The 144,179-nt window shown below is 38.4% G+C and overlaps 1 protein-coding gene and 2 pseudogenes across 1 annotated transcript; 2 read left to right on the top strand and 1 right to left on the bottom strand.

Moving 5' to 3' along the window:
• Positions 1–8,794: 8,794 nt before the first annotated feature.
• HFM1 (helicase for meiosis 1) lies at positions 8,795–95,317 on the bottom strand. The gene is made up of 38 exons (XM_008154712.3): positions 95,247–95,317; positions 87,851–87,963; positions 86,216–86,525; positions 83,675–83,940; positions 83,380–83,427; positions 74,046–74,116; positions 73,464–73,596; positions 72,421–72,572; positions 71,773–71,850; positions 71,395–71,553; positions 68,084–68,284; positions 67,912–68,000; positions 66,618–66,661; positions 66,410–66,511; positions 65,863–66,008; positions 64,847–64,941; positions 62,850–62,983; positions 62,027–62,074; positions 59,300–59,380; positions 54,549–54,640; positions 52,550–52,656; positions 52,407–52,454; positions 46,098–46,195; positions 45,884–46,015; positions 40,990–41,075; positions 40,422–40,505; positions 40,137–40,294; positions 38,211–38,314; positions 36,869–37,015; positions 26,744–26,824; positions 26,193–26,308; positions 22,831–22,910; positions 21,803–21,906; positions 13,007–13,117; positions 11,400–11,490; positions 9,828–9,936; positions 9,523–9,677; positions 8,795–8,874 (listed from the first exon to the last, which is right to left on the bottom strand). The coding sequence occupies exons 1-38, from the start codon at positions 95,315–95,317 to the stop codon at positions 8,805–8,807; spliced, it is 4,314 nt and encodes a 1,437-aa protein (XP_008152934.2). The 3' UTR covers positions 8,795–8,804.
• Positions 18,877–19,272, top strand: LOC103298001 (chromatin accessibility complex protein 1-like; annotated as a pseudogene).
• LOC114227465 (small nuclear ribonucleoprotein E-like) lies at positions 56,073–56,351 on the top strand (annotated as a pseudogene).
• Positions 95,318–144,179: the final 48,862 nt, after the last annotated feature.

Genomic DNA, 144,179 nt, shown 5'->3' on the forward strand with positions numbered 1-144,179 from the left:
ATTGATGTTTCTATCTCTCTTTCCCTCCCCTTTCTCTCTGAAATAAAAATATATGTAAAATTAAAAAAAAAAACAGCAATGTGGAACTTCTAGAAATAAAAGATCCTATATAATAAAAGGTTAATATGCAAATCGACTGAATGGAGGAACAACCGGTCACTATGACACACACTTACCACCAGGGGGCAGACACTCAACACAGGAGCTGTCCCCTGGTGGTCAGTGAGCTCCCACAGGGGGAGTTCTGCTTAGCCAGAAGCCCTGAGCTGGGCTCATGACTGGTGAGCGCAGCGGCGGTGAGGGGATGTCCAACTGATGGCTTAGGCCTTCACGGCAGCTCTAGGGATATCTGACTGACAGCTTAGACCTGCTCCAGACTACAAGATGGCACAGGCAGGGCTGAGGGACATCCTCTCTCCCCCTGAGTGCACGAATTTCATGCACTGGGCCTCTAGTATACACGATAAGAGAATTTACCTCATAGAGCTATCAGAAGGATTAAACTAAATATGCCATCTATAGGGCTTAGGACAAGATCCAGCACATAGTATTCACTAATGTTAGCTAATACTGGTAGCTGTTATAGTAAGACTTTTTTTGAAAAGGAGTTGTGTTTAGCATTTGAGTATCTATCTGGTCTGCTGATGAGTCACCTTTATGTTGTTCTCTTTTCATTTTGGGGTATTGTTTTATGTTTGTCCTTTTTTTAATGTGGCCTTCACTGAGTTGATATTTTGATAATCTGCAACCTGAATAATTTATACAGCTAAAATTTTAATAAACTTGAAGTGAGAAAAAATACTGAAGTAAAATTCTTTTTTGCTTTAAAACAATTTATTAAAAGTCTAAATGATAAAAGGTTTAAATTTTCAAACTGATCAATATGGAAAAAAAGAAAGAAAAGAATGACTTTATTGTTTGTGTAGTTTCTAAAGGATTAAAGCCATCTACTGTCATAAGGAAGTACTTCAGGCAAAGCTGAATGTTATTTTTTTTAGTAAAAACATTTATAGCTACAATATATAATGTGTGAGTGCTGGTTTATGCACACTTGTCTAAATACTCTGGGGTTTGGCTTTTGTTTTGTTTTATTTTGTTTTGATGAAGTATGTAGGGATTTTTAAGGCATATGTTAGTTTGGGGAATGGATTCCAAATTGAAATGTAAAAAAAAAGCAAGACAAAGATGGCTCTTTTGAATCATCTGCTTTTATTATGTTAATTAAAATAAAACTCTATAAATTGTCTAAGTGCCTCTCAAGCTACATAAAAAACAAACAAACACCCAGTTGATGCATGAGAATCATAAAGACAATTTACAGTTGGTGAAGAAAACAACCTCTACTGAAAGGCAATTAAACAAGAGCTATTTCACCACGTTACATTTAACATAGGAAATATATGTGCAGAAAATCAAGCAATCATCATTACTCTTATACTTGTCTTCCGGAATGGATTCTCTTAAAATTCTGATATTGCCTCCTTTTGTTTCCACTGTAAACAAGGCTTCTCACACTTGAATGTGCACATAATCACCTGGAATTCTGTTAAAATGTAGGTTTTGATACATAAGGTCCTGAGACCTAACCAGCTCCCATGAGTTTTCCATGTTACTGGTATTTGAATCAGACTTGATTAGCAAGAAGCCAGGAGTTGAAATGCCAAAGGGCAAGAAGTGTCAGGGTTTTCCTGTTTGTTTGTCCCACTAACTAACCAAAACCCACACTGAAATTCTTAGCTTGCTTACCTAGCTTAATTCTAACCTTAGCTTAGTTGACTCCTCTTTGCCCTGACTTCTTCTTCACTGGTGCCTTCTCCGTTCCCACAAAAGCGAAGGTTCTTACATACAGACACCAGTTATCTAGGATGCCATGGGTAAATGCTACCCATGTAACCTGTACGCCTGGGCTCCTCAAAGAGTGGTTCCCTACTGTCCCTAATAGGGGTGTATTTTTAGCAATGGGGTCATGATAAAGAGACCCTTTACCTGACACTACTATGGAGTAAATTGTGCCAAAACCTGAGTGAATAATTCAGCAGTCATTTCTATTTGGCTTTAAAATATCTTGTGATAGAATTTGCAGAGGATTTATTTTCTAATTACATTTTATTTAAGGCAATATTGAAATAGATTTGTATGCTCTGACCATAATCCAACTAAGAATGTTGGTGAGGAGGGGACGGGGATGAGGGCATCCATCTGAAAGCAGGAGGAAGTTATATGTAGGAGAGAAGTCTAGGATAAAATTTTTCCCATGGATGATACATCTGTGGAAAGTCAACAGTTCATTTGTTAAGTCCTATGAAACTTAGTGCAACTCAAACATGACAAATAAATATTGTATTATTTCATCACTAATGGCTTATTTAAAGTGCTGTTAAGGACACTTTATAAAAAATTACAAACAACTACCATTTATTGAGCATCAGCCCCTAAGAGCTTCCTATGCGGTGGCTTATTAAATTCTCACTCCATACCTGTGAGATAGATGCCATTATGCCAACATTACAGGTGAGAAAAATACAGCCTATTAAGGACCTTTAAAAACACACACACAACTTTGTTATTGGAGAGTATTACAGATGTCCTCCTTTCCCCCCGACCTTGTCCCTTTCCATCCGGTTCTCGCCCAACCCCAGGTCTTCAACATCTTATTGTCTATGTCCATAGGTAATGCATATATGTTTCTAAGTTCTTTGGTTAATCTCTTCCCAGTCCCTCTCCCCACTTCCCTCTGAGATTTTTCAGTCTGTTCCATGTTTCCATGCCACTGGTTCTATTATATTCACCAGTTTATTTTTTTTATTAGATTCCTTATCCATTTATTTTGAATTTTAGATTCAATTTACAGATATGCATTTATTGCCATTTTATTGTTCATATTTTTTTATCTTTCTTCTTCTTCTACTTTCTCTTCTTAAAAAATACCTTCAACATTTCATGTAATACTGGTTTGGTGGTGATGAACTCCTCTAGTTTTTTCTTGTCTGTGAAGCTCTTTATCTGACCTTCAATTCTAAATGATAGCTTTGCTGGGTAGAGTAATCTTGGTTGTAGGTCTTTGTTATTCATCACTTTGAATGTTTCTTGCCACTCCCTTCTGGCCTGCAGAGTTTCTGTTGAGAAATCAGCTGACAGTCATATGGGTACTCCCTTGTAGGTAACTGCTTTTCTCTTGCTGCTTTTAAGATTCTCTCTTTGTCTTTAATCTTTTGCATTTTAATTATGATGCGTCTTGTGTGGGCCTCTTTGGGTTCCTCTTGTTTGAGTCTCTGTGCTTCCTGGACTTGAAGTCTATTTTTTTCATCAGGTAGGGGAAGTTTTCTGTCATTATTTCTTCAAATAGGTTTTCAATATTTTGCTCTCTTCTCCTTCTGGCACTCCCATAATGTGAATGTTGGTATGCTTGAAGTTATCCCAGAGACTCCTTAACACTATTTTCATATTTTTGGATTCTTCTTTTTTTTTTTTTTTTTTTTGCTTTTCTGATTAGGTGTTTTTTGCTTCCTCATATTCCAAATCACTGATTTGATTCTTAGCATCCTCTACAGTTGAATCCTTTTAAATTATTCTTTATTTCAGTTAGTACATGCATAATTTCTGACTAGTCCTTTTTCATGTCTTTGATGTTCTAAGATTCTTGAAATTCTCATTAAACCTCTTGAAGCTCTCATTAAGATCCTAGAGCAGTGGTCAGCAAACTTCAGCTCACAAGCCACATGTGGCTCTTTGATCCCTTGAGTGTGGCTCTTCCACAAAATACCATGTGTGGACGCGCACATACAGTGCAATTGAAAGTTCGTGGCCCATGCACAGAAGTCAGTTTTCGGCTCTCAAAAGCAATTTCAATCATTGTACTGTTGATATTTGGCTCTGTTGACTAATGAGTTTGCCGACCACTATCCTAGAGCATCCGTATAACTGTTGTTTTGAACTCTGTATCTACTAGTTTGTTTGCTTCCATTTCATTTAGTTTTTTTTCTGGAGATTTCTTCTGTTCTTTCATTTGTGACATGTTTGTGTCTGCATTTTGCCTGTTTTCCTGTGCTTGCTGCTATGTCTCCTGGATTTGGTAGAGTGGCCTTGTGTAGTAGGTGCCCTTTAGGGCCCAATGGTTCAGCTTCCCCAGTCACCTGAGCTTGGTACTCTAGGTGTGCCCCTGTGTGGGCTGTGTGAACAGTCTTGTTGTAGTTGAGCCTTGATTGCTGTTGACATCACTGGGATGAACTGACCTCCAGGCCAATTGGCTGTGAGGACCAGCTGTGACTACAGTGGAAGAGCTGCAGTACAGGAAATACCCCTATGGAACAGGACTTACTTCAGTGGGGCTTTGGTGATTACTAAGTCTGCCTCTTGAGCGTATCACTCGTGGATGTGTAGAGCTATAATCTGGCATGGTCTGAAGCTGTCCACTGGGTACACTGCTCTGGGACATCCTGAGATGTGCAAAGTCAGCCACTGCCTGGGGCTACCTGTAAGGAGCTACAGAGCTATCTGTAGATGGCTATTACTTGTGTTAGCCTTGGAAGTGCCCAGGCAAGGCCAAGCTGTGAAGTAAGGCAGGCTGCTGCTAGTGCCAGGCCTTGGGCCTCATATTGAACGGCATGGGACATACTAAAACCAACTGCTGCTTGAGAGATTTTAGGAGAGTCTGAAGCCTAAGCCAGGACAGGCCATTCATATGGAAAAGCTGCTGCAACAGCTTGGGTGGGGCTGAAAATTGGATGGGGCGTGGTCTCAGGGAATCACCAGGGTGGGTCGAACAGTGTGAACCAGGTTGATGGAGACTCAGATATGGCGCCTGCTAGTCAGCTCTGCAATGGGGAAGGTCTCAGCACAGGAACAATGAATTCTGTGAGCATACCTATCTGGGAGAAAGCTGCCCCTGAGTTATTGCCTGGGTGCCAGACAATGCAGTTCCTCCCCAAATACCCCTGAATCCCCCCACGCCTCTGCCAAGTGTGGGAGTACAGAGGGAGCCATCTGAGTAAATCTGTGCACTGGCCCTTTAAGGAACTGCTGGGACTCCAGCAGCCTCCATGTCACTCAGCCACAATCCCCACTGGTTTTTACAGCCTGAAGTAAAAGGGGACTTCTCTTTCCAGCACTGGAACCCTGGGCTGGTGGTCTGGGACCCCTTGCTCCTCACAGGAGGGCTCTACAGCCAAGATATCCCTCCAAATTAAAACTATGCCACACATGGGTGTCAGAGCAACCTGTTCCATACCTCTACCCCTCCTACCAGTTTCAATGTATTTTCTTATTTACTTTTCTAGCTGTAGGACTTCTATTCAGCTAGATTTCAGGTGGTTCTGAATGATGGTTGTTCTGTATTTTAATTGTAATTTTGATATGGTTGTGGGAAGCAGTGAGTACTGTGTTTACCTATGCCACCATCTTGGTTTTTAAGGAAAAGCTCTCTTGTATGGTTTGTTTTATATGAATAAGTAAAGCCACTATATTTAAAACTTAACTTACAAAATAGGAAACTTTAGACTTATTATTCACCTCATCAAGAGAATACTCCTTTAAGTCATCAGTATAGGAAGCAGGGTTCTGAGTTACATATATTTAGCATACATATAACTTCCCAGATAGACATGTGCACAAAGTAAGGTATGTCTATTATAACACTGTCAATATTTCATTTATTTTGATTACTTAGGAAGTAAACCTAGTATCTTCCTAAGTGTTTCCAAAATCGGCCTGACCATAATGACCTGGAAGATTATAGAATTGCCAGTCCTCTCCACCTGAAATTTCTGAATCAGTAGCTCTGAGATGAGGTCTACGAATTTATATAGTTAATATTTTATCCATATATTTCTTATGATCAGGCAAGTTTGGGAAACATTAGTCTGCCGAGTAAAGCTCAGTTTTTTGTTTTGTTTTTTTTTCATCTTAGCATCTAAGGTCCTCCACAGTCTGGCCTTAAAGTACATTTCAAACATCTCCTACAACATTTACCTGTGTTTAAAATGACCTATTTATTCACTCTTGTCAAATAGATACTTTTCTCCCTTAGAGCTTTGCTCAAGCTGTTCCCTCTGCCTAGAAGGTCCTTCTCTCATATATTTGTCCATCAGATCTTTCTTATTCATCTTTCAAGGCTCAACTCAAATTTGAACCTCTCTATAAAGGCTTTCCTGACCACATGGTCAGGACTATGTTCTCTCTCCTATGAACTCCCACAGCTCTTCAAACCTTTATTGCAGTGATTTCCAAAATGTAATCCCTGAATCAGCAGTATCAGTATCAGTATCAGCTGGGGACTTGTTAGAAAGCCAAATTTTGGGTCCCTCTCCAGACCTACTGAATCAGAAGCTCTGGGTATAGTGCCCAGCAATCTGTTTTCAAACAAGCCCTCTACAATTCCAACGCACCCTGCAGCCTGAAAACCACTTCTCTAATCCTATATAATAAAGAGGTAATATGCAAATTAACCCTCGCGCCCTCACAAGATGGCTGCCTACGACCAGGCCTGGCAGGGGGGTTAGTGAGGGACGACCAAACAACTGAACAAGCAGGCTGCGTGGGGCGACCAGGTCGGCAGGGAGGCTAGTGATGGATGACCAAACGACTGAACAAGCAGGCTGTGTGGGGCAACCAGGTCAGCAGGGGGGTTAGTGAGGGATGACCAAGCGACTGAACAAGCAGGCTGTGTGGGGTGATCAGGCCAGCAGGGGGGCTATGGAGGGAAAACCAAATGACTGAACAGCAGGCTGCGTGGGGCGACCAGGCCAGCAGGGGGCAGTTTGGGGGCGACCAGGTCGGCAGGGGGGGGCAGTTAGGGATGACCAGGCTAGCAGAGGGGGGCAGTCGGGGGTGATTAGGCTAGCAGGGGGGGCAATGAGAGGTGACTTGGCCAGCAGGGGGGCAGTTGGGGGTGACCAGGCTGGCAGCGGGGTAGTTGGGGGGTGACCAGGCCAACGGGGGGGCAGTTGGGGGCAACCAGGCAGACTGGCAGGGGGGCAGTTGGGGGCAACTGGGGAGGCCAGCAGGGGGGCAGTTGGGGGGAAACCAGGTAGGTTGGCAGGGGGGGAAGTTGGGGGGTGACTGGGCAGGCTGGCAGGGGGGTAGATGCGGGGCAACCAGGCAGGTAGGAAGGCGAGTGGTTAGGAGCCAGTGGTCCCAGATTGCGAGAGGGATGTCCGACTGCCACAGAATCAGGCCTAAACCAGCAGTCGACTTCCCTGAGGGGTCCCTGATTGGAGAGAGTGCAGGCCGGGCTGAGGGACCCCGCCCCCATGCATGAATTTCATGCACAGGGCCTCTAGTCCTAATATATAAAAAGCCAGGGGCCATCACAACTGAAACAACTGGACAGACGACCAAACAGCAGGCTGCGTGGGGTGGCCAGGCCTGTGGCGGGGGGCAGTGAGGGGTGACCAGGCTGGCAGGCAGAGGTGGTTAGGGGTGATCAGGTCGGCAGAAGGGGCAGTTGGGGGCGACCAGGCCAGCAGGGGGGGCAGTTGGGGATGACCAGGCTGGTGGGGGGGCAGTTAGGGGCAATCAAGCAGGCAGGCAGGTGAGCAGTTAGTAGCCAGTGGTCCCGGATTGTGAGAGTGATGTCCTGGATTGGAGAGGGTGCAGGCTGGGCTGAGGGGAACCCCCCCCATGCATAAATTTCATGCACCAGGCCTCTAGTATATACACTGAGTGGCCAGATTATTATGATCTCTGAACGCATAATAATCTGGCCACTCAGTATATGCATGAATTCGTGCATGGGTGGGATCCGGCCATCCTGGCCAGGGGGAGGGAATATGGGCGGTTGTCCGGCCTGTCTGCTGGTCGAACTCCTGGTTGAGGGGACAATTTGCATATTAGCCTTTTATTATATAGGATATACAATGAATGCAGATTATTATGCGTTCAGAGATCATAATAATCTGGCCACTCAGTGTATATAAAAGCCAAGCAACTGGAACAATGGAACGACTGGAATGACTGGTTGCTATGATGTACATGGCGGCAGTCAACTGGCCCAATTGGGGCCCCGATCAGCGCCTCCCAACCTCCCTTGGCCCCTCCCCCCAGCCGGCCCCACCTCCGATTGCCCCCCCATTGGGGGCAGGGCTGGCCGGCCAACTTCCTACAGTGCCCCCGCTGCCGGCCTGGCCCCAATCGGCCCCCATCAGGTCAGGCCATCTGGACCGCACCCGTGCACGAATTCGTGCACTGGGCCTCTAGTCATTACATAAAATTGAGATATAATTCATTGGAAAATAATGTGAAATACCTTTTGTTATAGTAAAAGCCAACATAAAGTTTTATGAGTTCACTAACTGAAAAGCTAAAAGGAGACAATAATCTATGTTGACTAATGTTTCATTTATTGATTGAAGTTAAATAACAACAGGTTCAGATAGCTACTGGATTCTTTAAAATCTTTAGCAAGACAAAACAACATTGGTGAATAATTTATAAGATTCACTAACTAGTATTATTTTGCTTTAACAGAATACCTTTCTTCTTAAAAAATATAAAACTAAAATTTTAAACTGGTTCTTGTTATAATTCAAAATACCTAATTAATAACATAATTATTTCTAAGTAAAATTTAATTATCAGCTTACTGAAACAAAGCCACTGTAAAAGTACTTTTCCTAAAGTTACAATATAATAGGAAAATAAATAAGTCCAGATATTTTGTTGTGAAATTTCAACAAAACTGATCAAATACAAGAGAAATAAACCTGAACAATTATTATCTACTTTTAAAAATAAAAAAGCATGCTTTATAATTAGGTATCTCTGAAATTTGTCTTATTAATATAAAGAGCACTTTCTTGTTTTTGTTTTTAGAAAATACCATCAAATATTCCCAGAAAAGACTTCATTTCGTCAGCTTCATCATCAGGATGGTACCTACTGGGGGGAAAAAAGCAAATGTAAATGTAACTATTATTGTAACACAATTTATTTTAAAATATATAATAAATAATGTAATAAATACAAAATGGATAAACTTGAAGAATGCTGAAAGCTTAAGATGTCAAGTGAACTTCAATATGCATAACCTTGTGGGAAGTCTTGTGGTGGAAAATTAAACTTCATACACTGTCAGGTAAGTTTCTTAGATATATCTTTAAACATATTAGAAAATAATGTCATTTAATCAATACACCTAAGAATTTGACTATTCAAGAGGTGGAGGAAACTGCTACAGAGTTACTCATAAAAATGAGCAGCAGTGAGTCATTTATTAGACTTAATGTAGCTTTTTTCCCCATTGAACATTTAGAATTATGAAAGAACTGGTTGGCTAAAATGTAACTTGAACTTTTGAAATATTAGCTGATCTCATTTAGATTTCTTATTTATTTATTTTAGTGACTACAATATTATTGACTATATTCCCTATGGTGTACTTTACATCCCCATGAGGAAGTTAGCTCACCCGGGATCTAAAATTTCAATGTCTTTAAGTAAATAAAATAACCAAGGAAAAAGAATGCTGAATTTCTCTGTAAAAAATTGTTGTTGGTATTTCTTGATATGTCTTTAAAGGGCTCTTACCTGCAATCAATTTTGTTTTTACATTCACTGTTTCTAACAAAGAAATCCACTTTCTTGACAAAATTTGAAGAATTTGATCTTTTTTCAGAGTGAGGAAAACATAGCCTTTCAATCACTGGTGACAGACTTTGTTGTTTTCCTTTTTGTAAATGGACCTATATTTTGAGTTTTAAATAAAACAGCCATCATTGAAAGTTTAACTATTCAAACAGAGTTTAAAAGAAAAACAATGTAATACTTTAAAAAAATATTTGCCCCAAATAAAAATAAAATAAAATAAATAAAAGAAAAAAAATGCTTCTTACAATATTTGTATTTTCATCTTGTTGAGGAAATGTTGTCATGGAGGATGCACCAAACTTGGATGTAGCAGAATTTAATAAATAAATATCTGGCTTCTCATGTGATGAAAAACTAAAAATCAAAGTTAATTATCTATAAAATATGTCAAGTAAGATAAACCATTCTAATTTAGATGGGTGATTCTTTGGGGAATATGATTGAAGTTTACCATATTTGTCACCATAAAGATTGATGCCCTATTTCTTAGACTCATGGAGACTTGGTGTATCTCCTTTCCTTTGGACAAAACAACAACTTACATATCCCAAATTAGGTAAGAATACTATTTTAAAGAGCGACAGACATAATCACTCAACTGTTTTCTTTAAAAAATTGGGTCTCATGCTTTATTGTTTTCATCTAGCAGTCTGTAAATCTTTGCTAGATCTCCCTTTTAATCTCCTTTCCTTATTCTGGTCTCAGTGTGGACAGGCATTTCTAGTTATCTTCCTCTGTATAACTTTATACTAGAATTCACCTTTAATCTTCTGTATTAAATTCATTCATTAAAAAACACTTGTTATTTGCTTCCATATGTCAGATATTGTACAAGGATCTGAGAATAAAGTGGTAAAGAAATCCTCAGGGAGTTACAGTTTAGTAGAGGAACAGACAGACAATAAGTAAATACATATCATTCTACAAATCCCTAGAATGATTTTTTTGTGATCAAACTGTTTATCTGTGCTTAACAATCTTAGATGACACCTTATTGCCTACTATGAAGGTAAAAAACTAGAGGCCCCTAGGCTACATCCAAACTACAGACATTAGAATTATTACTTTTGGAGGAGGGTGCTAGAGATTATCACATTTTTTAAAATTAGTTGTCAAAATTACAAGTCAGGAGATGTCACATAACATTTTAGATGCCAAGCATTTTATTTTTTTAAACTAGAATATTTGACAACACTAGACACTCATTTCCTGCATAGCAACAACTCGTTGGAGCTGAGTAGTGGTTTCTCTCTTTAGATGGGACACTCCACAGTTGGCTTTGACTCACCAAGTCGTGAAGTCAGGTTGAGTCTGTAACCTACCAGATACAGTACAGGTGCCTAATATGGCATTTAAGGTTCTTCACAATCAGACCTCAGCAATCTCAGCCTTAATACTGTGGCCACACAGACCAACTTCATTGACCCTTAAGCATAGGATGCCTTTTAAAACCTTATCCCTTGCACATGCTTCTTCTACTTGCAATGCCTTATTGAACTCCTATTCAGCTTTCAAGTCTTGTGAAAAATGAAGATTCCTGGGCTCCAGTCCCAGAGACCATGATTCAGTAAGTTTAGTGTGGGGCCCAGGAGTGTGCATTTTAAACATCACCCCCTAGGTGATTCTGATGCAAGTGGTCTGACAACAGCACTTTGAAAAACTCAGCTCTAAGATTAAGAGGATTTAGTTTGGCTAATACTTTACAGCTTCTTTGACATCTTAAGACTTGATGCCCATCTCCAATTACATGTCAGGAGAATATCAAATTGTAAAATGTTGTACAAACTTGTATCCCAAACCCAAGTTCTAAAACTTGCCTGTTTGACATTTCTCTATGGAATTTGCTCTCTGACTCTTGGAGGTATAGTTCACTTTCCCTGGTAGTTGAACTCAAAGTGTTTCCAAATCCTATATAAAGAGATAACATTTTGAAATAAAATGCCAGGAAACAGCTGAATGGAGCTTTTCACAAGATCTACAAGGGCTCACTTTATGCAACAGATATAACCTGGCTAAGGAAGGAATGCATAATTCTTCTCAATAATAAAATTCCATTTGCATAGCAAAATAAGGGAACAAAGCTAAGAGAGTAAAACCACAAAATATGTAGAGTAGCTTATTAGTCACTATATTAAAAGATCTCTAAATCACTATTATTTACTTTCTAGAGTGCTAATGCACAAAATTCGTGCAAGGGGCTTGGCCCTCGCAGCCCCAGCTTCATCTGGAAGGTTGTCTGGAAGGATGTCTGGTTGTCCAGTCTAATTAGCATATTATGCTTTTATTATTATAGATTTTTAATTCATGTAAATGATCAAATTAAAGTTCATTCAATATTTTCAATGGTCTACATGTAATTAAGTTAAATAAAATGTTTCTATACACAGGGAAACATATATTGTAATTGATTTTCCCAGTGTCAAAGCTATGCCCTCATAGGATTAGGCTGCCTCGAATGATCAGTATAAATTGCTTCTTAACTTGCAGTACACAGTGACTTTTAATTTTGAGGTAGGGACCAATAGTTGTCTTGTAATATAAGAAATTGTGCCTACTGACCCCATGTTGGATATTTTTCTGGTCTATGTTGTGAAGGTGGTCAAATCCTATTCTTTTTGAAAGCAGTATTAGCTCTTTAGGTAATTCTTAGAACCCTGAAACAATATTTCAACTTCTATTTGCTCCCTTAAGAAAGCCTTTTTAAAAATAGGACTGGGGTGAATACATTAAGAGTCAACTATAATTCTGAGGGAATGATTTCCCTTATTGCAGCCATCATGGGAGAGAGCATCTCCATTTCACTGTCACGTCATACACTTACCAAGATTTTCACTTCACTGTTTTAGTGAACAGGAGTAAATCTGCCAGTAACTCAAGGAACTAAATCCCATTATTTTTGGATTGAATATGATTTAAATACAATATTCAATGCAGGAGAAACAAATCCTTTTCCTATTTATTTATACCTGATAAAGTTAATAGTTCTCCTAGAAATAAAAGTTATCTTTTATTTTCTTTGCTAGCAGATAAATACTTTTAGAAAGAAAATATTTTTGTCCCAAATATTAGCAGACCATGTGTGATCTTAGAATGGAGAGCTGGATAGTCTGTTTTATGAGAAAAAATTGAATAAGCAATCTGAATTTGAATAGGGTCTTTAACTAAATAGGGGAACAACAGAATAGAAAAAGCTCATTTGCATACTATCCTCATGGAATGACCTCGACCCCTGTCCTCAGGAGTAGGAAATGTTATCTGTGGAAGGGTCAAATTTTCAGTTCTGCTAAAAATTATAATCTTAACAAACCAAAGCTAATTAAGCAAGCAAATAAAAAAAAGACAAAAACATTAGTCCCAGAAGCTGAGCTGAAAAACATTCAAAGAATTTCTCAAGAAATTATTTCATACTAACATACAATTTTACCTGATGTTTTTGTGTTCTTATCAGCTGAAAAGCTAGTAACTTCTATGAAGTTTTCATCATCAAAATCATCCCAAACTTCATTTTCCAATTCGAAGTTCACATTCAAAACTTCTGAAAATGGAGAGTTGTTTTTAGCCACATCTATCAAATTCTGGTTTTTAGATGCAATAAGATTTCTGTTAAACAGCACTGCTTGAGGGGCTTTCTCATTTGAAGTTGTAGAATAGATCCAGCTAGAAAAATCTGCCATGTGTATGTATAAAAGAGTGGAGGTACTTTTTTTAAAAATATATATTTTATTGATTTTTTACAGAGAGGAAGGGAGAGGAATAGAGAGCTAGAAACATCGATGAGAGAGAAACATCGACCAGCTGCCTTCTGCACACCCCTCACTGGGGATGTGCCCGCAACCAATGTACATGCCCTTGACCGGAATCAAACCTGGGACCCTTCAGTCCGCAGACCGATGCTCTATCCACTGAGCCAAACCGGTTTTGGCTGGAGGTACTTTTTAAACCATATTATCTACTGATCTATCAAACATATCAAGTATGAAACAGAGGTCTTGAATAGTAGTTTTCAAAAGTATTGGGTCAAGCATTATTGAATACTGTATTTAACCAATTCTATTCACTCAATTATACACACTGATAGTTGAACTAACTTTAATTTTTAATGAACTCTTGTAGATTGAATAAATTTCCATCTTAATTCTTATATGAGAATAACCCCACTCCAAGCTAGGGTTATTATTGGAAAATGGTCTTCCTCCCTCCAGCTCTTCTCTCTACAAGTTAATTTTGAGTATTTTTATGAAATATATTTGTCCAAATTATATCCTAATTTTTCTCCTCCTAAAAAATCTTGAGTTTATATATTGTTTGAAGGCTGAGCTTAGAGCCAGACTACCTGGGTGAAAATCCCACCTTCCTCATTTACTAGTTGTATGCTCTTAGACAAGAAATTTAAACCCGCTAAGCCTAGTTTTCTCCTCTGTGGAATGGTAACAGTATCTACAAGACAAGATTGTTATGGGGACTAACCGCCTACTCTTGTGCAGTTTTCCATGCCAGTGTGTTAATAATTGTTTAATGACTGCTTCTCCAAAAAGTATGAATATACTAGTACATACATATATGTTTGTTTTATGTATTATATATACTTATTATAAGCAAAGGATATGCAGCACACAATTTGCAAATAATAAAATATACAGCATGCTTTATTATAAGTTCCACATATCTAATTGAGTCTCACTGAATGTTTTCATTGAATTTTGCCAAACTCTTACATCTGTGATTGCAACTGACAAGTGAATGTAGTTCTCACATGAATGTTGTTTGATATTTTTGTTGACGTTAACAAATAGGATAAAAGTTAAATAACAAAGACATATGTTGGGACTTTACCCATTCATCCACTGACTCAAGCAACTTCTTTGCTGAATTGGATTATATTTTCAAATGCTAGATGAATACTCCCTCAGTTTTTTTGTGCTATTCACAATGCAATGGCTACAGACATAATACAATTCTAAATTTAATTTGTACTATTAACATTTTCTTCATCACTTTCTTAAGTCTAAACAACAAACAAAACAATAAACCAAGCCTTGATTTGTAGTGTTTGCTGATTTCCATGGTATAAATACTTCCACTATGGTTGATTTTAAGATATCAACATAACATCATTGAATGCAAAGTTGAAAAAAAAGGCTAACAGCACCCTATTGTATATTATTTTCACTATATAGATACAAATATAGATGCAAAGAATCTCAAGAACACAGATAGTAAAACGTAGTGGAATAAATAGGATGTGATTAGTTTTGAGTATTTATAACCTTTGCTTTAATATTGTATTTAATTGAAAGTTTATATACAACTAAACTTTTAATAATAGTTGAAAGATTCCCAAAATTTTAATAATAATCTCTCACTAGCCAGTACAAGTTTGCTCCAATCACTAAGTTTCCTTCATTTTAAAGATTCTCTATCTTCTTCTTCACCTTTCCAAATCCTATTTTGTCCTTCAACTGCACCTACAACTACAGTTCACATTTTTCTACTTTGTCCTTAAACTTCACCTACAAATATAGTTCCCATTATTTTGCACATTGGTATACATTCACAATATAATATGTCCTAAAAATAGAAGTAGGTACTAAGTGCATAGGGAATAGAACCTAAACCTACAACGGCAGTCAGAGTAAACACCTTTCAGATAGTAACATAGTAAGAAGGTAACATTGGAATTTGAACTTGATAGAATTTTGTGACTATGGATCAGGGCAAGAAAGAAAGTCAAGATATTCCATGAAGGGAGAACATCATGTGAAAAGCATAGCAGTATGAGAGACAAGAGAATGCTTGGAGAACTGTATGTTTTCAGATTTTATGGAACACAAAGTAGAAGGAGAAGGCAGGGCCCACTGAGATTGCACAGACAGTTAAGTGTGAGATTGTGTTGAAGCTTGTTTGACATGTTAAGAAATTCACTTTATTTTTCTTATAGGCAATAAATATTAAAAATATTTTAGCAAGAGGCTTACATGATCAGGTATGCCTGTTAGATCACTTGGAATAGTTATGAATTAGAGGATGAGATTGGAAGCAAAGGAAAAAAGTTAAGAAAGCCACTGCAATAAGTGAGAAACATTGAATATTTTAGCTCGAGTATCAGCAGAAGAAACAGAGGAAAAAATAGATATAGAGATGTTTAGGTGGTAATATACATAGGACTTGGTGATTAATTACATGTGAGGTAAGATATTTAGGTTGACTCTTTTCTGTCTTTTAACAGCTTGGAAAATAAGAGAGTTCTTTCATTCAGCTAAGGAAAAATGAAAAGGAGCAGAGTGAGGTATAGAGAAAACAGAAAGAAAGAGTTCAGACGCTGACATGTTAACTTTTAGGTGGATATGTCTAGAAAGGCGATGCATAGATGGGTCAGGGGCTAGACAGAAAGATCTAGATGGGAATATAGACTTAGAAATCATCCAATTATAGTTAGTAATTGAAGACATGGACTTAGGTGACATTGCCTAAGAAAGATTTATAAAGTGAGAACAAACAAACAAACAAATAAAAAGAATCCTTTTGCAGCATCAACAGAAAGAAAAGCCCAAGCAGTTGCAGAAGTAGCAGGAGGCCCAATTTTGAGAGGTTTAACCGAAACCAAAGGAGACTTCCAAAAGGAAGGACAAGACAAAGTGTCAAATACTACAAAGCTCAAAGAAAAGGAAAGTTGAAAGGAGTTCATTGAATTCAGCATGTAGGAGGTCACTAAATGGTCTGAGAAAAAGCAGTTTCAAAGGAGTGATGGAGAACTCAAATTTTAGTGAATGAAGAGTGATAAGGAGGTAAGGAAGTGAGCACAGTGAGTATAAATTGCTCTTTCAAGAATTTTTGTTTCAATGGGAAAGAAAGAGATAGAGAGTATAAAGACTAGTGATTGTTTTTTGTTTGCCTAGCATGCTTTTCTTTCTTTTAGTAGGAGTATCTTTCTTGTCCTTTGAGGAAACTGCCTCCAACATTCCATGTGATGCTGGTGAGGATGTCATTCATTGCACCCTGGCTTCCCCAGGGCCACGGGGGTGGAACACATGACCCAGTCTCCAGGGTACAGGGAATGCTTAAAGCAGGAATGGGGAACGTCCAGCCCGAGGACCATATAAGGCCCAAGAAATGATTTGGTCTGGCCCTGCCAAGGGATTAGGGGTGAGTTAATTAAACGTTTGACCAAATATAGTAGGCTAAGTTTTAAGTTGATAATTTTGTATGGCCCGGGAATGATGTTATAAATATCCCAACGGCCCTTGGCAAAAAAAAGGTTTCCCACTCTTGGCTTAAAGAATGAACACAACACTCAAATGAGGCCAGGTGGGATGAACTCTGGTCTGCCAAAGCTAATAGGGAACACTGCATTTTTTCTACTGAAGCTGTTAAACTGGGAAAATGTGAGTTGGGGGCATATTACCATGTGCAAAATCCCATTTAAAAAATAAAGCCAATTAGTAACCAGGATATCTAAATAAATGAGTGAAAATCAGAGGCATGATGAGATCATTTGAATGCCTGGATCTAGCAAGACTAAAGCCAGATACCTGTCCGGACTTAGCTTACATGAGATAATTGGTTTCCTTTTTTTGAATAGAATTTCTAGAAGTCACTTGCAATCAAAAAGGCCATAACTAGTTGGATGGGACATGGAGCTGAAGAGGAAAGAGACTTGAGCATATTTATATACTAAAGAGAAAGAGACAATAGGGAAGAGAGCTTGTAAAAATGTGGGGAAAAGGAGAAGGATAAATGGTCTCTAAGTCCCAAGTAAGATAGGATTGGAAAGATTAAGATTGTCAGTGGAGAGATAAACCTTGAATAGAAGAAAAGATCATCCTTTTCTTTTAAGACAAATAGAAAGTTAATGATGGGTGCAGAGACAAAGAAATATAGAGTTGTGGGGTGGAAAGTTGAAAAAGTTCATATATATATTTTTTTATTTTTAAAATAAAAAAAATTTTATTTAAAAAAATATATATTTTATTGATTTTTCACAGAGAGGAAGGGAGAGGGATAGAGAGTTAGAAACATCGATGAGAGAGAAACATTGATCAGCCGCCCCCTGCACACCTCCCACTGGGGATGTGCCCACAGCCAAGGTACATGCCCTTGACCAGAATCGAACCCAGGACCCCTCAGTCTGCAGGTCAACGCTCTATCCACTGAGCCAAACCAGTTTCGGAAGAGTTCATATATTATTGGCTCAATTTTTAATTCTTCACTGATAACTAAAAGTCAATTTCAATTTATAGAAATGGCATTGGACTGGGAATCAAAAGATATGGATTCTATTTCTGGTTCTGCCATTAATTAGATGTGATTTTAGACAAGTCATTTAAACCCTCAAAGTCTTGGCTTCCTTCATGGTAAAATGAAGAATTAAAATTTTATGATTCAACACTAGAGGCCCAGTGCATGATTGAATCATGCACGTGTAGGGTCCCCTACACGCTTTTGCTTTTCGTGGTGGAGCTGGGTGCCTGTCCGCTGGTGCACCAGGCCTTTCAGAAGCCTCTGGCTCTGCGGAGGCTTCTGAAAGGCCTGGTGCCAGAGCAGACAGGCACCCAGCTCCCCCACTTTTGATGGTCCGCGGCCGCTGAGGGGGGCTACCCTGCTGTTGAGAGGCACGGATCCGCTGCCGCTGAGGGGGGCTGCCGCGGACAGCTGGCTACCCTGCCGTTGAGAGGCGCAGCTGGGTGTCCGTGGCAGGTCCCCTCAGTGGCCGCGGATCTGGCCGTTGAGAGGCACAGGGGGCGGGAGTCCCACCCCCTGCGCCTCTCAACAGCAGGGTAGCCCCCCTCAGTGGCAGCGGATCCGTGCCTCTCAATGGCCGGATAGGCCACCCCGAGTCCCGCCCCCCAGCCTCCTGCCACCCAATCGTAGGCATAGCGGAGTGATGGTAATTTACATGTTACTCTATTATTAGATAGGATGCTTTCTCATAAAATTTCTGGCATTTTTCTTTTTCCCTTTTTGAAATTGAAATACAGATAGTAAAACTTGCTTTGTTTTTCTAAAAACATTCTTAAGAGCAGTATTTGAATAGATTTATAGTATGTTTTGTCACCAAAGGCTAATGTGTGAAAAGTATAATTTACACAATTACTAGTAATAATAGTACCAAATACTATAAGAGTTTTACATACATTATCTCATTTAATGCTAAAATATAACCAGATGAGGGTATCAAGAAAAATGGGTAAGTATACTATGAAAGGTTACACAACTACTAAATGGCAGAGCTAGAATATATTATATAGATCTTTCTTTCAAAAGAGGGGGTAGTTGCTGCGGGGGAGGGGCAGATAGATGGTGGATGTGGTCATGGGCAGAGACAAGTGCCAGGAGCAGTGCCTCCTGTCGCTGCCCCTGTCCTGCATCTGGGTCATCATGAAGAGCTCGCCCTGCCCGAGGTGTCCAGAATCAACCAGGAAGCGCTCTTGCTCACGGCTAAGGCTATGGAACTCTTTGTTCAATATCTAGCCACCTATTCCTACAGACCTGGCAGTGGAAAAGAAAAGAAAGCACTTACAATGTTTTAACAAATACTGCAGAGGAATCAGAAACTTTCCAGTTTCTTGCAGACATACTACCAAAGAAGATACCAGCTAGTATATATCTAAAAATACTTAAGTAGAAGAGAGAAGAAGAGGAGAAGGAGGGGAATAACAATGATGATAAAGTGATGATGAAGCAGAATCCTAAACCCAAAATGAAAAGCTTTTCAAATCCACCTAGTGAGGAGGATCCTGGATTAGCCCAGCCTTCAGTCTCCCCACCTTTCAGAGGTTTCGAAGATACTGTGCTCCTTCCTGGGATGCAGGGCCTGATGCACCTATACCATAAATGTCCAGAAGGAAAGTTGTCAGGCCCACAATGCAGTTGGAGGGCATGAAGAGAGAGCTGTCTGTACAGCCAAAGACAATTCTGTTTAACTTTCATTTAGGGATAGAATTCGAAGAGCTTCTAAATACCAGTTATGTAAAAACAACTACATTCAGTTTTAGCTCAATGTAATTTATGTTACATTTTGCTACATTGTATGTAGTATGTTACATTTACATTTTTGTATTTCAAGAAAATTTGAATATTTGTCTAAATACAGCACTTTGAACTGTAAAGAAAGTTTTTTTTATTTAAAGTTGTATGTATTTTTGCAGTAAATGCTCTATAGATCTAAGTTTAGAACCCTCTATTATTCTAATGCCTTCCTTATTACCTGTGACACCTTAAATTATGAAATTTAAAAGTAAGTATTTCTAGCGTTTTTATTCCCAGAGAGAAATTTCAAGTCAAATCATAAATCTAAAAAGAAATATTACCTCTGAATAAGCATATTCTTCTTAAACATTTTAGAACCTTTTGTATTGAAGATATCTCATTTACTGTTTCTTTCTTTACACCCATGGTAACTTTTTACTATCCACAAGAGAAAACCATAAGCTCCATATTTTTTCACATTGGGTAAATTTCTGGCTCTTATCCTTTTAATCTTTTTTTTTTAATCGTGTCATTTACATCCAGTAAAAGCATCCTTAATGTTCAATCTCTTGGTTGTGTAAGCAAGCAGTCAGTTCTATCACCCCAAATATTCCCACATACCCTTCCCCCTATTCCCAGGCAACCACTGATGTTTTTTGTCTCTCTTGTTTTTAAAGTTTATTTTTTTAAATAAAAAAAAGGGGGGTAGCATTAAGCAACACAGTTATCATTGGAGGTTAAAGTATCATGATGAGACTTTTATATCATATATAAATTGAATTTGGAATAGTGGGTAGAAAAGAAATAAAAGTAGAAAAGCTCTGTGAAAACAACATAAAAGTAAGTACAGGGAAGGATAAACTCTGCTATGCAGTACAAGGAGTAAGTTAGAGGGCTATACGTTGAAGGGAGATAAAAATAAGAGGGTTGAAAATCTTATGCCTTCTAAGCATGTTGTAATGATGTTCAGGCTTTGAACAAGTTGGATAAATGCTCTAGGTGAGGTCAGGGGATTCTTCTTAATCTTATATTGGGCCTAATGGTTATCATAGTGTCATAAGAAGTGGTGGGCACTCCAGCCCTTGCTTACTTAAGATCTTAAATTAGGGCTAGAAGAAGCATAATGACAGCTTAAAGAAAAGTGTGGCAATAGATACCAAGTCCACACACATGAAATTATTTTCAGAAAACCCTATACTTATCATTTCTACATATAGCTACTGAAAAACAACTCTATGGCCAGGATTATTTCTCACACATTTTAACAGACTGGTTATTAAATATGACCCAGAGAAATTATGCTCTTAATGGCAGGATCCAGACTAATGATGAACCAGTCACAATATTGAAAAATGTATATGCATTATCTCATTAATTAAATGACAAACACAGATAAAAGGCAAACCTAGATTACACACCAGCTATATCCTACAAATTAGATTATATTCTTACTAGAGGCCCGGTGCACAAATTCGTGCACCTGTGGGGTCCCTTGGCCTGGCCTGCGGGGATTAGGCCGAAACTGGCTCTGTGACATCCCCCGAGGGGTCCCAGGTTGCGAGAGGGCGGTTTTCGGGTGACGCACCCCAGAATCGGGCTCCCTCCTCTCTGGTTCTGGGTGTGTCACCCAAGAACTGCAGCTGCCAAGTCACCGAAGCTTGGCAGCTCCTGTGTTGTGTGTCTTCCCCCTGGTGGCCAGTGTGTGTCATAGCTACCGGTTGGCTCTTCGCTTAGGCTTTTATATATATACATATATCACAGAAATTGTAAGAATCACAGGTTTTAGAGATATTAAAGGTCACCAATTTAATCTCTTAATTTTAAAGCCAAGGCCCAAAGAAATTAAATAATTTTTCCAAGGTCACACAGTCATTTTATAAAATTGGACTAATTTTAGAAACACAAAATTATTTTAAATAATTCCAAAGATATATAAAAGTAATAGTTCAGCATTTTAATACATTCTGTACCCAGAGACCCCTTTTTCCTCAGCTTTTCCTCATATTATCTTTAAATAAAAATAGTCAACACTATATAGGGAAGATTTTCTTTTAAACTCTAAGACAGATATAGTAAGACCATTTGAAATAACAGACCCAAAGAATTTAAAATTGGTTCAATTACCCAAGAGAAAAATGTTGTCAAATTTATAATCATAATGATTTCAGATGTTGACTTTTCAATAACATTATTTGTTAATCCAAAATAATGATAAATCATATTCTCTCTCAAGTCAATATCAATAGTAATTTACCTTTGTCTTGATAATCAGATGGTTCTTGTTGAACATTTGAATAGATTTCATGCTGATCCCTCTGCTCCAGTATAGATAATTCAGGTGTATTTAAATATTCTGACCTTTATAAAGATAAATAAAACTGTAAAAATTCTAAAGAAAATAATGAAATTAATCTGACTCTAAAAAATACTTATTCATATAAATAAATAAAAAGGGATGGTTCATTCACTCAACATTTCTATGATAAACTGTACCAGCCTGGATAGTAAAGGGTAAAAACAGGTTTTAATGGAATCAAGAGATACTTAGTCATCTTTATATGCCCCAAATATGTAGATTATCTGCTATCTATATATAGCCTTAAAAATCTGTTGCTAATGCTATTTTCTGTTAGAAAAAAAGTCTAGGATCTTTTGAAATAGTGTTGGTACCTGTTCTACATTAGTTAAGTATATTAAATATCATCCCTGCATATAAAATTCCCTTATCTGAATGGGAAATGACATATACTATTGCCATCTAGGCATCAAAACACAGGTAAAGAATGCTGACTTATTAACTAGGAATATGAGCTTCAGTTATTTCATCTATAAAATGGAATAAAAATACCTCATGTTAAGGGCAAAAGACATAAAAGTAAAATATTTTAATTATAAAGTATTTTATAAATCTGAGGTATTATTAATATACAGTGGACTACTAAATGAAAAGATTAGACTTTGTACACAAACATCAATTCTCTTTTTAAACTATACTCTTGTCTACGGTTAAATTTAGAAGGCAGAGAGAGCCTGATAGAATGACATATAGGATGGATAGTTTCCCAGGGAAGAGATTATTCAATGAATGTTAAAGTATTCTTTAACTGTAGAGTTCTAAGTAGTTTAGGGTCTGAAAGATAATGTAACTCTTATGATGTCATTACCTTATGTAACCAAATTATTACCATGATTTGAAAGTAGTAGTGACCACCCTTCTCTGGGTAAATGACTACTTGGAGGAACAGAGAGTTTATTATGAATATTTTACAAATATATTTGTACCTTGATATACTAGGAAGAGAAGCTTTTGGAGTAAAACCAAACTCCTTAAGGTCCACACTTTGAAATTTATTCATTTGCATCTATTAATGAAAAAAAAAAAAAGGTTTGGCTACCAAAGGTTTGGCTATCAATACCTTTTAACAAATGAGCCAAATAGTAAAATTCCTGCTGGATACATAAAGACCAAAAACCAATGAATTATGAAACTCAGGCTAGTTCTCAAATCATATTTCCTTCTTAGGCCCTTCTTAAATGTAGATATTCTTCAAGGTTCTTTACTAGGCATTATTCTCACTCTACAAATTCTCAAAAATTTCATCTACTCCCATAGCTTCAGTGATTATCTACATGTGAATGACTCTCAAATCAATATTTCTAGCTTAGCTCTTTCTCCTAATTTTCAAACAGTTTTGTCTGGCTGTCTGTAAAAAAACTTTAGTTAGACATATTGCAGGCCTCTAAATTCACTATTTCCCTAATTGAACTGATAGTGTCTCTACACCTCCAAGCTTGCTTTTCCTTTAGAGTTCCTACCCCAATGAGGCCCTAGATTTTTTCCCAGATGCTTGAGCCAGAAAGTTGGGCATTATCTTTACTCCATTGTCCCCCCTCATAACCATTTAAGTACCAAGCTAGTTGATTCTATCTATGGAAAATATTTTATACTTCTCTCCGTTACTACTTGCCACTACACTAGACTAGGATGTCATCTTGCTTGCATTATTGTAAAACCCACCTAATGAATCCTTATGTTCCTTTTGTATCATTCTCTAATCCATTCTCTACATTGTATACATAATAAACTTTATCAAATGCAATTCTGATCATATCACTGATTAAAGTCCTTCAGTGACTTCCCAATACTTTCAGGATAAAGTCCAAAGCCTTAAAATAGCAAACAGATGTTTATGATCTAGCTTCTACGTACTTTTCCAGCTTCATCTCTCTCCACTTCCCCCATCCTATCTAATAATAGACAAATATGCAAATTGACCATACCTCCGACACACCCTCAAGCCACGCCCACCATCCAATCAGAGCGAGTATGCAAATTAACCCAAACCAAGATGGCTACAGCCACAGAGATCAAGGTTTCCTAGGTAACAGAGGAAGCCAAGCTTTCCGCCTGCCCTGGCCAGGCCTAAGCCTCCACTCAAGCTACGAAGTTTCAATTATAGAAGGTAAACAAATGCAAACAAATGGCGGCAGAATGGAGCTTGAGAGAGCAGGCCAGGGTTGCCGCCTGGCAACAGGGGAAGCAAAGCTTTCCGCACACCCTGGCCGGGCCCACCCGCTTAAGGCTACAAAGTTTCAATTATAACCCCAACACAAATGGCTGCCGGCCTCGGAGAGAGCCCCAGGCTTGGCTCCGCTCCAGGCTACAAAGTTTCAATTGTAGAAGGAAAATAAATTCCAGATACCAGGGCCTCTGCTTGGGTTGCCAGGGGACGTGGCCGGCCTGCAAACCACCACAGGCTCCTCGCTCAGGCCGCCCCACACCCCAAGGGAACCCCTGCCTGATCTGGGACGCCCTTCAGGGCAAACCAGCTGGCCCCCACCGCTGTACCAGGCCTCTATCCTATCTAATAAAAGAGTAAGATTGATCATCACTGCAACACACAATATAGCTGCCCCCATGTGGTCAAAGATCCTGCCCCATGTGGACACAAGATGGCCACCACAAGATGGCCAGCAGGAGAGGGCAGTTGGGAGGTACCCGGCCTGCAAGGGAGGGCAGTTGGGAGGCACCCTGCCTGCAAGGGAGGGCAGTTGAGAGGGACCAAGCCTGCAAGGGAGGGCAGTTGGAGGTGATCAACCCTGCAGGAGAGGGCAGTTAGGGGTGACCAGGCCGGCAGAGGAGGGAAGTTGGGGGCAAACAGGCTGGCAGCAGAGTGGTTAGGGGGTGATCAGGCTGGCAGGCAGAAGCGGTTAGGGGCAATCAGGAAGGCAGGCAGGCAAGCAGTTGGGAGCCAGCAGTCCTGGATTGTGAGAGGGATGTCTGACTGTCCGACTATCTCCTTCACTCAACTGTAAGCTCTATGAGAACTAGGGTTAAAACTGTCTTATTCATGCCGATCCCGGGATCAGGCCTAAACGGGCAGTCGGACATCCCTCCAGGGGTCCTATATTGGAGAAGGTACAGGCTGGGCTGAGGGACAACCCCCCTCCGTGCACGAATTTCGTGCATCGGGCCTCTAGTCACTTATAATTGAAGTCCAGACATATTGTATTACTTCAATTTTCTAACTGAAGAGATCTCTATCTCTTTCTCAACTCTGAAACACTGCATATTCTCTACGTCTAGAATACTTTTTTATCCCTCTCTACCACCACCCTAGTGCCCACCTCTTCATACTTGCCTTATGCCAATACATCCTTTAGGTCTCACTCATGTTTATTAGGAATATTTTCCTGACCTATCACGTATGAAGTGAATACACTTTTTATCTAAGTGCAAGTTATCTTACACTTCTGCCACAGAATCACCTATCATACTATACTGGAAAAGCCTATTTACTTAGCTATCTCCTTCACTCAACTGTAAGCTCTATGAGAACTAGGGTTAAAACTGTCTTATTCACCACTGTATCTTAGCACCTATTATAGTGCTTGGCATATTTTTGGTGCTCAACGACTATGGAAAGGGAAAAAAAAAGAATATGAAATAAATATGAAAGAAAAGAAGGAAAAACTTGAGCAGCTAAAAAATTCTCTCAGATGGTAGTCATTTCAAACTGCATGCCTCTCCCTGTTTCCCAATATTCCTCTTGATTTAGCCTCATGATTTAGGATCTTCATTCTTATACAAGCCCTAGAAAAGAAATAGCCACTCTGCCATTTTCTTGACTTGGTTATTTTGCGGCCTGACCCATTATTTTGCCCTGGCTATGATGACTTAGGCTTAGAATAAGTCTGCTAGTGACTAGCCTATCCAGCAGTAGGAACTCCCATTTATTCATTATTTGGAAGGGAGGCTCTTGCTCAGTACTCATCTAAGTGCATGAATCAAAATCAACACAGACTTCCCAGCCCAGTACAGCATAGACCGAGCCAGGAAAGGGCAAGAGTGTCTAGTTTTAATTACTGAACCAAGCCAAGCTACAAATTCCTCCTTTCTGAAAACAAAACAAAACAAAAAACTAATGAGGGAAGAGTCTGTAAATATGTCCCAAATGTGTACTTACAGATTGATTATTAAGAACTACAATACCTTTTCCTTTAAAAACAGTGTTATGAATAATGGTCATATTCCTAGTCAAGCCCTCAAGTACAATGTGGCTACCTACTTAATTTATACTCAGTAAAGGAATATTCATATACATTTAATTACAGAACAAGGGATAAATGATATTAAAACTAACCTTAAGACGTTTAACTGGAGGAAGAGATGAAAAAGCATTTCTGTTTCTTAAATCAGATAAATATGAAGAAATTGCTGACTCTTTCATTTCTGACTTCTGTGCAACTCCAGTTTTACCTATGAAAAGAAATATATATAAGCATAACCAATGGACGCAAGACACTGGGGGAGGGAGCGGTGAGGGCATGTGCCAGGGGGTGGGGGAGGCCAGGGAAAGGTCAATGGGGAAAAAAAGGAGACATATGTACTACTTTTTGTAATACTTTAAACAATAAAATAAAATAAAAAATTAAAAATAAAGAGCATTCATACTAAAAAAAAAAGAAATTATAGATTCTTTAGATTAAACTTTAGGTATTGTTCATAGAAAGCCATATTTCTTTAAAATTTCTAATCTAATATTTACTTTTTTCATGTTGCCCACAAGAGAAAGAAAATTATTTGTTACAAAATGCATAATTTAAATATCACACATAATTAGAATGTAATTACTATTTATCAAAAACCTTTCAATTTTTAAAACCTGAAATAAACTTGTGTTATGGAACTCACAGCAGTCATGTCCACAAGTCTGTTTATTTTTACAGTGATGATTACATTCTCGGTTCCCAGGTTTTTTGCAGGTAGTCATTCCTAAATTAATATAAGATAAACAAACCCATTTTTACTACATCTATTATAATGAATTTAATATAATTAAGTTATAACCAGTCTCTCCTTTCAAACAATACAAAAAGACTATGACTTTTTACATTTCCTAAAATATTAACCCATTTAATATGTAATTTTTAAAAAGATAGTTCTGATAATAGTCCTGTCCCACTATTAGTGGCAACTCAGCTTTACACAAGCAGCACTGAGCCATCTTTAAGCTTTTGTTAATTTCCCTGAAATAAATAGAGTAAATCAGCACTTCTTGTCCTGAATGAGGTAAGAATAAGGGTGGAGTTTTGAAACTTGTGCTGCTTTGTATGTAAGCCTGAAGAACTAGGAAAGAAGCAAACCTCGTGGCCTTTTGATGCCATCACTGATAGCTGCTAGGAGATAGGACACCACACATGTTTAATAGATGTTAGAAATAAGTGCTTTAGGGGTACGAGAAATTTTATATAAATTCATAGAAAGGAGAGATTGCTTCCAACCTGATCCCCCAAACTAGAATTAATACATCTGAATATGTAATTTATTCACTTACTATATTTTAATATAGGCTTTTTCTTGATCTTAGCACTCACTAGTAACAAGGAGGGAGGGAGAAACATTTGAACTGGTCCTAAAAGGACAGAAAGGATCTGGACTTGAGAAGGGGAACAAAGCGAGATGTCCCAGGGGAAAAACATGTTATCCAAAGGCAGCAAACTACAAATGGTAGAAACAAAATCAGTTTACTTTTGCTAGAGCATAGATTTTCAGTGAACTAAAAATGTAGATAGTAAAGAGCTTTGAAACCTTTACAACCTTTCTTGACATTTTACTCTTCATTTTTAGTGTCTTTGCTCCATCAGCCTTTTTCAATGATAATACTGTGTACGTATAGTGCCCTAGAGTAAATGAATAACCTGCTCACCACCATATGAGGCAACTGGCCAGACACCTTGAGGGCTAAGCAGATCAATGTATTGGGTACCGATTAAGTAATAAAACATCCCTGGCAACTGGAAGCTAATAGCTGAACAATATTGTTCCCAACTGAACATAAACAACTTTGGAAGAATATAAACAATACTCAGATAAGGCCACACTGACTATAGAAGACAGAGATAAGACTACAGTGCCATTATTTCTAAAACTGGAGATACTAGTAAGGACCCTCAAGAACCACAAAAATAACTAAACATCCCCCTCTTCTGGTTGACACAAATGACTACTATTTCTTTAATCCTTCCATCTCCAAGATAAAAAATACCCAGATATTCAACACTCCACTTTCTGAGAGCACCCAATACAGAACTGACCCCTGCTTTCTCTAAACCCTTCTAAGAATCACCCAGCACAAGTGGAAATCCTCAAACTCCTCAACTCCCCGAGATGACTCACAGTTCTGCCACTGCTGTGCTCTTCAACACCAAATTTCCTCAAATACAGGTGTGCTTCCAGCAATCTTTGGTTCAAAGGTTTTGACATTATACTCTACAAGGAAGGCTATGGCTTGCAAAGTTTTGCCCTACTTCTTGATCTCATCTCTCACAAGGCCAATTTAAACCACAACTATATCATGGAGCTCTATCCTAATCTCCCCATCTGATTTCATTTTCCTTTGAGTACCTATGGCATTTTCTTTGTCCCTCTCTGCTTATTATATGCTGCCTTATATTTAATGTATTTACATAAAAAACACGGTGGAAAAGTATAGGTCACCCTAAACTAGAGTAAGAGAACATGAGTTCTAATATGGGCTATTATCTGTAAAAAATAGAGATTAAAAATAATACCTGTTCTGTTTACCTCACAGAGATGAAAAGATAAAATCAAATATGTGAAAGCACTTTACAAATCAAGGGATAAATACATTAGTGTATATGTTATCACTACTATTACATTAATTAAAGATTATATAGTAATTATAAAATTAAAATTGTTCTGAAGGTTCTAAAGGAGAGGGGTACAATGCTATTTGTTAACAGGGGGATCTGTCCTGGTCAGTTCCTTAAGGAAGTGACAACTGGGCTAAGGAGTAAAAGTGGGAGTTAACAAGGCAAAAGATAGGAGAAAGTGTTTCAGGCAGAGGGAATAACAGGTGCAAAAGCTCTATGACAAGGAAAGCACTGAGAAACTGAAAGAAGGTCAATGTGGCTGAGCTCAGGTAAGAGAGTGTGTGTAAGAGATGAAACTGTAGTAGAAAGGTCAACCTGTGTTTGTAGGGAAACAGCTCCACCATGGCATCCTGGCAATTGCACATAGGCCATACAGGCAAGGCTCAACTACTTACAGAACGCCCTCTGATTCTATTTGGGCCACATCAAGATAGGCAGTCTTGTGAGAAGTTAAAGGTCATTTTTCATCTGCCTCCTTAGCTTGAAGGAGGCTATCTTGCAGTTTTCATCTACCTTCTGGTTCCAGTAAGGCATAAGGACCTTTCACCTTACCCCTTTCAGGTACAGCTGCAGGCTATAAAACCACTTAGCTGCAACCTAGGGTTGACTTTAAAAACAAAGCAGCCTACCATTCTCATCACATGGCCCCTCCCAGCAAGCAGTTGATACCTTGCTGATCTTGTTTTACTGGCTAAGTAATAAACTGTCTAAATCTATTTGGGTCTCTTGTGTCCTTAAATAGCCAATTCTATGGAGGTGAGGCAAGTCTACATAGCAGCTGTCACCACAATGCTACTTAGGGACTGATTGACCACCTGACAGTATGGAACCTGTTAATGTTTTGAATCTTCTATTCTAAAAGCTATGGGGAGCCACTGAAGTGTTTTAACCAAAGAAGGGACATGATTGAATTTGTATTTTGAAAAAAAAAATCAATCTATGGAGTACAATAAGGAGAATGGATTTGAGAGATGACAGAGTGGATGCAAGAAAACTAGTTAACTTACATGTGGAATCTAAAAAACAAACAAAATTGAAACAGACTCATAGATATAGAGAAGAGGCTGATGGTTGACAGAAGGGAGGAGGGTTTGGGGCTGGGTGAAAAAGGTGAAGGAACTAAGAAGTACAAATTGGTAGTCACAAAATAGTCACAGAGATGTGAATTACAGAATAGGAAATATAGCCAATAATATTGTAATAACTATGTATATAGTCAGGTGAGTACTTGAAATATCGGAGGGACCACTCTGTAAAGTATATAATTATCTAACCACTATACTGTACATCTGAAACTAATACAGAATAATACTGAATGTAAACTGTAATTAAAAATATAATAAATACATAAGTAGTTAAGAAGTTACTGCAGTCATTTAAGCAACAACAAAAAATGAAAGTGACTCAGTCTAGGTGGTGGGAGAAATACAAAGAGAATGAACTGATTTGAGAGATATGTAGAAGGTAAAAATATATTTTATGGAGAATTAAGTGGAGTGCTTTTCTTCCTTGAGCAGCATATTGCTGTCCCTTAAGTTTTAGTGCCTTCCTTTTAGTCCAGCAATATCTACCTTAAGTTTAAGTTCATTTAATATTTCAAAGATAAAGACAAATACATGGAAACACTTCACCATTTATTCTCCCTTCATAGATACTTCCTTTCTAGAGGCCTCCACCTTCCTCCTAATGCAATCGAGGCCTGTCCTAAAGTTGTCATCCTTTAATGAAACGTCCTTTCATTAAACTCCTGGACTGACTCTACTATTCCTAGATTCTTTGACTTTTCCTTTCTTGGTTAACTGCTTTGTTTTCTTGTGCTCATCCCCAAACTGCCCGAGAAAGGATGTGTGACAGTTAAACTTTCTGAATCCTTGAATATATTAAAAAGTATCTTTATTTTTCTTTCAAACTTAATTAAAAGTTTGGCTGGGTATAGGACACAGGGTTCAAAATCATTTCCCCTTGCATTTTAAAGTCTATTGACTTCCAGCATCCAGTGTTCCTAATAAAAAGACTAACACAACTTTAATTTTTGTTCCTTGGAAGCATTTATGATCTTCTCGTTATTCATGATGTTCTGAAATGTTACAATTAAGCCTCCTTTGTGTATCTTCCTTTATTCACCCTAACTAGCACTAAGTCTTTTTGATGTACAGATTTGTTTCATTTCAAGTCTACAAATTTTTCATAAATTATGTCTTCTGATTTGTTTCTTCTCTCTTTATGGTAAACTTGTTAGTCAGCCATCAGACTCCTAGGTTGCCCCCTTTGTCTTTTATTTTTTGTCTCCTTGTCTTTTTGCTTTCATTTAGTTTGTACTGACATTTATCTTTTGGCCCTCCAGCTAGGCTATTTTTTTTTTTAATCATAGTTTTTATTTCCTTGTACTCACTCTTATTAATAGCTTTTTTCATGGCATCCTATTCTGTTTTATGATTGCAATTTAATATTTAATTTCTCTGAGGTTATTAATTAGTTTATGTTACATTTTATTACATTCCTGAAATATCCTGTTGCTCTTTCATCCAATTTCTGTTTTATTTTGGGCTTTCTTTCATATGTTCCAGATTTTCCTCAAGTGTCTCTTCATCCTTGGCTGTCTATCTATAAGGCAGTCCTATTATAGCTCCATTTTACATATGAGAAAATTAATTCATACAGAGGTTAAGTAACATATTCAGGACTATGCAGATAATAAATAGCCAATTTGAGACTCTAATTCTGGCAGTCTAATTCCAGAGCCTGATCACTCAACCACCCTGCCTTCCTAGTTATACTGCTGCCTTAGTTCTCCACAGAAAATGCATTTACTTTATTTAGGAAAAGAATCTACTGTTTTTGGGGGTGGGAAGACTAGGAGGAAATGGCTGTTTCACAATAAGGGATAGAGAATGCTTCATCCCTTAACCCAATGCATCTAATAGATGCATTTCTAAACATTACCACAAGATGGTGCACAATGACTATACACATTTGTTCCCGGTGGTGAAAACTAAGTAGGACCCGAGAGTCTAATTAGAGATTCTGGGACTCCCCAAAATTTCAAGCCAGTGTTAGCAAGTCTTGTCTGGAATTAAGACTGTCTACAAGTGTTTTTATAGAATTATAGTATATGGACATCACCTAAGTGACAAAAACTTTTTACTATATTTCTGTTAGAAATGGCACTTAGGAAATATAAGTGCTCCCCTGCTTCCACTCCACTCCCTATAGCCTGCAAATTGTCTGAATTTGTCTTAACAAATAAAAGCTTACAGAGATTGAACTCAAAAAATAAGGTTCAAAGAGATAACTGACCTAAGTTAAGCTGTACTTTCAGGTATACTGTAAAGAGATTGCAATTTCATCACTATCATAATCTGAAATTCATATTTTTATAGTTTTGTAACATATTATGTTAAATTACATATAATTAATGTATGTTTTTAAAGCCCCCAGTTCCAAGTACTTAAAGTAAAATAAATTTATTTTTTATTTTGTCATTATTTTATTTTATTATTTTTAAATAAATCTTTATTGTTCAGATTATTATAGTTGTTCCTTTTTTCCCCCCATAGCTCCCCTCCATCCCGTTCCCACCCCACCCTATGCCCTTACCCCCATCCCGCTGTCCTCATCCATAGGTGTATGATTTTTGTCCAGTCTCTTCCCGCACCCCCCCACACCCCTTGCCCCCCAAGGATTGTCAGTCCACTCCCTTTCTATGCCCCTGATTCTATTCTATTCACCAGTTTATTCTGTTCATCAGATTTTTTATTCACTTGATTTTTAGATTCACTTGTCGATAGATATGTATTAGTTGTTCATAATTTTTATCTTTACATTTTTCTTCTTCTTCTTCCTCTTCTTAAAGAATACCTTTCAGCATTTCATATAATACTGGTTTGGTGGTGATGAATTCCTTTAGCTTTTTCTTATCTGTGAAGCTCTTTATCTGACCTTCAATTCTGAATGATAGCTTTGCTGGGTAGAGTAATCTTGGTTGTAGGTTCTTGCTATTCATCACTTTGAATATTTCCTGCCACTCCCGTCTGGCCTGCATAGTTTCTGTTGAGAAATCAGCTGACAATCGTATGGGTGCTCCCTTGTAGGTAATTAACTGTTTTTCTCTTGCTGCTTTTAATATTCTCTCTTTGTCTTTTGGTCTTGGCATTGTAATTATGATGTGTCTTGGTGTGGTCCTCTTTGGATTCCTTTTGTTTGGGGTTCTCTGCACTTCCTGGACTTGTAAGTCTATTTCTTTCACCAAGTGGGGAAGTTTTCAGTCATTATTTCTTCAAATAGGTTTTCAGTATCTTGCTCTCTCCCTTCTTCTGGCACCCCCATAATTCAGATGTTGGTACGCTTGAAGTTGTCCCAGAGGCTCCTTACACTATCTTCATATTTTTGGATACTTTTTTCTTTTTGCTTTTCCAGTTGGGTGTTTTTTGCTTCTTTGTATTTCAAATCTTTTGACTTGATTCTTGCATTCCTCTACTCTGCTGTTGGATCTCTGTATATTATTCTTTATTTCAGTCAGTGTATGTTTAATTTCTAGTTGGTCCTTTTTCATATCCTTGAGGGTCTCACTAAATTTATTGGCCTTTTCTAGAAAATTCTTGAAAAACCTTGTAACTGTGGTTTTGAACTCTATATCCTCCATTTCTTTCATTTGTGACCTGTTTCTTTGTCTCCGCATTTTGGCTGCTTCCCTGTGTTGATAGAGTGGCTTTGTGTGCTAGGTGCCCTATAGGGCCCAGTGGCTCTGCCTCCCCAGTTACCTGAGGTGGACTCTCTTGGTGCACCTCTTTGTGGACTGTGTGCACAGTCTTGTTGTAGATAAGCCTTGATTGTTGTTGGTATCACTGGCAGGAATTGACCTCCAGGCTAATTGGCTGTGAGGATCAGCTTTGTCTATGATGGGAGAACTTCTGTGCTGGAGACAAGACTTGCTTCAGTGGGGCTTTGGTGCTCACTAAGTCTGGCCCTTGAGTGCGTCCCTTAAGGCTCTGAGGAGTTGTAATCTGGATGGTCCCACTCTGACCACTAGGTACACTGGCTCTTGGATCTCCAAGGAGGTGCTAATTTAGCCTCTGCCTGAGGCCACCCAGCAGGAGCTACAGAGAGATCTGCAGATTCCTCTTCTTTGTTTGGGTTTTGGAGGTGTCCAGATGAGGCCCAGCTGTGAAGCAATGCAAGCTGCTGTGGGGCCTTGGGCCTTCTTTTTGATGTTCTGGGTCTCTCTGACTCAGCTACAGTTTGTTAGGTAAGTTTAGATTTCAAAGGTCCAGGCCATTCATATGCAAAAGCCTCTGCGCACAGCGTGAGTGAGGCGGGGTCTCAGGGCGGAGCAAACAGCAATGGCTGACTGTCATCCCTGCCCTAAGAGGCCCCCAGGTCTCAGTGTCCCTCGGTAATCACTCCAAGCACCTCTGAGAGAAAGCCGCCCTTGAGTTCTGCCTGATGTCAAACAGTCCAGTTTCTCCCCGTATGAGTCTGGGTTCCCAGAGTCTCACCTGGAACTGGAGTTCAGAGCAGTCGGGAGCTTGTGTCTCCCTGAGGATTGAAAAAGACAGCCGTGTACTCAGTTGACAGCCCTCTCCGCGCCGCGCCTCAGTACCTCTGCACTTTACTTCCGCAGCTCCTGTGAGTCTCAGTGTGCTTTTCTCTTTCCTTCTAGTTGTAGAATTTCCACTCTGTCAGCCTTCCTGTGGTTCTGGATGATGTCCGTTTTGTCTTTTAGTTGTAGTTTTGAAGTCGTTGTGTGAGGCAGCAAGTTCAGGTGTTTACCTATGCTGCCATCTTGGTTTCTCCATAAAATAAATTTATTAATGTCAACTAGAAATGTATTTAAGCAAAATATTTAAAATTATTTTAACAAGGCTAATTATGGTTGCTGGAACAAGGGTCAGTTGCTTAAAAATAAATCAGAGAAAGAAATTGAAATAGTGGCACCCATGACAAACTTAGCCTCACATCCTAATTTTAAATTCAAATAATTTGGTCTGTACATAAGCTACTGGAGTTAATATTGTTAAAAGTATTACTTAGACTTTTGCCGTTTCTGATTTAAGTTAATCATAGATTTATGCACAGAGTGATTTTATTTATAAACTAGAGGCCTGGTGCACGAGATTCATGCACTGGGGGGGCGTCCCTCATCCTGGCCTGCACCCTCTCGCAGTCTGGGAGCCCTCAGGGGATGTCCGACTGCCGTGGAGGTGGGAGAGGCTTCCACCACCACAGCTGCACTCTCCAGCCGTGAGCCTGGCTTCTGGCTAAGCGGTGCTCCCCTGTGGGATTACACTGACCACCAGGGGGCAGCTCCTGTGTTGAGCGTCTGCCCCCTGGTGGTCAGTACATGTCATAGAGATTTGCATATTAGCTTTTTATTATATAGGATGAGAACATCTTTTCATTTTTTGGTCAAATATTATACTATAATTTTGTTATTTATTTATTAAGGAAAGGATTATATTGCTGAATTGAAGTTCTTGATTTTGCTCATATACACTAAAGAGTATAAAAAGAAGTAGCCCAGGCTGGTGAGCTCAGTGGTTAGAGCATCGGATCTCGGACCTAAGGGCTGTAGATTTGATTCCTCGTCAAGGGCAAGTATCTGGATTGCAGGTTCGATCCCCAGTCCTGGTTGGGCACATGCAGGAGGCAATCTATCAATGTGTCCCTCTCACATTGATGTTTCTTTCTCTACCTCTCCCCCTCCCTCCCTCCCTCCCTCATTTTCACTCTCTTTAAAAATCAATGGGAAAAATATCCGTGGATGAGGATTAACAACAACAAAAAGGGTTTAGTATTTTTTAGCCCTAGCAGAGTGCACCAACCATTTAAAAACCATGTCTTCACATGGTCTTCCCTCTGTGTGTGTTTGTATCCTAATTTCCTCTTCTTAAAGGATACCAGTCATATTGGATTAGGGCCCAACTAATTACATCATTTTAACTTACTTACTTCTTTACATCCATGTTCAAATAAAGACAAATTCTGAGGTACTGGAGATTAGGACTTCAACATACAAATTCTTGGAGGACACAATTCAGCCCATAACAACAAGATACATGTAGTGCAATTTATTCTGACACTCTATGGTTGCCTTTCCCTCTCTTGATGGTGTCTTGTTCTTAATTTTAGCATGGTCAAATTCATCAAATGTTTTTATAATTAGCACTTTTTGTGTCCTATTTAAGAAATCAACCTACTCCAAGGTCTTGAAGATCTATTTTTATTTCTAAAGGTTTTATTGTTTACCTTTCACTTTAAATCAGCTATATATTTGAAAATAATTTTTGTGTAGAGTCTGAGGTCAGGGTCAAGACACTGATTTTGTCATAAATCAGTAACTGTACATCTGTAGGTCCATTTCTGGACTCTAATATATTCCACTGATTAATGTATCTACCCTATGCCTATGTCACTTTCAATACCTACTGTTTAATAACAGGTCCTGCTATCTAGTAAATTAAATTGTGCAGTTATATTTTCTTCTTCAAGTTTATCTTGATTATTCCTATTCTTTTGAATTTTTGCATGAATTTTATAATCAGTGTGTTGTTTCAGGAAAAAAAACCTTCTGGTATTGGGATTGCATTGAATCTAAAAATTTATTTGGAGACAATTGACATCTTAATAATATTGAATCTTTTAATCCTTAAAGTGGTGGTATATCACTCAATTAATTATGTTTTCCTTAATTTTCTTATAGTAATGATTTTTAGTTTTCATGTAGTGGTCTTAAATATCTTTGCTACTATATTATTAGGTATTTGAGATTTCTGATGTAATTTTTAATGGTAGTTTTTTTATTTTTGTTTTTTTAATTATTTTTAAATTTTATTTCTCTCTCTTTTATTCAACTGGTATATAATAATGCAATTGATTTTTAAATTAAAATATAATTCATACCATAAAATCCATTCCTTTAAGTATACAATTCTATCTGTTTTAATATATTCCCAAGGTTGTGCAACTACCACCATACTTTAATTCCAAAACATTGTCATAACCACAAAAATAAATCACATGCTATTAGTAGTGGCTCCTCATTTTTTCCTATTCATGGTTCCTGTCAACCACTAATCTACACCTATATTCCTCTGCAGCTATATCTTTGCTTTAATGCAAAACAGGAATATATATAGCTACTTACCTTTATTGGGTTCTGCTACAGTAGACCTATCTGAATGTTTAGAATGGGAAATCTCTGTTACTGATTTTTTTCGTATAATTATTTGATTTCCAAGCCTCTTGGGTCCTAAGTAAAAGACTGTAAATTTTCGCTGAATATCAAGTCCAACTGGAAAAAGGAAAAAAGCATATAAGTGATTATCCTATATAATAAAAACCTAATATGCTAAGTGTCTGGTCGTCCATTCAACCAATCAAAAAGTAATATGCTAATGATATGCTAAGGCCACTCAACCACTCGCTATGATGTGCACTGACCACCAGGGGGCAGACAGTTAACCAGTTGACCAGTCGTTATGATGTGCACTGACCACCATGGGGCAGATGCTCTGACTGGTAGGTTAGCTTGCTGCTGGGGTCCGGCTGATCAGGACTGAGCGAGACAGGCTGGACAGGCTCTGGAGCCCTCCCGTGATCCCTCCCCGGATGGGTAACCTCCTGCATCCCTCCTCAGCCCTGTTCATGCACTGGTGGGGTCCCTCAACCTGGCCTGTGCCCTCTCGCAATCCGGGATCCCTCTGGGGATGTCAGAGAGCCAGTTTCGGCCCAACAGCAGAACGGCCAGTCGCTATGATGCGCACTGACCACCAGGGGGCAGATGAGCAATGCAGGAGCTGCCCCTGGTGGTGCCAGAAGCCAGGCTCATGGCTGGTGAGCACAGAACAGAGGCAGTGGCAGGAGCCTCTCTCACTTCCGCAGAAGTGCTAAGGATGTCTGACTGATGGCTTAGGCCCTCTCCCCCCTGGGAAAGCAGGCCTAAGCCATCAGTCAGACATCCCCCAAGGGCTCCTGGACTGGGAGAGGGCACAGGCCGGGCTGAGGGACCCCCCCCCACCCCGAGTGCACAAATTTAGTGCACCGGGCCTGTAGTTTAAGTAATATAAATCTATACATGAGATCACTTATTTGTTTTTATATCTCTTATACTTTTATACCTTTTGAACTAAAAGGTCTAATAAACCCAGGAATGAGAAATGCAATGAAAAAAAAGTTTAAAAATGAAAATTTATGCATGAGTATAAAAATAAAAACAATGTTCCCACAATAATTGATATTTACCTATCTTGGAAAATAAAATATGTATAAGTGAACAGATAAAAATTTAATTTTGTTATCCTAGTCCATGCTATCTTTTACATATCTAAATACATAAAATTTCCCTTTAAAATGATTCATGTTATTTAAATCAATTATTTTTATATAATATCATTGACATATATTGTTTTGTTACAGCATAAAGGCAATAATTTTTAAATGATATCATATTCTTTACATTCATGTCTTCATTCCTTCAATGAACTTACCATAGTCAGAACTAATTAGATTTATGCTAAGTTCTTCAGATTTAAGAGCTCTCTTCACATCAATCTTTTTAGTCCAATTTCCAGCTTTTAGCAAAACAGAATCCCTGAAAAAGAGTACTTTAATTAATGTATCATTTAATTAATAATCTGAACACTAAATAAAATAATATGTTAATCTTCAAGAGCCGATTGATCCTAAGATATATCCTATCTGGTAGTAAACTGAAGTCAGTATTGAAAGTTACTTTCCCCAGATTCTTGGAAGAGGAACTGGAATGTCAGTGGAACTACCATTACCATAATTTTCTTAACTATATATTGACCCACCAGCTGATTCCAAGTTGCACTGACTCACTTCAGGCCACCTGGATATATTGTTGCTATCAATAACCCATGAGCTTATCCCTTAATCACTAACACTGTAAAAATAGCTATACATAAATTACATGACTTTATGAGAACTTCAATAGTATAAGATTGATCTAAAATAGTTTGTATTTAATAATACCACAAACAAATCAACAACCAATTTTGTGACTGAACTTATTTTAGTCTCATATAATTAAGGTTGTCATTAGATTTTGTTGACAGAGAGAATAAAGATTTGTATAATGATACTAGAGGCCTGGTGCACAAAATTCGTGCACTCGGGGGGGGGGGGGTTTCCTTCAGCCCGGCCTGCGTCCTCTCACAGTCCAGGAGTCCTCGGGGGATGTCTGACTGATGGCTTAGGTGGGGAGCGGGCCTAAGCTATCAGTCGGACATCCTTAGCGCTGCCGTGGAGGTGGGAGAGGCTCCTGCCACCATTGCTGCTGTGAGCCCAGCTTCTGACTGAATGGCACTCCCCCTGTGGGAGTGCACTGACCACCAGTGGGCAGCTCCTGCATTGAGCATCTGGCCCCTGGTGGTCAGTGCGCATCATAGTGACCAGTCGTTCTGCTGTTCGGTCGATTTGCATATTAGCCTTTTATTATATAGGATAGGATATTCTCTATAAGTGTGCCATGGTTAGTTGCAGGAACATAATTATCAGTGAAAGGGATATCCTATCAGTCACTGCAGTTTCTTTAGGAACCTTGCATGGGACATTTTAGGAAGGTATTCTCTATACACTAGCAACAATCAAGAGATTCCCATTTCAGAGTCACTGCCATTCCTGAATTTACAAGTACATACAATAATATGATTAGGAGCATAGGCTCTGGAGTCAGAATGCCTGGGTTCAAATCTAGACTTTAAAGTACCTATATGTTTTTGAACAAACTGATTAAATTCTCTTGGTCTCAATTTCTTCTACAAAATGTAAATAATAGTAGAATTTGTCCCCTACAAAGATTAAACAATTAAATACCTGGAACCTACTAATTGCTCAAAAAATATTAGCTATAGATATAATTGATATCCTTAGAGTTTGTTTATGACATCTTAGAAAAAGAGCAATATTAGAAAAAAACAACTCAAATGAAAATTACAGAATGGCATGCAAAGAACTAGGTATAAGGGAAGTACCTCCTTTATATATATGATCTGGTTGGCTGGATCCTATAATGGAGCTATAGTAGTTTGTTAGATTTAAATGTTGAAATAAAAGATATATTTTGAAGTGAGTAGTAAGGTCATGAATGACTGAAGAAAAGCAACAAATAAGAAAGTTCAGCAACAGTGGACTATGGATACTCCTAAAGGTTATCTATTCACTTGTTTCCAACTTTGTTCATTATAGTACCAAATATAATAATCTAAAACAACAGGCTCAATGTTAATATCTTCTTTAAAAGACAAACAGAAAAACTACCCCATTATAGCATCAGAAAAATCTAATTTAATTAATCCTACAGTGATTGTATTGCTTTTTCTACTCAGTGGATTTTTTTCTTTTATACTATAGACTTAGAAATAAAATGAAGTAGAAATTTTTACACTTACATAATTTTGTGCTTAAAAACCAGTTGATTATCTGCATCACCTATGAGTAAGGTAACATAGTGAAAATCTGGTGCTGTTCTTTTAGTTTGTAGCTGTTCAAAGTTTCTTAATGTAATGGTCACTAATATTTCCGCCATCATGTCACTATATCTTGCAATCTTTAAAAAAGGATAGGCATAAAAAATATTAAAAATAGCCTTACTACTCATACTCAGCTCCAACTCAGCTATGAGGAGCATTATTCCTGATAAGACAATCAAAATATCTAGAAAGCAAAATATTTACCTGTTCGACTGCGAGTTCATATTTTGGAAGATACATCACTGTTTCTTTTATCTGAGTTCCAAAAGGGGGATGTCTATTTAAAATCTAAAAACATTTATATCATTATATTCTGACCACACACTAAAAATTCTTTTAGTAAAATACTTTATATAACAAATAGGTTTTTGTTGTTATTGTTGTTAATCCTCACCCGAGGATATTTTTTCCATTGATTTTGGAGACAGTGAAAGGGAAGGAGGAAGGAGACAAGGGAGAGAGAGAGAGGAAAAGAGAGAAAGAAACATCAATGTGAGAGAGATTGGAATCAAACCTGCAACCCAGCCACATTGCCCTTGACTGGGAATCAAACCCTTAACCCTTTGGTGCCCGGGCCAACACTCTAACCACTGATCACACCGGCCAGGGCTAGCCAATAGTTTGAGTAATGCTTATTACTTAAAACATTAAGTTAAAATACTTATGACTATGAGGAGAAAAATCATTTTACTAGAAATAAATATATAAAAGTTAGCTTTAGAATGTACATTAAGAATAGAGGTAATATTAGGAATAAGTGAATGTTAAATACCAGTTCAAGTTCCCTTGCATCTGTTTCTTCTATTTTTTTAAAGGAAGTCAAACCTGCATTAACCATTGCATTTGACAATGTTATACCTGTGGAAAATTAATCAAATAGCAGTTTTTAAACAATCTATTAAAAATGTATATTTAAATATTTAGCTACATTAGTAAAAAAGTTAGATTCAGACTAAAAACTGACTTATATTTTTATTGATTTCAGAGAGGAAGGGAGAGAGAGAGAATCATTGATCAGCTGCATCCTGCACACCGCCTACTGGGGATCAAGCCTGCAAGCAGGGCATGTGCCCTTGACTGGTGTCGAATTTGGGACCCTTCAGTCTGCAGGTCGATGTTCTACCAATGAGCCAAACTGGCTAGGGCTCATTTTTTAAAGTTTTAAAAAATATTTTCAGTTAAATGAGTTGGGCAGTAACATTATTCAGTTGTTTATATCTTTTTTCAAACTGAAATAAAACATGCATTTGCTTACTATACAAAAGAAAGAGGAACTCTTTGGTTCACATGATAGCTCAGCCCTTAGTTTTATCATATGTCATCCGTAAAGCAAGTACCAAGAGACACCTATTACTATATTTGTGTTTGAAAAAAGCAACATGATTCAGGAATGAGAATATTGCTTTATGAAACTATGGTATTCTGAGCATTTCTGTCTTAGAGTTCTCTCTTGTCTGTACCTAAATAAGATAATTTTACTCTTCTGCTTAAAATTTCTAATACCTTTCCATTGCATTTAGAATAAAATGGCAATTTCCTTACTATGGCCAAACTCCCTTACCTTTATGCCTTGACCACAGCCTACCTCTCCCATCTAATTTTCTACCCTTCTCCTCTTGCTGAATATTGTCCAGCCACAATATATATTTTGTTCCTTAAATATATCAAATTCACTTCCATCTTTGGACCTTTTCTTTTTCTTTATGCTTTAAGAAACTAAAATTTTAAATTATTACACTCATGAATGAATTTAATCAAGTCCCCAAATAGAAGATATTGTCAGAAGTATAAAATTTCAAAATATTACCACTCTATCTACACACATATATTATTGATGATGATATGACACTCCTATTTCCTTACTCACATCTTTATTCTTTCATGGGAATTTTTCTTATTCTTAAGACACAACTACTATTCATAATTCCTTAATGTTCATTTTCATTTTCCCTCAAAACTTCTCCTGAATTTTCATTTTTTAGTTTATAAACATTGTTGAAAATCAATGTGTATTCTTTATTTCTTTCCTGATGCTCTTATAAGAGCTTAGATTTGCTTTTTTGCTTGATTCTCTCACTTTTCTATGATTAAATGTAGAAAAATGTTAGTGTTCGACAATTTGGGAGGTACAGAATTCAACCAACACCCGGACTGACAATATTCTAAGGTCAGAAAGACTGGCTTTTTTAAGTTCAATGAAACTTTTATTAGTAACCATTTAATCTAATTTCAATTTTTTCTGTAAATTGCTATTTCCTGAATCTTATATGGAACCTCCTTCACAATTCAGAACTCTTGTCTTTGTGGGATGAGTATGGCACTTGGTTTGCCAGAACTTCTGTAGGAAGGTGACCCTTTTCATCAGGAATCTCTCCTCGAACTGGATCTTACTTTCACCAGCCAATCCCCACCTTCACCCCAGCTCCCAGAACTAGTCAGCTCTCTGCTACCAACTGATTTCAAATTTCAAGGAAATAAAAAAGTAGGAGATCTTTGTTCTAAGGAATAATAAGACAATCCCTAATGATCCCTTACATGATTTTTTCATGTCCCAAGATGCATATCCTATATAATAAAAGTGTAATATGCTAAGTGTCCGACCAATTGGTCAACTGTTCAGTCGACCGCTCGACCAGTCACTATGATGTGCACTGACCACCAGGGGGCAGACACTCTGACCAGTAGGTTAGCTTGCTGCTGGGGTCCAGCTGATCGGGACTGGGTAAGAGGGCTGGACACACCCTGGAGCCCTCCTGCAGTCCCTCCCCAACAGGCCGGCCCCCATCAGCCCTGATTGGGACTGGGCGAGATGGTCCTAATTGGCCCCAATCGCTGGCCAGGGCTAGACTGTTAGTCATGGGCTAACAACTCTCTTTTTAGAGTTCTATCTAAGAAGGAGGAGGGTCACAAAGCCAAAGGCAGCAAACTGGAAAACTCCAGAGTGCTTTAGTCATATCCCAGTCTTTGTAAAAGTTCCCCTCTAGAGTTTTTCAGTTCACACGCTGAACTAGATCCCAATAAACAGGAAATAATCAGGCATAATATTTTGTCTTCAGAATCTTCATGAAGATTAGTACTAATATCATGCTGTTATTGAAAAAAATAAAGTTGAGATATAAATAAGTGGTATAATTTTCTATAATGAATTAGGAATGGCCAAGACTGCTAGCTCTGTACCTTGTCACTGAGATCAAAACAAAATAGTCGAAAACTACAACTAAAAGACAAAACAAACATCATCCAGAACCACAGGAAAGCTAGCTGAGTGGAAATTCTACAACTAGAAGGAAAGAGGAAAGCACACGGAGAATCAGAGGAGCTACAAAAGGCTGAGGTACGGAGATACGCACGTGGGCGGCTGAGTGCCTGGCTGGCTTTCTCTAGCGGGAAGGAGACAAAAGCTCCCGACTGTGCTGAACCTCAGTTCCGACTGCACTGAACCCCAGTTCCGGGCGAGACCCTGGGGACCCAGGCTTATATGGGGGGAATCTGGACTGTCAGGGAGAAACTCAGGGGAGCCGCGAAAAGCAAAGGTCTGGAGGCGCGCGCATGAGTGTGCGAAGAGAGGACTGACTGCTGAGTGCGCTGCTGGCTTTCTCTAGCGGATGGGAAACGGAAGCTCCCCACTGCGCTGAACTCCAGTTCTGGACGAGAATCTGGGAATCCAGATTCATTGTGGGAGAAACTGGACTGTCTGGTAGTGGGTGAAACTCGAGAGCGGCTTACTCTTAGAGGTGTTTGCAGCGATTACTGAGGGACACTGAGACCCAGGGGCCTCGTATGGCAGGGCTGATGGGAGGCCAAGACTGTCTGCTCAGCTCTGAGACTCCACCCCATCCAAGCTGAGGACAGAGGCTTTTGCAATTTTGCAAGTCTTGTCTCATAAGGCTGTCTCCAGCACAAAAGTTCTCCCAGCATAGACACAGCTGATACTCACAGCCAGTTGGCCTGGAGGTCAATTCCTTCCAGTGATACCAACAACAATCAAGACTTAACTACAACAAGGCTGTACACACAGTCCACAAAGGGGTGCACCAAGAGTGTCCACCTCAGGTAACTGGGGAGGCCGAGCCACTGGGCCATATAGGACACCTAGCACACAAAGCTACCCTACCAACTCAGGGAAGCAGCGAAATGCAGAGACAAAGAAACAGATCACAAACGAAAGAAATGAAGGAAAACAAATGACTGGATATAGAGTTCAAAACCACGGTTATAAGGTTTTTCAAGAATTTCCTAGAAAAGGCTGATAAATTTAGCGAGACCCTTGAGGATATGAAAAAGGACCAACTAGAAATTAAACATACACTGACTAAAATAAAAAATATTATACAGAGACCCAACAGCAGACTAGAGGAACGCAAGAATCAAGTCTAAGATTTGAAATACAAAGAAGCAAAAAACACTCAACCGGAAAAGCAAAAAGAAAAAAGGAATCCAAAAATTTGAAGATAGTGTAAGAAGCCTTTGGGACAACTTCAAGCGTACCAACATCAGAATAATGGGTGGTGCCAGAAGAAGAGAGAGAGCAAGATACTGAAAATCTATTTAAAGAAATAATGACAGAAAACTTCCCCCACCTGGTGAAAGAAATAGACTTACAAATCCAGGAAGTGCAGAGAATCCCAAACAAAAGGAATCCAAAGAGGACCACACCAAGACACAGCATAATTACAATGCCAAGACCAAAAGACAAAGAGAGAATATTAAAAGCAGCAAGAGAAAAACAGTTAATTACCTACAAGGGAGCACCCATACAATTGTCAGCAGATTTCTCAACAGAAACTATGCAGGCCAGATGGGAGTGGCAATAAATATTCAAAGTGATGAATAGCAAGAACCTACAACCAAGATTACTCTACCCAGCAAAGCTATCATTCAGAATTGAAGGTCAGATAAAGAGCTTCACAGATAAGAAAAGGCTAAAGGAGTTCATCACCACCAAACCAGTATTATATGAAATGCTTAAAGGTATTCTTTAAGAAGAGGAAACCTCTTCTTAAAGAATACCTTTAAACTAGAAAGGAGACATTATATATTTAGAGGAACATTTAAACTTATTAGAGAACAAAACTTTATGCCATAAAACTAGCAAGAAGAAGAAAAAAAGGTAAAGATAAAAATTATGAACAACAAATACATATCTATCAACAAGTGAATCTAAGAAGAAGAAAAAGGTAAAGATAAAAATTATGAACAACAAATACCTTCTTTAAGAAGAAGAAAAAGGTAAAGATAAAAATTATGAACAACAAATACATATCTATCAACAAGTGAATCTAAAAATCAAGTGATTAAAAATCTGATGAACAGAAAAACACACACACAAAAACCCAAAAAAACAAAATAGTCATAAAAATGGAAGAGAGAGCAATTCATAGTTACCTAGTCACTAAAACAAAATTTCACTTTTGATTTGAAAACAAATTTAAAAATAAGAGCAATAGTTTTTATTGGGTTTCCTAATTAATTTAAAATGGAATCCTTTAAGCCAGAGTAAATAAAAATCAGACTTTCAAGACGAGTAAAGTATAGTACCTCATTTAGGCCTATAAACATAGTTTTCCTTTATAGGTCTATAATCATCATAGAATAATTTTCCTAACAGCAAAATACAAAATAAATAGCAAACATCGATAAACTGCCTGCCTGTATTCAGTACCTACCAATTTTTTCCAGCTGTTTGGATACATGCAGAGAATTTTCCCAAAGTTTACATCGAAAACATTTAGCTAAAATCAAACTGTTCAATAGTACGGCAAACTTCTTTTCTTGAAGAGCCACAAACTCTGACAACCCTAAAAAAAAAGTTTCCAATATTAAATTTAGTACACTAGTTAACTGAAAAAATATTGAAAATACAAGAATCCTGTAACATACATCTTGTAATTCGTGAGCCACTTCTGAAAATCTTTGAGGTATCTTGTGTCAAAGAAAAGTCTTGTATGGGAATGCATCCTAACTGAGCCTGAATAAGACTGGGGAGGAAAAAAAATCATTATTTACTTTTAAAAATTATTATCTCACAGTATTTGACATCATTGACTGAAGTATCCCTTTTTAAAATTCCTCTTTGCCTTTATTTCTGTAACACTACATGATCTATATTTTATATCATTATTGTTGCAAGTATTTTTTACTTCTTTTCCCCAATATCCAAAAATTCAGTTCTCACTTCCCTTCTCTTCTTTATTCACCTTTCTTTCAAAAATCTCTTTTCTTCTCAAGACTTTCATTATCTCTAGATTGATAAATTTCTAATGCTAATAGGGCACTGTCACTTAGGCTTTTTCTTTAACCTCAACACATCTAAACTATTTGTCATATTCTCCTTCAATACAGTTCTGTCTTTGGGTTTTATTATATGTAAGTATTATATAAAAACAATACAAACTGTATAATCAACAAATATTTATTAAATGCCTATGAATAATAAGCATAATGTTAGGTGCTGATGATTCTGTTCAACATATGAAGGTCAGTATCATATTAGTTCATTATAAATCAGCAGCTGCTTGGCTACAAAATTTGAGAGCTGTTTAGTAAAAGGGGAAAAAAGGAGCTACCATCCACTGTGCCTATATCCCAGGTTTTTTGCTACTTGTTTCTACTATTTACTTATCTAACCAGACATTGATACACAATTAACTCTATGGATATAATTAAAATTATTAGACTCTCTAGTATTACTCTCTTGGGGGGTATTTTCTAGAAAATTTGTAGTCTTAAATATTTTATTTTATTTTATTTTTTTTATTTTATAGAAAATAAGAAAAACAAAACAAATGGAGCAAATGTACAATTAAAAAGAAGGTAGAAGGAAGAAAATAAAGACAAAATCAGAAATTAGTGAAATAGAAAATAATAGAAAGCAAAAGATAAAAAAATCAATTAAAGTGAATAGAACTATTTAACATAGTCAATTGCAAACATCAACAAACTGCCTGCCTGTATTCAGAAAATAAATGGCTTAAAAAGATTACAATATAGCCCGGCTGCGGTGGCTCAGTGATTGAGCATTGACCTATGAACCAGGAGGTCACGGTCCGATTCCCGGTCAGGGCACAAGTCTGGGTTGCAGGTTCGATCCCCAGTGTGGGATGTGTAAGAGGCAGCCAATCAATGATTCTCTCTCATCATTGATGTTTCTATTTCTTTCTCCCTCTCTGTTCCTCATAAGCATACAAATGAAAATGCCTAGATATTTCAGTACTATGATGACAAATTTAAAAATAAAAAACTGTATGAAGCAGAATTAAAACACCGAGGCTAAGGATTTAAATACAAGAAGATTATAATATAGAAACCTCTTGCAAATCTGATTATGAAAAAGAGAAGGACACAAACTAGTTTTTAGAAACTAGAAAGGAGACATTATATATCTAGAGGAACATTTAAACTTATTAGAGAACAAAACTTTATGCCATAAAACTAGCAAGGTAGATGAAATGAATGATATCTCAGGAACATATAAATTAACAAAAATTGACTCAATAAAAGTTAGAAACACTGTAAAAAACAAAGAACATAAAAGAAATTTTAGAGAAACCCAACTTTCAGATCCAGTAACTGTGGTGAACTAAAAGGGGTTGCTGCTTCTCTACCCTGAACCCAAACCTGTTTTTACAAATAAGTGAGGAGGAGGTTGATGGATCCCAGAACCTAATCCAAAAAGTGTGAGAAATCCCTTCGTGGTGAAACATTGGAAACTTGACCACTAAAAACAGTAATAAGACAAGTTTTCATCTACAAGTTAAGGAAAACAGAGTAAAAAAACAAACAAACTAGAAATCAAGAAAATAAAAGTAACTATTAGAAATCACTCTTTATATAGATACAATGATTGTCTATCTAGGAACTTCCAGCAAACCAACTTAAGAACTATTAGTACTGTTGACAGTTCAGCGAGATAGCCAAATAAAACAATCAAAATTCAAAAAACAGTAGCCTTCCTATATATCATCAATGAATGATTTATAAAATGCAACGTTATATGTTATTCAATTTAAAAAAGGATGCTGGCCTGGCCAGTGTTCTCAGTGATTGAGCGTTGACCCGTGAACCAGGAGGTCATGGTTTGATTCCTGGTCAGGGCACATGCCTGGGTTGTAGGCTTAATCGCCAGTGGGGGGCATGAGGAGACGCCAATCAATGATTCTCTCTCATCATTGGTGTTTCTTTTTTTTTTAAGTCCTCACCCAAAGAGTGAGGATATTTTTTTCCATTGATTTCTAGAGAGAATGGAAGGGAGGGGGAGAGAGAGAGAAAAAAACACATCAATGTGAGAGAGACACGTTTATTGGTTGCCTCCTGAACACACCCCAACCCGGGTTAGGGATCGAACCTGCAACTTAGGCATGTGCCCTTGACCAGGAATCAAATCTGTAGGCAAATGCTCTAACCACTGAATGTGCTGGCCAGGGCTTATCACTGATGTTTCTATCCCTCTCTCCCTCTTCCTTCTTCTCTCTGAAATCAATTAAAGAATACATATTTTAAAAAAGGACTCTGTTCACACTATCAAACTACATAAAATGCCAATAAATAAACCTAACAAGAGATATAAATCCTAAATAATTAAATATAAAATACCACAGGAAGACATAAAAATCTGAATGGATAAAGAGAGACCATATACCTAAATAGAAAGATTTCAAAACTGTAAGAAGAATTCTTCCCCAAACTAATCTATAAAGCCAATTTCAACAGGACTTTTTATAAACCTTGATGAACTGACTCTAAAGTTCATAGGGATCTAGCCCTGGCAAGTGTGGCTCAGTTGGTTGGAGCATCATCCCATGCAGTGAAGGATAGTGGGTTCAATTCCCAATCAGGGCACATACCTAGGTTGCAGGTTCAATCCCCAGAAGGGGTTGGGTGCAGGAGGTAAGCAATAGATGATGTCTCTATCTCTCCTTCTCCCTTTTTTTCTCTCCAGAATCAATGAAAAACATATCCTCCAGTGAGGATTAAAATAATAATAATAAAAATAAAGTCCATAGGGATCTAAAGTTCATAATGATCATAGGGAGAAAACTACAGTAATAGACCAAAACATCTTTTACAGAACAATAAGGAAGGACTTGCCTTTCCAGATAACAAAACATGCAATAAAAGAAGGGTAAATAAAACAATGTGGTATTGTCACAGCAACAAAATAAATAGACTAACAATAAATATTTATCAAATACTCCTGACTATCTTTGGGAGACAAAATATAATTAATTCTTAACTCATACCATATATAAAAATTAACTCCAGATGCCTTATGAAAAGCCTACAAGTAAAAATAAAAATAAAATGATTTTAAAGTATTAGAATAAATGATAGGAAAAGTCCTATGATTTTAGAATGCAAGGTAGAGACTGCTTTCCTACTAACATTTATTCTCACTTTCCTTCTTACAAGCAGAATCGCAGTTTTAATCTAGGCACATACCACTAAGACATTTTCCATTCTCCTTTGCATGTAGGCATAGCCATGGAACTAGGTGCAAAAGTGAGTTTGGGACTTCCAAGAAGTCTATTGAACCAATAGAGGATACTCAAATGTAATGGCTATAGCTCTAGCAGTCTTTTTGGACAATGAAGTGACCTTGAAATAAAAGTCAGGTGTGGAATGGCTGGACAGAAGATAGGAACCCAAGTACTGATAACACCATGAAGCCACCATTTCTTCCTCAGACTCTCTACTTTGAGTTATCTATTCTGTGATAAAAAAGTAGTCTATCTTGTTTAAGCTATTGTTATTTATTTTATTGCTGTTTGATGTATTTGAAGCTATTCTAAGAAATACAAGATATAAAAGACCTTCCTAAGATGATTTTATAGCAATTTAATAACATGTATATTCCCTCCTAGTAATTATTCCCTCCTAATAGTAACATTCTCTTCTATATCCTAAACCAAGCACTTGGCATAGCATATCATTGCATTTGTGATTGCAAACTGAATAAAAATCATATTCCCTTTTGCATAAAACCAATTATGTATATTCCCTCCTAATTTTAAAATATAACTTTTTACTCATCAATTGGCAAAAGGTCAAAGATGCAAAACCAGTATTGGGAAAATGTATGAAAATAGTCACTCTTTTTACATTGTGGATGGGAACTGTCAGAAAAGCCTTTTTAAAGGCAATTGGCATTATACATTAACTCTTTTCATGTATAAACCCTTTACCCAGAAATCCTTGAAAAATATGGTATAAGTTCATTTCAGCACCAATTTACTAGCAAATATTTATAAACTATCTATTCATCAAATAAGAAGTGGTTAAAAATTATAATATATTCATACTATAGAATACATTGCTATTAAAATATATATTGCTATTATAATAAATGAAGTTGATATGTGTACATACTGATATAGAAAGAATATTTATGACATTACTAGGTCAATAATTATAGTATGAGCTTGCTTATATATAGATATTACAAATGTTTATTAGCACACTAATATGTATGAAATAAATAGAAAGGAAATAAACAGAAAAAATTTACATCATACTACTTCTGGGGAAGAGAGATAGGGGGTAGTCAAGGGCGATCTTAGTCTTCGCTTTATAAATTTTATTTTTGACTCTTTAAAAATGAATCCATGTCTTACTTTCAAAATATAGTAACAAGAAACAAATTAATAAGAAATCACTGATTTGGAAATATATACTGAGTTCACTGGAAAATGTCAGTTAAAGAAAACAGCTAGGGCTGAAAGCAAAAGACCTGGAAATTAAAGTTATGAAAAATAAAAAACAGCTTTAAAATAAAGGGCAGAAACTTGAATGATAAAAATTTTAAATTAAGATGATTAACTTCTGAAATTCAACAAAGTAACAGGGAAGAGTGGGAGACATAAAAATGGTAACTATTAGCCATCATCACCCACCAAAAGACTGTACATTCTGGATAAGAAAGGTCCTACACACATTCTCTCTCCCTGGCCAAACTCAAGTAGATGCATAAAGGTGGGAAACAATAATGGGAAACAAAATTGTTAAATGCATAAAAACAATTATAAAGTCATCAAGTTTAAGTTTTAAATCAATCAAAATAATGTTTGACCCAATTTAAGGCAAGATAAAATTAAAATTGCAAATAGGGAGTTCTCAAGAAGATACTTGTGGAAAAACACCTTGATTTGACTCAACAGTTAGCTGATGCTACAGAAAAAAAACAAAACAAGAGATCTAGGTTCTAGTTCTAGTTCAGTCCCAAGTATAGCAACATAACCTTAGGCAAGTCACAACTTCTCGAAGCATCACTTACTTCATTTGTAAAATGGGAGGATTGTTAGATAATGATCTCTAAGGAACTAGAATTTCTAGAGAAATACAGCTAAGAAGCAGAACAATAACTTCTGTTGTCCAAGCTATAGGTCAGCCTGATTAATTGTTTACAATGGGGAGAAGTTTGTTTCTGAGACATCAAGGTATTTGAGAGATAAAATTCAATGAGATATCATGAAATATCCCATAGAAGGAGTGACCTCCTCTAGCTAGGGAGGGAAAAAATTTCTTTAGCTAACTGGTTTAATTGAGTACATACAAAAATCATTTTTACCTGAAACTGTATACTTGAAATAAAAAGTTTTAACACTAAGATCTAAATATTCAGAAAACCAAGCAGTTGGCATAGCACATCATTGCATTTATGATTGTAAACTGGGTAAAAGTCACTACAATTTACAATGTAATTTGTCTACTCTTCCAATTAAACTTCTCATTATAAACTTCCCATTCTTGGCAGACTATTCATCTCATTGTCATATATGCATTTCTTTACCCATGCTTTTGCTCTCTCAGAATGCCACTGTCATTCAACAGACATTTATTACATGTGTTTTCATACTGTCCATTATTTTTATACGTATGGTTCTCATTCAAGCTAACTTAAACGCTCCTGATGATAAGCATATCTTCTTTCTATCAAATATCTTGCCTGAACAGAACACACCCTCAATAAATATTTCTTGATTAAAATTTTTCACAAATCATCTGTTTAAATTCAAGTCTGAATTTTTAGAAATTAATTTCACACCTACATTCTGACTCATTTTTATGTAAATCTGTTCTTTTTTTGTACTGAGAAAAATGTGAAATAAATTTTAAAACTATAAAAAATGTATAAATATGAATAATGAACAGGTAGTCAGTATTTTAAGACATTCAACAATGAATTATCTTTACCAATTTACTTTCATTTCTCTTGTTTTAATTTTTCCTTCCATTGGAAATCTGTAAATAAAAACACAAGGCAAAATTTTTATTTTTACTTATTTTAACAAAATAAAACTTTTAAAAATTATTTAAAATATATTTAATTTCTGTACCTGATAGTTATTCGATTTGAACATTTGTTCAAAGTATTCAAAGTTTTCTTTTCATTTATCCTTAATTGTACATCTAGAAATTCCGTGCAGCTGGCTATCATTTTGACCTATAAAATTTCAGCATTTGTCCATTTAATTATGTCCATTCTTTCCTGTCATCCACTTTCTCTATACTTATTTCTCATGTTGCCTTGGGACATCACAGTTTTATCATTTGGCATAATAGAGTTAAAAATTTGCTTTATACATTTTGCTTCTTTCAGGATTCATTCACTCATTCATTTATTAACAAAAGTTTACAAACACTTGTTATATGTCAGACATTGTGCTAGACACTGGGACTAAGACTGTAAAGATTAACAAAATAAAATTTTAAATATTCACCCAGTACCAACCACATAATAAGCCTTCAGTAAATGTTGCTCTTAATACTACTTTTATTACTACTATTATATTATTACTAGGAGCCCAGTGTGCGAATTTGCACGGCACCGCCCACCCACCTGCAGCCCTGCCTTGACACCCGAACTTCTCAATGCAGAGCTCCAGTGCACCTGGCCCAGGCCCCAAACCCTCTGGCCTTCTCTGGCCGCTTCAAGCCCCGCCCTCAGTGCCTCGAGTCACCTCAGGCTGGTCCTGCCTTTTCGGGGCGCTTCCCCGCTTCTGCCCCATCTCTGGAGCAACGTGGCACCAGAGGAGAGCGTGAAATCCTCCCATCTGCTGTGCTGTGCTCCTTCCCCTGGCAGGTGGGCTGTGGGGCACTCAGAGTGCCAGCGATGGGTGGTGGAGGACTGGTGAGGGGGGTGCTATGGGCTCTCACCCCTGCCCTCTCTGGCATGGGATGTTCCCGCCTCCTCAGGGCCGCCCTGTCTCCGGAGCAACGCCCCAGGTAATATGCCAATGACCTGGCCATTACTCATTTTGGCATAACGATCACTAGCATATTAGCTCTTTATTAGTATAGATAGATTCACCCTTCTGTAGTTTGCAAACCATTATCTCTATTGAGACTAACTTTGCAATAGAAAGAATGCTTTAGATATCATAGTTCTGCCAGATGACTTTTTAGCAAAGCACTCTCTCTGCTTTGGTTTCTTGCATCTGTAAAATGAAACTAATACCTATTCTAATTCTCTTACACATGTACTGAACTCAAAATCAGATGAAATAATGTTAACATGAAGATTTTTCTACTCTTGATTTCTTCTTAAATATAATTTTACATGTAAATAAAGCCTACTTTTCATCAATCTTTGTGCTATTTTTAGTACAATAACCCCATTAAAATAGTCAACTTATTTTAAATTAAAATAAAGGCTTAAATTTAAGAATAAATATAAATACCTTGTTTTATAGTCATGTCCCCAGTAAAGGGAGAAAGCACCAATACAGTTACCAGGTACCAACAACATGACTATGGCTCTCTTCACTGCTATAGCTGCAAAGTTGCCACCACTGTTGATATCTTAGTATAACCTGTTTTTACTCCCATTTCCCTACAATCAATTCTTTTTTTCTGGTCCATCATCAATACTATTCTATTTCTACTGTTACTGTTATTCTGTTGCAAAAGGTTTAGGGAAGAGTTGCATATATGCAGCACATGTGTCCCTTATTGTCCCTCACTCATAGCAGACTTTCCTAATATGACATGCCACATCATTTGGGGTCTTTCTCAACATATTGCACTTAGAAGCCACTACCAATGTAATTGCCATTCTCGTGTAAGTTGAAGGGTTACTGCCAGCCCTACTTTGAGTATGTATATAAATTTTCTTAGCCCTGATACACAGATACAACTGAAAATACATTCTAAGACGTAATATTGAATATCTCATGATTAAGTGTACATAAGGATGGAGGAGACATAAGCACTATTAGAATGCTTTCTTTTCTGCTCATTTATTCTTAAATTAGATGATATACTAATTAGTTGCTTCCCCAATATTATTTTATACTGTATTAGTCTGTATTTATTTTCTAATGAAAATCTATTTACCAGATCCAGTAAAGTTTCTTTTCCACTAATTGTACAAAATTTCTTCACTGTTTCAAATGTAATATAATACCAAGCCATCAACCTTCCGGTCTCTGTGGTAAAAGATGGAAAAATAAACATTTACTCCATCAGCTGAAACAAGTTGCTTTTTCATGAGTTTAATAAACATTTCTTTAACATCTATTCTGTGCCTGTAATTACATCAAGAACAAAAGATACACCAACAAATCCAGAAGATGCACTCTCTGAACTTATAGGTTGGCTAGGTAGACAACCAGATAAAAATAACTGGACTAGAGAACAAAGTCCAATTAATGATAACATTTACATATACAAACTTAAATACAGAGGAAATTAAACTTAAGAGAATGGTCAATGTAGGATGGGCTAATTAGAGATAATGGGTCTAGAGCAGGACTTAAAAGTAACTAATATGCCTTGGCAGAAAGGATATGAAGCCATTATGACATCAGGAAAGATCAAGATTTGCTAATAAAAAAAAGTTAAAAAGATTATCATTAGAATACTGTTATGAGAGATGTATGGCTTGATAAACATATGGCTTGGTCATATGCAGGTTATTTTACATAATGTGGGAATAATAGAATATCTCATATGTTTATTGTAAAGATTAAATGCAATAATACATGTAGAGAATTTAGCATAGGGTCTAACATTAAATGTTGCCCACTTTCATTATCAAAACATGATGAATGATAGACTTACAGAGGCCCTGAAAGAACTCTGAAATGCTATTAAAGGAGTTTAGATTTTGGATTTGATTTGTAAAATAAGAGTACCACTTAAAATTTTTGAGCAAAATTTAATTAAATTGGAGTTAGAATATAAATTGTTTTAGAAATACAACATTGGATTGACTGGAGTAGGGGGTTTAAGTGAGGGTAAATAATTGATGAAATAGAATTTGTTTAAAAGACTACTGGTTTCAATTCTAAGTTGTCAAAAACATTACAAATAATTTCAAACCATGTGAAACAGAAAATGGCTGGGAACAGGAAAATGGCATACTGCTTTTCAAGAAAAGGATTAACATGTATGTATGTACTACAGGTTTTGCTGAAGAAGGGAAAAAACTGACATTCCTTTAGACTTAGATACTCATAGTACAGAAAACAGGAACAGAAAAATAACAAGGGCAGCTTAAAAGCCACTTTCTCAATTAGGAGCCTAGTAAATATATTCAGCAAAAATGTGAGTAATTCAATGGTTCATAAAATGATGCTTCTGAGAGCGGTGTGTGAGATATCAACAATATGGTTATCAAGGAAACTAAATATAACTAGGGCATATTTAAAGATGCTGCTCTTATCTTAAGTGTTTACAAATTAATATAGGCTATCCCTGTTTGAGAAAATTAAAGGTTTTGGTAAAAGACTTGATACTTGCTGGCTTTTTAGTAAGGATGAAGGTTTCCTACGTAAAATATAAAACAACATAGAAAGATTCCAGAAGTGGCTCTCTGAAGGAGCGTGTGGCTTAGTGTGGTCTTTGTTAGCTTCCACCATGGCGTACCATGGCCAGGTTCAAAAGTGTAGAAAGGGGTTGGTGCAGCCAATCAACCCCATCTTCAGATATTTGTAAAATAGATTTCAGATTTAGATGTGGTTTTATGAGCAATTGAATATGTGTATAGAAGCCTGTATCTTTGGTTTTGATGAGTATATGAACCTCATAGTAGAAGATGCATAAGAGATTCAATCTAAAACAAAGTCAAGAAAACAACTAGAGCGGATCATGCTAAAAGGAGATAATATTACTCTGCATCAAAGTGTCTCCACCTAGAAATGACTTAATGAAGTGAGAAATTATTGAGAAACAATACAGTTTGTGTTTTTTAGGTGTCCTTTATTGGGAGAATAGTTCTTACACATTTATTCATATTGGCTTACAATACCCTTATGTTACTACCAGATGACAATAAATGACATTGAATTAAAAAAAAATAACATAGAAAGGAAGCCATGAAGAAAGTGACTCAAGGTAGAAGAAACAGAAAGAATGAAAAAAGATATGCAAGTGAAGAAAACAAATAAGGAGGCAACTTTGCTATCAATATAGCTAAGTGATTAATATTCTCATAGTAGCAAATCCAGGATAATTCAAAATAAAATTTATACAGTTGGGGGTTGGGGTGGAGGTAGAGGCCATGAGACTGCAGCTCTCACATCTCCTACTGGAGATTACCCCAGCTACCATGTTCTGAATCCATCACCATGTTCATACTGAGATCACACTTCTCAAAGATGCTCCAAACCAATGACTGAGCATGGCAGGAATGTTAAGGTAGGCCCATAAGACAAGGGACTCCTCTGATGGGCAATTTTGACTTAAAGATTCCCCATCAGCTTTGCCAAATAGTTTTAGGAATGCAAAATTTCCATCTTTCTTTCCTTTCTTCTCACCCTCCCTCCTACAGAGGTTCAAGATGCAACCCAGTTCATTAACTTTTCAAGCCTCTTGCAGTTACATACCATTTTAAGAAGGTTAACCCTAACTAAGACTTGGCCTTTTGAGCCCTTCTCTTTTACACATTACCAGGTAGAATAACTAAAAAGCTCAACAAGAACATAAGCATACAAATGAAAATGCCTAGATATTTCAGTACTATGGTGACAAATTTAAAAATAAAAAACTGTATGAAGCAGAATTAAAACACCGAGGCTAAGAATTTAAATACAAAAAGTAAATACTGCCCTAGCTGGTTTGACTCAGTGGACAGAGCACCGGCCTGTGGACTGAAGGGTCCCAGGTTCAATTCTGGTCAAGGGCACATGCCTGGGTTGTGGGCTCAATCCCCAGGAAGCAGCTGATCAATGATTCTCTCTCATCATTGATGTTTCTATCTCTATCTCCCTTCCTTTCTCTCTGAAATCAATAAAAATATATTTTTTAAAAGTAAATACTGAAAAAGGTAAAAGAAAATATTAGTAATATGTAGGAACAAGAAATCACAAAAAAGAATTTATTATAAATATTATATAAGAATGTCCATCTACATTAATGGCAGGCTAAGTATGAATCAACCCTCCTGCTAAAGTCAACTAAAATAGCTAAATGAAATACAAGAAGTATCTCTTATAAAGCATCAAAGAACTAATAAGATATTTATCTAGAAGAGGGCTTAAAACCAAAAGGATAAGTACACAAAATATTTACAAAAACTGATCACATACTAGGCTATAAACCAAGTAACAACAAATTTCAAAAGATCATAATCATACAAAAAATGTTATCTGATCACAAAGTACCGTAATAAAAAAAAAAAAGCTTTTTAGAAAAAAAAGACAACTAAAAAAAGCAAGTACAGAAATTAGGAACTATAGTTGCAAATAATCCATAGGTCAAAAAAGAAATCATAATAGAAAAACAAAAATATAACAAACTGATTAATAATAAAAATACTACAAATCAAAGCTAATAAAAATTATTAGCCTTAAATAAATATATAGTATTCTTGAATACTTACATACATATTTAACTCCTAAAAATATACTATATATGCATTCCTATAAATTCTTGCATTCTGTAGAACTGCATACTAAATAGAACAGGGTTTATGAAATAAGTACTGATGCAAACAACTAAAGAATCCATGCAACCTTGTAACAAGAACATTAACCTAAATAATAATCCTAATAAAAATGCTACCACAGTTAAAAAGACATGTTAAATTCCTCATAAAACTGTACATACATACATATAACACTTTGCGTGTTTTTTTTTAAAGTAGCTTGATGACAGAGGGTGTAACAAGAGGCTGCTGAGTTATAAACACAAAGGACAAAATGTCCAAAGATTGGGCATTGCATAATAGATATTTTTAAGGCAAAATACATGGCTAACCTGGGCCCAGAGGAGGATCAGATAAATGGGCATCATGTACAGTAATGTATTCCTCTTAAAATTCATAAAATATGCAAATAAGCTAGATTTGCATATTTTATGTTAAAATGCTGGAATAATGAAGTCAATATTACATCCCAAGAAACTTCTAATCATGAGTGCTAAAACTATAAAACATTCTTTCTCTTTTCTATTATACTCTAAATAGAATGAAAGTGAGAGCATAAGTAATCAATGTTTGAATAATTTAGAACTGGGAAAAGATTATCTACAAGTTATAGCAAGTTTGAAACAACCCAAAGATTTGAGCATTTCATTCCTCTGCTAAAAGTTACCAGACTCGGTGAAGACAAATTCTATGCCGGTCAAAAAGAAGCTCTGTAATTTTATAAATAGGATTCTTGTATAAATTTATCATATTACTGATGATACCCTGTTGAGAATTGATATCACAATTTAATTTTACCATCACCTAAGTTTAGTAGAACAAATTTCGTATTTAGTCTTAAGTAAGCAATTGTGTTTTTCTTGTGTGTTTGTGTGTGTGTGTGTGTGTGTGTGTGTGTGTGTGTGTTTTGTTAATCCTCACCTGAGGACCTTTATCCATTGATTTTTTTTTGGGGGGGGGGTGCGGGGGTGGGGGGGGGGGAGAGTAGAAGGGAGGGGGAGAGACAGAGAGAAAGAGAAACATCCATGTGAGAGAGATGTATTGATGTGGTTGCCTCCCACACACAACTGGGGCTGAGATTGAGCCTGAAACCAAGGTACATGCCTTTGACAGGAATCAAACCCGAGAACATCAGTCTGCGGGCCAGTGCTCTATCCACTGAGCGAAACTGGCTAGGGCAAGCAATTGTTAAATTTATTAGCAATGATGGAAAAGTTACCAGTTGGTTTGAAATTAACACCTTCATCCATCGTTATTAAGTCCAGAGATGATAAATCATTCAGATTCTTCAAACATAAATCTGTTAAATTGTAGAAAACATTTTTATTTTAGCAAAATAAGGAAGCAGCACAAAATAAAATTTATTATTAAATATGCTAAAGTTATGTTTCTGTGTAATTGTTCTGGGAAGAACTGTAATCCCTACTTAAGTGGTAATAAAAAGCTCATTTTAATAAAAGAGTTGATAATATGCTAAAAAGATTTTCTAATAGTAACAATAATACAAATAACAAGTGATAAAATAGCATTTACAACTTGGAGCTTTTAAAATAATATATATGTATTATTTCATTTAATCCTCAAAATAACACAATAAGGTAGGTGTATTAATATTATTTCCTGTACAAGTTAGAAACTGAAAAATAGGCTAAGTAACTTGCTGTAGGTCTAAGTAACCACTTTGTTATATGACTTTAAATAAGGCAGTGGTTTCCTTTTTTAACTTTTATCAAAGATATATACACACAAAGTATAGAGTCAAACAGTTCTAAAAGATTGTTCCAAAAAACACCAGTCTTTCCCCTCCTCTGAGTTTGCCACTCTTAAGGCAACCACTTATGATTATTTTAACTGATGCTTTTGGTATTTATCTGAATATGGCACTATCACTACTTGGAAGGAACCTCTGATAGGAAGCAATGCAAGTCACTCGCACTGATGGATGGGGATCAGAGCAGTAGGCCGCTGCTTAGAGTGCCCTCTCTGTCCCATTGCTATAAAGGCCCAGGAGACTGGAAACAGTTCAGAGCAGAGACCGGGATTGCCACAACCTGTTCAAGCTTAGGCAGCTTGATCATTTTAATTGTTCTGTTAAGTAAGGCTTTTGAAGGTTTTGCTAATTTTCTTAATTACCCACTATTAATTTAACCTTCAGAAAATTAATCAGCTAAAGAAGAATGCTTGCTAATGCTGAGCACTATTCTAAAGTTCAGATTTATAGCAGTGGGCAAGACAAGGTTCCTTCTCTATAGAACTTTTTAATGAAGAAAGCAATCAATACACAAATAATAAATAATACAGTTTCAGATATTGAAAGGTACTATGAAGGAAAATAAAGCTGAGAAAGGACCTAGCGAATTATAGATTTTAGCTTTTAACTAAAGCTTATGTGTATTTCTGATATAAAGCTACATAATTTCCGATATAAAGTAAGGATATAGTCATCCTAATTTTCAACATACATAAACATATCAGCTTTCCTAAGAACACAAAAATAGCAATAACAACATGGAAATCATTTTGCCTTCCCCTCTTAAGGGTAGGTTTAACTAAAGTACTAGTAGTCCAGGAGAAACACTTTGAGCAGCAGATTATTTGGACAAAGACCTAATGAAAGGAAGGTGCAGGCCATGTAAAATATGTGAGAAGTATTCCAAGAATAAGGAACAGATAGTAAAAAACCTAAAGTGGAAACAAGTTTGGCATGTTTAAGGAACAGCAAAGGAGCCAACTGGGAAAGAGAGTAGAATAAAAGAGAGGAAATAACAAGAGATAAAGTCAGAGAAATAGGCAGCAAGATATCAAGTAGGACTTTGTGGGCTCTGGTGAAAGTATGTATTTTATTCTAAGAGTGATGGGGAGCTACTGGAAGAAATTGAGCAAGAAAGTATAACCAAATTTAGACACAGCACATTATATGCTAAGGACCCTTCTTAAGAGAATTAAGGCAGACTTCCAAGGATACCAAAACATTATATTCAGTTCAAATATAGACAAAACTTAGCTACCCTATAATGACTGAAGATAAGGCAAATATAAATTGTGATTCTGCCAATTTAACAAAAGTTAAATCATTACAGTTATCAGAATATAGCAAGATATTTCTTGGGCTCTATGATTTCTTGTGTGTATTTCATCACTATAATTACGATATATGCTTTAAAAACTCCATTACAAAATTGGTCAACAAATAAAGGATAATATAACTACTTTATAGATCTGTTTCTCAACAGTGTTATAAGTATATGTTAATGCTTATCACCATCTTTCAACAATATATTTATTCCTTAAGCAATACAATTTTACTGTTTCCTCTTTATCTCTTCTCTGTATTTTTATTTGCCATATATGTACACCCAAGTAGAGGATAAATTAAAATTGGCTAAATATTTTTAGTGAATCTAACATTTTTTTCCTTTCATTGAAAAAGTTACAATACAATGAAGAGGTAGGCATTTTTTAGATTTCTAATCCTAATAAATGCTCAATAATCTGATATTTTAAAAGATAGTTAATGAAATACTAAGTGACTAAAAAATAAAGCTGGGGTTTGATAGGAACACATCGTTAGCACAAATTAGAATAAGAAGCCCATAATCAAGCTAGGCTTGTATTTTCAATCAAAATTAAACAAGAAAAGAAAAATAAAGAGTTGTGTCTATATGCAACATTTTCAAAGACCAGAGTCATTTAAAAAAAAAACCAGGTTAACATATTATAGAAAGGAAGATATTCTGATGGAATTAATACATAGATTAATTAAGAAAAAGGTATATGTGCTGAACTTTATTTTGGTGTGAAAAGAAATAACTCATGTTTTTTTTTTCTTCAAACAATAGGTTACTTTAAAAAAAATAATTCCCAAAGAGTATTCTTACTTTCACAATAACTGACCTTTTTCATTAAAGTTTATAGAATATAATTTTTTAGAGGAAATACATCTAACCTTGTAATTTTGCTTCAATTCCATCTTTGTTCAAACCAGATGCAAAACCTGTATAAGTTATGAAAATGTGTGAAAAATAAAATAGAATGGACTGAATTCATCTTTATAGGCTCAGTTTATACCCTAGTTAACTAGAAAAGTGTAGTCCAATTAAATATTAAATTAAAAAATAGCTTATGATTTTAAACAAAGCTTACATCTATACACAATAACCAGTGTTGAAATTCTTTCAATATCAAATGGCTTATCTTTTACTTGATTGTATAACAGTGACTTGGAATACTCTACATAATATTTTTCCTTAGAGATCTGAATGTTTTGAACCTGTATCCCTTAGAATGGTATTTCAACAAATCAGGTTTTAATTTGATATTTAACAATCTCAAGTATTTTTATTTTATAACCCGTACCACATGAAAGAACCCTCTAGAAGCAACATAACCAGATGTGTGTTACTGTTAGAAGCAGAATGAAAATTCCAGCAGCAACGGTAGTACTATATACTTTGATATGAATGCTGGTTCAAATAAAATTCAAGACATTTTTTACTTTATTTTAAATAATTTTAGGCATTTTTGTTATTTTTACTTGAGTTATTTTTTTCCCTAAAATGTCTGATTTCAAACCTTATGGAAAGACTAGAGGTGAAATAATAAAGATTTTTCACATTTGTCTATTCTTGCCTCTAAATGTATTTATGACTCTTGTTACTTCTGTTTCTGCTACCTATCAGTTTCTATAATCTACTTTGTGACCTATTAAAATAAATATAGTTCCAACTGGTTTGAAAAAATTACTACTTTTCCAAGTAAAAGTAACAAACCATAATGAGATGGATTTTTCAAGGCTCTGATATAAAGCAAAGTTGATCGTATCCATTCCAAAGCAATATTTACATCTGTGATGGTATGCAATACTATCTCTGCATTCAAATGTTCAATAAGATGTCTGTGCAAACTAATTGGAAAAAGAATTTTTGCATTAATAATACGTATTTCAAAGCCATAGCTCTTGCTGTTTTAAACTTCAATAATATTTTGAACAATTAAATAACTGAATAATATACTTATTACTACTTTAGTAATTCATTAAGATAGCTTAATTTTCAAAAATATAAGAGAAAACCATTATGTCAGTTCAACTTTTAGAAATATTATAGATTTCTCTCTATTCCATAGTTCTAGAAGACATTATTGTTTTAAAAAGAAGTGGGGAATTACAGCAAATAACAAGTGTGAGTAAGGACCTGGAGAAAAGTGAAACTTTTGTGCACTGTTGGTGGGACTGTAAACTAGTACAGCCACTATGGAAAGCAGTATGGAGAGTCCTCAAAAAAATAAAAATAGAACTACCATATGACTTAGCAATTCCACTTCTGAGTATTTATCTAAAGAAAGCAAAAAACACTAATTTGAAAAGATATACGCACTCTTATGTTTACAATAGCCAAGATACGGAAGCAACCTAGGTGTCCATTGATAGGTGAATGGATAAAGAAAATGTGGTACACATATACAATGGAACATTACTCAGCCAGAAAAAAAGAATGAAATCTTGCCGTTTATGACAACATAGATAGACCTAGACAGAATTACATTAAGTAAAATAAGTCAGACAGAGAAAAACAAATATATTATTTCACTTATACCTGTATGTGGAATCTAAAAAACAAAATGAAACCAAAACAAACTCATAGATACAGAGAATAAACTGATGGTAGCCAGAGGGGAGGAGGCCGGGGAGTTGAGCAGAAAAGGGAAGGGGATTAAGAAGTACAAACTGCCAGTTATAAAATAAGTCACAGAGATGTAATGTACAGCATAGGGAATAGAGTTGAAAATATGGCAGTAAGTATGTATGGTGACAGATAGTTATTAAATGTACTGTGTTGATCACTTTGTAAGGTATATAAATAAGTAAATAAATAAGTAAAAGCTCCTTAATAAATGTTGAATCACTGTTGTACACCTGAAACTAATATAATATTGTATGTTGCATGGCAACTATAATTAAAAAATGAATAAAATCTGTTCTGGCTGGATAGGTCAGTTGCTTAGAGCATCATTCTGATACCCCAAGGTTGTGGGTTCAATTGCGCAGGGCACATACAAGAATCAACCAATTAATGCATAAACAAGTGGAAAAGCAAATAGATGTTTCTCTCTCTCAACCCTCTCTCTTCCTCTTGAATCAATAAATTAAAATAAATAAATAAAATGTCAAAAAAAAAGCTAGGGTGTGGCCCTGACCGGTTTGGCTCAGTGGATAGAGCGTCGACCTGCGGACTGAAAGGTCCCGGGTTCGATTCCAGTCAAGGGCATGTACCTTGGTTGTGGGCACATCCCCAGTAAGAGGTGTGCAGGAGGCAGCTGATCAATGTTTCTAACTCTCTATCCCTCTCCCTTCCTCTCTGTAAAAAAAATCAATAAAATATATTAAAAAAAAAAAAAAGCTAGGGTGTGAATTATATCCTATTCCCTCCAAGAGGATTATAATCAAATACTTTACTGAAAGGACTCAGCTTGCTTATCTCTCTATCATTAAACAAATTTTAAATATGTAAAGAGAAGTAAAAATTATATTCCTCTTCATATGACTAATTTGGACTTTTATAACAAGGACACATGATACTGCATGCTAAGAAACACTGATGAATAAAAATATTGTATTATTTTTTAACTATTAAATTTCTTAAAAGGACATACATTTTCTAGTTAAGATACTGAAAAGTTTCAAGCAAATGGCCTAATCAAATTTCCCTTTAATATATTTTAAAAATATTGGCTATAGTAACAATATCTTGTTGGAATATTTTATTACCTGCTTTCTACAGTGTCACTACAAGCTAACATCTGAATATACTTCTCTTTTGTACTTAACCGAGTCATAATAACTGCAGTAGCTGTAGTGTCAAACTGGGGGAGAAAAACACACACACACACACACACACACACACACACACAAAGAGAGAGATAAATTTAATAAACATGAGCACGTATTGATACCAGTCCTTTTCAATAACTCAAGACTTTGATTCCATATTAAACAGTCCCTTGTATTAAATAACAGGTCAAAATGACCTTAAAAATACTTCTGAATTTGAATGTTAACTGAAATTTTAATTCAAAATCTCCTAAGAATATAAATATAAAAATACCACTTTGGTTTCAATATAACATAATTTTGGTAGTGGTGAAATTAAAACAATCTTAGGTAACTTTATAAAAGTTGTAATATTTGGTGTTCATACATAATCTAATTTATCCTATAAAATTATAGATTTGTTTAACACAGTATTTTAATATCCTTTGAAAATATATTCTTCCTAAATATTCCCTTAGTACCAATATGAATGACTTCTTTATTCAAGTATTTGTCAGAGGCATGTTTTGTAATATGTATGAGCTGATTTTTAATTGTCACAATACCTGGAGACCATTACTGGCATTGTGTGCTAGAATCCAGGGATGCTACATGTTCTGCAATGCATGACAGTCCTACACAATCAAAAACTGTCCCATACAAAATGCCAATAGCATCTCCATTTAGAGTAAAAAACCAAACAAAGAAACTTTAACAACATACACATTCATAAACCCAACCATTTACCAACCAATGCTAGATGGAGTGGAGGGAGTATGTCTTTTTTAGTGAGACTTATTTTACTTCTATTCCTCCATTAAAGTAGATTGTCTAAGTTACATTTATTTTTAAACCTAATCCAAAATCCAAATATGAAATCTTAATCTTTATTTTAACAAAAAATACACAAAAAGGATTTTGCCATTTACTTTGTCTTTAAACTAAGTTACAAAAAGTAAAGTATTGTCACTTACTTGAGGTCGACCAGCTCTTCCAATCATCTGTAGAATATCTGTTTCACTGTACTCTTCAAACATTCCTCCAACATAATGCATTGTAGATTTTACAACTACTAGGTGAGCAGGCAAATTTACTCCCATAGCTAAAGTACTGGTAGTAACTGCATCAGATTAAGGAATATTACTTTCAAGCCAGATAATTTTAATGCTCAGATAGGTATTTTCTTATAAAAGATGTATTTTTATAAATGTAACAGACTCATATATATGGAATTTATTTAAAAATGAAGAAAACACTATAACGTAAAATAATACATCTTTTAAAATTATTAAATTCTCAATTTTCAAATTGCACTATGTGCAGTAACATGATAAAGAACTAAAACTGGCAACAAGTTTAGCTATAACATGTACACATGTACAGTACATGAATAGTTACATAATTTTGGACTTGAGAAAAAAGCATAAATAAGTCAGAATACTTGAGCTTTTTATTTTATTGTCTTAAAAATAATTTTCCAAAATATCTAATAATACCCACAAGAATATATACTTTACTTACAAAGAGCTGGCAGATCTCCAACAGTAAAAGCTCCTTCAACTACTTTTCTATCTGACAGCTCCATACCAGCATGGTGATAAGCAACACCATGTATTAAGATATCTATAATAGAAATATATCACCTGTTATGTACTGTTAATATTTAATCAGTAATTGACTCTTTTTAACTACAGCTGAAATACTATTCAAAAATTACCTCTAAACCTACCTCTCAGTTTTGAATCTCTTATGGAATACGCATGCTTCTGTAACCTATTTTAAAATACCATGAAATTATTGTGAGTTAGTTACAGGAGTATAGAAAACACATGCTTTATGTTTTTTATTATTTATTTACCATAAGTAAATGTCAGGAATTATCTTTCTTTTAAATTTTTTTTTTACTGTTTCACTTCATTACTGCTGTATATGTGCTCCATGTGAGTGACGTAGGTGCTCTTAAATAGTTTATTTTGAGGCTTACAGATATAAAAATATTTTCACAATATCATTATTTGAAAACCATTTTTAAGAAGTAGAGAACATCTAACTTTCACAGTCAAAAATCCCTAATTTTACAACTCAGCAAAATAAATAAATAAATAAATAAAATAACCTAATTTAAAAATGGGCAAAGGACCTAAATAGAAATTTTTCCAAAGAAGACATACAAAATGGCCAACAATAGATGAAAAGGTGGTTCATATCACTAATCATCAGGGAAATGCAAATCAAAATTACAATTAGATTGCACCTCATACCTGTTAGAATCTCTATTACCAAAAAGACAAGATAAGTGGTGGAGAGGATATGGAGACACGGGAGCCCTGTGCATTGTTGGTGGGAATATAAACTAGTACAGCCACTATGGAATATAGTAGGGAGATTACTAAAAACTTAAAATAGACCCAGCAGTTGCACTTCTGGATTATATCCAAAGGATACAAAATCAGTATCTCAAAGAAATATCTGTATTCCCATGTTCATTACAGCATTATTTCACAATAGTCAAGTATGGAAACAACTTTAAGTGTCCATTGACAGATGAAGGATAAAGAAGATATAGATATAGATATAAATATAGATATAGATATATAGAGATATAGATATCACATGCAATATTATCCAGCCTTAGAAAAGAAGGAAATTCTACCTTTTTCAACAACATGGATGAACCTGGAGGGTTCAAATGTGTTAGAGACTCCCGAGAGATTAATCTTTTGGTGAGAGATTACAACAGATGTGGGATTGAATGTGGATTTTTAAAAAAATGAAAACAGCAATATAAACAATGTTTCAAGAAGTCTGGCTATGAAATAAAGACAGAATCATAGCTGCACAAAGATTCATCATTTCACTTAATCCTCTGAATTAGTATTATCTTTATTTTACAGATGAGGAAACTGAAGCTTAGAGAGATCAAGTCACTTGAAAAGTTTACAAAATGAACCCAATTTTCTTATCTCTTCTAGATAATCCCTAAAAGTCTTTCTACCTCCAAGAAAAAAAATGAAAAAATATACCTCTGTTTCTGTTCCAAAGTCATAATAAACTTAGCATTTTTCACAAGAACAGAAGCAGCCTGTTGCACACCTTTTCTTGTGGCACAAAACTAAAAATGAATGAATAATTTTTGTATTAATCATATTAAAAGCTGAGCATTACACTAAAATATAAGCAAACAACAATCCATACCACAAGTGTAGGTTTTTGATCAGAGTACTCTTGTATAACACTGGCAATTTTGTAGTTGAGGGTTAAATCAAACTTAAATTCAGTTTGGTTACTACAACAGGGAAATCCAAGGACCACTTTCCGAAGTTTCACTGGTCTATGTCTCTCATCCATTTTCAGACATATAGCAGGTCTTTCACCATTTGAAAGCCATTCTGCAATCTTGAAATAATAGAAATATATGCAGTAAGAGTTTTTTCTAATGAAGTTTTATGGCTAAATATAACCCAAATTATAGACTACTTTAAAGTAAAAGTATAAAAATATTTAATCAAATACAGGCAGTCCTCGGGTTACGTCGTTTCGTGGTTACGTTGCCATCTCCCATTTATTTTTTAAAAAAAAAAGTTCTGTCATTTCAACGTATGTACATATGTGCTTTATGTTTTTTATTATTTATTTACCATAAGTAAATGTCAGGAATTATCTTTCTTTAAATTTTTTTTTACTGTTTCACTTCATTACTGCTGTATATGTGCTCCATGTGAGTGACATAGGTGCTTATGTAAGTGGGTTCCGACTATCAACGAAAATTGTGTTACATCACACTATGGGAATGGATCTCTGACGTAACCCAAGGACCTACTGTAGGTAGTCTTTTTCAATATTACATATTTCATTGACACTATCCTATTAATACATTGGTAAATATGATCCACATCAGTATTTCAAGATTATACCCACTGGTAAACTTCCAATTAATTATTATTATTTTGTTTTCCTTCTTATGAGTCCAAAGTAAAATTAAATTGATTTTGGAAGAGAAATTGAATTTCTCACTATCATTGTAATTTCTTTGCTATTTTTTCTGAACTATGTCTAGATACAGCTGATACTTTGGTGTTGTCCTAAGTAACTAGCTAAAGAATAGAAAAGTAATGGTTGGCTTAGATTGGTAAGGGTTGACAAGTTCTAAACAAAGAACAAATAAATACTTGAGAGGTGGCAGGGCCAAAAGCATGTCAGACTAAATGCTAGTCACTAGCTGGAACTGTGGTGAGCAATGGTGAGCTGTGGTGAGCAATCTTATCTTCATATAGCCTGCTTAGCAATCGGACTTTATGCCCTGTATGAACCTGACCATTGGTTTGACTGAAAGATGGATTAATGAGTTTCTAGTTGCATCGGAAGGAATTATTAAAACATTTTCAAGGCTATCATGGTTAGGGATGAGATCACATAAGAACTTACAGTTTGAAAGTAGCAAAAGGCCAATTATGAAGACCGTAATTTAGGGGAAAATTGAGAAAGAGGACTTGTAGGAAGAGACAGGGAAATAGTTTTCACAGAAGTAGTGATTATCACAACAGGGAAGAGTTTCAAGCATCACAGAATAGCCTAGCCATCGTAGCTCAGTGGTTGAGTGTCGACCTATGAACCAGGAGGTCATAGCATATGTCCTGATCAGAGCATGTCTGGGTTGCGGGCTCAAGGCCCAGTGTGGGGCATGCAGGAGGCAGCCGATCCATAATTCTCTCATCATTGATGTTTCTTTCTCTCCCTCTCCCTTCCTCTCTGAAATAAATAAAAAATATATTTTAAAAAAAGGAATCACATGATATTGGGAGCATTTATGATCTTGCTCCCTGCCATGTGTCATCAGTTTATCTCAAATTAACTCATAGAAACTTTCTTTAAAAATTACAGGATTTTGATATTTAATAATAGCTTATAAATCAATAAGAAAAATTTAGTATCCCACTGTGAAAAAAAGGTAAAGGACATAATCTAGCAAATTGCAAAAAAAAAGAACTTAAAGTAGTAGAGAATATATTAAAAATATTTATTAAAGTAGAAATGAAATCAAAATTTTCAAATAAAGTACCATTTTAAATAAGAAATTTGACAACTATTCAAAAGTAATAATAATTTCATTATTATACTGTCCAGTGTTAGAACACAGAGAAATGGCTGAAGGTAGAAGTATAAATGAGTATAACATTTACTGAAAGCACTGTGTCCTTACAGTTTTATATACCCTTGGACTTAGTTATTCTACTTATGATGTTTTTCAAGATATATTAATTTCAGCACTATTTATAATAGCAAAAAGTGAAAACAATCTTCCAACATTAAAACATTGGATAAATTATAATAAAACTGCAAAAATTGTATTAAAGAAAACTAATGACATGGAAACATTTGTATGTGACATGCAAATCAAAAAGAGTACGTATATTATGATTCCATCTATACATGTATATCTGGAAAAACACTGGATTTTTGTTGTTTATATATACTTTATAATTTTCTCTATATGAACAGCTTATTTTGTTCATATTCTCTTGAACAAAAATGATTGTGTCCAGTTAAAGATAAAAACAAAATTTTCTATTGGATTAGACACTAACACAGCTATTTGTGAAAACAATTCTAAGAAGTAGCAAGAGGAAAAAGTCACATTATAGTGGGCTGAGAAGTAAATAGGAATAAGAAAGCAGTGAGACTATACTATTTTTAAAATATATTTTATTGATTTTTTACAGAGAGGAAGGGAAAGAGGTAGAGAGTTAGAAACATCGATGAGAGAGAAACATCGATCAGCTGCCTCCTGCACATTCCCTATCGGGTATGTGCCCACAACAAGGTACATGCCCTTGACTGGAATGGAACCTGGGACTCTTGAGTCCGCAGGCCAATGCTCTATCCACTGAGCCAAACCGGTTAGGGTGAGACTGTACTATTTTTCAAGTTTCCAAAAAAATCAAGAAAGAAATAGGCCACACATACATTATAGAAAGTATAAAAAATGCATATAATTATTTATTTTCATGTCCATAAACTTCAGTAATCGTAAAATTATCCTCAAGGACAGGGTCTATATGTTTTCACTTTTGCATCTTTCATTAGTGCTTATCTTACCACAATGCTAGGCACACAGAATTGGGGGAGGTGGATGGCAATCATCTAACCAATTATTTTTATTCCCCACCATACTTTGTTATAAAACTGAATTCAACTGGTTACAACAACCATAACATATTATTAGCAAAGTTATTACAAGGTATTTGAAACTCATAAAACTAAGACTTTTAGATACTAGTAAACAACAGACTTGTACCAAAAAATGCTGTATTAAAAAGAATCATCCCAATTTTATGGCTTTAATTCTGCCTTCCCTATGAAATTTAATCATTACTTTCTACAACATACTTTCCTATTTAATTGGTTAGGTGATGAACAAACAAAAAACCCTCACTTTTTTCTAAGATTAAAATGTCTAACTATTTCACCAGTTATGAAAAATATTATAAACTAAAATTCTAACTCACATCCTCAGCATTTGGAATTGTTGCAGACACAGCTACAAATCTCATTGGAATAATAGTGCTGGTATTTTCTAAAGTATGAGATAAAGACTGCACAGTTTTCATTCTGCTGACTACAACTTCAAGAGTTGGTCCACGAATTTCATCTTTTACAACATGTACCTAAGAAAGAAATCAAGGAAAAAAATCATTAGCAACAAAAATAGAAATCTAATCAATTAAAATGTGAAAGAATATTAACACTCTTCTTTAAGAAAATAAGCATTTTCCAATTGAAGGAATAAAACAAACATATAGTTTGGTTGAAATATCTTGCTTCTGTCTATTCATTCTAGTCATCTTTTTATGTTTATCTCTGAAAATGAATAATGTGTTCACTACCTCATCAATGAGAAATAGTCGAACCAGTTGGACCAAAGAGTTGTCTCTCCATTTTCTAGTCATGCTATCCCATTTCTCCTAGAGAAAAGATGCAAGTGGTTTAATGTAAGGGATTATAATGAATGTTATTAAGACATATCAATAAAATTTTTAACCTAACATGTGACAAATAACTAGTGTTTTAGTTAACATCTTATAAGTATCCTGAAAAATATTTTTAAAATTTGTAAGGATTATGACAGTCATACAAGTATTTAAAAAATGGACCCCATTTATTTTTAAGTTTAACCAAAATACTTAAAATTATAGTCTAATTACCTCTTTTAAGCTCTAGCAAGATCCTCCCTCTGCAATACATGATACTTGGATAGAAGAATATGAGCAATAAATATGATTACAAATTATCTACAATAACAAATTGCCTATTCATATCTTTTGTCTAATTTTCCTATTTGATTGGTTGTCTTCTGCTTATTAATTTGTAAATATCCCTTATATACCCTGAATACTATTACCTTTTGTTTGCTTTTATAATGCAAATATGTTTATTCTTCTACTTTGTATTTTTCTTTTAACTTTTTTCTTAATGAATATAAATAGATATTTTCTAATAAACCAAGGAAACAATAAAGTATAAATAACACCTACTGGAGTTGTCATAATAATATGGGCATGCTGAATCTCAAATAGGTCATCCATTAGTGTATCACCAGTGAGTTCTTTACAATTCAATCCTATTGGTCCAAACTTTTCTTTCCAGTCATCAAAACGCTGACTACACAGGGCTTTTATTGGTGCCACTATAACAATATAATATATTTATTGTGAATGTCAGTAAAATTTTAAAATTTTCACAAAAATTGTTGGTTAATAAAGTTATGATAAAAATAACATATCTAGGTGCTACCTAATACTTATAAATTAAAAATTAACAATAGAAGCAAATCATTTAGCGGTATAAACATAATCAAATAAAACTAAAAATAGAAAAAGAAGTGACTGCTTAAGAAATTGTAACTAAGAGTAAAGAGAGGTAGGACAAGAGATTATTGTTTTTCATTATAAATCCCTTTGGTAATAATTTGATTTTTTTAACCATGTGCATAAATTACTTTGATGAAAAATTTACAATCTATATATATATATACTTAAGAAAGAAGAGTTCATGGTGAAATTTCTAAAATTACAAAATGTTTAATTTTATTGGTTCATCTTGCCTGCCTTTTTAAAAATAAACATGTAGCCCGGCTGTGGTGATTCAGTGGTTGAGCGTCATTGACCTATGAACCAAGAGGTCACACTTCAATTCCCAGCCTGGGCACATGCCGGGGTTGCAAGCTAGATCCTTAGTAGGGGGTGTGCAAGAGGCAGTCGACCAATGATTCTCTCTCATCATTGATGTTTCTATCTCTCTCTCCCTCTCACTTCCCCTCTGAAATAATAAAACATATATTTAAAAAACAAATTTATAAAGGCCAAATTCTCAATTCAAATATTACTTTGTATGTGTAACTGAGAAAATGTATTTTGAATTTAATGTAACAGATGACAGAAAATGTGGTATGTTTTTATGAAAAAGTATGGAAAACCAAATACTAAGGCCTATGGGTTGAATTTGAATTTATTTCTTACTTTATCCTCACTGGTTTTTCATTATTATAATTATTACTCTTAAAATTATAAATACTTACTGTAAACAATTTTAATGTTTGACCATGGCAATGGTACTTCCATTAACAATCTTGTTATCGCAAGTTCAAACACTACCGTTTTCCCAGAACCAGTTGGAGCACAAATCACAAAATTCCTATCTGTGTAAAGAAGCTAAAATATAAAATTTGATCAATCATGGGATATATAGAATTTTTCACTCCCATTCTTAATTTATTAGAAACTATGCCATAGGAAGACTCAAAGGAATAATAAATAGCTCAAACATTTTCATCTTTAAATTTATTAAAATTATTACCACCCTCATAAAATAACTATTAAAAATGTACCATCTTGTTTTATTTGTCAGAGTAATATGCCAGACCTAGAAGAAAATAATTTCTTTAGCTTCCAGAGAAAGTTTCATAAATCTAATAAATACAAACCAACCCCCCTATAAAAATCACATGCATTCATTTAACAAACATTTTTTGAGCTCCTATAATGTCACTGAGTATGGCACTGGGATCATAAAGATGAATGTGATCTAATCCCTGCCCTTAGAGGGCAAACAATCTAGTAAGAATAAGCAGATAAGTAAATAATTATAATAAAATACTTACATCATCAAAGGCTTTGGACTGTATATAGTTGAAATATGGGAATTCTTTGAAAATACTTCTGAATTTTGCCGCTTAGAATAACATTAAGGAAATATTTGGGAATTTTAAAAATTGGTTACTTTTAATTTAAAAATTAAGTTGAATTAATACTGACTGACAATATTTAGTGATGCGCCATTAATACTTGCTATTTTGATATCATAAGAAAGGAATCCTATATAATAATAGACAAATATGCAAATTGACCATACCTCCGACACACACAAGCCACGCCCACAAGCCACGCCCACCATCCAATCAGAGCGAGCATGCAAATTAACCCAAACCAAGATGGCTACAGCCACAGAGAGCAAGGTTTCCTAGGTAACAGAGGAAGCCAAGCTTTCTGCCAGCCATTGCAGGCCTAAGCCTCCACTCAAGCTACAAAGTTTCAATTATAGGAGGTCAACAAATTCAAACAAATGGTGGCAGAATGGAGCTTGAGAGAGCAGGCCAGGGTTGCCGCCGGCAACAGGGGAAGCAAAGTTTTCCACACACCCTGGCCAGGCCCACCCGCTTAAGGCAACAAAGTTTCAATTATAACCCCAACACAAATGGCTTCGGGCCTCAGAGGGAGCCCCAGGCTTGGCTCTGCTCCAGGCTACAAAGTTTCAATTGTAGAAGGAAAATAAATTCCAGATACCAGGGCCTCTGCTTGCGTTGCCAGGGGGCGTGGCCGGCCTGCAAACCACCACAGGCCCCTCGCTCAGGCCGCCCCACGCCCCAAGGGTACCCCACCCTGATCAGGGACACCCTTCAGGGCAAACCAGCTGGCCCCCACCCCTGTACCAGGCCTCTATCCTATCTAATAAAAGAGTACTATGCAGATTGATCATCACTGCAACACACAATATAGCTGCCCTCATGTGGTCAAAGATCCTGCCCCCATGTGGACACAGGATCACCACCACAAGATGGCCAGCAGGAGAGGGCAGTTGGGAGGCACCTGGCCTGCAAGGGAGGGCAGTTGAGAGGGACCAAGCCTGCAAGGGAGGGCAGTTGGAGGTGATCAACCCTGCAGGAGAGGGCAGTTAGGGGTGACCAGGCCGGCAGAGGAGGGAAGCTGGGGGCAAACAGGCTGGCAGCAGAGTGGTTAGGGGGTGATCAGGCTGGCAGGCAGAAGCGGTTAGGGGCAATCAGGAAGGCAGGCAGGCAGGCAAGCAGTTGGGAGCCAGCAGTCCTGGATTGTGAGAGGGATGTCCGACTGCCCGTTTAGGCCCGATCCCACCGGGCAGTCGGACATCCCTTGAGGGGTCCCAGATTGGAGAGGGTACAGGCTGGGCTGAGGGACAATCCCCCTCCGTGCACGAATTTCGTGCACCGGGCCTCTAGTTAACATATATAGAGGAAGGGACCAAGATGGCAACATAGTATGCTCCTAAACTTTCCCCTCCCAGAGATCCACCAAATACACACCTACAAGCAATAAGTATGATTGCACCTACACACAGAACATTTCCCTCTGAGAGATATCCTGAAATTTCAAGTTGAGTGATTCCTATGCATTGGAAGAATGAGAAAACATGAATTAAAATAGACAGGAAAGGCCGAGACAACTCTCACCACAAATCCTACCCCTAGCACAGCACCATACAAGTGGGAAAGAACCCTCAACTCCCACCTTTTCCCTGAAGAGCAATGGGTTGAAAACATACATCTAGTGACCAACTTTTAAGACTCCCACCTGAAGGACAGTCCCCCAAAACACCCATCGCTGTGAGCCAATAGAGCTTGCATTCACCAGTTCCACAGGACCATAGCAAAGAAGTACTTTTTAAATGGGCACAGGAACACTGTCCCCTCCCCACACACTCACACACACGGAGGTACACATCCAAGCTCAATACAGAAGGGACAGGCTCATCTTCAGTTTCTCCCTGGAAGGAATATAACTGCATACTTTCTCAGCTGCTGCCTGAGATTCTAGCTTCTAATCATAACACAAATACATAGTTATTTAAGCAATTGTATTTTTATGAAGACATACAAAAACTGTTGGATTGTGATGTGTCCCTGTTAAAAGTTAAATAAAAGCATATTACTTCTCTGCTCAAATTCTCCCCTTTCTCTCAAAGTGTATGGCTAAAAAGCCCTACATAATCTTGCCTCCTCACCTCCACCTTTGTGTTTCTAACCTTATGTCCTGCCTGATTAATCTCCTCTATGTATATTGAATTCTTTTCTGGTCTTCAAAAGCATCACCCAGACTATTGTCCAGACTGTTCTTCCTTTCATATTTCCCTGGCTTTTTCACTTCCTTCTATTGCTTACATCTCACCTTCTCAGAAAGACCTACCCTAATTACTCTGTCTATCCTATATAATAAAAGCCTAATATGCTAAGTGTCTGGTTGACCAGTCAGCAGTTCAACCAATCAAAGTGTAATATCCTATCTAATAATAGACAAATATGCAAATTGACCATACCTCCGACACACCCACAAGCCACGCCCACAAGCCATGCCCACCATCCAATCAGAGTGAGTATGCAAATTAACCCAAACCAAGATGGCTACAGCCACAGAGATCAAGGTTTCCTAGGTAACAGAGGAAGCCAAGCTTTCTGCCAGCTGTTGCAGGCCTAAGCCTCCACTCAAGCTACAAAGTTTCAATTATAGAAGGTAAACAAATTCAAATAAATGGTGGCAGAATGGAGCTTGAGAGAGCAGGCCATGGTTGCCCCCGGCAACAGGGGAAGCAAAGGTTTCCGCACATCCTGGCCGGGCCCACCCACTTAAGGCAACAAAGTTTCAATTATAACCCCAACACAAATGGCTGCGGGCCTCGGAGGGAGCCCCAGGCTTGGCTCTGCTCCAGGCTACCAAGTTTCAATTGTAGAAGGAAAATAAATTCCAGATACCAGGGCCTCCGCTTGCATTGCCAGGGGGCGTGGCCCACCTGCAAACCACCACAGGCCCCTCGCTCAGGCTGCCCCACGCCACAAGGGTACCCCACCCTGATCAGGGACACCCTTCAGGGCAAACCAGCTGGCCCCCACCCCTGTACCAGGCCTCTATCCTATCTAATAAAAGAGTACTATGCAGATTGATCATCACTGCAACACACAATATAGCTGCCCCCATGTGGTCAAAGATCCTGCCCCCATGTGGACACAAGATGGCCACCACAAGATGGCCAGCAGGAGAGGGCAGTTGGGAGGCACCCGGCCTGGAAGGGAGGGCAGTTGAGAAGGACCAGGCCTGCAAGGGAGGGCAGTTGGAGGTGATCAACCCTGCAGGAGAGGGCAGTTAGGGGTGACCAGGCCAGCAGAGGAGGGAAGTTGGGGGCAAACAGGCTGGCAGCAGAGTGGTTACGGGGTGATCAGGCTGGCAGGCAGAAGCGGTAAGGGGCAATCAGGAAGGCAGGCAGGCAAGCAGTTGGGAGCCAGCAGTCCTGGATTGTGAGAGGGATGTCCGACTGCCCGTTTAGGCCCGATCCTGGTGGGATCGGGCCTAAACGGGCAGTCGGACATCCCTTGAGGGGTCCCAGATTGGAGAGGGTACAGGCTGGGCTGAGGGACAAACCCCTCCGTGCACGAATTTCGTGCACCGGGCCTCTAGTGCTAATGATATAAGGCCTCTCAACCACTTGCTATGATGTGCACTGACCACCAGGGGGCAGACAGTTGACCAGTCAATCAGTCACTATGACATGCACTGACCACCAGGGGGCAGACAGTCGACTGGTCGATCAGTTGCTATGAGGTGCACTGAACACCAGGGGGCAGATGCTCCAACCGGTAGGTTAGCTTGCTGCTGGGGTCCGGCATATCAGGACTGAGCGAGACAGGCAGACACACCCTGGAGCTCTCCCATGGTCCCTTCCCGGCTGAACCTCCCACGTCCCTCCCCAACCCCGATTATACACCGGTGGGGTCCCTCGGCCTGGCCTGTGCCCTCTTGCAATCTGGAACCCCTTTGGGGATGTCAGAGGGCCAGTTTCGGCCCAACAGCAGAACGACCAGTCACTATGACGTGCACTGACCACCAGGGGGCAGACGCTCAATGCAGGAGCTGCCCCCTGGTGGTCAGTGTGCTCCCACAGGGAGAGCGCTGCCCAGCCAGAAACCGGCTCACGCTGGTTAGCGCAGCAGTGGTGGCGGGAGCCTCTCCAACCTCCACAGCAGCGCTAAGGATGTCTGACTGATGGCTTAGGCCCGCTCTCCCCTGAGAGCTCCCGGACTGCGAGAGGGCACAGGCTGGGCTGAGCGACCCCGCTTCCCTGAGTGTATGAATTTCGTGCACCGGGCCTCTAGTTTAAATAACATAAATCTATACATGAGATCACTTATTTGTTCTTATATCTCTTATACTTTTATGCCTTTTGAACTAAAAGGTCTAATAAGCCCAGGAATGAAAAATGCAAAGAAAAAAAGTTTAAAAGTGAAAATTTATGCATGAGCATAAAAATAAAAACAATGTTCCCACAATAATTGATATTTACCTATCTTGGAAAATAAAATATGTATAAATGAACAGATAAAAATTTAATTTTGTTATCCTAGTCCATGCTATCTTTTACATATCTAAATACATAAAATTTCCCTTTAAAATGATTCATGTTACTTAAATCAATTCTTTTTATATAATATCATTGACATATATTGTTTTGTTACAGCATAAAGGCAATAATTTTTAAATGATATCATATTCTTTACATTCATGTCTTCATTCCTTCAATGAACTTACCATATTCAGAACTAATTAGATTTATGCTAAGTTCTTCAGATTCCGTCCCCAGCCCCAATTGTGCACTGGTGGGGTCCCTCGGCCTAGTCTGCACCCTCTCACAACCCGGGCCCCCTCGGGGGAAATCAGAGAGCCGGTTTCGGCCCAATCCCACAGGGGGAGCGCTGCTCAGGCAGAAGCTGGGCTCATGGCTGGTGAGCGCAGTGGCGGTGGCGGGAGTCCCTCATGGCTGGCAGCGCTAAGGATGTCAGAAGCTGGGCTCATGGCTGGCAGCGCTAAGGATGTCTGACTGCTGGCTGAGGCCCGCTCCCCCTAGGGCTCCCAGACTGTGAGAGGGCGCAGGCCTGGCTGAGGGACCCCCTGAGTGCACGAATTTCATACACCGAATTTCTAGTCTCTATATATAAAAGCCTAAGTGACCAGTCAACAGCAGAATGACCAGTCGTTATGACATGCACTGACCACCAGGAGGCAGATGCTCAACACAGGAGCTGCCCCCTAGTGGTCAGTGCGCTCCCATAGCGGGAGCACTGCTCAGCTGACCAATGGGCACTAGACACCAGGCTCATGGCTGGCGAGTGCAGCTGTGGCAGCATGATCCTCTCCCTCGGACACTCCCCCTGTGCGCCCCTCTCCCATCCAGACTGGGACCAGGATGGGGACTGGCATTGGGACTGACTGGGCACGAGTCCGTGGCTACTTCTTGGTCATGGGTGCACCGGTACCGCCCTAGGATGGGCGCATGAAGACCACAGTGGAGTGGCAGCGAGCCTACCAAGCAGTGGCAGAGGCAGGAGCAGGGGGGCTGGGATGAGCGGGAGTGGCGCACCTGGCCCAGGCTCAGGCTCCTCCCACTTTGGGCACTACTACATCCTTTGGGGGATGTAGGACTGCTAGTTTGAGCCGATCCCCACAGGCCAGGCTGAGGGACTCCACTGGTGCACGAATCCATGCACCGGGCTTCTAGTATTATAATCCTGAATCCCTGATCCCAGCATTCCCAAGTTAATCATCTTTACTCTGCTCCACTTTTTCCTTTCTCCCTATTACTCATCACCTTCTAAAATACTATATGACTTATTTATACATTTATAATTGTTCAAATCTATCCTCTTTCCAAAGAAAGTTAAGTCCTCAAGGACAATGATTCATTGTCTGTTTTCTTTACTGACATATCCCAAATACCTGAACAGTGCCTGGCACATAGTAAGCAGCCAATTAATACCAATTTGCATTTATTAGGTCAAGCAAATAATTTACAAATTTTCATTTTACTTTCAGTTTTGAAGAGTGTCAGAATATTTGTGCCAAAACAAAATGTAATTTTGAATTTGTTAATCCAGCAGCTTTTGCAGGAATCTCATTTTTCCTCAAAAGACGTCTCTTCCTATAAAATATTTATTTGTAACAAGCCCACATGTGGGCCATCATGCTGGTTTTTCTCTCATTAGGTAGTTCCACATTCACAAAAATGAATCTCTAATTCCAAGTAGATATAGAATCAGTTTTCTACTCATGGGAAAACTCAGCTACTAACATTGTTTATCATCACTATCTATCAACACTTGATATCAAATTTTTCCTTTCATTCAACAAACTCTCAGCAGTGTCACTGCCATTATGTTATTATATGTAGGAAAATGTCTGCAGAACTGAAAATGACAAGATTACTGTGGCAACATCAATCTGACCAAACTTCTATTGTCCTGAGGATTCAAATACAGTAAAATATTGGAAAAGAAGCAGATCATAAGTTGTATCCCCAAACTCTAAAATTATCAATAGTATTCAGTATTCAACTTTATTTTTTTAAATGTTTTTGTTATGATTTCAGAGAGAAGAAGGGAGAGCGGAAGATAGAAACATTGATGAGAGAGAATCAATTGGCTGCCTCCTGCATGCCCTCTCCCCCCCACCCCCGAAACTGGGGATCAAGCCCACAACCTGGGTGTGTGCCCTGACTGGGAATTGAACCGTGACCTCCTGGTTCATGGGTCCATGCTCAACTATTGAACCACACCAGCTGGACTCAACTGTAATTTAAATACTATAGGCCTGGTGCACAAATTCGTGCATGGGTGGGGTCCCTCAGCCTGGTGGGCAATCGAGGCCTATGGGAGGGGGGACGGCCAGCTGGAGGGAGGGACCACAGGAGGTTGGCTCTGGGAGCACACTGACCACCAGGGGGCAGCTCCTGCATTGAGCGTCTGCCCCCTGGTGGTCAGTGAGCGTTAGAGCGACTGGTCAAGCAGTCATTCTGGTCGTTCCAGTCATTAGGTCATATGATCTCTTAGGCTTTTATATATATAGATATGTTTGGAAACAATAAAGTGTAGCAACTCAGTGAGCTTGACAGCAAATGAACTTTTTGAACAATACAATGGACACAATAGCAGCTAGTAGTCTTAATCAACAAAGACACCTAAACAATAGAATCACTTCAGCTATACTAATATAACATGAAAAAAAAAGAGGAAGGAAAAGAATACTATATTTAATAGAAAAAATAAGGGCAACAAAACAATTAAATGTCAAAATTTTAACACTGACTATTAATATTAAATTAGTTATCCCCCAAAAAAAATCTCTAAAATTCTCCAAAAGTTATTGTCATATTATGGCAAGTTCCAGTAAGGGATAGGAAGAATTTCCCATCATACAGGTAATAAAACTAACTTCAAGTGTTTACTGCTAACCTATCTCCTATGTTCCCACCCTATTTAGATCACCTTAGAAAAGGAAGCACAGCAGGAATGAGACCACACACTGAACAGAAGCACTAAAAGCTGGCTATGTTTAAAGTCATTACATCATCATATGTAATCCTCTTATTGTTCCCTCCCCCATTCTAACACAGTTCAGTTATCTGCATTGGACGCAACTTTTCACAAGGGATCAGGCAAGTATTTTCTTTTTTTTAATTTTGGTTAATCCTCACCAGAGGATATTTTTTCCATTGATTTTTAGAGAGTGGAAGGGACAGGGAGAGAGAGAGAGAGAGAAACATCACTGTGAGAGACATATGGATTGGTTGCCTCCTGTATGCGCCCTGACAGAGTAGAGAGGGAGCCTATAACCAAGGTATGCTCTTGACTGGAATCAAACTGAGAACCTTCAGTCCATGGGCCTATGTTCCATTCACTGAGCCAAAGTGGCTAGGGCCAGGCAAGTATTTTCTAACCATAGTTCAGAATTATCTCAATGTTCAGAGTACCCAGGATTAGAATCACTCTCCCCTAGATTTCTCTAGCTCAACCACCCAATATCTGGAATTTACTTTGTTTTGACAATTAGATCATAACTTTTTGTGGGTTTTAAGTGCTTTTCCCTAGCTTTTAAGTCACTAATTCTGTACTCCTAAAGCACCATTTTGATGATATAACTTAACCTGCTCAAAAATTCTGCATGGTTTCTCCTCATTGCTTAATAAATTTATTAAAAATAAAAAAAAATAAAAACTTTTGACCTTGGTATTCATGGCAGTAAATGTCTGATCCTAAGATACTTATCCAACATTACTTCCTACTACTGACTTAATCATAACTTTCATTTCAGCTAAACTGGAATGCTTGTTCTTTCCAAACACATTCCACACTTTTACCCTCACCCATCCTTGCTCATGGATACACTTTTGCAAGAACATCTTTGTTACTTAATCGGCCTTTCAATGTATAGGGTGTCCCCCCAAAAAATTTATACATACTTTAACAGCTGATAACTCAATTTTGAAAATAAAATGTATTTTAATAAACACTGCCTTTATATTTATTCAAAGTATGTATACATTTATTCAAAGTCCATAGATCATAGGGAAATAGTCATAAAAACAGCTAATAAATTATAATGAAATAGAATAAGTACACTCTTATAGACATAACACAGGGTATCAAAGAAGCAAAAAAAAGATGTTATCTCCAGAACATACATATGCACTCTAAATATGTAAATCAGATTATAAGTATAAAGTATGTATACATTTGGAGATAGGAAGATAAATAAGGTCCTTGCCTTCATAGAGTCCATAGATCATAGGGAAATAGTCATAAAAACAGCTAATAAATTATAATGAAATAGAATAAGTACACTCTTATAGACATAACACAGGGTATCAAAGAAGCAAAAAAAAGATGTTATCTCCAGAACATACATATGCACTCTAAATATGTAAATCAGATTATAAGTATAAACCACTAATTAGGTTCTTTCAAAAAATACTAGATTTTTTAAAATGTCCCAATCCACTGTATGCCCCATTCTCATTCATTTTTTTCCTTCCCATGTTGATCCCAATATGTCTTCCTTCCCAAAGTATAAGAAATTGTATCAATTTGTAAGTAAATATGCTCAGAGTTCATCCAATAATACAAACTCATTTCTGTACTTATCTTGTCCCAGACTGGTAACAAGCAGTTTACAAACTGGCACCAGACTGCAGACCACACTTTAAATAGCACTATCACGCACACTGGGTCTCTTACATAACCCAAAATATTCACTTTTCCCTCTTTTTCTTTGTCAACCAAAATAAACAGAGACACAATGAAACAAAGTGTTTAAAAATTATGATTTCAAATAAAAGCTACTATACTACAATAATTTAAAGGATACGAATTTCTGTGACAGCCTTCAAGGAATCTAAATCATTTTCTGTTACCCCTAAAAAGAAAATCCTACATGTGTATATAGATATTTTTTAACCTTTCAGCAGTGCTAACGGTGTCTGACTGCCAGCTTAGGCCTGCTCCCCACAGTTCAGAATATAATGCAATATAATTAGAAAATGCAGCAATTGCACATAGAGTGTTACCTATTCAAATTTACTATATTTTTGTATTCTTCCCTATGCTAAGAAATGCAGACTAGTTTGTACTTTTATAAACGAAGTGAAAAAGCAAGGAATTACCTTGAGCTTCATGAGGTTGGGGTGCAACTGAATAAGATGGTGCTTTGAATATGCCTTCTCTGATTTCAGAAGCAGAAAAAGCATCACTTGCTGTAAACAGGTTAACATCTGAATATTGACGTTTCTGCTTACTATTGCTACATTTCCAGGATTTCCCTTTGTTCATTTCTGTTTGGGCAATTTTCCCTGAGCCAACATGAGAATCCAAGTTTGCACTGTCACTAGAACAAGCACTCCCATGTATATTGTCAGATATTTTAAATAATCTGGAAAAAAAAAAAAAAGGAAAAACATGTGTGCATGTGAAAAACTACCATAAAATTGGTCCCTTTTAAAATACCTGTAAATTGTGGTTTATTCAAACACAAAAATTAATCATTCTCCTAAAACATAATTTGTTAAGTTTACCTCTGAATTATGTATTTTCACTTTCCTAAAACTCAGATAAATCTGTTTGTGGCAGCCAGTCTCTGAGATAGCCCCAATGATCCTTGTCTCCTGGAATTCACACCTTTCTGTAGTTTCCTACTTCAAATCAGGACTAGCTGTGTGCCTAGTAAAGTACTATGGAATCCAAATTTATAAAAGCATAAAAAACAATAAATACTTGGGAATAAATTTAACAAAATAAGTAAAAGACTTGTCCATAAAACATCATTGAAAAAAAATTTAAAAACTTAAATAAATGGAAAGATATCCCGAGTTCATAGATGGAAGACTTACTGTTAATAAGATAGCAATACTCCTCAAGTTGATCTTCAGATTCAATACAATACCTATCAAAATCCCAACTGGCTTCTTTGCAGAAATTTACCCTAAAATTCATATGAAAATGCAAAGAACCAAGAATAGCCAAAAACAATCTTGAAAAAAGGAACAAAGTTGGAGGACTCACCACTTACTGATTTAAGATCTTACTACAAAGCTACAGCAATTAAGACATTTGGGATATGCCAGTATGGGATATATCCTTATGCCAGGCATAAGTACAGAAATATTGATCAATGGTATAGAATTGAGAGTTCAGAAATAAACCTTTATGTGGTATAATAGGAAATATAAATTTGGTCTTTTTTTTCCAGCTCCTGGCACAGAGGAACCCTTGGAATTTCCTGTGTGATAGAAGCGATAGAAGCATCTTTCATTATTTATAAGAAGCCCCTTTCCATCATATTTGAGTTTATGCTAATGAAGTGACTCTTCTAGGGCCCCTTCTAGGATGGGGATGATGCCAGAAAGACAAAACCTTGATTACAGGTTTGAAACTTTTAGCCCCACTGCTGACATCCTTTATTTGCACTTCGTTTTATTCTATTCCTCCTTAAAGTTAAACTTAAATACCATTTCTTCAGGAAAGCCTTCCCTGACCGTCCAGAGTAGATTAGGTCCCCATGCTATATGCTCTAACAGCAGTTCACAAAGGATGGTGGAGACTATTTCAACGAGTTCATAAAATCAAACTATTTTCATAATACTACTAAGGCATTATTTGCCCTTTTCTCTCTTATTCTCGCTAGTTAACATGGAGTTTTCCAGAGGCTCCAAGTCATGTGATATTACAACAAACTGATTGCAAAAGCATATATGAGAACCCAAGTATCTTTTATGAGTTAGAAATTTAAAACATTTGCAAAATCATAAAACAATATCACTCTTCTTCACCGAATTATTTTTTTATTTCAGAAAATAATTATTTTCAATAAAAATATATTATTTAATTTAACAAGTATATTTATTATTTTTAAACTAGAGGCCCGATGCACGAAGATTCATGCAAGAATGGGCCTTCCTTCCCCTGGCTGCCGGCACTGCCTTCGCTCCAGCCGGAGCCACCTTTCTGCCTTCGCTCCTTGCTCCCGCCCAGAGCTGCCTTTCTGCCTTCCCAAGCTGCCCAGAGGCCTGGAGCTGCTGGGGTGGTGCGGAATGCCTGCATCGTCACCATGGCGATGACGCAAGTGTCCTGCCCCGCCCCCGGCTGCTCAGCACCTGTGTATGCAAATTAACCCACCATCTTTGTTGGGTTAATTTGATACTCACTCCTGATTGGCTGGTGGGTGTTGTGAAGGTATGGCCAATTTGCATCTTTCTGTTTTATTAGTATAGATGTATTAGTAAATAAATATTTTTCAGATTTTTTGTTTTAATTTCTAATATGGTTAAACATTAATACTTAAATATTAAAAATAACCCACATAAACAAAAGTTCTTTGAAAATCCTCTATCATTTTTAAGTGTAAAGGAGTTCTAACAACAAAAAGTTTGAGAACCTCTAATCTAACCATATACTTCAGCAAAAATAACTGTTGTACTATTATATTTAGTTATTTACTATCAGTCTTTTCCCCTATTAAGTTGTAAGTTCTCCTAAGGCAAGAACCTATCACTAGAATCCCAAAGTTAATGGAGTGTCTGGTACATAATAGACTCTATTTGTTGTTGATGTTTTTCTCATTCAGATTCTACCATATTTCATACTTTTGGACATATACATAACTATTCAACTTTATCACTGAATGTTATTTATTTCATTTAATTAATTACCTTTTTCTGAAGGCTGATGTGCTCTCTCCTTTTTCTTCTGCAAAATTAACTAATTTTGTATCATCTGGAATATTTTTCTCAGGTGCTATGTCAGTGCCAATGTGATTTCTGAATTTCTGAGAACCGTATGTCAGCTTGCCAGAAACATGCAATAAGCCATTGTTGCCTGTCCCTCCTAAATTTAGATCATCTTCTTCAGACTTATTAGAGAAAAAGGCAAATTGGAATTTTTGCATTGGTGAAATATAATTTGTGTTTTCATTAGTTATCTTTAAATTTGATGATAACATTGTTTGCCTCTTTTCCATACCTACAAAAATGGAATGTATTAATTACTACATGTTCTCCATGAAAATGAAATTTCAAAAGCATGATGAAAAATTAAATAAAAATTTTCAGAAGGGTTTACTAGGTAAATATGACAGCAAAAAGAAAAGTATTAGTACAATAATAAGATAATCTGAAATATTATGTGAGGTTTTGAAATATAGGTGACTGTCACTTTATGGTATATCATATCACCGAAGGGCCCTCAGAAATTAAGAATTATTTAATTTAAATTTGAAATTTATACAAAATCTATAGAGTATTATAAAATAGGTTTAATTCCTGACCCATAGAAATAACCATATTTGTAATATTTAAGTATTTTATGTACTACAAATGATATAATTATACAAGTAATTATAAAGATTTAAAACTTACATAAACAATTTATACACAGAAATACAATGACCAACCATATAAAATGTTACTGACTATGATTCAGTATTACATGATACAATGCTTTTAACTTTGTAATATTGCCTCTAAAATTAAGATTAAGGAATGTCTTCATTAGAGTTACAAAATTGTAGGTTTCTTTACAGAGACTTTACAAGCATCTTTGGGAGGTTTGGGAGGAGTTTGGAGGCTTCAGTAGGGTTTGAATTTACTTTACTACATACATATATATAAATATACATACACACACACACACACACAAATATATATGTCCACATATATATGCACTATGGTATACGTTTATATTGTATAATCTGTATATTATTTGGTACATGCAATAGTACATATATGTTTGCATTTATAAATATATATAAATTATGAAGCTTAATTAATAAAATATAAATGCATGAACCTACCGCCCAATTTAAAAATGAAAATTTTGCCAACAATACTACATTAGATCACATATACTGTTTGAGTGTGCTTGTTTTTTAGCTTTACAAAATGATAGTATCAAACTACATATGATCATCTGCCTCTTGATGTTTTCACTCAATAAATCTGTTTCCTTAAACCAGAGGATCCTAATTTTAGTAAAGGGCAAGGCGAAAACTAAATAGCAGTGATAGTTTTGATGGTAAGAGGAAACAAAATTCACAGAACAACAGAATGCATATATGTGATAGTATATTGTGTGCATGTGATATGTATATGTATGTATATGTATATATAGAGAAGGAAAATGTTTTAGATTTTCAGATTTGGTGAACACTAATCTGAATAAGAGCAGTCTCTAACTTTCATTTTATTCCATTAAAAATAAAAGGAATTAAAGTATTACTAAATTGTTTTTACATTGACATGAGCTGCATGGGTTTGGCTTTATAACAGATGTAGTATGTGATAATTTACCTAACAGTTTATGACTTTCTATTTCTTCTTCCAATGCCTGAGTATCTGGAATTTCCGAAACCAATGGAGCAGGTGGGAGAAAACAATCCAATGATTTTCCACTACCTGGATAGCTGTATAAAATACAAAATGTAAATATACATGTTAATAGGATATAACATCAGAAACTATGTATTTATCAATTAAACATTACTCTATCACAGACTCTTATACATCCTGTAAATTGACTGTCTGCGGTAACTTTGATTTATCCCTATATAGCAGTGTTCTCAATATTTTTTTCCTTATGAGTCATAACATTAATGACATTGCTATGTGAGATATGCTACCTGAATAATGGCTATATCTCCATCTCCTTTTCTCCAATTCAAATTCTTGTGACAGGAATCTTAAATATGTTCCAAAATTGTTTAAAAAGTAGTAAATCATTCTGAAACTTTAGTACCTTAACTATTACAAGTGACAAATTACTTTTGACACACCTCATAACTAATCATGGGTCATCAGTGTAAATGACACAATTACTGATATTCTAGAGTATTCCTAAAGCATTATTACAAATTAATGTCCTAATCCAAATATTCTTGGTCCAGAACCATCAAAAAAACACAGAAAATCCAAGAAGCCAGTTGAAAGTGACAATCATTTTGTAAACCTATAGCAATTGACCAGATTATTGCCATCCTGTTAGCATTGATAACTAACAATCTCCTTATCTTTCAGCTGTGATCCTATTAACAGATAATGCTTTCATGTTTTCTTTCCAAAGTTGACTTGTCCTTCCTTAGAACAAAAAGATAAGTGTTAGGTGACAGGCAATAAAGTTGAGAATAGCACCACATGTATTTCCTATGCCAAGTCCCAAGGATTTTATTGTTTGTTTCTTATCTCTTCATTTAGGATTTCAAACCCTTGGAAGTGAGAGACTCAGTCTTTACTTTTCTGCATCTTACAGCACCTAACACATAGGTATTATGGCTATATCTTCCAAATAAAAAATCTACAACACATTATCTGACATTGTCGATAGACTGTCTGACAAAAGGCCAAAGCATTTGCTGCAAATCAAAACAAGATACCACCTCACACTTGTCAGAATGGCTAGCATCAATAAGTCAACAAACAAATGTTGGCAAGGATGTGGAGAAAAGAGAACCCTAGTTTGTTCTGGGAACCCTAGTTTGCACTGTTTGTGGGAATGCAGATTGATCCAACTACTAAGGAAAACAGTGTGGAGGGCCCTCAAAAAATTAAAAATGGAACTGCCTTATGACCCAGCAATTCTACTTCTAGGTATATATTCAAAGAAACCCAAAACACTAATTTAAGGGAATATCTGCACCCCATTGCAGCATTATTTAAAATAGCCAAGATATGTAAGCAATGTAAGTGACCACCAATAGACAAGTGGATAAACAACATACTACTACTTGGCCATAAAAAAGAATGAAATTTTACCTTTTGCGACAGCATGGATAGACCTACAGGGTATTATGCTAAGCAAAATAAGTTAGACAAATAAAGGCAAATACCGCAAGATTTCACTTATTTGGGTAATCTAAAGAACAAAATAAACACACAAACAAAATAGAAACAGACTCATAGATACAAAGAACTCATGACTATGGGGTGAAGTTCTGGGGAAACCAGGCACAAGTTTCCAAAGGTGCTCTCCTAGTGAGTAACACAGGATGTGTTTAATTCCCCCAGCTATGAGTTGTGACAGCACACGTGAAAAGATACCAACGAGGAAAATTCATTATAGACTCAATGCCCAGGGTTTTTATTGGGGACTAATCATGTGGGCATACTTTCTATGGCACATTCCAGATTCCCAGAAACAAAAGCAGATGTTCAGCATAAACGATATTACTTGTAGAAACAGTTTATGCGCTGTGAGCCACTCTTATGTTAACTAGAGGCCCGGTGCATGAATTCGTGCATGGGTGGGGTCCTTCAGCCCAGCCAGCCTGGCAGGGCCGGCCGGGGGGAAGGACCGCGGGAGGTTGGCCGACTGGCCCCACCCCTGATTGGGGTCCACCGGGCCAGGACAGGCAGTGGCGGGGTGTGCTGAGGGAGGTTGGCTGGCCTGGGAGAGAGACTGCAGGAGGTCGGCTGGCCACCGGCCACGGGAGGTTGGCTGTGGGAGTGCACTGACCACCAGGGGGAAGCTCCTGCATTGAGCATCTGCCCCCTGGTGGTCAGTGCATATCATAGTGACCAGTCGTTCGGTCGTAATGGTCGTTTAGGCTTCTATATATATATAGACTAGAGGCCCAGTGCATGATTGAATCATGCACGTGTAGGGTCCCCTACACGCTTTCGCTTTTCGTGGTGGAGCTGGGTGCCTGTCTGCTGGTGCACCAGGCCTTTCAGAAGCCTCCGGCTCGGCGGAGGCTTCTGAAAGGCCTGGTGCCGGAGCAGACAGGCACCCAGCTCCCCCACTTTTGATGGTCCGCGGTCGCTGAGGGGGGCTACCCTGCTGTTGAGAGGCGCAGGGGGCAGGACTCCCACCCCCTGCGCCTCTCAACGGCCGCTGAGGGGGGCTGCCGCGGACACCTGGCTACCATGCCGTTGAGAGGCGCAGCTGGGTGTCCGCGGCAGGCCCCTTTAGCAGCCGCGGATCTGGCCGTTGAGAGGCACAAGGGGCGGGGGTCCCACCCCCTGCGCCTCTCAACAGCAGGGTAGCCCCCCCTCAGTGGCAGCGGATCCGTGCCTCTCAATGACTGGATAGGCCACCCCGAGTCCCGCCCCCCAGCCTCCTGCTGCCCAATCGTGGGCGTAGCGGAGTGATGGTAATTTACATGTTACTCTGTTATTAGATAGGATGGTGAGAAACTTCCTAAAATCTAAGTTGTCAGAGTCCAGCTAAAGGCCAACCTTGCAAGCAGTTGGCCTTTAGAACTGATTAGTTCTATACATAGAACTAATATATTAACTCTTTTCTTCACAGAGGCTATTCCAGAAAATCCAAGAAAGATGTTAACAAGATACAAAAAACACACATTTAGCTCTACTGTTCAGCCTTCCCATAAAGTCAAATGTTCCTTATGATTTCCCTATTTTCCAGAGGTGCCATAATTTCCCCAGTCACCCAGAATCTAAACCATAGTATAATCTTTTCCTCAGTATACCTAGACACCTAACCAGTCTTATTGTATCTTATAAATTTTCTTGAATTCATCATTTTCTTTCCTACTGTCATTCTCCTAATCAAGGATCTAATCAACTTATGTTTGGTTGAGAACAATGGTGTCTTAACTGGTCTCACTGGCTCCAGGATTTCTCTCTCTAATATACTTTATTGACTCCTATCACATTAATTTAGAATTGTTTTCATCATATTATTCCATTCAAAATCCTTTAGTGGTATCCAAATAATGCCAAACTTCCAAGTGTTCAGAGACCACCTTACAGTTTTAACTCTCCTACATGTATCTTATAGTCCAGACCAAAGTGATAGGTAATGCATTTTGTCCCTCATCTTTGTTCAAAAACATTTCCTTTACTCAGCTTTCCCCTATACCTGACCCTAGCACCATTTCTACTATTGTTCAACTGTTTTATTCACTCATCAATCCATTTAACAATTATTTACTAAGAACTGTGTGCCAGGCACTGTTCCAGGTACTAGAGCTTATATCCATTTAAATTCCAGCTCAAGCCCTACCTGGTTTAGCTCAGTGGATATAGTGGGGGCCTGTGGACTGAAGGATCCCAGGTTCAAATCCAGTCAAGGGCACATGCCTGGGTTGCGGGCTTGATCCCCAGTAGGGGATGTGCAGGAGGCAGCCAATCAGTGATTCTCTCTCATCATTGATGTTTCTATCTCTCTCTCCTTCTCCCTTCCTCTCTGAAATCAATAAAAATATATTTTAAAAAATTCCAGCTCAAGTCCTACCTTCCTAAAATCCCTTGGTTCTCTAAGATTTTCTTCTCCTCTCCCTTTTTTCTTTATTTTTTGTTAATCCTCTCCTGAGGATATTTTTTCCATTGATTTTTAGAGAGAAGGGAGGGAAGGGGGGACAGAGAGACATTGATGGTTGACTCTCACATGCACAGGCCGACACTCTAACCACTGAGGACACTGGCCAGGGGCTCTCCTCCCTCTTCTTAAGTACTGTTTGAACTTATGTATTTATCACAGTCCTCCTTGTATTGACAATAGAAAGATGACAGATAGATAGATCTGCTATCCCCTCTAGATTTAAACACCTAAGGGTTTTGTTTTTACTTCCATTTACATTGATAGTATTGAGCACAGTGCTTTGTATAATTAGGCATATTATACAATAAGCTAGAGGCCCAGTGCATGAATTAGTGCACGGGTGGGGTCCCTCGGCGTGGCCTGCAGAGATTGGGGTGAAACCGGCAGTCCAACACCGCTTGCCGCTCCTGCCTGGAACTACTGCTCATCCTGGCCTGCTGCGCCTGCCATGGGCTCTCACCCAGTCAGTCCTGATCAGGAGAGGCTCGCACCACAGTGGTGCTTGCCAGCCATGAGCCCTGCGTCTGGTGCCCCTTGCTGGGAACCAAGATCAACAGTAATTAATATAAATGTGAGAAGTCTGGTCAGAAGGCTGAATGGGGCTCTTTGATATTCACAGGGTGAATATCTGCATTTTATTACCTACTGCTGATGACTCAATGGCCTAAAGAGAACTCCCCCAACCTGAGAATCTTACTGTTTACTAAACAATCACCTTTGATATGTCTGTTTGCATTCCTGAAAGGCAATTGTGTATTCTAGTAAATAAAAGCAGATGGGAACAGAGATTCAGTGGAACTTGGTCCATAGTACCAAGTGCACAATTGACTTCCCCCATAATTTCCAAATTTATATTTCTTGTCTTGTTTGTTAATTTGCACATCAGCCCTTTCTCCAAGTCTCTGAACCTGAGGCCACGTAGGCTGTGGTTTCACACCCATGCCAAGGAGGGTGTTGTGGATCTGGGATGCGATCAGCCCTCTGTGGGGGCAGGCAGTGGGATGCCCTTGCTGGCCGGAATCCGGATCCATCCCACTGACGTTCGCACTGGTTGTCGGGAGCCACCTGGCGGCCGCTTTTATATCATTTCTTCCTTGCGAAGCATCTAGGAAGGGGAAGCAGCCATGGTGCTCGAGGCTGACTTCCAGGAGGCCGGCAGCGCTGTTGGGATCATGCTGGTGGTGCTGGTCCATTCTCCAGAGATTGGACCTGCAGACTACTGAGGGAGTGAGTGGCTGCCGCTGGGCTTGTGGGCCACCAGATGGGTCAGTCAGCTGAGTGGCACTCCCACTGTGGGAGTGCACTGACCACCAGGGGGCAGCTTCTGCATTGAGCGTCTGCCCCCTGGTGGTCAGTGCATGTCACAGCGACCGGTCATTCGGTCACTTAGGCTTTTATATATATATAGAGATGTTTGTTGATTCAATTACATGACTTTTAACATGGACATAAAGAGTCATGTCCAAGATCCTTATTCTGGCATTTAACCTCCACCACAATCTATGCTTAGCTTACTTTTCTAATGTTATATCCCATTGTTTTTAAATCCTTTTATGAATCTTCTATACTAGAAGCCCGGTGCACAAAATTCATGTACTTGGGGGGGGGGGGCCTCCCTCAGCCCAGCCTGTGCTCTCTTGCAGTCCGGGAGCCGTAGGGGGATGTCCGACTGATGGCTTAGGCCTGCTCTCCACAGGCTTAAGCCGTCAGTCAGACATCCTTAGCACTGCTGCGAAGGCGGGAGAGGTTCCCACCACCGCCGCTGCACTTGCCAGCCATGAGCCCGGCTTCTGGCTGAGTGGCTCTCCCCCTGTGGGAGCACACTGACCACCAGGGGGCAGCTCCTGCATTGAGTGTCTGCCCCCTCGTGGTAAGTGCACATCATAGCATCCAGTCATTCTGCTGTTCAGTCTATTTGCATATTAGCCTTTTATTATATAGGATATTATATAGGATACTAGCCCCTAAAAATACTGTGAATCATCCCATCTCCATTCTTTTTCGCTTGCTGTTATACTCTACCTTTAAATGCCCACTTCCTCTCTGTATCAGAATTAGCAAATCCTTCAAAGCCTCCTGAAGTCTCCCACCACTTCTACAAAGCGTGACCTGATCAGTGTAGCCCAAGTGTCCTTCCAAATCTGAAATTTCATTGCGTATATATAAATGCTTATCATTTGCTTTGCACTCTTTGTTTTCACTTTGTATTGTCAGAAGGTCAAACATATGTTCCAGTTTGCCTAGGCCAGTGCTGATTAATACTGGTTGTCCCAGTTAGTTGGATGCAACTCTTTCACTCTCAAGCTTATCATTTGTTTTGCACTCTTTTTTGACTTTGTATTATTAGAAGGTCAAACATATGTCCCAATTTATCTAAGCCAGTCCTGATTAAAACCTGTTGCCCCAGTTGTTTGCAACTCTTTCATCCCAATCTAAATGATGAATTACATGGTCACATTATTTATTAATGAGCTTTCCATATTTGTGTTTAATTTCCTCAAGCAAATTTTGGTGTTTTTTTGTTTTTTAAGTAAAAGTCTGTTTTAACCTTTTTATATCCTTTTCAGCATTCAGTCAATAAATGAATTAATATTTGAATGAAGGAAAGGATAAATGAAACGCCAGGCTGGCATGGCTCAGTGGTTGAGCGTCGACCTATGAACCAGGAGGTCATGGTTCAATTCCTGTTCAGGGCATTTGCCTGAGTTGTGGGCTTGATCCCCAGTGTGGGGTGTACAGGAGGCAGGTGATCAATGATTCTCTTTCATCATTGATGTTTCTATCTCTCTCTCCTTCTCCCTTCCTCTCTGAAATCAATAAAAATATATTATAAAAAAAGAATAAATGAAGTATGCAATTTATTCGGTGTTTCATTTAAAAAGTATAATAGAACAAATGCATAGAAATGTTACAGTTGAAGAGCAATAATACATATGTGAAAATCCATAAACTGACTACCTATTCTCCATTCTTATTTCCCCTGTTACCACATCTTTATTTCCCCTTGTACTTCCTGCCTGCACTGAAGTTGCCTATGCCACTTGGTTTTTCGTGCACTGCCCTTTCTGTTTCCAAAAGATATCATCAGTACTTCTTGTAGTGAGCTATTTTTTGACCATTACTTCCAATCTTTACCTTAGCCAAAAACAATTTAAACAGAAATGCAAATAAATAAAAGTCAAATAGGCAAGACATTACTCTATTTTTTAAATTATAATATGTAAGATGTTAAACTTTAGCTACTTCTTTATATCTGAATTCCATGTTTACCACATATATACCTAAGACATTACTCTTTTTATCCCTTATTTTTATGTACATATTCACCAGAGAGAAAATTATAATTCCTTTAACATCAAAAAAGCCTCAAGCAATATACTGTGCTATCATTCTTAAAGGCAGACTTACTTTTCAGCTTCATCTGGTTTTTCAAAAAACAAATTATCCAAAGAAAACAAGGAGTCATTTGATTTCGACATGTCAAAAACTGGATTTTGTCATAAATCTAAAAAATATAGAAAAAGAAGTTTATATTTTACTTACAAAAATGTAGAAAAATATTTCTGGCTACAGTAACTATAATCATAAATTTCTCAGAATAACCACAGACTACCTTCCTAGCTGCATCTCCTGCAACTTCCTCCAAAGCACCTCAATATTCAAATACATTATTCTCTGTTCTCCACTCTTTCATGCATTTCACACTTGTACCTCTCTCTTCATACTGCATCAATGTTTAGAATGTTTTCTTTCATTCTCCACCTGGCATAGTGTAGGTCAAAAGGTCATTTATCCTTCAACAGCTTCTCTAAATTTGTCCTCTTAACCAAGACAGAATTAATCATGCCTTTAGGGCTTTTATAATACTTTATTCATACCATTATTTTCAGTTAGGATAATGCATTTTATTGTGAATGCATATGTCTCTAACAATAATACTATGTACATATGCAGGGACTTGCTTCAAAATATAGGTGGAGAGGTAGAGCGGTACTGATGAAACAAGATTGGCAATTATTTGATAATTGCTAAAGCTATGCAATATGTATGTGGAGTTCATTATAATGCTCTGTTTTGCCTAGGTATGTATGTTTGAACTTTTCCAATATAAAAAAAATTTACAAGTTTAACATATAGATTTAAGTTTACATTCATATTACATAACATATATAAATGTTTACATTCCTTTTTAAAGTATAATTCTTACATTCAGAGATGTTATCTAAAGGCTAAAAACATTCAGCATTGGCTCCTGGGAATAGAATAAAAAAATATAGGGCACAAAAATCCTCAAATTTGATAGGAAATAGTAGAACCATTTCTACACACATATGTTGCTCCCTTCACATTGCCATTCTTACCCCTGCACATGAACACTACATCCCATTTTTCTAAATTCTAAACATGATAGAAAATTCTATATAACAAAACATGAATCAGATATACTAATCATAAAACATAAATCACAATTCTATTTATTCTGTGATAATTAATATGTACACTGCAAATCTTTGCTTAGGATAGAAGCTAAAATCAAAAACACTATATGAGTGCCATCTCATGGAGAAATCCACATTACCAAATAATGTCCCTCCAATTTTCAGTCCTCCCTGATGTGGGATGAGACACATGTGGGAGTATGTAGACACATGCACCTTTTGACAACACATTACACAGAAGGCTACATTTGTGTACTGTATGTTGTGAGGTTTTTCACTGTTTCAGTTATTGTGTTTTTCACCCTTCCATCTGTTTAACTTAACTGCCTTCTTCATTTTTCTCAATGTATTAATCATGTAGTCACCAACAAAAAGAAATAGTAAAACAAATTAGCATGGTTCTTTAAGTGTCTAAAACAATTTTTGACTAGATGAACAATAGAAGCCTAGGATAACGAAGTGGGAGTCAGAAGGGAGTCAGAAATATGCTAACAGAGTCTTTAGCATCTTTATTTAAGTAAACAATTTCAGAACTTGAAAATAATTACCTGATAAAGTATAAATAAAAATTCTAATCATGTTTCTTTTTTATCCAAAAAGTAACCTAAAAAATGTTCCCTTTCTAGTCTTAGGAGAACTATATAATATTAAATAACAAAAAATTTTGCAAAATTAAAACTCACCAGACCACTTTTATATGGCTTTGCTACCTCAGAATTTAAGTAGAAATCTTAAGGTTACCATGTCTGTTTGAGTTTATTATTCTAAAAGAAAGTGCAAAACAATGATAAAACTACAAATTAAAAATACTTGTTTCAGAAAAAGTTACTTCATAAACTAATTGAAAACCCCCCTAAATGCACAGCAAATATTAAAAACAAAACAAAACCCTTCTGATTTGATTTCTAGTTCTGGCATAAAAGAGAATATAACTTGTTTGAGTTCAGAATAAAAACATCATGCATTATTTTAGTTCAGATGTATCCCTATTAAAGAAAACACCCCTGACCTAAAATTCTCCATCCCCATGATGTGCATTATTTTTCTTCATAGCACTAATTGATAACTGGAATGATCTTATATGTTTATTTATTTTGCTTTCTCTAGATTGAGCAGGGACTTTTTGCTCAATGTATTTCAATAACCCAGAACAGTGCCTGGCACATAGTAAGTGGTCCATAAGAATTTAGTGTGGAATAAATGCCTTAGCAATGATGGGTTTATAAAAATAATTTTAAATAAAAATAATTTCCATCAACTCTGAAACTTAAAATTCTACCCCAAACCTTTAAGGTTCAGTTTTAAAATGTGAATTTTTTTTCTAGTTCAGTATTTATGTAATCAAATGATGAAGGTTCTAAAAGACCATGAATTTGAAACTTTCATTATGTAAATAAATATTTTTTGAAAACACAGGACCTACAAGGGACCTTAGCACATTTCTAAGAGTTTGTAATTGTAGGAGACCCTAGATTTTGAATTCATTAAAATTTTAGGTTTAGAGTCAGATTTTCTGAGTCAGTTTCCATTTGGATTATTTTTTACAAAGTTTTCATTCCAGCGTGTGGTATAAAATTATATTGTAACAATTATTTTATGTTTTTGTGTTTGCTTTGCCTCTAGTCGCTCTTAAAATACTTAAACTCTTTCTGTGACTATGTAATTTGCTGTCTGGTGAGATGACCCGCACCTTATCTATCTTAGTGACAATTCAGAACTTTCTTACAGTTTATAATCCTTACTGAATAAAATGTTCAGATCTATTAGTTATCTTTTACAGTTTTTACTCTCAGAAATATACTCTTTATTTCAAGAGTGCAAAAATCCTCTTTTAAAATATTGATTTGCCAGAAATCGGTTAGTCACCGAAGAAGCCAAGACCAACATTCGCTGGAAAAACCAACCATCACAAATGAATTTCATGGCTGGGAATTTGACAACGTAAGATAATAAACATGGGAACGAATCACGACGGTCTCTAAGCCTCGGGCAGGGAGAGATCCACACAGTCGGGGCCCCTGGTCCCCAGCACCTCCCCTGGGGCACCCACAGGAACCCAATCAGGGCCTGCAGCCAAAATCCCCCTGTGGATTTCCCGAGGAACACCTTCTATCCCAGCAGGCCCCTTGCAGACTCGCGGCCGCAAGGCAGGAGCCTTCCGGGCCCGGTCCAGCACCCGAGCGAGCGTGGCGCGGGCCACGCCACTCCGCCGCGGGCCTCGGTTCCCACTGCGTCCAACAAAATGGCTACACAACACACGCAGGCCCCACCAGCTCTCGCTCTGGGGCAACACACCTGGAGGTAAACACTAGGGGCTCCGGGAGCCACCAAAACCGCCACCCAGCCAGCTCCGTGGGTGCGCCGCGGCCACAGTCCACGCCGAAGCGAGCTGAAGCCCAGGCCTCGTGGGCCGCTGACTGGACCGTGGCTGAGGGGCGCCGGAAGTCAGCCGTCTGCAACTCCCCTCCGCATCCGCTGCGGCCCAGGAGCCCGCGGCCAAGGGCCAGCCCTGCCAGGAAGGCTGCCCACGGGTCGGGTTGTCCAGTTCTGACCTGCCCACCAGATATCCGGGCCCAGTTCCCCCCTCCCTCAGTTCCCCCCTTCCTCAGTGCCCCCTTTCCGCAGTGCCCCCCTTCCTCAGTGCCCCCTTTCCGCAGTGCCCCCCTTCCTCAGTTCCCCCCTCCCGCAGTTCCCTTCTCACCCCGGGACATCCGGGCTCCTAGGTCTCACTCCCGCGGGAGTTCAGAGAGGAGCACCTGTTCCCCGGCCCACCAGGACCCCCAGCCTGGCTAAGCCCAGTTCCAAACAGTGGATCCTGGGGATTCCCCAAGCCCTCCCTTCTCACCTGTTCTCTTTTACTCCAAAAGTTTATAATGAGTCTTTAATATGGCGCTGGCAGTATAAGGGTAGTCTGTTAAATAAGACTACAGCACAAATTAAATAAAGCTTTTAACCCTGGTAACCTCTGTTGGGACAAGAGTCTCAAGGTCTGGGCGGTTCTTATTAAATGTTATTTTGCTAAATGTTGCAATGTAGCACAGCATTTTGTGGAGCAGCTGTAACGGGATGAGCTTGGCCAGAACCTGAACCCAACAGGGTAACTGTAGCCAACTGCAAAGAAGAAATAAACATGTAATTAACCAAATAGTGTATATACGAGTAAGCAATGGCTAAGCCTCTCTTCCAGGAGCTAGAGCTTTGTTTAATGTGGACCCCCCCCCCCCTTCTTTTTTACTTGCTGCAAGTAAATAAAACTATCAGGATTTTCAACCCTTTTCATCTCCTGACACACATAAACTAGTTACTGAAATTCTGCAGCACGTATTTTTTGCCAATCTGACAAAAAGAAAAGTATAATTTTGACTCATTCACACTGGACAGCTATTGTGTTGTCATTTTTTTTATTTGACAGTCTAAGGGAAAAGAAGTCAGTGCCTCTGACGAAACAGTCAAGTATTGCATGTTTTTAAAATTCTTGGAGCACACCAGTTGACCATCGCTGCTGTAGACAACCACATCTAGTTCTTGAATGGAACACCCCGGGGCAAACCACTTGAGTTCTGTAATGCCTCTATCCTACTTTCCCTGTCTACAAATTTGCCGATCCTAGGTACCTCATAAGTGGAATCATAAATTTGTCCTTCAGTGTCTGGCTAATTTCAGTTAGTATAATGTTTTCAACGTTCATCCATGTTGTAGCATGTGTGAGAATACCTTTTTAAGGCTGAGTATTCCATTATATGTATATACCACATTTTGTTTGTCCAGTCACCTATGGATGGACATTAGAGTTGTTTCTAGTCTTTTGGCTATTGTGACTTATGCTGCTATAATCATTGATGCACAAATATCTGCTCTGCTGGGGGCCTTGCTTTCAATTCTGTGCTTACATACCTAAGAGAATTGCTGAGTCACATGGTAAAGACTTAATTTTCTGGAAAAAAAAAACCACTGAACTGTTTTCCACAGCTACTGTATGACTTTATATTCTCACTAGTGGAGCAGAAAGGTTCCAATTTCTTTACATCCTTGTCAACACTTATTATCTTCCTTTTTAAAAAAACAAATTATAGCCATCCTAGTAGATGTGAAGTAGTATCTAATTGTGGTTTTGATTTGAGCATATTTTGACTGAAGGGAATTTACAGTGAGTGACTAATTATGTTGAACATCTTTTCATGTTCTTAATGGCCATTTGAATATCTTCTCTGGAGAAATGTCTGTTCAAGTCCTTTGCAATTATTTTGTGTTATTTATCTTTTTATTACTGAACTGTGTTTTTTTAAATATTCTCAATATTAATCACTTGTCAGATACATAATTTGAAAATATTTTCTCCCATTCAATATGTTATCTTTTTTCTTTCTTTCTTTCTTTTTTAATCCTCACCCAAGGATATGCTTATTGATTTTGGAGATAGTGGGAAGGGAGAGAGAGAAAAACATTGATGTGAGAAAGAATATCAAGTGGTTGCCTTCCATATGTGCCCCAACCAGGGAATCAAACCCATAACGTAGGTATGTGCCCTGACTGGGAATTGAGCCCGCAACTCTTATCAGTGACGTGTCCTCCGTGTCCCCACCTGTTGCTGGTGAAAGTGGAGCTCTTGGGATGCCATGGGAACAAGAATTTCCTGAGTCGCCCCCTTCTCTCCCCCTCCTCGCCCCGCAGGAGGATGAGGTATCACAGAAAGCTTTATTGATGAGACAACATAAAAAGAGTTCCCCTTCAAGGTCCCATCTCCTTCTGTTCCACCATGTTAAAAGTCCCATTTTGGTCTTCAGCAGAGGTAGGATTAAAGCCACTGCCCAGAGTTTCCATTCCATGTTGAAGCACAATCCAGTCCAGCATCTGGCTAGCTTAGGTTGGGTTCCCAGCTGCAGTCCATTGGGTGTAGGGCCTGGATGACCCTGGGCCATGCAGCTTCTAGGGCCACATGACGCGGTGAGTGCAGGTCATGGAGCAAGTGAGAAACAGGAGCACAAGTAGCAAGAGAGCGCGGGGGAGGGGGAGAATTCTTTGTCTCTGGGGATTTTAGCTGGAAGCTTATCCAATGAATCCTTCAGGGTTTTCCATGCTTGCACTGGCTCTACCCCCTCTAGCCAATGATTTTGTTCCCAGGTTAGACTGACAGACAAGCACCTTCCTACATCACCCCAACTTCACTGTGCATGAGCCCATCTTCCCCTTTATTGGACCCCTTCCCCTAGTGGTTTACAGGGAAGGGACTGATGGTTCCCGGGGAGTGTAAAGTTGCACTTCCTGGTGAAGCTGCCCAGATGACCACGCTTATAATGTCTGCCCCCCACTGTGTTCCTTTTCTATTAGTAATATTAGCTAGCTAATTACAATGGTAACACAGCCTTTCTGTATACAGGACGATGCTCCAACCAACTGAGCCACCCCAGGGCCTTTTAGCTTTCTTGATAGTATCCTTTGATGCACAAGAGTTCTTAAGTCTTAATTTTCATTAAGTCTAATTTACCTAATTTTCTTTTGTCACCTGTACTTTTGGTGTCACGACCATGAAATCATTGCCAAATTCAATATCATGAAGATTTTCTTCAATGTTTTATTCTAAGAGTTTTGCAGTTTTAGCTCTTAAGTTTAGATCTATGATCCATTTGGGGCACCTCATGGGCCAATAAAGTGTGTTTATTTCAAATCAAGGGTGTGTGTGTGTGTGTGTGTGTGTGTGTGTATAGTTCCCAGAAAGACTGGAAGAGCTTGCAAGACATATAATAGGTATTCATGACACAGGAACAAGATAGGCTTCTGCTAATACAACTGATGCCATGGATTCTGGCTCATAACTTCAACATAGCCAATTTTTTTCTGCTTTCTAATCTCCTTCTTTTGAACTCTGATCAGGAAGAATAAATATGGAAAAATTAGTGCTGATGATCCCAGATAAGCAGGAACCAAGAAATGTTTAAGTTTCAGGACCATTTCTCTCTGGGTGACAGCCAGAAATGTGTTGTGTAATTGCTGTCAGACTAGGGGAGAGATAAGATTAAAAAATAAAAATAAAGGTAAGATCAATTCTGAAAATTGTAGAATTAATGTCTGAGGGAAGGAAAGGAAAGAAGAGAGAAAAAAAGAAATCTAAATCTGGTATTGTGGGATTCTTGGGAGGAAAGAAAAATTTAAAGAGTTATGCACAATTCTGTGTGGAAGAGTCCAATGTTATCTATGTATTTAGTAGATGCTTAAATAGCAAATGGATGAATGAATGAAAATCAGAGGATACATTTTTCTTTAGGGAATACTTAGCAATTCTCTATGTAATCAAGAAAATTAATGACATAAGTTGGTTAGAAAGTAATTCTTTGAGTTCCAGTTGTGGGAGGATGTTTAATGATGAGGCAGAAGAGACTTGTTATCTATATTTCAGAAAACCTGTTTGTTTTTCAGGCAGAAATTGACTGCTCCAGCCAACATGAATTTAAATTACCTTCTGTTTTCCGAAGCCAAGAATGTTGATTCTAATGCGACTGCCAGACAGGGTGTTCCAATTAGACCCAGACCAAAGCATCCCACAGCCACAGCCAAACAGATTGTATTATTACAAAGAGTACCAGCTTCCCATAGAAATCAGTTGATAAAGATTCAGTATTCAATGGCTTATGTAATTACATATGTCTAAAATATGGTAACACAAACCCTGAAGTAAAAGGCAAACATCCCAGATAAGAAATTTTGGGACAAAGAGCAATATTCTATACTGGAATATAATTATTTCCTAATTAAAAATTAATACCAGTTCCTTCAGGAGTAAGTGGAGACTGACTGGTCACCAATATATATTCTCTATGGTAGTTGTATTTAGATTTATGTAACAAATTGTACACACATCTCCTTACAGAGTCTATTAGTTTTAGACATTCTTACCAAATTCTGCCATTATTATGAAGTCCCTGTGTAAATAGGAATTAATATATTCCTTGGAGTGGTTAGTATCTAAATGTGGTATACTTTATAACTATTATAATCAAGATTCGGGCATACAGAATCTTATATAATCTACATATATAAAAGCCTAAGTGACAAGACAACTGGACGACCGGCCGGTAGCTATGACGCACACTGACCACCAAGGGGCAGATGCTCAACGCAGGAGTTGCCCCCTGGTGGTCAGTGCGCTCCCACAGTGGGAGCACCGCTCTGCTGACCAACGGGTGCCAGACGCAGGGCTCATGGCTGGCTGCTGCAGCCTGGAGACCGCAGCAGAGCAGCAGCGAGCCTACCGATTGGCGGTGGCAAGCACAGCAGGGCTGGGATGAGCAGGAATGGCAGGCAGGAGTGCTAGGCGCTGTTGGACTGCTGGTTTCAGCTGATCCCCGCAGGCCACCCCAAGGGACCCCACCAGTGTACAAATCCATGCACCGGGCCTCTAGTCTTATGTAAGCCCATCTTAATGAAGCATGGAATACATTACATTAGCAAAAATTATTTAAAGGAACTTTTAAAAGCCACTGAAAGACATTTATAAAGATACTAGTGGCACAGTGCATGAAATTCATGCACATTAAAAGGAGATTAATTAGAGGAAATAATTTAATATTGCTATTTGCCCTTTCTCTATCATAGAAGTGTCAGAGATGAAAGAAAATTAGTAAAATGTATATGAAAATCTTCCTCCTGTCAGATTCTGGGATGTAGCACGGGACCCAGAGTCAAGTCCCTGCCCACCTGCGGCACCTCAAAATCACACGAGACCCAGACCCAGCCAGTCCCACCTCCATTGAGTGAGATCCAGACCTAGCTGGTCCCACCCTTGTCAAGCCCTGCCAGGTGGGAGGTGCAGCCTCAGGTCCCCCAGCACACCTTCAGGTCCCCCAGCCCTGGGGCAGGGGTAGCTGCCTGAAGTCCCCCAGCCCAGAACCGGGGCAGGGAGCATACCTTGAGGTCCCTCATCAAGCCCTGCCAGGCGGGGGGCATAGCCTGAGGTCCCCAAGCCTGGCGCCAGGGCAAGGGGTGCAGCCTGAGGTCCGCTGCCCTGGGCCAGCGCCACGCAGCCTCAGGTCCCTGCTGATTGCTCATTAAGGCTAGTTATGGGAACTCGGCCTCCACTGTGGGTACAGCCATCTTGTGTTATGGAAACCCTGCCTCCACTGTTGTCACCGCATGATGGTCAATTTGCATATTCCCTCTTTATTAGATAGGATTTATGTGTCAGGAATCAGAATATAAAATAGATTTTAAGAACAGGCATTCTTGGCGTGTTTTTTAAAAAATATATTTTACTGATTTTTTTACAGAGAGGATGGGAGAGGGATAGTCAGAAACATCTATGAGAGAGAGAAACATCGATCAGCCGCCTCCTGCACACCTACTGGGGATGTGCCCACAACCAAGGTACATGCCCTTGACCAGAATCGAACCTGGGACCTTTCAGTTCGCAGGCCGACGCTCTATCCACTGAGCCAAACTGGTTTCGGCCTTGGTTTTGATTTCTAAATATTATAGTAATATGATCAAAGACTAATTAATATTATTTATATATTGTTTAGAAATAAGATAGTTTTTGAGGTGATATAATTTTGTAGTTAATAAAGAGATTTGCAATGTTACAAAGTAACCAGTTTATATACTGGGGAGATTGGGGTATGGGCTGAATAATTGAGGTAAGAAACACCAGGAAGAAACAGGTATAATGCATCTGCCTAGAATCCTTCCAGGAAGGGGAAGGGAGTCATGAGAGATGCTCTTGCAACTTGCAGAGAATCATTCATTTGTGATATATATTGAGTTAGGATACATTTAAGAATGGATTATCTCATGTTTAAATAGGTCAAAGCATTGAGAAAGGACAGTGCATATAATAGCATATATTGTAACATTTTTTAATGATCCCTGGAACATAGTTGGGAGAGCTGTATCCATGTCTGCCCAGAGTCTGAAGCCACCACAAAGAGAAATAGACATGCCCATTTTCTCACAACAGCTGCCACCATCAACAATCACCAGAGAAGGGAAGGGGCTAAATCTAAAAATATTCTCTAGAAATGTTGGCTGCTCATGGCTCTGGCCAGGCCTGTAAACAGGAGACAGCTTTCTGGAGGAAGAGTGGACATATTGAGTGGGCATGCATAAGGAATAAAGCTACCTCAGTGCTGAGGTGAGGGATCCCCTGTCCCCCAAATAAGGGCATCCTAAGAAAGACTCATTTGCATCCAGGGTCAACAAACTCAGCAAGAAGCAGCAAGAGAAGTTGTATGTACCAGGCTATGGAGGAAAGGCAGCTAACCAATGCTCAGAGACCATTCCCAGGGCCCAGCCCCACTTAGTCTTCTAGAATGAAAGGTCCTGCCTTGGGAGAGATCTGCTGGGACTCAGAGCAACACATTGCCCAAGTGGAGGTAGTGAAATGGGTTGCAGAAGTGAGCCTGGCTTATGAAAAGTATATGCTATTTATAAAAGTTAATTGGATTGATGGCTAAAGACAGGAGAGTTGGTAAAGCCTCATCCTATAGTTGTCAGCTGGGAAATAGGAGAGATAATTAGGTGGGGTGGTGGTGCCTGAGAAACTGGGATTCCAGCAATTAGGGGGCATGGTTTCAGAGTAATCATTTGTTTTGTTGTCTTTGATGGGGGATGGGGAAAGAATTACCTGCATTGTCTAACTCAGATTAGTGGTCTACAAAACACCAGTGTCACAAAATAATGCATATAGCACTCTACAGTTTACAAATATTTGTTAATTTAATGGATGAGTAAAATGTCTGAGAACTCATACAAATAGTGTGTGTGTGCATGTCTGAGAAAGGGGGTGAGAGAGTAGATGCATTGTATATGGGCACTATGAGGAAAGTAGAGTGGGACCAAATGAAAGAAGACTGAATTATATATTTAAGCAGAAGGAATGTTGTCCTCCCACTAGTAAATATAGTAGTGTGGGTTCAAGCACATCCAGATGAAAGCATTCTGGCCAGGAACACACTCCAAAAGGTGAAGACCGCAGACTAAAGAAAATACATGAAGATTGAGAGGGACGTAAAAACCCTATAAGCCTAGGAAACAGCACGTAAGGTAAGAGAATGATTAACATGAAAGTGAAACAAGTTAATGTGTATTTTTAGAAAATTTTCTAGATAACTGTGGAATAAAAGCTGTCAAATTGTAAGGTGTTGTTGAATATTAGGAATTTTATTCACTTTACTAGAGGCCTGGTGCATGAAATTTGTGCATGGATGTGGTCCCTAGGCCTGGCTGGTGATCAAAGCACGAGCATGTGGCATTGAAGGGCAGGTCCCAGCTGACCTCTGGGCCCTGGGCAGCAACTGGGTCCCCGGGCCCCCATGCGCCCCCCTCTGCCTGAGTCATTGGGCCCCCGCCCGGCTCCCTCAGCACCTGGGAGCCAGACGGCGGTCCCACCCCCCACTGCCACCACTGGTCACCGTCTGCAGAGCGATTGGCAGGGCAATCAGGCCTGCTGGCACCCACCTTGGCCTGATGCTGCCTGCTCATCTGCTCTACCATCCTGCTCTCATAGGGGTCCATTGGGGCCAGCAGCACCTCCACTGCCACCTGCTGCCAGCGCCATGTCGCCAATGCCCGCCATGTTCCGTGTCGCCCCCTGGGGGTCAGGGTATGTCAAGGGGGAAAATTGGATATTATGCTTTTACTAGAGGCCCGGTGCACGAAATTCGTGCACTGGGGGAGGGTGTCCCTCAGTCTAACCTGCACAGTCTCCAATCTGGGACCCCTCGGGGGATGTCTGACTGCCTCTTTAGGCCCGACAGGGATCGGGCCTAAAGAGGCAGTCAGACATCCCTTTCACAATCCGGGACTGCTGGCTCCCAACTGCTCGCCTGCCTGCCTGATTGTCCCTAACCACTTCTGCCTGCCAGCCTGATCACCCCCTAACCCAGTGATGGGCAACCTTTAGAGCTTAGTGTGTCAAACTTCGCCAAAAAACTGAGCATAACTCGGGTAGTGTGTCACTTTGAGGAAAAAACTAACTCCAAGACTCTAGTCGCAAATGTTTCATCCTCAGGAGCAGCAAATGTTTCATCCTCTACATGCTGCCGCATGTCATCAGAAATGGCTACGTGTGTCAGTGCTGACACGCATGTCATAGGTTCGCCATCACTGCCATAACCACTCCCCTGCCAGCCTGATCGACGCCTAACTGCTCCCCTGCCAGCCAGATCATCTCCAACTGTTCTCCCCTGACAGCCCGGTCACCCCCAAATGCCCTCCCCTGCATAATCTCTCTTTATTAGATAGGGTTTTTTCTTTAACATATTGGACTGCTCTAACTGGTTTGGCTCAGTGGATGGAGTGTCGGCCTGCAGACTCAGGGTCCCGGGTTCGATTCTGGTCAAGGGCATGTACCTTGGTTGGGGGCACATACTGCAGGAGGCAGCTGATCGATGTTTCTCTCTCAGATGTTTCTAGTCTCTATCCTTTTCCCTTCCTCTCTGTAAAAAATCAATAAAATTTATTTAAAAAAAACCATATTGGACAGTGTACCTGCTGTGGTCTTGACAAAACAGTAAAAATGTAAACCCAAACTAAAAGAATCATAAAATAAACTCCTTAAACAGGAATTTCATGAGACTTGGAAAGGTGATATCCTGTGGTTGTTTCTTCCTTTTTTTCTTCTCTTTCTTTTTCTTGATGTTCCATCTTTTGTCCTTTCTTACTTTTCTCCTTCTATTCCTTTTCTATCCTCTCTTTCTCTAAACTTTTCCTTTGGAAGAATCATCAGTACTTGACTCGCTCCCTGGGGGGCGCGGGTGCCTCCCAGCCAGATACCTAGGGCTGCCTCTGGGAGGGGTTGGCGGGGTGGGGTTGAGGGGTGCCTCTGGGAGGGGATGGCAGTGTGGGGTCCTGGGCTGCCTCTGGGAGGGGATGGCAGTGTGGGGTCCTGGGCGCCTCCTATCCAGACACCCCGTGCTGCCTCTGGGAGGGGATGGCAGTGTGGGGTCCTGGGCGCCTCCTATCCAGACACCCCATGCTGCCTCTGGGAGGCGTTGGCGGTGTGGGGTCAGGACGCCTCCCATCCAGACACCCCGGGCTGCCTCCAGGAGAGGATGGCAGTGTGGGGTCCTGGGCGCCTACTATCCAGACACCCCGGGCTGCCTCTGGGAGGGGATGGCAGCGTGGGGTCCTGGGCGCCTCCTATCCAGACACCCCATGCTGCCTCTGGGAGGCGTTGGCGGTGTGGGGTCAGGACGCCTCCCAGCCAGACACCCCGGGCTGCCTCCGGAAGGGGATGGTGGCGTTGGGTCCTGGGCGCCTCCCAGCCGGACACCCCGGGCGGCCTCCCGGAGGGGTTGGCAGCGTGGGGGCGCGGACGACTCCCATCCGGACACCCCGGGCGGCCTCCGGGCGGCGATGGCGGCGTGGGGGCGAGGACGCCTCCCATCCGGACACCCCGGGTGGTCTCCAGGCGGCGATGGCGGCGTGGGGGCCCGGACGCCTCCCAGCCAGACACCCCGAGCTGCCCGGCTCTCAGCGGCAGTCCTCCCTGGAACTGGGGAACTCCGGCGGGGATGAGCGTACTGGTCGCCGCCATCTTGTGGCTATGGGGGCTGCCATTTTTGTCGCGGAGGTACGGTTAATTTGCATACTACTCTATTATTAGATAGGATTATATAGGATTTTATGTCCTTAATTGACAGAACACTTAAAACATGCTATCCTAAGAAAAAGAAATTACAGAATTTACTCTAAAAAGAAGTCCCGCCCAACTCCATAGCCTGTGTTCACACTTTCCCTTCCACTCATCCATGTAGGAATGGATGAATGACCAGTAGAACACTGCTTTTTCCTGCAGGATACTTTGTATCACAAGTTATCTGAGGAACTTTTGACTAAATAAATTATTTTGTAAGCTATAATATACACTGAGTGGCCAGATTATTATGACCTCTGAATGCATAATAATCTGGCGATTCAATGCATATCCTCCTATCTAATAAAAGAGTAATATGCAAATTAACCATCACTCTGCTACACCCACAATCCATGCCCACCAGCCAATCAGGAGCGAGTATGCAAATTAACCCAACCAAGATGGCTGCGGCCACAGAGCAAACAGGAGGCTTAGGTTTCCCCGGCAATGGAGGAAGCCAAGCTTTCCGCACACCCTGGTGGGCCCAGGCCTCCACTCAAGGCTACAAAGTTTCAATTATAGAAGATAAATAAATCCCAACAAAAATGGCTGCAGCCACGGAGCAAGCAGGAGGCTTGGCTCCGCTCAAGGCTACAAAGTTTCAATTACAGAAGAAAAATAAATCCCAGATACCAGGACCTCCGCTTGGGTTGCCGGGGGGCGTGGCCGGCCTGCAAACCACCACAGGCCCCTCGCCCAGGCCACCCCATGCACCAAGGGAACCCACATCTGATCCAGGACACCCTTCAGGGCAAACCAGCTGGCCCCCACCAGTGCACCAGCCCTCTATCCTATCTAATCCTATCTAATAAAAGAGCAATATGCAAATTTACCATCACTCCAACACACAAGATGGCTGCCCCCATCTGATCAAAGATGGCTGCCCCGATGTGGACACAAGATGGCCACCACAAGATGGCCAGCAGGGGAAGACAGTTGGGAGGGACTAGGCCTGCAAGGGAGGGAGGTTGGGGGCAATCAAGCTTGCAGGGGAGGGTAGTTGGGGGACCAGGCTGGCAGAGGAGGGATGTTGGGGGCGACCGGGCCTGCAGGTAAGGGCAGTTGGGGGAGACCAAGGCCTGCAGGGGAGGGCAGTTAGGGGTAAACAGGCTGGCAGGGGAGCAGTTAGGCATCAATCAGGCTGTCAGGGGAGTGGTTAGGAGGTGATCAGGCTGGCAGGCAGAAGCGGTTAGGGCAATCAGGAAGGCAGGCAGGTGAGCAGTTGAGAGCCAGCAGTCCTGGATTGTGAGAGGGATGTCCTGGTAGGATCGGGCCTAAACAGGCAGTTGGACATCTCTCAAGGGGTCCCAGATTGGAGAGGGTGCAGGCTGGGCTGAAGGACACACCCCCCACCGTGCACGAATTTCATGCACCAGGCCTCTAGTATATAATAAAAGGCTAATATGCAAATTGTCCCGTCGGCCAGGAGTTTGACCAGCAGGCAGGCCAGCCAACCACCCATGTCCCTTCCCCCTGGCCAGGCTGGCCAGAACCCACCCATGTACAAATTCATGCACTGGGCCTCTAGTATAGGAAGGCTTCACTCCCGGCTGCCCGGGAGCCTACAAGTCCTCACTCCCAGCAGAGCACCACTCCTGTAGCTCCATCCGCCCCCTCCACCCTCCCTCTCAAAGCAGGTGTCCCACCCCACCTGGCCACTCCATGCCTGTTGGGTTAATTTGCATACTCACTCCTGGTTGGCTGATGGGTGTTGCGGAAGTGCGGTCAATTTGCATCTTTCTCTTTTATTAGTGTAGACACTGAGTGGCCAGATTATTATGCATTCAGAGATCATAATAATCTGGCCACTCAGTGTATAATATGGAGAATTAGAAAAAAATTTTTCTGGATAAAAGTAGAACACCCCGGCCGGGTGGCTCAGTTGGTTGGAATGTTGTTCCATATACCAAAAAGTTACAAGTTCATTTCCTAGTCAGGGCAAGTAGCTAGGTTGCAGGTTTGATCCCCCATTAGGACTTGTACAGGAGGCAACTGACCAATGTTTCTCTCTCTCTCTTCTTATCTCTCTAAAAATAAATTTTAGAAAACATATCCTTTGTGAGGATTTTTTTTTAAAGTGCCACTCACAAAATTTAGCTGACATTTTTCCCAAATCAGAAAATATCCTAGAATGATTTGATTTCAATTATAGTAATTTCTCTAAAATTTCCCTATACCTGGTCCTTGGCTCTTTCTAAAAACCATACTACTTCCCTTAAACAGCAGTTGTCACTGATTTTTGTTGTTGTTACTGTTTAAATGTTGCAATTAGAAAAAGGACAGTTGGGGGAGACCAAGGACTCTCTCTCTCTCTCTCTATATATATATATATATATACACTAGAGGCCCAGTGCATGATTGAATCATGCACGTGTAGGGTCCCCTACACGCTTTCGCTTTCGATCGAGGGGGAGCTGGGTGCCTGTCTGCTGGTGCACCAGGCCTTTCAGAAGTCTCCGGCTCGGCGGAGGCTTCTGAAAGGCCTGGTGCTGGAGCAGACAGGCACCCAGCTCCCCCGCTTTTGATGGTCTGTGGTGGGACGTGAGCTCGCTGCCCCAGAGGCCCCTTCTGTGCTGCAGCACAGCCATGGCGCAGACGCTGAGCTCGCGCCGCTGCTGGCGACGCGAGCTCAGCTTCCCACTGGCCCAATCGGCTACCCCGGCCACCCCAAGTCCCGCCCCCTGTGCCTCCCGCTGGCCCAATCGTGGGCGTAGCAGAGCGATGGTAATTTACATATTACCATTTTATTAGGTAGGATATATATATATATATATATTTTTTTTTAATATGTTTTTTATTGATTTAGAGAGAGAGAGGAAGTAAGATGGAGAGAGAGAAACACCGATGAGACAGAGAAACATCAATCAGCTGCCTCCTGCACATCCCCTACTGGGAATTGAGCTTGAAAACCAGGCATTTACCCTGACCAGGAATTGATCTCTTGGTGCATGGGATGATACTCAACCAACTCAGCCACACCAGCCAGGGCTAGAAAAAAGTATATTTTAAAAATATCTCTGGCTTTGAACAAATTCCCATTTTATTTGCAACATCTGCTGTTACCTAGAGCAGACGAAGTATACAGAAGATATAGCCTTCCTTAGACTTTACTCCCAAGTGGCATCTTTCCCAACATATTCATATACACAAATCTCATAAAAATATATATAGCAAAGCATCTTCTAACCAGCTTTGAAAATTTTTATTTTTTTTATTTCTCCCAACCTAACATCTGAGCTGCCATATGTTTTGAAATTTTCCAACTCATGGAGATTGCATAGCAAGTCACAAACCTGCATAATGTAAAGTACATGACTGAAAAATTTCTAACACAGAACTTAAAGGTCATTGATCCTCATGCAAATGGGAAAATGTACATACACACCTCAAACACAAATCTGCTAAAAATATATATTTACCAAGTCACAAAATGTTGACTTTTTGCCTTGGTCATTTATCAGCAGAATGCCTCAGTTGATTTATGTTTCCTAACTAATAAAGTTTCTCAGAGGTTTCTTACCTGCGCTTTCATTTCTGGATGCTAAAAATGAATAAAACCTTAGGCCAAATAAAAATCTCCAGCTTTCTTATTATACTGAGGAATTGACAGTAATAGTTACTCACTGGCAGAATCAGAGAACTCAAATTTCCCTATACCTTGTTCCCTACTCTTTCTATAAACCATACAATCTCCCTTGAACAAAGCTTACTAGATAATATATAGCACATTGCATTCAGGTTTGGATGATTCATTTTGTAAGAAACTAGAGAAACAAATTCATACATGGGTGGGGTCCAGCTGGCCCGCCCTGATCAGGGTGGTGGAGGCCAATCGGGGCAGGACCAGCTGGGGGGAGGGTCTGCTGGTGGTTGGCCAGCTGGCCCCGCCCCCTAGTTGAACTCCCAGTCAAACTCCCAGTCAAGGGGACAATTTGCATATTAGCTTTTTATTATATAGGATGTTAATGAACTAAAGTGTGTTTGAAGATGAGAAAACAGGAAGATTGAGAGCCTAAGACCTAAAGAATATCTTTAAAAAGGGTCAGGGGGCAGGGAGTTCTGTAGAGGTAATATGGACTAAGAGGAATATGCTGTCTCTTTTCAAATAATTGAGGGACTCTTGTAGTGGAACAAATAATTTGTTCATGCATGTATGGCATGGTTTCAGAGGGCAGAACCAGGACCACAAAGTTAGGGTTGTTACTGACTGAGAAATAGATTTCAGCTATGAAGAGTATGAAAAAGGTCTTCACAATTTTTCTTGTCAAATGTATTGATAAATAATTTATGTACAATAAATTCCATCCATTTAACACATACAATTCAATGAGCTATGACAGTTGTATACATCTGCAAAATCACCACCTTAAAAAAATGCAGTATATTTCTGGCATTCCCCAAATTCTTCCTTCCCTTTACAGTTAATGCCTCTCTCTGCCCTTGGCCACAGGCAACCACTGACCTGCTTTGTGTCACTGTAGTGTGCATTTTATATAAATGGAATCATACATCATGTGCTCTTTTGTATCTGGTTTCTTTTACTCAGACTAAGTATTTTCAGATTCTTCTCTATTGTTTTGAATATTGGTGGTTTGTTACCTTTGTAGTATTCTATTGTATGGATATACCACATTCTGCTTATCCCTTCAACAATTGAACATTTGGGTTGTTTAAAATTTAAATTATTGTGAAACATCTGCTGTAAACATCTGTATAAAAGTTTTTATGTGTACATTTTTCTTGGGTATATTCCTAGAAGTAGAGTTAATAGATTGTATGGCAGATGTTTAACTTTTTTAGAAAGTTCTATATTGTGCACCAAAGTGGTTGTACCATTTCTACATTCCCCTAGCAGTATATGAGAGTTTCAGTTAATCTACATCCTTGCCAACACTTGTTACTGTCAGTCTTTTTCATTTTATCCTTGCTAATGGGTATAATGATATCTTGTTATGGTTTTAATTTGTATTTTTCTAATGACAAATAAAGTTAAGCATCTTTTCATGTATACAAAATAGACATCTTTTATGAGGTGTTATTGAGTTGTTAGTCTTATTGTTGAGATGAAGAAATCATTATCTATTCTGAATATCAGTCAGTCCTTTGTCAGATATATGATGGAGAATTTTTCCTTCTGTTTGACTTGCTTTTTCATTCTTTCTTAGTAGTGTCTTTCAAAGAGAAACTATTTCATTTTTATCAAGTCCAATTTATAAATTTTCTTTTATGATCATGCTTCCTGTGTCCTGGCTAAGAAATTTTTGTTGATTTGGAATCTATTTTATTTTCTAATAGTTTTACAGTTTTAGCTTTTACTTTTAGATACAGTGCATTTGAGTAAATTTTGGGTATTGTGCGAAGGGTCAATTTTTTTCCATATGGATATCCAGTTTTCCCAGTTTGTTGATCTTTTCTCTTTCACATTAAATTGCCTTGGGCACTTTGCTGAAAAACAATTGAACATATACATGATTCTATTTGTAGACTATTAATTCCATTAATGTATATATACATATTTTTATCTTATATGCATATTTATATTTTAAGTGCATATTTATATTTAAAGTACATCTCTGGTAGTCAGCAGATGATTCTTCTGCTTTTTAACTCATTCTGTTAATCTTTGTTTCTTCATTGGATTGTTTATCTATCTACATTTAATGTAATTATTGATATGGTTGTATTTAGGTCTATTATTTTATTTTTATTTTTAAAATATTTTTATTGATTTCAGAGAGAAAGGGAGAGGGAAAGAGAGATAGAAACATCAATGATGAGAGAGAATCATCTATCGGCTGCCTCCTGCACACCCCCACAGGGGATGGAGCCCATAACCTGGGCATGTGCCCTGACCGGGAATCCAACCATGACCTCCTGGTTAACAGGTTGATGCACAAAATTGTCTTCTCAATTTTTTGTTTCTCTCAGGTTCTTTTCCTAAATATATTTTAGTTTGTCTCTTTGCTTTTTAACTATACATCTTAACATTTTTTAAGTGGTAGCTTTAGGTATTACAATATGCATTCTCTATGCCACCTCCCTCCACTGTGACTGCATGGCCCTTGGAACAAAACATCCAAAAGAAAAAAGGGGAAGGGGGGAGTTTATTCCAGTTATAAAATTAACAAGGTCTGAGAATCTAACATACAGCATGGTGATTACAGCTAATAATACTGTATTATATACTTAAATGTTTCTAAGAAAGTAGATCTTAAATGTTTTCACCACACAAAGGAAATGGTAATTATGTGACAGGACAGAGGTGTTAGCTAATGCTATAGAGGTAATCATTTTCCAATATATAATTGTATCAAAACATGTTGTACACCTTAAATGTATGCAATGTCAATTACCGTATATCTCAATAAAGCTGGGAATAAGTGAATAGGGAAATTTGTTCTAGTCACATGGTTGTTAAAGTTTTGCTTCAAACTTTGTCTGCCTTTGTTCAGTCTCCAGAATCCTTATGTAGTCTTGTTTTCTGTATTTTGTCCAGAGTATTACCATTTTTATTCATGAGGGGACTGGTTTTTTAGATACTCAAACTTCTCCATATCAAAAGCAAACCAGGACTTACTTAAATCTTGTATTGTTACTAAAATGTTGGGCACAAATATGTGATTTCTTCGCATACACCAAGATTTGTATAAAACTTTCTTAGGATCTAGTTAGTGTCAACCCAAAATCAAAAAGTAATATTATTTTTCAGTAGTTACTCATGTACTCTAAATCACAAAAATCTCACTTTCTGTATTAACACTTCTACACTTTAAGTATATTAGTATGAACTTTCAAAATAAAATCTTCAGGATGATTGCACCATGGAGTTACTCTAAAATGGAATTTCTACCTTCATTTTTTAAAATAGTAACTATTCCTCTCCTGACATTCAATGAGTTTGCTTATTTATAGTTAACAATTTGACTTTGGAAAGGAGGGGACAGAAAATCTTAAAGATATAGATTCTGAAATCTTGGCTCTTTAAAGATGTCAGAATTGGGAATAAAGCTTCTCTAAAAGTGTAGTACACATTGGTAGTTTAAAAAAAATAATAATTTTCAGAATTTGTGAATATTTTATAACAAATGGTGTACATAACTCTGATATGAATGAAGTTTACCATTATGTTGTTTTAATAATATATGTAAAATAATTTAAATGGTTCTGTTTTACTCCCTTTATTCCCCCTGGATGAATAATCTAGATGCCCACCAAAACTCATTTTTCCTATCTTCCATACAAAGTTATAACTAGACCTATTAGCTAGGGACAATAGATGTGACTCTCACTTGCAGTTAAGTGTAGCCACATGACTGAGTTCCTGCCAATCAAATGGGATTCAACAAAGTGTGTTGCTTCTGACTCAGCCTTAAGATACATTCTCTTTCCCACCGGCTAGAACTCATGGTGACCCAGTTTTGACCATGCAGGTGGCAGTAAGCACACCATGATAGATAGAACACGGGTCCCTAAATGGTCAAAACCAGCAGGGCTGTCTGCCAACTGCAACACTCACAGCATACCCTTACATGAGAGAGGAATGGAATTTACCTTCTTTCAGAAACTGAAGTAATGGTAGGTGTCTTGTTTCAGCAGGTTAATCTTACCCTAATACATCCTGAGTTTGGTCTCAACTCTTCTAGGCAGCGGATTCTACCCTTGCTCTGCCCCATGCCCGTTTACACAGGGCACCAGAGGCAAGAGCATCTGTGACTCCAACTAGAAGAGACCTTCCAGGCAGCTGTGTCAGTTGATTGAACTTTGGAACTAGGTAGTCAGAAGTTATTGTCTATAGTAACTTTGACCAAGGCCAACATAAGAAGTAACAGTTATGCTTCATTCCCAGAAACGCTCTTAAATGAGAGGGCTAAAATTAACTGTCTTAAAATCGCTCACATTCTTCCCCTCCTGACCTCATTCTTTGTCTCTGGCACAAACCCACCCAGCTTCTCCCCAGACTTCTTCCAAAGTGAAGCTAAGAGGCTCAAGAGCATCATTTTTAAAAAATGCGAGAAATTGCCATACACATCAGGGTCCAATTATTGTTTTGTACACTTGTTTTTCCCTGTCACTGTATAATGCTATTACCATTAGGTACAGGTCCCAACTTTGAGACAGTAGGAAGTAGCTGAAAATTTCATCTTTTCTTGTGATAATTCAACCCTTCTTGATTAAATTTGTACCATGTTCTTGGCTTACCTGAGTCTTGAGGGCAAAAGAATGCAAAATATTCCATTGCCTCCTTGGTTTGTCTGTCTTAACATCTCACTGACCTGTACAATATCTCATGAATTGATTAACTTCCCAGTCTGTTTTAAATATTTATCCTTGGTATATCCTTTCCTCCAATGCAGGTGTCTCCATTTCAATTTTTTCTTCTAATTAATACCTCCCTCACAATAACCTCTTTCTTCCAAATCATGAGAGAACATTTCTTTTTCTAATTTCATTGTATATCTTTGAATGCAATAGGATTCCTGATTAAGATGCCATTTTGTAACTTCCCCTTAGAATTCCCATTCCCCACACCTTTCTGAGCCCTTTTATAGTGACCTTATGGTCTGTCTTGGGCTCCGGGAGTATCAGAGATGCCTGCAGGCTAACCAAATTTCTTTGCTCTTCCCCAGCCCAGAGCGGACTGCATTTCCTAGTCCCATTGTATTTTATAAGACCTAATGACTAAGTCCTATTACACAATTAGAAGAGATGTGTCATCTTGGGGCCAAGGCAGCTAAAAGATAGTGTTCTATCTTCACACTGTTTTTAATCCTTGGCAGGCCAGATGAAAAGGGTCCTGGAAGAACTCAAGGTCCAGAGGGAAAAAAGCCAAAAGACAGAGGAGCCTGGGTCCCTGAAAGATCCTGTGGAAGGCCCCCTGCCAAACAGCTAATAAGACTGATAAAAACAAGAAATAAATTTTTGTTATTTCTTTAAATATATTATTATTGATTTCAGAGAGGAAGGGAGAGGGAGAGAGAGATAGAAACATCAGTGATGAGAGAGAATCATTGATTGGCTGCTCCCTGCACGCCCCCTACTGGGGACCAAGCCCACAACCTAGGCATGTGCCCAGACTGGGAATCAAACCTTGACCTCCTGGTTCATACGTCAACACTGAGCCTCGCTGGCTGGGCAAATTTTTGTTATTTTAAGCCACTGAGATTTGGGTGTGGAGAAAGGGAAATAAAGTTTGTTACTATGTTATAGCTTAGCCTTCCCTAACACACCAAGTAATTTTTCCTCAGTTATACCTGAATATCCTCTAATTGAGATTTTTAAATCAAAATAATTATGTGAAATAACTAAATCACACAAAAGATCAATTTAAACACTAATTTTTCTTAATAGGTTGCTATTCAGATTATAATCACTGATATTTTCTGAGAGAAAATATTAGGATGGTTTCAATTATTTTTTGAGTAAATGTTTGAATTGAACCATAATATACATACATATACACATACATACATAGAAGTATAAAAGTCCTAAATACAAAACTTCATGTATTTTTTTACAAAGTGAACACCCTGTATTACAACCTCCTGGTGAAAAAACAAAATAATTATCTTCCTGCAAATGTCACTTCCATAGATTACTATTGCTTATACCTAAACTTCATATAAATTAAGTCATATAATATGTGCTCTTTTTAATATTTTTATTGAATTCAGAGAGGAAAGGAGGAGAGATAGAAACATCAATGATGAGAGAGATTCATTAATTGGCTACCTCTGGCACATACCCTACTGGGGATCGAGCCCACAACCCAGGCATGTGCCCTTGACTAGAATAGAACCTGAGACCCTTCAGTCCACAGGCCGGCGCTCTATCCACTGAGCCAACCCAGCTAGGGCTAGTATGTACTCTTATGTGTCTAACTTCTTCCTCTCAATATTATGTTTATGAGACTCATCCATGTTGCTGCATGTAGTAAATTTGTTGAGTTTTATTGCTGTCTAGTATTCCATTTTAAGAATATGCCAAATTTCTTTAAGTATTCTTCTGTTGATGGATATTGAACCAAGAAGCAGCCCAGACACCAAATATGCCATACCTTGATTTTGGACTTTCCAGACTCCAGAACTGTGAGAAATAAGTATTGTTTATAAGCCATCCAGTCTATTGTATTTTTTATAGTATATGGAACAGACTAAGATAGACATTATTTGTTTCCATTTTGAAGCAATTACTAATAGTGTTGCTATGAACATTCATATACATGTCTGTTGGTGTACTTATGAATGTATCTCTGTTTGGTACATTTCCCTGTTTGGCACATGTTCCATTTTAGCAAATACTGTCACTCCATTTTCAAAGTAGTTATACCAATTGACTTTCCCTATAATAGCTCCACATCCTAGCTAATTCATTGTTAATTGTTTAATGTCAACTATCCTGATAGGTGTGAATATTATCCCATTGCAGTTTTAATTTGTATTTCTCTTATGATTAAGGAGTCTGAGCATCTATTCATATGTTTATTGGCCATTTATATCATCTATTTTTGCATATGTGAAATGCCTAACCCAGTTTTTTAGCCCCTCCTTTTCTTTTAAACTGATGTAGGCATTCTGTATATATTCCAGGCATGAGTCTTTTGTCAGCTAGGCATATTATAAATATTTTCTCCCACTCTTTAGCTTGCCTTTTCACCCACTTAACAGTGACTCTTAATAAACAGAAGTTCTTAATTTTAATGATTTCAATTTATCAATATTTCCCATTTTGGTTAGTGCCCAGTTTAAGAAATCTTGGCCTACTCCATGTTCATAAAGATATTCCCCTATGTTATCTTTTAGAAATGTTATTACTTTGGTTTCCACAAGGACTGATTTTTGTGTATTGATTTTCTGTGTGGATATTAAATTGTCCTGGCACTATTTATTGAAAAGAGCATCCTTTTTCCCACTGCCCTGCAGTGGCACCTTTGCCATATACAAAGTGTGAGCTTATTTTTGAACTCTATTCTTTTCCATTGGACTAGTTATCTATCATTGTGATAAGACCACACTGACTTAATTATCACTTTAGAATAAGTCTTGGTATTTGGTAATAAAAGTTTTCCAACTTTATTCATCTTTAAGACTTTCTTTTTATATGTGTTCCCATGTAAATTCTAGAATTGGTTTGTCAAGTTCTAAAAAAAAAATGCTACTGGGATTTTGATTAGCATTGCATTGAATCGATAGATTAATTTGGAGAAAATGAAAATCATACAATATTGTTATTATAAGGTGATTTCCTGTTTATTAATTTATATTTTCATTTTTCTTTGTTTGTGAATTGGGATATTAGTTCCATGAGAGCATGAATTTTATCTATTTTGTTTGTTGCTCCATCCCAAAAGCTAGCACATTGTAGGTTCTCAATAAATATTTTTTGAAGTAGTTAATTAATACTCTATTGAAATGCCATTTTTATCTTCCTTTCCTCCTTTCCTTGGTAATTGCAAATCATATGCCATTTCTTCAGGGGAACTTTTTCCTGATGTCCAGACTGGGCCAGACCCCCCTCTTATCAGTCCCCTGTTATGACATCCTGTATTTCTCTTTCTTAGCACTTACCTACATACTATTATACAACAAAAATAATTATTACACAATGTTATATAATTATTTGATGTCAATCTCCCATCTAGAATGTAAGCTCTGTGAGTACAAGGATCAAGTCTGTCTTAATTTTTTATTCACTGCTATACTTCCAGTACCTGGCCTTGTACTGTGCACAGGCAAGTGTCAAAAAAATTAAGTTATTTTCTAAAAGAGGCCTAGACTCCCTCTACTGTTTATTAAAAATAGAAGTAATTATAGGCCAATGCTTTGATATCATAACATCAAAAAAAATCTCTCTAGATGCTTTCTGCTGCTTTCATCCTCTGGATTATTTGGTGAAAATTCTCTATCAGATATCGTGAGGTAGAGAGGGAGTCCTTCATGACCCTTACCCAGACTGACTGAATCAGAAGATTCTGCTAAAATGGAACTCAGGAGGCTACATTGTTAAGAAACTCTGTGAGTAACTGGTGCAGTGATGAGTTTGGTGCACTTCTTTGCATTACATTCATGACACTGCTGCTTCTTTATCTCTCTGCACTCCATGATTTTCTAACACTGCTCTGGGTCCCGTTTCTCTCATCATCCCTGCCCATGTGTGTTCTGCTTCTGATCTCAGGCTGCATTTTCTCTTTGGCCATCTGCCCTCCAAGGACAGCTGGAAGGCCACCCTGACTGCCTAGTTAAAAACCTCATTAATCGCAGCTTTATCTTTCTGGTCATGCTGACCACCCGGGCTACAGAGGCCACACACTGTCACAGCTCTCTGATCCAACTTCAGAGACAGTAAAAAGGGAATAGCCCAAGATTTAGGGAATTTTGAACCAGGAAATCACAATTGGCTGTCTGTGGACCTTCAAAATGTCACTTAACTGCTCTTCACTCCAGGTACAATAATACCTGCCATCCCTATTTCAGAAGCGTTGTGAGGGTCAAATAATATCATGTGTCATGTCAGAGCTTTATAAACTATTAATGGATAGATAAGTATTAATTATAATTAATAACCTCAACCATTCAACTCTTTGCATGATGGGAGGGACTATTTACACAGTGTGGTGTTTGATGAAAAAGGACATCCTCCCTGACACTGCTTTGTTCCTTCTAAGGAATAAGTCAACTGGCTAACTAACGGTTGTCTCCTCTGACTTCAAAATGTCCCATACACTGTAGTTATGGCAGAACAGCAAAAATCTCTTAACATTTTTTTTACATTACAATATTTGGGTATTCTTTATTTTTAGTTGGGTTCTCTTAGCATTTTTGAGCCTGTTTATTTTTCACTACTCGTCTGTATGGGTTACATAAACTTGCCTTGGCAAAAATTAATATTTTTTCAAGTAATGAAAGTAGAAAAGTCTCAAGTTGTTCTTTCACAAACTAAAGAATATTAATCTATTAGGTGAAAGAATGACTTCCACCTCTGCAATGAACTTTAACAATCCCTCCCCTGTAGTCTATCACCCAATCCTGTTCATTCTAATCCAGTGATGAGCAACCTTTTGAGCTTGGTGTGTCAAACTTCGCCAAAAAACTGAGCATAACTCGGGTAGTGTGTCACTTTGAGGAAAAGACATTATTTCGCAAATGTTTCATCCTCAGGAGCAGCAAATGTTTCATCCTCGGCATGCGGCCGCCTCAGGGGCCGCGTGTCATCAGAAATGGCTACGCGTGTCAGTGCTGACACGCGTGTCATAGGTTTGCCATCACTGTTCTAATCTATAATGCGCAATTCCGTCCTCTCCCCTTCACCTCTGCTGCCATTGTCTTGTTCCATTCCCTCCTGACTTAACTGCCTTCATTTGCTGCCTTCCAATTTTCCCTTCACACTGCCATCTGGGGTCAGCAAACTATGGCTCATTGGATCACAGCTACACTCCTTCCTTTACATGTTGTCCACGACTGCTTTGGTGCTACAACTCCAGAACTGAGTGGTTTTGAAGGAGACCATACGGCCTGTGTAGTGGGTTGAATAATGGGCCCCCAAGAGATATGTTCACCTCCAAATCCCTGGAACCTGTAAACGTTACCTTTTTGCAGATGTGATTGATTAAATAAAGGATCTTGAGATGAGATCATCCTGGATTTTCCAGGTGAGCCCTAAATTCAATGTCAAGTGTTCTTATTTGAGACACATGGAGAAGAAAACAGAAGGTGATGTGAGGATGGAGGCAGAGATTGGGATAATGTGGCCACAAGCCAAGGAAAGCAAGGAATGCCTGGCACCACCAGAAGCTGGAAGGCACAAGGAACAGAATCTGCCCCCTAGAGCCACTGGAGGGAACATAGCGCTTCTGACATCTTGATGTTGGACATCAAGCCTCCAGAACCGTGAGAAAATTAATTTCTGATATTTTAAGCCACCAAGGGTGGGAATTGTTTACAATAGTGTTAGGAAATTAATGCAGCACACAACGCTAAAATATTCACTATCTGGTCCTTGAAGACAATGTTTGCTGACCCTTGCATTGGAGTCATCTTTTCTAAAGTACAAATCATGTTAGTCCCTTATTTCAGCAAAAAACCCAAACTTATTAGCATGACAATGAGGAATTTCTTAACTAACTTCTGTCTTATTTCTTCAGCTGTATATTGTCTACTTTCTCGCTCTTCTCTTTTCTTTTTTTAAATAAACTTTTAATTTTATAATACGTTTAAATTTACCGAATAATTGCAAAGACAGTAGGTTCCCATATATGTGAATCCAGTTTTTCCTTATTATTAACATTTTACATTAGTGTAACATATTTGTCACAGTTGACAAACCAGTATTGATACATTATGATTAATTAAAGCCCATTCATTATTCAGATTTCCTTTCTTTTTCTTTTTACTTACTTTCTGTCTGAGGATCTCATTCAGGATACCATATCACAGTGAGTCATCATATCTCTTTCTTTTATCTCTTTCCCCTTTTCCTTTTTCTTTCTCTTTCCTTATTGCTTCTGGGCATATAAACAAACAGCTTTTCCTTAAGAAGTCTAGAGAGGGCCTGGCCAATGTGCTCAGTGGTTAGAGTGTGAGCCTGTGCACCCAAGGGTTTCAGATTTGATTCCCAGTCAAGGACGAATACCTGGGTTGCAGATTTGATCCCTGGCCCTGGTGGGGCCTATGAAGGAAGCAACCAATCAATGTGTCTCTCTCACATTGATGTTTATCTTTCTCTCTCTTCCCCTCCCTCCCTCCCTTCCACACTCTCTAAAAATCAATGGGAAAAAATATCCTCAGGTGAGGATTAACAACGACAACAAAAAAGTCTAGAGATGAAAACTGAAAATGGAAAGTTAACAAATCAATTAATTAGATATTATAGTTGAGATAAATGCTAGGATGAGCATGAATAGTGGACAGACAGAAGCCATGTTAAACAGAGCCATAGTAAAGGAGTAACTAACTCCACCTGTGTTTCTTTTTGTTTGTTTGTTTTTTAAAGATTTTTCTTAGTGGGAATAAAAATGGCAGCAGAAGTGCCAATTAAAGAAGCTATTGCAATAGTTCAGGTTGGAGATAACAGTTGTCTGGATTGAGCTGATGTAGTGAAGATGGAATTGGAGATATTAGCCCTAGCCAGTTTGGCTCAGTGGATAGAGTATCTGCCTGTGGACCAAAGGGTCCTAGGTTCAATTCAGGTCAAGGGCAAGTACCTTGGTTGCAGGCTCTTCCCTGGCCCAGGCCCTGTCAGGGTGCATGCAGGAGGCAACCAATCAATGTGTTTCTCTCACATCAATGTTTCTCTCTGTCTTTCCCTCCTCTCTCTTCCACTCCACTCTCTCTAAAACAGCAGTCGCCAACTTTTTGGACCTCATGGACCACTAAGTTTATAATTTTAACCTTTTGCACTCGGATGTCGAGTGTGACTCGACACGGTTAGCATTAGAATAAAGGAATCGAGAAAAAAGCAAGCAAGTGCAAAGGGTTAAATCCCGCCAACCATTAATATGATTTTTAATAAAAAAGATAAATATATTTGTAAAATGATCAGAGAACTTCCATTTTATTAATATAAAATGCACCTATCTATATATATAAAACCTTAATATGCAAATAGACTGAACAACGGAACAACCGAACAACTGGTCACTATGATATGTGCTGACCACCAGGGGGCACATGCAGAACATGGTGGGCATTGGCTGCGGCAGGATGGTGAAGCAGGTGAGTGGGGGCACCAGACCAATGTGGGGCACTGGTTGCTGTCATCAGGGCAAGCCTCTGGAGGTCACTGAAAATTCTTTGCTCCCGCACACTGCGGTCCCGCCAGGCACTCACACCTGCTGCCGGCACTGGCCCCATTCACACCTGGTGCCATCAGTAGGTGCAAGCAGTGGCTGCTGGCCCCGATCGCCCCTCAGGGCTTCTCCACCTCCCCCTGCTCCTGAGGGGCAATCAGGGCTGGCAGCCACTGCTCACACCCACTGCAGGTGCTGGCCCCACTCATATCCACAGCTGGCACTGGAGCCCCCACTCGCACCCGCTGTGGGCGCCTGATGCTAGTCCCGATCACTTGGCACTGTCAGGGTGTGAGAGCAATGCTTGCCAGCCCTGATCACCCCTGAGAGTTTCTCCACCTTCCCCTGCTCCTGAGGGGTGATCAGGGCAGCAGCTGCCGCTCACACCCACTGATGGCACCGGCCCCACTCGCACCCACTGCTGGCTGTCAGTGCATGGGAATGGCGACAGCAGGATCAGGGCTTCTGGCAGACAGGGGTCTTGATTCAAGTTGATTTGAAAACAATGGAGAATTTTTCACCATTTTTATAACTTGATTTTCAATATCTTCAGCCATGTCTTCTGTTCTGTGTTTGACAGTGTTAGCAGACATAGGAATTGTTTTCAGTTTCTGGGCAGCCTACTTTCCCAAAACCTCTTCAAAGGCTTGTAACATGCAAGACTTAATTAATTCTTCTCCAAGTGTATACATCTTTTTATTTTTCGCCAATCTGAAGTGCTATCAGATAAGAAGCCTTTAATAAGGATTTATCTCCAACAGTCATTTTTGTTAGAGCAAGTACTTGCTTTTGCATATTTTCACGCATTCTTTGAAAATATTCAAGTGGTTTTTTAGCTAAGTCCGGGTGTTTTGATTGCAAGTGTCTTTCAAGTTTCGAAGGTTTCATGGCATCATTGGATAAACTCTCAGAACACACAACACAAAGCGGCCGTGGATCCAGCTCACTACCAGGTTCTTGAACAAATACAAATTTCAAGTAGTTCAAATCATATTTTCTTGATACTTTGAGTTTTTTCTTCTCTCTGCCTCCAGTTCGAATGTCCTTCCTAATGGTGCCTGATGGGGACTGTGGAGACTCTGATTAATTGATCAGCTCACAGTTAAGTGACGTACACATATTACTATTGTTACTATCATCACTAGTTACATTATCTTTTGTATTACTAAAGAAATGCAAAATATCCCTTTGCTTTTTTTCACTCATTATGGGTTTATTTCATTTGAATCTAAAACCAAACAAGAAATGATAGTTATTAAAGGCAAACTATTTGATGCATTAAATGTAACAGTTAAAGGAAATACAGAGTTGCATACAATACTAGTGCACAAATAAAATAAAACAATGGGATGAGAATAGGTAATCGCGGAGCGGGTGACTGCTGTAATGGTCGAAACAATACTGAAGCCACTTTCACCTCTCCTGTTTCCCCCTCTCTAGATACTAGAAAGGGGAATTCATGAAATGTACTAGACATTTTGTGAATTTATTGCAATGTAAAGGCAAAAATTGTCATTCAGTCAGAATATAAGAATTTCTTAGAATATTTTTTGTTTTATTATTATTTATTAGGATTAATAAAACATTAAAAATGCAAATATTGTTCAGATTTTTCTATGGGCCACCATAATTTTCTCACGGACCACCGGTTGATGACTACTGCTCTAAAAGATCAATGGAAAAATGTCCTTGGGTAAGGATAAACAACAAAACAAACAAACAAACAAACAAACAAAAAAGAATTAGAGATGTTAGCCATACTCCAGAGATATTTCTGAGGTATTAACAAGGGGACTAGACAAATGAAGATGTAGAAGATGAGAAATAGAGTGGAATTAATCACTGACCTCTCAATATAGATTTCCATACCCAAGTCATACTAATCATGTGTCACTCTTCATACTTGCCATGAGAGACAAGGTCTCAAGCTCTTACATGTTTTGAACCTTCTAGCTAAATGCCTTTTTTCTCCCCCAATCATCTCTCTGGTAAATAATTTCTCTTCAATATCCTGTTCTTTTTAATATTCTTCACTGCTTCTGCAAAGTCTTCCACTACTTTGCCTTCGTTTCCTCCCTCCACTCTACTTCCCTGAGTTGGGGCGCATCCACCCTTTCTCTTCCCATAGAGCTCAAACATCCTTGTAGCATCCTGTACTGTGCTGTTATGATTTGCTTACATATCTGTCCCTGGAAGTCATTGCATCATATTCATAGTACAGTCCCTGGCACAGAGAGAAGTAAGTTAATGTTTAATTGATCAAGTCTTCACTATAATTTCTCAGAAACAGAAAACAAATTACTTATAGGTTTCATATAAGAAAGCCATTATCCAAGCAATCACTGGTACATCTAAAATATAACTAATGTCACCCACAGTGTACTTACAACTTCTGATCTTTCGCAAGCACATTCCTTGTTATTCTAAAATATATTTCATGGAACTATCTATTGAGAGGCATCAGTAGCAAAGCCATGTTATTTGTAGTTTCAGCCTTCAGTTTTAAATTCCATTGATCTTTTGGCTTTAAGTAAGAACCATAGTCACCTTTTTTTAAAAAAACAACTTTTATTTATTAATTTGAGAGAGATAGGAACATTGATTTGTTGTTCCCTTAGTTATGCACTCATTGGTTGATTCTTGTATGTGCCTTGAGAGGGATTGAACCTGCAACTTTAGCATATGGGGATGGCACTCTAACCAACTGAACTACCTGGCCAGAGCCACAGTCTCCATTTCTAAAAGTTAAGAATCACTAATGCAAATCAAAGAACTAAAGCCCTAAATGTTTATTTATTGAAAGTTTATGTGGATGTTTTTAAACATGGTGTGTGTGTGTGTGTGTGTATGTGTGTGTGTTTCCATTCCTTATCTTTTAGAATACTCTATTCTGTTTCAACAAAATTAGATTATGGTTATTAACTTAATTATCTTGATGTATAAATGTAATCAGTTCACACTGATTATGGAGGTGTTTTCCTTCTTATAAAGTTACTTGCCTTGTATTTCTTTTCATATTAGAAACATGTTCACAAGTTGATTATCTATACTAATAAAAGGGTAATATGCAAATGGTCAGGATGACCTCATCCATAATGACTGAACAGCAGGCTGCGTGCGCAGCAGGTGCAGGTGGGCGGGGACTTGCAGCATCGGAGACTTGTGTCATACTGTCACAATCCACCACCAGGGAGCCTCCATGTGGCCTGGCCCAGGGGTGGGGCCTGGAGGAGGCCTCCACATGGCGAGGCCTGGGGGTCCTGTGGCTCCACTTGGTGCAGAGGCGGGACCCCCAGTTCCGGCCTACCTCTTTGAGGTAATCCATTGAGGAGCCCCAGATGGGTGGGCGGGGCCTACCTCTTTGGGGTGATGGATGGCTGGGCTCCTGCACTGTGACAGAGCACAGGCCAGGCTGGGGGGACCCCCCAAGTGTCCGAATTTTATGCACTGGGCCACTAGTATTTTTATAAATAATAGACACTGCATTTCTCAAGATCAAGAGCAACTGCCAATATCTATGCCTTGTTCAACTTTTTATAGGTTCCTTTCAAGAGTTTCTCAGAGGAAAAAAAAAATGATATTCTGCTTGGTCTTGTTTTCTTGTCTACTGCAGCATATTGTAGTATAAAACACTTTAAAACTCTGAGGTTGAGGTTGTACGAATGTAGCTGTTTTTCACAACATTTCATCTTAAAATGCCAGCTAATTCTCTGTGAAGAGGCACTCTAGAAGTCTTAACTCCAGAGTGCAAGTCAGAAAATTATGGCTTATTTCTAGACCATAAGAATTCAAAGTTGGTCACTATACTTATGCAAACTACAAAGAGTTTGCTATTTATTCCTATTATGTGTAGGATACTATTGTTTACATTTACTTGTTAGTTTGAGTCAAAAATACCAATTTTACATATAAATTCCTAGAAGTCAGGATCTAATTGTTAAAAATACTCTGTTTTGTATATTAGGTACTGATATGTGTACATATGGATATTTTAAAAGTAGTATTTAATGACAATATAGCAACTTTCAAAAGTTCTTTCTGGAAAAACACCCTCTCCCCAATATCATCAAACATAAATAAGATAGGTTGATGAGCCATGTCCAATTAAAAATACTCTTTTAAATAGTCTTTCACCATTAAAGAATTCTGACCTCTGACCTTGCTTTATTTTTAATGAGAAAATTTGACCCTTGTCTATGAGGGAGGCCTATCTTCCTAATATATATATATATATATATATATATCTTGTTCCCATTAGCTAAACAGCCAGCTGTAGGCTGGACTCCTCTTTGGGTACAGTTTCCCTGCCTCCATCATCTCCAGAGCTTAGATGGGAAGTCTTTTATTTGCATTCCATACTGGCCCTGTTCATATTTAGACTAAATCAACTATGTCTAAGCCAACTCAATTAAAACGCTGTTAAGCTGCTATTAAATATCTTCAGGGCAGGAGATAACTCATAGCATCTCTAGTGATAACAGTGAGTGTGGGAAGAAGAGAAAGGAGGAGGAAAATGAGAAGAGAGAGGAGGGGCAGGGAAGGGAAATCCTTAGAGGAGCCTTGAAAACACTTGCTTTTCTTATTACAATATTTCTCAGTCTCATCAAGATTTGAGCAGACGAGAATGGCAGAATATCTGGGGTTATGCTCCAACAGCCCCTTGAGTTTCCTTAGTACCAGCACCAGGCCCAGGCTCCATGCCCTTAGACACTTGGCTCTTTTCTAAAAGGTTGATATGCCACTTGAGGACTGATGACAGAATACTGAAGTTGTTAAAAGTATCTAATAATATTCAAAAGCTTAGCAAAAATGTCAGAAGGAATCAAACAATCTTATCACAGGTAAAATGCTAAATTTTAGCTTTAAACAAGGAGCAATCAGTATTTTGATAACAGTTTGCAGAAAGAATTGACATTCTTCTGTTCAAACTAGTGGAAAGGAAATGAGGATATCTGGAAAATGTGACCAATTTGAACTATATGTTTAATATCTCAAATAATATACTTTATCTATAATAATAAAAGTATAATATGCTAATTAGACCAGACAGCCAAATGACCTTCCAGATGAAGCCGGGGCTGTGAGGGCTGAGTACCTTGTATGAATTTCGTGCAGTGGGCCTCTAGTTTTATCAATAAAGTATAAGTATAAGAGAAAGATAAAAAAATAAAATGAGCTCTGCCTGGTGTGGCTCAGTTGGTTGGACATCATTCTGTGCACCAGGAGGTTGCTGGTTCGATTCCCTGTCATGGGCACAGGGTTGCGGGCCTGATCCCTGGTAGGGAGCATGCAGGAGGCAGCCGATCCATCCTGTGCTCTCACATTGATGTTTCTCTCCCTTTCGTTCTCTCTAAAAATCAATAAACTTAAAGAAATAATGACTAAACAACCTTAAGAGATGAGCAAAGTAAGAAATGAGAGGATAATAATAAATTTGACTATTGATTTTCAGAAAGAAACTAAGTTCAAAAATTCAATTGAGAAATTGCTGAGAGAATCCCACAGACTCTGAGTATTGGTAAAACAGAAAAAGCTTGAAAAGAAATGAGTATATAATTTATTTCAGAGAGGAAGGGAGAGGAAGAGAGAGACAGAAATATCAATGATAAGAGAGAATCTTTGGTCCGCTGTCTCCTATGCACTCCCTACTGGAGACAGAGCCCAAAACCCAGGCATGTGACCTGATTGGAAATCGAACTGTGACCTCCTGGTTGGCGCGGTGACGCTCAACCACTGAGCCACACCAGCTGGCCAGTGTATACTGATTTTAAAAACAACATGTATTATTCATATAATAGAGAGAGGATGAAAGTGGGTGCAGATATAGATAAGGATGGAGGTACTGGGAGTGAGTAATGGTCTGGGTTGTAAATTCAATTTCAAATGAATTTGCCCCTGATTGGGAATGAGGGCAAAGGTGACCAGATTTCTCACATTTTATTCTTCTTGTTAGCACACTGTAGAGAGTTTATAAGATAGATAGTTTCCCAGCTTTTGTTTAAATGATGCTAATCTGTTTTCAAAGATAATTCTATGTAAAAGCCCAAAGTAAGAAGCAAGCAGTAAGCAGAGTGGCTCTGCCTAAGGCTAAGGCAGAAGCTATTGCCAGGGCCCAGGACTGCAGCCACCTAGATCTTTGCCTTTTCTCCATCCCCCTTCCCATGCCCCCCAGGATTATTCAGAGAAAGGAATTCCTCAGAGCCAGAGGTTCCATGAAGACTCATTTAAGTGCCATATTTATATCATTGTGGATTTGCTGCCCTGATCAGTGATACTATTCATATCTATTTGCCTGGATAAAAAAATATTTGTTTTCTATTGGAAGGAAATAGTAATCCCTTTTACCCGTATTTAGTGTCCTTCATTTTGGTAAATATCAGTTTAAATTAGGTGCTATTTTTCTCATGGTTGGTGGATTAATAACCAGGAATTATTTATTTCCCTCTCCTGAATGCAGAGATATAGCATTTCCTCTCCTTACCCCCTCTGTGTAAGAAGGATTGTTCAGTAGCAACAACAGATATTTGGTTCGGTTCTTGATGAGTTGTTTAAATCTTTTAGTTCTGTTTTTTAATCAAACACAAAAATATTCTGGACATCTTCCTAACTTTTAGCATTTTTTTTTTTTTTTTACTAAGACGTCTCTCTTTTTCTTGCCTACTTTTCAAAAGGTGATTGACTGTAGAAGGCTAAGTTCTGAGTCACACTATATATTCAACCACTCATTCTGAACTATTGCTGATATATTGGGCTTTGTCCTCTGAGAAACATTTTGAAGATGAAACTGAACCCTGAGTTCTGAACAGCTTGCTACTTCTGGCCAGACCCAGAGCCCCAGCATATATTATAATGCAAGACTTATTAGTAATGAAAGAAAAAATACAATGACTTTCTAAAAATGTGATATTAATTCATGGTAGAAAACAATGACTTCTTTAATATAAAAGGTATGCATGTCTTCTTTATAATTTTTAAAACACAAAATAAATATAAAGTCTTATCATTAGGAAAAAGAGTAAACATAATTTCCATGCCAAATAATGGAAAAGAAAAGCATGCTAGAGATCATACAACTCAACTAAATGTTTTATAACAATGTGCTGGTAAATTACTATCACTGTTTATTAAAATTAAGAATTAAATGATACAGCTTATCTAGTTTATTCAAACCAATATTAAAAACCACCAAAATTGGCACCATTAATGCTGAAAAAGGTGTCTCCCCCCCTCCCCACCCCCCACCCCGGACTTTAGTATACTATGATGTTGACTGGAAATAGAACTTCAGCAGTAAGGAAGAATAAACAGGGACCAATGTTATCTGTGATTCTGTAGCCCTTTAATCAGAGTGTGTCAAGAACAGAAGAGTGGGGATAGACTAAGACAGCTTCAGGGAACTAGTTATTTCAGAACACTAAACCACATCCCTGAGCAAATTCCATTTTAACAATAGCCACAGAGTGCTTTCTTAAGTATTGCTTCATCTTTAATATTTTAAAGCCAATGCCTTAAGTGATGTGCTGGCTCTCCTTCTCTCTCTAGATGATTCCTGCTTTGATGAGTTGCTTTATGTCTCAGGATTGTAGCACATGGTCTGCTGGGTATGGCAAAAACAGTTCATATTTGCCTGCTGAGATTTCTGTATACTTCCGACAAGCTGTTGGAGTTAGGTGTAAAGCAAGATTTTTCTCTGAATGTTCTTCTTTGTTCTATTTGGGGTTTAAAATAATTTTCTTATAAATCCTCAACCTTGTTTTCTTACTGAAAGTGAGTGAAAAACAAGCAGACACCTTACTATAGCTTACTCTTCACCTAAGCAGTACAAGAGAAAATATTTTAAAATTTATAGTTTTTGTGACTGAAATTTATAGATTTTGGTTGCTTATAAATTAAAGTTAACTAGACCAAGTGACATTATGGAAAAACTATAATTTGAAGTAGTGTTTCCAAGCTTTGTGCATAGTTAAGTGCCTAACATATTCATGTTAGTTGCTTTCTTTTGAAGGCATCAGGTTCTTCCTTTTTCTACCCACAAAATTATTATATCAAAGTAATCTCTGAAACCCTCACAGAATAATTATGCTGAGTGAGTGTCTGGTTTCTTTACTTACTATATTCTGAAATAGGACTTTCAAAGTCATCATTGTATTTATTATTGGGAGAGAGGTGGTGGGGAGCCCTATAAAGTACAGCTAGGAGCATGGGCTTTGGCATTATCCAGACCTGTGTTGGAGCCTCGTACACCTGGGTGAGTCAATGAACCTCTTCATGCCTCTGCTTCCTCACTTATAAAAAGAAAGTAATAATATCCACCTCAAAATGTGTTGTGAAGAAATTAGATTATGCATGTAGAGCCTGGCCCAGTAACTTTTACTGCGAAGCCTCAGTGAGCATTGTTATTATTATTGTTATTTTTATCCAATGTCTGAAGTATCAAAGGAGAAAAATAAACAACGTAAGTTTAAATATATTTATAAAGGTACTAGAGGCCTGGTACACGATATTTGTGCACTGGAGGGGAGTGTCCCTCAGCTCAGCCTTCACCCTCTCCAATCTGGGATCCCTCTCACAATCTGGGACTGCTGGCTCCTAACCACTCACCTGCCTGCCTGATTGCCCCTAACTGCTTCTGCATGCCAGCCTGATCGCCCCCTAACTGCTCCCCTGCCAGCCCGATCACCCCCAACTGCCCTTCCCTGCTGGCCAGATGGCCCCTAACTTCCCTCCCCTGCAGGCCTGGTTGCACCCAACTGCCCTCCCCTGCTGGCCTGGTTGCCCCCAACTACCCTCCCCTGCAGCCCTGGTTGCCCCCAACTGCCCTCCTCTGCCAGCCTGGTCACCCCTAACTGCCCTCCCCTGCGGGCCTGATCGCCCACAACTGCCCTCCCCTGCCGGTCATCTTGTGGCAGCCATCTTGTGGTGGCCAACTTATGATGATGGGGGCGGCCATCTTGTGATGGCCATCTTTGTGATGACATGGAGCGGCCATCTTTTGATGACGTGAGGGCATGAGGGCCACCTAGGCTTTTTTTTTTTTTAATTTCTTTATTGATTAAGGTTTTACATATGAGTCCTTATTCCCCCATTACCTCCTCCATCACCCCACTCATGCCCTCATCCCCCTGTTGTCTGTGTCCATTGGTTAGGCATATATGCATGCATACAAGTCCTTTGGTTGATCTCTCCCCCTTACCCCCACCCTCCTTTACCTTCCTTCTGAGGTTTGATGGTCTGTTCGATGCTTCTCTGTCTCTGGATCTATTTTTGTTCATCAGTTTATGATGTTCATCTTGTGGTGGCCATCTTGTGATGACGTGAGGGCGTGAAGGCCACCTAGGCTTTTATTAGTATAGACTACAGGCCCGGTGCATGAAATTCGTGCACGGGGGGTGTGTGTCCCTCAGCCTAGCCTGCACCCTCTCCAATCTGGGATCCCTCTCACAATCCAGGACTGCTGGTTCCCAACTGTTTGCCTGCCTGCCTGCCTGATTGCCCCTAACCACTTCTGCCTGCTAGCCTGATCACTCCCTAACCACTCCCCTGCCAGCCTGATTAACGCATGATTGCTCCCTGCTGGCCCGATTGCCCCTAACTGCCCTCCCCTGCTGGCCTGGTCACCCCTAACTGCCCTCCTCTGCAGGCCTGTCACCCCTAACTGCCCTCTCCTGCTGGCCTGGGTCCCTCCCAACTGCCCTCCCCTGCTGGCCTGGTGGCCCCCAACTGCCCTCCTCTGCTGGCCCAGTCACCCCTAACTGCCCACCCCTGCAGGCCTGGTCCCTCCCAACTGCCCTCCCCTGCTGGCCATCTTGTGTCCACATGGGGGCCGCCATCTTGTGTGTTGGAGTGATGGTCAATTTGCATATTACCTCTTTATTATATAGGATAAGGTTTAAATTTATCATCTTGCTATTTGCTTTCTGTTTTTCCATCTTTGTTCATTTTTTCTTCTTTTCTGCCTTCTTTTGTATTAATTGAACATTTTATATTATAATTTATCTTTTTTGTTAGCTAATTAGCTTTATATTTTTCTTGATATTTTAGGGGTTGCTTTAGGGCAGGGGTCCTCACACTTTTTAAACAGGGGGCCAGTTCACTGTCCCTCAGACCGTTGGAGGGCCGGGCTATAGTTTAAAAAAAACTATGAACAAATTCCTATGCACACTGCACATATCTTATTTTGAAGTAAAAAAACAAAACGGCAAAAACACCCACATGTGGCCCGTGGGCCGTAGTTTGAGGACGTCTGCTTTAGGGTTTCCAGTACAGTGGAATCTCATTTCTCTAACTTCTCCCATCAGGAACAATTAGCTTCTCAACCTGACAACCCTTTTAAAATGATACCTGTTATGCATCAGTTATGCATCTCTCAGCTGGCAAACAAAGGAGAGAATGCATGAATATGTATCAGTTTATCACTATTAAAATCTCAGGATATTATGCTGGAAATATGTTCTTTTTTTGCTGTTTATAATTATTATTAAATTTTTATTTTTTACTGTACATTTCCTTTCCTTTTTGTTATATTTTCATTTACATTTTATGTCCTTTTTGTTTTTAAAGTGTTTATTTATAGATTAAACAGTACAATAGACATGTACTGTATATAATAAAGGTTAAAACAGGAAATCATTTGGGGGTCTGGAATGGATTGATTCAATTTACATTATTTCTAGTGGGGAAAAAATGATTCAGTTTTCAAATAGTCTCCCGGAACAAATTAAGTTAGAGAAACAAAGTTCCACTGCATACATTTTTAACATCTCACAGTCTACCTTCAAGTGATAGTTTGCCATTTCACATATAGTATAAGAAACTTACAAAATTATATATCCATTTTTCCCTTCACAGTCTTTGTGCTTTTTTATTTTTAATATATTTTTACTTATTTCAGAGAGAAAGGAAGACATAGAGAGATAGAAACATCAAAGATGAGAGAGAATCAATGATTGTCTGCCTCCTGCACACCCCTGGCATGTGCCCTGACCTGGAATCAAACCATGACCTCCTGGCTCATAGGTTGATGCTCAATCACTAAGCCACAGAAGCTGGGTGGTTTTTGATGTATATATAAAATAGACTTTATACAAAAATAATAATGTAATGTGGTAATTATAAAATATATAAAAGTAAAATGATGACATCCAAAAAAGTATATGTGTATATATATATTTTTATTATAATATATATATATATATATATATTTTTTTTTTTTTTTTTAAGGATTGGAGAGTGCCCTCGGGTCTCAAACTTGCAAGCAAGAGTGGAGCAAACTGGCTTGATTCAAAGGAACTGCTGAGCTAAAGCCAACTCAACAGTCAATTATAGCCTGGCCGGCATGGCTTAGTGGTTGAGCATTGACCTATGAACCAAGAGATCACTGTTAGATTCCTGGTCAGGGCACATGTCTGGGTTGTGGACTCAATCCCCAGTGTGGGTCATGCAGGAGGCAATCGATCAATGGTTATCTGTCATCATTGATGTATCTATCTCTCTCTTCCTCTCCCTTCCTCTCTGAAATCAATAAAAATATATTTTTTAAAAAGTCAATTATATTTTAAAGATATAAAATATTAAGGAAAAACATAATTTCCTATGTAGATAGCATTTTCTGTTGCTCTTCATTCTTCTGTGCAGATTTATAGTTCTCATCTTGTGTCATTTTTCTTCTATCTAAAGGACTTCCTTTAACATTTCTTGCAGTGAAGTTCTGCTGGTGATGAATTATTTCAACTTTTGTATGTCTGAAAATATTTTGCCTTTGGTTTTTAAAGGATATTTTCACTGGGTATAAAATTCTGGTTGACCATTTTTTCACCTTCAGTATTTTGTAGATATTGCCCCACCATCTTCTCATTTGCATTGTTTCCATTGAGAAATCTGCTGTCATATTTATCTTTGTTCCTGTTTCCTTTGACTTATTTTATGATATTTTTCTTCATTGTTGAGATTGAACAGCTTGAATATGATGCTGTTTCTATATGTAATTTTCTTTGTTTCTTGTGCTTTGGCTTCATTGAGTTTCTTGGCTGTGTGGGTTTCTTTTTCCCATCAAATTTTTGGCTATTATTTTTTTCAAATATTTTTTATATTCCTCTCTCTCTCCTCTCCAATTACATCTATATTAGACTACTTGGCTGCCTCTCTATTTTTTAAATTCTCTTTTTTTCTTTGTTTCATTTTAGATTGTTTCTATTAATATCTTCAAGTTCATTATTTTTTCTTCTACATATCTAGTGTTTTTATTCCCATCTAGTATGTTTTTATCTCATATATTGTTGTTTTATTTCTAGCAGTTAGATTTGGACCTTTTTTAATATCTTCAATGTTTCTATTCACTTTTTGATGATATGGAATACAATTATAACAGTTGTTTTAGTCTCCTTATATGCTAATTTTAATTTTGTGTCAGTTCTGGGTCAGTTTCAATTGATGAATTTTCTCCCCATTGAAGCTAATATTTTCCTGTTTCTCTGTATAGCTGGTAATTTTTGCTTGGGTACATTGCAAATATTAATTTGTTAGGTCCTAGATATTTTTGTATTTCTATAAACATTGTTGGGCTTTGTTAAGGTACTTAGAAACAAGGTGATTCTTTTGTGTCTTGCTTATAAGATTGTTAGAGAGAAGCAGAGCAGTGCTTATTCTAGAACTAATTAATTCCCATTATTGAAGCAAGTAGCTTTTATATACTCTATCTAATGCCCCATAAGCCTTGAGGTCTGGTGGGGAATTGGAATCACTCCTAGCCCTATTATTTCTAATCCACTTGAGTAGTTTTTTCCCAGCCAAAGGCACGTTTTCCTGACCAAAGGTAATATTCTTTCCTTGCATGGTTGTGCTTGAAACTCCCTGCAGATCTAAGGAGTTTTCACTTTGTGTATGTCTTTTCTCTATGGGACTCTTTCCTGTGAATCCCAGCTGCCTTCTCCCTGTGCTCTCCGCTCTATTTCCTCAACCCAGGGATTCTTTCAATTCCATCTGCATCCCCCCTTCCTGTGTTGTGATCTAGAAACTCTCTCAACTTATGCTTCACCCTCAAGTCATGAACAGAACACACACACATACAAAAAACACTTTTAGAATTATTAACTTATAAACTCTATAATTATAAGTTATAATACAGGGAGACTGGAATCTCATTCTCCAGATGGGTATCTTCCTAGGAAGTGGTCTTTTTAATTTTCCTGCAACAATATAAGCAAGGAAATAACAATTGGCGGGGGATATAGAAAAATAGAAAAGGGGTTTGGGAAATGCAAGATTTCCCCATGGGTCAAATAGCAGGAGAGCAAGAGGGTATTAGTCATCTTGCTGATGCCCCAGGTAGATGGGAATTCTGGTTGAAATGACCCCAGCAACAAAAGACAATGGGGTACACCATCTTGAGGGTGTCAATGAGTGGTTCCTCTAAGAATCCCAGACTGCCCCACAGTCCTAGTAGTTGGAACCTGTCACACAGAGGGTACAAATGTCCAGTCAACATTAACCAAAGAAGCAGTGATACACAGCAATTTCAGTAATGGGCTCAACTAAATAAAAAGACGTGTTCTTTCTCTTTCATCTTTCCTCCTGCCCTCAAATCCAAGAGAGCTTAAAGAGGGAGAGGGAGGGGAGATTGGCGAAAAAACATTTCTTGTCCTTCGGTACTTGTCTCTTGAACCACAATCAAGCCAGGCTGGAAGGAGAGAAGATGAGATCCAAACAGACTGATGGTTTAATATCTGAAGGTGACTAGAAAGTTAGACATTTGTCTAAGATTCTGTTGAGAGAGCAATGATTAGAGAAAAATAAAACCACTTCATGTTTATTTCCCCAATTAGTTCAAACTGTTAGATACTAGTAAATTTGTTACATTTCCATCCCCAGCACATAAGAGCTATTTGCTAAATTAATTAATTAATGAATAAACCTTGATTATTTGGAATTGTAATTTTTTAGTTAAGTAAATGATGCAAATAAAAGTCTGCCAGGCCTAAATCTTAGCCATTAGGCAGCCACCTGGATGCCCCAACATTTAGTTTTATTGAAGAAATTGAATCACATGAAACTGATTATTGAATATAAAAGTAATTATTTAAAATTTTTCTTTCTATCTCAAATCAGATATTTCCTTTGTGTTGTTTTCAGTAATTCTGATGAATTTCTCCTTTCTCTACATTAGAAAAAAACAACAATATGCTTTTACAAAAGATTGTCTGTGGCAACAGTAATATTTGTGTGACAGTTCTTCAGTTCTTGTTGTAAAAAGATAAGGGACCCACTCAAAATAATTCCCATCATCATTTAGCATCAAATGTAAACCACAGTGCTCATCAAACATAAGCCACATGTAGACCTATCTATAAGGAGACCTGATAGATTGGTCTCTGTACCACTAGATGACCTAATCCTCTCAAATTTAATATTGGAGATTGTGCCATTAATTGTCCTGTAAATAAAGAGAACAAAGTTCAAGTAAGTGTTTGGGACTAAAATATTTCATTGCAATAAATAATATTTAATTGAATTTTCTTGATATTTTTAAAAAAGATTATTCCCACTTCTACTAATATATTTTAATTAATAGTTCTCCATTTTATCTTTTACCCAAATGGTATAAACTATTTATTCCTATTTTCTTTTAAAATTCTCAGAATATCTTGCTATGGTAATGATTAGGAATAAGCTATCTAATTGCCATATTACACACCTTTCCAAACCACATGGTTATAGTTTTATCACCAGAAAGATACTCATCGTCTTTGATGACTTTCATTAGGAAAAAAAATAAAGAGACTTCATAGTTTTAAAAAAAAGAAAAAGGTCATATACCTTTCATAAAAATCCTTTGGTATTCATAAAGCACTAAAATTTTTAAATAAATACTTTTAATATCATTTTCTTTCCTTTTACGTTCATAAAACTTGCAATCATTTGGGGCCTGAACATTAATTCTGTAGCTAATTCAGAGACCTCAAATTCCTATTCCTGATTCTTAAGTGTAACTTGCCTTTAGGTTATTTCTCTGCTCATTAGCACCTCGACCACAGGATGAACAAGGAAAACAAAAGCTCTGTTCTTTTCCATAAGTACTCCTGGAATATAAATGACTGGTGCTGCAATAACTCATGTCTTTTATTTAGAAAGGAAGTAGATAGAAAAGAATTAAAGATGAGATATGTCAGACACAGCTTTCTATACCAAGCCCCACAGGGCATAGCAAGGCTGAGACAAGTTTCGCTTTAAAAAGCAGAAGTATGAGATCTCTTGTCCAGGTTCTTGGAATTTTCCTCCATCCACATTTGTGAGCCTGGTTAGAACTGCCTGACCTTTGGTGCTTTCTGTGATTGGTCCATTTTGTGAGCCCAGAAAGGTGGCATCACATGTACCTAGGCAATGTACTTGTTTTTATAAAACCTCCATTTTATTATATTTGTGTGTGTGTATTTGCATTACTTCATAAAAAAAGACATGAAAAGTTAAGTCTAACCTGGCTTCTTCACAAAATAAAGTTCAGACTTACTGAAATAGTTCCATTCATTCTATGAACCATAACTACATAAGACAGATATAATAGCAATTGCCTTACATAGTTATTAGAGATATTATTATTGAAGGATTATAGATATAGATAATGTACTTAACACAATGCTTAGTACATAAATATATGCTCAGTGAACACTTGCTATTGTCATTAAGTTGGACTGTAATAAATATATATCCAGCAATGACAATAATCTTAATTATTTAATTACGGTACTTACTAACAAATTTATACCAGTACTAGAGGCCCGGTGCATGAAATTCGTGCATGGCCTGCACCCTCAGCCCGGCCTGCACCCTCTCGCAATCTGGGACCCCTCTGTGGATGTCTGACTGCTGGTTTAGGCCCAATCCCGCAGGCTCCTAACCGCTCGCTTGCCTGCCTGCCTGATTGCCCCTAACCATGCTGCCTGCCTGTGCAATCTCACTTAACCACTCACCTGCCTGCCTAATTGCCCCTAACCACTCGCCTGCCTGCCTGATTGCCCCTAACTGCCTCTGCCTCGGCCCCCGCTGCCACAGCTCCGTCCGGAAGGATGTCTGGAATGACATCTGGAAGGTTGTTTGGCTGTCCGGTCTAATTAGCATGTTATGCTTTTATTATTATAGATTAGATAACTTAGAAGGTACTTCAGAACCTGGCAGTATTTCAGGGTTCTTGCCCCCATGTTCAATCAGTCACTGTTACCCAGTGCAGCTCTGAATGCACCCAGCAACCCTGTATAAGCCAAATGTGCTTCAAAACTCCATGGAAAGCCCTTTAGAATTTCTACCAAACTTATTCTGCCTTCTTTCTGCCTTCCATATCTTTTTATTTCTCTTGTGCAACCACGCAGAAACTCTATTTTATACTTTCTTTCCTTTTGATTCAAACTGGCCCCATCCAGACCTGGAGAATATTATGCTGAGCAAAATAAGCCAGGCAGAGAAAGATAAGTATCACATGATCTCACTCATATGTGGTATCTAATGAACCAAATAAACTGATGGACAAAAATAGACCCGGAGACACAGAAGCATGAACAAACTGTTGAACCTCAGAGGGAAGGCAAGGGAGGGAAGAGATCAACCAATGGACTTGTATGCATATATGCATAACCCATGGACACAGACGATGGGGTGGTGAGGGCCTGTGGGGGAAGGGGACAGGAACGGGCTGGAAGACGTTAATGTGGGGAAAAGGAAGATCTATGTAATAGTTTCAACAATAAATTTAAAAAAACACCATTGAATGGCATACTTAAAAAAAAAAAAACTTGCCCCATCTAGCACCCTGCCTCACCTGCCTCCTCCCTAGCAGGACTGTTCCCTTAATCACTAAGCCCTCAGGACACTGAGGTCCTGATCAACATCAAATAATCTTAGAATAAACCCTTGGGCCTGTTGACCACAGAGACAGAGTTTTGGACAAACTAGAAGTAACATCTACTCCTCAGTTGCGTTTCAGCCCCAGGTGCAGAAAATGGGGGAAACCAGGGGAAGCAACCACATGGCTGATATCAGGACCAGATGTACTGATCAACTACCCACTACCCTAGAGCCAACCTATCGGTAGAGACCACAACCCTGACCACAACCCTAATTCTCTTAGTCAACATGATTAATAATTTTTCCCCAACACAACCCATCCCCTGGAAGCCATCTGGGAGCCAGGTCTTTGAGCATTAGCTCACCTGTGTCTCTGGGTGTGGGCCACTTCCTGAAAATAAACCCTTACTTTCTTTGCTGCAAAATGCTGTTGGTGTCTTAATGGATTCTGATGCACTGCACGTAGGTAAATGGATCCCTTTAGTCCGGTAACAGTTGCATGATTCCATACCTCCTCCCACCCCTATGTATCAGCAATCCTGATTTTGGTCATTTGCCCTAGCTCTAATGTGGCATTTCTTCTGAACACAAATTCTGGAATCTCAGCAAAGATAAGTACGCAGCCTGACACTTCTACCCTTGGTAGTGGAGACTCTACTAAATCTGATGCAGGTAACAGACACATTTCAAATTGGCTACAGCAAAAGGAATTTGTTGGTAATGATTCTGACTTCAATTCCAGTGTGTGTGTGTGTGTGTGTGTGTGTGTGTGTGTGTGTGTGTGTATAGGGGGGATTCCCCTCACCATCCAAGCAATTCTCCACCTTCTAGGTTTCCTACAATTCAACTCAATTCTGACACTATCTACCTGGAAATCCCACAAGTTAAAAGCTCAGTCATAGAGGACTGCCATTGCTCCCTCCCAACACACACACACAGACACACACACACACACACACACACACACACACACACACACACACACAAGACAGTTGCAAGCCCAGGTTATCACCTGTGCTTCTGACCCACTGGGTATACACTGGAGGATCCCACAGCCCTCTCTTTGGGCTCAATTAATTTACTAGTGTGGCTCACAGAACTCAGAGAAATATTTTTTTATTAGGTTAATATTTTATTATCAAAGGATATAACTCAGGAACAGTCAGATGGAAGAGATGCATAGAGCAAGGAGTAAGGGAAGGGTGGGAAGCTTCCATGACTTCTCAAAGTGAGTGGCCACTCTCCCAAAATCTCCACATGTTCACCAACCCAGAAGTTCATCAAAACCCCTCCTTTTTGGTTTTTATGAGGTTGCATTATATAGACATGATTAATTAAATCACTGGTGACAGCCTCTCTCCCCTTCTTGGATGGTGGAATGGGACTGAAAGTTCCAAGCCTCCAATCAGACAATTAGTTCTCCTGGCTACCAGCCCTCATCCTTAAGTATGGTCCTAAAGTCATACATTAACATAACAAAAGACACCTTTATGGTTCTCATCACTTAGGAAATACCAAGTGTTAGGAGCCCTGGGCCAGAAATGAAAAGGGAGACCTAATATATATATATATATATTTCTTATTACAAGTCGCAATCTTGCTATTGGACATTGTGATTGTTTTACAGACTCAAAAGGCAAGAAATGAAAAAGGGCTTTGAGGGAGAATTGGGACTAAGGACCAGAAAGTCATCAAGAAGTTAAGCATCATCCCTGGCGACCTCTTTGTCCCAAAGCTGCCCTATGGTTTTTATTTTTATGTGGTCAACGTATCTTTTAAATTAACACCATCTTCATTCCTGGGGAGATTTCAAACTTAATAGACATCTCAAATTCCAAATTCTCAGGAGAGGATGATCTGCCCAGTTTTGGTCAGATGTCAATCAGCTATGAACAAGGGACAGACTTGTGTAATACAAATATGTCAGTCCAGGGTCCACTCATTTGTTCTCAGAATAGAGATGTGGCATTAGACACTCTGAATGATGTCTCCTACATGGTATCCCTTCCATCTTCCCCATCTTTTTTGCTCCCAGTGCCACAATTCCAGGCCCTTCAAACCAAGTAGACTTACCCATTTGCTTGCTTCTTCTCAACACTTCTTCCTTCTTTCTCTTCTGCCTGTGACTTCTTTCATTCACTTTCATCTCCCTGGTTTTAAATTCTTGGGTCCACACCCCAGCTTCTATTTATGCTCCTGCTCTCTCCCTAATTATGTACCCCTTGCACATTGAACTTCAACTTTTCTCTATGACTCATGACTCACATTACTTCTGTTGGCCCAGCAAATCGACTGACCATCTCAGATGAAAGGGCCTGCTATAGTCCTTAACCTCTCAGAACCTCCTTCCCTGCTCCTTTGCCCATTTCAGCAATGGTCCCATGAAAGGGGACAGGGAGAACCCAAGCCTGCAAACTGCTTCCAAATGAGCACAATATTCCTAAAACACTCCTTTGATTATAAAATTTCTTGCCTCGAAAATTCTTGCATGATTCTTTAGCCTGATATTTAAAGGTCTTTCAGAGTCAGGCTCCAAACTACTTTCCTAACATTTTTCTCTCATCACTTCCTTTCACAAAGGTTCTAATCCATGCACATTCCCTGAATGCTTTGCATATAATTGTATTGTGGGCCTCTTGCATACCTAGCATATGGAAATCAATACA

The sequence above is a fragment of the Eptesicus fuscus genome, chromosome 9, assembly GCF_027574615.1.
Source record: "Eptesicus fuscus isolate TK198812 chromosome 9, DD_ASM_mEF_20220401, whole genome shotgun sequence".
NCBI classification, from domain to species: domain Eukaryota; kingdom Metazoa; phylum Chordata; class Mammalia; order Chiroptera; family Vespertilionidae; genus Eptesicus; species Eptesicus fuscus.

Bases quoted from the DNA above. Each gene is read 5' to 3' on its own strand.
- HFM1 (XM_008154712.3), bottom strand. From the start codon at position 95,317: ATGTCGAAATCAAATGACTCCTTGTTTTCTTTGGATAATTTGTTTTTT. The intron at 66,512-66,617 runs GTAGGTTTAGAG...TTTCTATTATAG, and splicing joins AAGAGATTCAAAACTGAGAG to ATATCTTAATACATGGTGTT. The intron at 59,381-62,026 runs GTTAGATGTATT...ACAATTTAACAG, and splicing joins AATTGAAGCAAAATTACAAG to ATTTATGTTTGAAGAATCTG.